The 126,203-nt window shown below is 39.2% G+C and overlaps 1 protein-coding gene and 1 long non-coding RNA gene across 2 annotated transcripts; one reads left to right on the forward strand and one right to left on the reverse strand.

Moving 5' to 3' along the window:
• Nucleotides 1-50,407: 50,407 nt before the first annotated feature.
• Nucleotides 50,408-76,629, reverse strand: LOC130150522 (uncharacterized). Its single transcript, XR_008822245.1, has 3 exons — nt 76,062-76,629; nt 71,504-71,656; nt 50,408-52,664 (listed from the first exon to the last, which is right to left on the reverse strand). It is a non-coding gene; the product is annotated as an uncharacterized LOC130150522 (long non-coding RNA).
• Nucleotides 76,630-76,756: 127 nt separating this feature from the next.
• On the forward strand, nt 76,757-121,248 carry PKP2 (plakophilin 2). Its single transcript, XM_056341560.1, has 13 exons — nt 76,757-77,161; nt 84,544-84,656; nt 87,262-87,956; nt 93,795-93,933; nt 96,927-97,134; nt 102,256-102,433; nt 111,083-111,200; nt 112,695-112,856; nt 113,571-113,744; nt 114,307-114,460; nt 117,736-117,925; nt 118,917-119,004; nt 120,547-121,248. Exons 1-13 carry the CDS (start codon nt 76,951-76,953, stop codon nt 120,613-120,615), a joined length of 2,499 nt encoding a protein of 832 aa, XP_056197535.1. The 5' UTR covers nt 76,757-76,950; the 3' UTR covers nt 120,616-121,248.
• Nucleotides 121,249-126,203: the final 4,955 nt, after the last annotated feature.

The following is a 126,203-nucleotide window of genomic DNA, read 5'->3' on the forward strand; positions in this document are numbered from 1 at the left end:
TGTTCACAGCTTGAAGAAATCACACAATTTAGTTCTTAATATGTGACAAGGAAACTATAGTTTTTACTAGGAATCTAAGGATTGCACACTGACCATGTTTTCTCCTTATAAATAACAGATCATGGACTAAAACCACTGTATCTCCCAGATTATATCATTGTCTTCTTGTGAATTCTTGATCAAATTTCTCATCCTGTGAGTGATTTTTATATTGGCTTACAATACATTGCCTTTAAAATCCAGTGCTTGCTTCCATGTTATTTTCCCCACCATCTTCCCAGTTTAACCTCTGGTAATCCTTTTGAAATTCCAGAAACTCCGTTTCTTTTTAACTAAGCAAAGTAAAAGCCCTCCAAACTGAGTATTTTTATAATAGAATCATAGAATGCTTTGGGTGGGAAGGGACCTTTAAAGATCATCTATTCCTACCACCCTGCCATGGGCAGGAACATCTTTCCCTTGATCATGTTGCTCAAAGCCCCATCCAACGTGGCCTTGAACACTTCCAGGGATGGGGCATCCACAACTTCTCTGGGCAACCGCTCTCATCATAAAAATTTCTTCCTTATGTCTAATCTAAATCTACCCTCTTTTAGTTTAAAACCATTGCCTCCTATCCTACCACTACAGATCTTGAAAAAAAGTCTGTCTCTCCATCGTTTTTGTAAGCCCTCTTTGTATATAGAAAGGCTGAAATAGGTTGTCTGTAGAGCCTTTTCCCTTATACATACATAATTGAAACCAGGTTTATAAACAATCTCTAAGATTCACAGCAACTACTTTTGCATAAGAAAACTTGCTAAGTGTAAACAAGTAGATTGAAATACTGATCTGTTGCAAAACAGAATCCTCTATTTTAAAATCTTTTCTTAGCATAAAAATACCAGGACACATAAACTAGTTCTAAAATTATTAATGTCAAAGATATATAAACAGCCAAATTAAGAAACTGGGATGAATAAAATAGCAAACAAAGTGAGTTACTTTTTGTTCTGTCTTTTTCCAAGTACTAGTAAACACACCTGTCAATTGGGAAAAGAAATACAACATGTTACTGTGCCACTGGATCAGCCTGAATAAAACCAATTAAATGGGCTCCAAAATCCAAATACAGATGGACTCTCCAATAGTGCAAATTCCAGCAGGAGGGGTTTATTAGTATCTAATAGCCCTTAGCAAAAGGACTTAAAATTTATTACTCTTCCCTAGAACTTGCCTTGTACCTAGCCAGAAGACACTCTTTGTAGAAAAAGCTCCTTATATAATGTTTAGTTCTTCAAAATACTGAGACATAAGCTATATTTTAATGGCTAGACTTAGTGAGAAATGCACTAGAATTGGAATAGGCAAATAATTACTTTTACCCCTTGGTAATGTTAGCCTGATCTTCTGAAATGAGAAAAAGTAATGCAAAAGCTTTGCATCTTGCTAGTAACTTCCAAACCACAAGGGACATGTAACAAGGCAATATGCCAATAGATGTTTAGCTGTTAGAAAGATACTTATTCCAAAGTTAAAAAAATCAAATATATGGATTATATTATCTGGATATATTGCTGTATTGATTTAAGTGAGATTTTGCAGCTGTTTTAGTAGTTCAGGTTATAGAATAGCTGGAGGAAAATCTTACACAGCAGAGAGGTTTCAAATACTGGATGATACTCAGCTATCTCGGGTAACTATTAACTTCTGCCAGGCTGTGCCTCAAAGCAGCCTCAGTGCAGTTGCAGAGCCCATCTGAAGCCTAACTTGTGTATCCCATGCAACAAATTTAGAAAAAAATTGATATCCCATCAGTTTCTGGTACCTAAAGATGATGTTACGGAGTTCTTACTCTCAGAAGGTCACATATGAGTAATCCACTGATGCCACTGAAAAAGTAACCAACCGTGTGTGTTTTCAGTATACTAAGTTCTGCCTAAAATAGAGTACTGAGATATTAGTCCTTTGGAAACAGCTGGAAATGGGATCACTGCCATTCCAGCTTTCTCTTTTCTGTTACATAACTTCCCAAGAATCATTTGCTGGGTTGGCTTGGTGGAGATGAATATTGGCTAAGAATTTTTATTACAAGTATTTTATAAAGCTTCTTGGGAAATTTTAGAAGAATGCAGATACTGAAGAGCATATCTTCCATACTAAGAAATATCCTGCTCCAACATAATACAAGTAAGTAAATAAAAGTGTTTGCATTATTAAAAATATCTTAAAGGCAACATGTATGGTCTAACATTGAACAGAGATTGCTAGAAAGGGTGAATCATAACAAAGTTATTAGGTATTAATAAAACCACAAGAATTTCTTTTCGTTAAAGTTTTGCCGAAAGAAATGGTAAATTTGGGAAGCACTCTGACAAAGACTAAAAATTATTCTATGAATCAAATATTTTAGCCAAACATATTATTCAAGATTAATATAAACCTATATCGGCTGTTAATATAATGTCAACAACACTTCACTGCTTAGTATTTTCCAGCAGCTGGTACTTTTAAAGTTTTCTTTACTGTATGCTTAACAAAATGTAACAAATTTACCCATGTTGTGGAAAACCTGAATAAACTTAAAAATCTATTGACAGAAGTGGGAAAGTGGATGTTACAGTCCTAGGAAGAATATGTACAAGTTGTTTCTACTACAAGCTTTTATTATGGAAAAACCAGCCAAAGTTGAGAAAAATACACAAAACTGGAAGACCTATATTGAAGACAAAAATGAAGAAGTAAAAAAATGTTGAATCAGTCATCTTTAATAGTTCAGCTAGCCTGGTACATGGCTTGCAGTTCTTTGGGATATGAAGACATTTTTCAACTCTTGCAAACAAAATCTACCATTTGCTTTAGTAAATGAAGTTGGTTTTAGCTCATTAGTACAGCAATTATTTTTCACAGCTACTGCAGTGAAATTGTTTATTCTAACATCCCTCGACCAAAAATTTTATGATCAGTAATGTATCATTAATAAAGAAACAGAAAAATAAATTTGTATCTCAAAGAGTGACATTAAATGATTGTGTTACAAGTATTTGGGGAAATGGCAAGTTTGAACTTTTTCTGTGTTCAGGTGTTTGTTGGGGTTTTTTTGTAATTTGTAGATTTCCCAACACAAAAAGGTCTTCTTTCTGTATACAGTACACACTTGAAGCTAACTGTAAAGAAGCCATTATTTAATTAAATAAAATTTAATTAAGAAGCCAGGTACTCTAATTAAATAAGTAGATACCATTTTAACAACCTACAGAAACTCCTCTAGCTAAGATTTAGAATCAATAAATCTGTAAATCTTTAAGCCTCATTTACCTTGCACCCATCATCTATCCTCTAATTTATTTAGTAAATAAATAAAGCAAATTTGGAACGTTCATTTGAATTACAGTTTTAGCAACGATAGTTCAAACTGAGTGTAACCTTTATCAACATATGACTTGCAGTTTGTTATTATTCATCATATCTCTTGAAATTAACTTACATTCATTTAACAGCACCATAAATGTTATGGGAAAGGTGACTTTAGATTTTTCACAAATATATATATCATCTGCATACAAAATAATCTGTCTTTTCAAACATAAAGTATGTTTTTAATATTCCACTAGGGTAAGGCTAGCCAAAGACAAATTGCCTTAAAGGAAGACTTCCAGAGGACAAAGCAATGTCCATCCTTTTGGCTGACTGGGGTAATGTTTCACATTCAACTGTCTGGCATTTCAATGTACCTTGATAAATGCTGAATGCTGCAGCTGACCCATTCTGAAATTTCATAGTGTCTCCATGGCATCACCAAGTAGAACTCTGATGTTTTTTTTTGTGGCACTTGCAAACATTAGAGAGGAATGGGAGAAGCAAAACAATGAAAAAGCAGCTACTTTCACCCTTCTTTCTAATTTCTGACCAAAGAAGTAGTGGAGTGCACTTTATGAACTTTCTAGGGTAAAACAAAACTCCTGTGTCTGCTCAGTCCATCTTCATTCGCTTCATATTAAAATTTAAAATTGCAGATAAACCAAATAACTTCCATTAACTACAGACAATGGAAAAGGAATATTTTATGATAGGATTGGGAGAGTGAAGACACACAGGGAGGTCTGGACACAGACAGTGAGGGCATTGCACAAGATAAAATCTGAGTAAACCACTTTTCTCAGGGTTGTATTGAGTTTAGAGGCCAGTCTGCCACAGGGAAAATGAGTGTCCCAGAAGGGAATCAGAGGAACAGCTCAATAAGAAGGGGGAGAGTTAAACACACAAAACTTCTGGCATCAAAGGAGGAGATGAAGGCAAGGAGAGAGAGATTGGTGTATAGCAGACCAGGAGTTTATGGAGTGATGTACAGTAATGTAATCCAAAAGTATGCAACAATTCAGTTACTCATCACTTTCAAAATGGACAAGAGTGATAAGGAAGAAGAGGAACAAAGGGGATGGCAGGATTAGTACAGGAGTTAAATTTCCATATTCCCTGACAGTCATCTTTTCTGTAATGAATTGCTGTATTTTCAAGGCATGATATATTACAAGTCAATCTCCTTTTCAGAGTTTGAGTGTACCTGATTAAACAACAAATAAATGAAGATTCAGTGCTTCAAGGAATGCAGGTGCTTCTGCATTCAGTCAAATGCTTTGCATGATCATATATTGTAAGTCCAGTCTCAATAATCAGGAGTATGAGAAGAAGAAATTATAAAGAGTTCTACAATCCTGTGTTGATAGTAGTACCAACAAAACTGCAGAATACAGTTTCAGAATCTGACAATATCAAGCTGTCCACTTAAGTGCATTATTTTTTTAAATTGTGTCTCATCACAGCTTGTTTTATCACTGTTAGAAAGAATGCGTCTGTAAAATTAACATTTGGGCATGCAAATGTTTAGTTTGCATGCTAAGGTGAGATCAATCCACACCTGAAAATCATAGCAGCACTCTCCTTCAACCTTGGCTTCAGTTCTAAGTCTTGGTGTTGCCTTCAAAGTAGCCAGAAGCTCACATTCTTGGGGTTTGTCGTTTTTTGGTCAGCTGAGCAGCAATCTTTTTAGAGGAAAGTTGTCACATTTTTTTCTCTATATTCAAATATATATGCTTATTAAAGTGTTCTTGCTTAAATTTTCTGCCACTGGGAAATGTCTAAGAAGCTCAAGAAAGGGTGGAGGCACCTTCTCACAGTTGCCCAAAATAGCAAAATAATGAAGCTTAGCCTTGGAGAACTGCAGCTCCAAAGAAGCCAAACCAAGCAGTTGATAGCAATTCATGGATTTTTACCTGTTCTGTGGTCTGACAGTGCTGTAGCACACTGGATGGCTTGTCATGTTGTTGGTGGACACCTCATATTATTGTGTTAATAATGCAGGAGTGTTATTGTGTTATTATTAACAATTGTGTTAATAATGTTACTCTACCAGTGTAACATGTGGCATGGGGCTTATCAGGTTTATTTAGTAAATTTTGAAAAGATCCAGGCCTGGAGGGATGGAGATGATCATTGGAGTTTAGTTTGTACCATCATGATAGATCATATTAATTTACAAAACATCTAAAAATTTTTAATAAAAAGTTTCACATATGTGATAGTGCTTTTGATATTCTAAGACACACAATATCACAACTTAGCTGAACAGTTCACAAATGGGGTATAAACGAAGAAATATTCTAGAACCTTTCTAAAGGGAGATTAGTGTTTTAAAAATTGTCAAGGAAGCTCCATATAAATAACAAGACATAAACATTTCTGGCTCTCTGCTTGGTAATAAGAGCATATTAAGGCTACTTAAATGTCAGCAGCTATTTTTTGTATCATTAACTCATGCAACAGCCAGATAATAAATAACCATTCCAGTAGCATAGATGAAGGAGTAAATTTTTGAGAACCAAATAAAAATTTTAATACACAAGCAGAATTTTACATCCCTACTAGCAAGCAGCCTTTTAGAGTTGACAGATCAGCTATGTGTTTCGAAACCATGGTGATAACACAACTTAAAACCCAAAATGCACAGATAAAACTCATCACACAACACAGCACATACTCAGTTTTCCAGATGTTTGCTAGAAGATAGATAGTTCCAGTAAATTTTAAAAGGCCTTCAACATACTCAACTTTAATTTTGTCAGATAGGAAAACAGAGGTTGATTTGCCAGTTGGTCTTTCCCTACAGACCAGATATACTTTTCGATGTGTTTGAATGAACTAATCATTGTAGATTTAACACTTCATGATTACATTGTCTCTACAGACTGTCTGTATCCTACTGCAATTCAAATTACTATTTTAACACAGCAGTACCTTTCTCCTCACGTTAAGCATTTGGCATTTTGGAAGATTATACCACTTGTCTTGATATTCCAATGGAGCCTGCTGGACTGTGCACTTTCCAGTGGTGCATAATAGGACGGGCATTATCAGCCCACCAGACAGACCTCAGGTTCTGGGAAACAAGCTGAATTCACAAATTCCCTTTGCTCACCTTTTCCCACCCTATGATTCTTCTCCTTTTGACATGTATGCATCACTCCCAGCCAGTACAAGACTCCATAGCTGCTGTATGCCAGTTGTTAACACAGACTTGTGAACAAGTTTCCTTAGTCCAGAGGGCTTCTGCTTTGCCAGTCAGCTGTAGAGATACAGACCAATTATTTCAGCAGCTTTAGCATCTGTCATCATGCCAGATATAGCAGGAAGAAGGGGTAAGGAAAGCAGCAGAGTGCGGTGACCCCTGCTCGGTTGCTCTGTAATCTGCTTTGTATCTGCCACACTTCATGTAGCATGAATCCCTCTCTCACAAAAGAGGTGCAAGCATATATAATGCACCCCAGACATGGGATGACTAACTATGTCAATACAAGTTTTGAATGCAAAAAAATGATCTGTTTTATACAGATCTAGAGCTAGATAGATAGATGATAGATAGATAGATAGATAGATAGATAGATAGATAGATAGATAGATAGATAGATAGATAGATAGATAGATAGATTAGATAGATAGATAGACAGATATTTATGCTTGAATAAGCACCAAACTTATCTGATCTGTAGTGGCAGCAAAGTATTTAAAGGCTATTTTAATTAATAACTTAATTTACTTTTAAGTTCATTTTCATTAATCAAAAGTAGGTTACAAACAAGGGTTTATCACATACAGTTGCTATTGCTAAATAATTAACCAACTGCAATGTGAGCAATCTGGGGATGCTGCAAAGGCTAACTAGCTAGTTATTGTTGGTGTGGAATACAAGGCTTACAGATGTGGTTTTGCACCCATCACTTTTCCAGTGTTACCAAGGGAAATTGGGGATTGTACAGCCTTATCACTGCTGTTTCTACCAAGACTCTTAGTTCTTAAGTAGAAGGTGGTTTGTAGTCCAAGATGGGGCTGCTTATTATGGAGCAGACCTGGTGAGTTTCACGACTCATTTAATAGGAAAAGATCACTTGCTTCCATGACCATTACTGCAGACTTTAGAGATGCTTTATATTTCCTGTGAATCTGCAATTTGAGATTTATCTTCTATTTCCTTTGTTAATTAAGTTTTCTGGTGGATACTTTCAAGTTCATGCTGCACAACATCATGTCCAAAAAAAGAGTGTACTTTTCAGTGAAATGCTAAACTTATCAGGTAGACATGCTTCAGCTAAATTTTTTTGAATGTATTTCACACAACGCTATGATAAAATGCTGCACTAAATACTTCAAAATGTCATTAAATTTACAATTGCAGATTATATGATATTGATCAAACTATGAGGCACACTGATTTCAACTTAGCTGATTTCTCTCATTATTCAAAGAACACAGCTACACCAGAATTGCCACACTGAATTACAATGGGAAGGGCAGCAAGAGAAGTGAGATCCTAAGAACATGTCTGGGATAAAAAACAGTACTGTAGGAACTTGGCAAGAAAGATTTTTATAATGAGTATCCAAGGAAGAAGCAGAGGGAGGAAGAAGCAAGAGGAGAGAGAACACATGCCCTGGGTGAGGCAAGACAAGGAGAAGGCAGCAAAGGGAATGTATGAAGAGTGTAATGGTATGAGATGGTAAAAGACCTTGTTGCAGCCGGCTAGTCTGGAGAGTGCTGCGACAATTGGTGCCCCGTATGAGGCCCTTCAGATGATGAGACTGAGTGTAATGAGCGGCGACAGCAATAATGGCTGTGCTGGGGGATGTTTGAAGTTTTGAACAGTGACAGCAGTGCCCAAGGTAGCGGAGACAGGTGGGGATAACCTGCGATCCAGATCACGTTGAGATAGGCAGGAAAAGTCTGGGGATCTGGATCAGACACCGGTAAAGGTGAGCCGTTGGGATCAAAGAGAAGGAAGCCTGACTGCCGTGGAGTTAAGAGACTAAGGGTAACGGGCGATAGCAGCAGCGTACTTGGCCAGACATCGCAGCAGCCTGCAGCAGCGGTGGGTCCAGAGGAGGTCCGGCCAGACAGCGGTGATGGCTGTGCTGGGGGAAGGCGCGGGAGCAGCGCGGTGCCACAAGCAGCTCCCACTGTTGCTGCTGCTGCTCGGCCTGGTGGTGTTCTTGCCGGTGTTTATGTGCTCATTGAAGGTGTCTCCAGCTGAAGAAGAAATGGGCCACCACAAGGATGTTAAGAAGATTTTTAGGAAAATCAAAATCCCAGATGCTAAGAAAGCAGATAAGAAGAAAGGTGATCAACCTGCAGAAGATGAAAAGCCCAAGATAAAAGCGAAGAAGGAATATGAGCATGAGTTCAGGGACAAGTTGTCTGGACTGTATGAAAAGTTTATTTGTAAAAAGGTTATGATGGTTGATAAAAACATGAGGTATGAAATGTTAAAAAAAAAAGGGGGGGAAGGGGGGGATACGTAGAGGAGTTATAGAGGACTGTACGTAAAATTTATTTGTAAAAAGGTTGTAATGATTCTTAAAAACATAAGGTATGAAAAGTAAAAAAAAAGGGGGGGGGAAGTGTAGAGGAATTAAGCTGGGTTAATTAGCATTGATAATATACAACTGTGGGCTGGCTTCAGGGACAGCGGGTTGGCTGATGTAGATAAGGTGCAGCTGTGGCTGGTTAAGTGATGGAGAGCCAATGAAGGGAGAGCAGCCGAGGAAAAGGCAGATGGAGAAAGAAGAAGAAGAGAAGAGAGAACACATGTGCTGGATGAGGTGAGGAGAAGGCAGCAAGGGGACTGTATGAGGAGTATGCTGGTATGAAATGGTAAAAGACCTTATTGCAGCCAGCTAGTTTGGAGAGTGCTGCGACAAGTATCTTCTTTTTTTTTTTTTTTTTTTTTTTTTTCTCTTCTCTGTATCATAGAAGGAAAAGCTAACAATTCCAAGAAGCCCTCTAGTTGACCTCACTAAATCACCCAGGTAGTTTAGTCAAATCCAACTACAGTTCATAACTTTCATTTCTAGATTGTACATATATTCTTGTTATCCCTTTGTTTTTATAAGAGCAATTAATTAACTATCAAACTATATCTCCTAGTCAGTTATGTATTTCTAGCCCTTGCCTTGTGTAATCACTTACTCTTTTGATTGTTTACCTATTTTTCTGTATTGCTGTGGGGTTTTTAGTTATTTTCTTATCCTGCTTACATTCTAGTTAGAAAGAGGGCACTCGTGTTTGCAATCAACAACTTCACAACATTATATTCAACCTTTAAAGTATTTTTGTCTTTCAGTGCACAAGTTTTACCGCATCAATTTACTTTTGCTGAGAATCTGGCCCACTACCTTCTGTAATAACTGATTTAATATTGCTTGCTGCCAAATCTGCCACCTCAAGCCATATTCATATGCTAAATGACCTCATAATGCAGAGGGTAAATTGTTTGAGTTCACTTTAAACATTTTCTGTAATCAACCTAAATAAGATTAATATCTAAACATCTTTGGTAAAAACAAGATTTCCCATTCTAATAAGAGTTTGGATTGTTTACAGTTGGGTCTTCAGAGATAAATATTTTCATTAATCTAGACAGAATCACACTGGAAGAAAATTTATTAATAAATTCATCGGTTTAAGAGAGGAAAAGCCTTTTTTTAATCAAGGCTATGAAATATTAATTTTTAAAAATTTATTTGTACTACTTGTCCAATGTTTTGACAGTATATCGTGACTTTCCTGATCTGTACTGTTGCTGTTAATGTGGTCACAAATTTGGTAGTTCATTTTGACAATTTCACACCATTTGATTAAACATTCTAAATGCAGAACTATTGTCCTACCTAATGTCACGTAAATGCTGTACAGCAAATGTTACTAGTTTACCTAACTCTCCTTATTTGACTAAACTGCTCACCAATCAAAAAGAAATCAGATCAGTTTAGAGGGAATTAATCTTTTTACTGATTTCGTTCTGTTCATTAGGGGAAGAAAACCCTATAAATTCCTGGATAAAAAGCAGAAGATTTTTCTATAAATTCTTTAGAATTAGAAACTATTCTTTATAAGAAAGTGTAAAAAGGAAAAAACAACAACAACAAAAAAAATGGTTCTTAACTATAAACTGTCAAAACAGTACCTTTTAAAAATATTTCAGAACAAAATTCTGACAAAAAGTTGAAGGCTTGGTCTTGTGGAGCTAAACTTACACAATAAAAAGGTACATTTTGCCTTTACAATGGATTTTATTATTTTCTGGGTTTTCATTTAAAAAAATTGTTTATTTAAGTCTTAAACTGGAGCAAACACTGAATGACAGAAAGACCTTTTCAGTGAAATTGTGTCTAAACCATGAAAAGGGATATGAACATATTTATGTAGTTATCTGAAGACAAATATGCATTTTTAAACATAGTCTCTTTTCCTGTTGAAAAAAAAAATAACAGATTGGTTTTTAAGTTTTCCTTTAGGAAGCAGCATTTGATTGTCATCTTGGAGCTGGAAATTTCAGGGGGGGAAAAAGAAGTTCTGCTCCTTAAAATTTGTGTCTACTTATTTCAACACAGTGTAGTCTCATGAATCCTAAAACAAAATACACAAAAATTATCACTGTTTTTCCTGGCAGGCTTATAGCTAGGAAAACCCTTATAATCTGGTTGTATGTACCCTTTGCTTACATAGATACACCTTGATTAGGAAAAACACATTTTTACCTGCTTTATTAATAAGCACATCCTGTTTAACATCTTCATTACTGATCTGGATGATGGTACAGATTGTACCCTCAGCAGGTTCACTGATGACACAAAAGTGGGAGGAGTGGCTGATATGACAGAAAGTTGCATTGCCATCCAGAGGGATCTCAACAGGCTGGAGAAATGAGCTGACAGGTGCCTCCTGAAGTTCAGCAAGGACAGTGTTAAGTCCTGCACCTAGGGAGGAACAACCCCATGCACTAATATATGCTAGAGGCTGACCAGCTGAAAAGCAGCTTGGCAGACAAGGATCTGGACACCAAGTTGATCATGATCCAGCAAGGTACCCTTGTGGCAATGAAGCCTAACAGTATCCTGAGCTGTGTTAGGCAGAGCACTGCCAGCAGGTTGAGGGAGGTTTTCCTTCCCCTCTTCTCAGCACTGGTGAGGTTCAGCAATGTGTTCAGTCCTGAGCTCCCCAGTATAAGAGAGATGTGGACATACTGTTGAGAGTCCAGTGAAGGGCCATAAAGACAATTAAGGCACTGGAGCACGGCTTTTAAGAGGAAAGGCTGAAAGAACTGGAACTGTTCAGCCTGGAGAAGAAAAGGCTCAAGGGAGATCTTATCGATGTATGTAAATACCTGCAGGGAAGGTCAAAGAAGACAGAGCCAGGGTCTTTCTAGTAGTGCCCAGTGACAGGACAAGAGGCAACGGGCACAAACTGAAACATAGGAGATTTCCACTGAACATCAGGAAACACTTTTTTTACTGTGAGGGTGGCTGAGCACTGGCACAGGTTGCTCAGAGAGGTTGTGGAGTCACCATACTTGGAGATTTTCAAAAGTGATCTGGACATGGTCCTGGGCAACCTGCTCTAGGTGGCCCTGCTTGAGCAGGGATTTGGAGATGTCCTCCAGAGGTTCCTTTCAACATCAACCACTATGTGATCCTATGAAAACAAGGGAACTGATTCTGAGGAACAATACAAGTAAAAAGTCACGCAAAGAAATGCAGTCCCGTTAGACACTGTAGACAGAACATCTGGAGAAAGACATGCACAAAGGCTGGAGAATTCTGAAACACAGCAGGGAAAGGAAGAGAACCCAGGCTTCTTGCTTTCTATTTCCAATCTGTATCTACAGATCTGGCAACTTCTCACAACTTTTCTTTAAATCTGAAGTAAACATATTGTTGATGGAAGTGGAAAACTCACAATCGCTATAGCACCTGAGAGTTGTTGAGCTTGGAACTTCTGTGGAAAATATACTGTGTAACTTACTGTAGTATCACTTTCAACCTAATGTCTCGCAGGACATTGCCTTTATTTAAATACATGTTTTAAATCTTTTCATCATTTTACTTGCTTGACGGTTATTAGCAATATTGATTCTTTGGTATTTCTCAGGCTCCTTGCAAATCTGATCAATTGATCAAGCAGGCTTTGGAATCATGAAGGTGAGTTTGTTCTGTCTAACATTTTAATATTTAAACATGTTATATCTTTACTGTATTTATACATGGCACCTGTCCTGGTTTTAGCTGGGATAGAGATAATTTTCTTCTTAGTAGCTGGTAGAATGCTGTGTTTTGGTTTTAGTATCAGAATAATGTTGATAGCATGCTGACGTTTTAGTTGTTGCTATGCAGTGCTTACTTTAAGTCAAGGACTTTTCAGTTTCCCATGCTCTGCCAGTGAGCAGGTGCACAAGTAGATGGGAGGCAGCACAGCCAGGACAGCTGACCCAAACTAGACAAAGGGATATTCCATACTATAGAACATCATGCTCAGTACACAAACCATGGGGAGCTGGCTGGGGGACGCTGATCGCTGCCCAGGGACTGGCTGGGCATCAGTCAGAAAGTGGTAAGCAATTGTATTGTGCATCACATGGGGGGGGGGGGGGGGGTCCCTTGGGTTTTATTCCACTCTCTCTTTCTCTGTCCTGTTCATTACAATTGTTGTCGTCATTGTTGTTGTTATCATCATCATCATCAATTATTAAATGGTATTTATCTCAACCCACAAGTTTCAGCTTTTTCCAGTTCTCCTCCCCATCCCATTGGGGCGGGTGGGGAGTGAGAGAGTAGCTGCATGATACTCACTTGCTGGCTGGGTTTAAACCATGACAGCACCACAGGTATGTTGAAAATGCAACTTCTCATAACAAAATGACCAGAATATTGTGACTGGAAAAGCTTTTGATTCAAATGCATGGGTATCTATCCTGAAGTTACTAGGCTCAGTGAGAACTTAATAAGGATTATTTAGCATATTTTAAGAAATTGAACTTGGAAAATATATCACAGAGGCTTTTTTTTTTTTAATTAGTCACTAAAGCAACTACACTCAGAGTTGTTCTCACAGATTATAGGCTCTACTTACTGAAAATTATTCTCCCAGAGTCAAGAAATGCAATTAATTAAAATTACTTACTCATACTTACTGTATCCTTGCAAAAACTCTGTTTTCCAGAGGAAAAGAGACTCCAAAGAACTTAAAATTAGAAGGATAACTTAGTTGGATATAGGCACACAGTGTAACAGTTTCTTGCTTTTTTCAAAGTCCAGATTTCCTGCAAGTCCAGCAGGAATATCCTTTTGCTGAAGGCTGATCCTGAGCAACTCCCACAACTCAAGTCAACCCAATTTCACTGAAGGAGAGCAAACTAGAGGACAAAACACTATAGGTAATTATTTTATCTTCTTTTCCAACGTAAGGAACGTTTCCCATCTTCTGTTTCATTCTGTTAGGAGTCCAAGTTTAGGAACCCACAGAAGTCACTGTGCTACTGAAGGCATTCTTCATACCGATATCCAATGTAAATAACAACAGTATATAACTATGGAGGTAGCCAGTAAAGACTCCACAAACTATAAGCCAGGCCAGACCTGGACAATATTCAGCTTGCACTGACCGGGTGAGAGAATCGCCATGGTTTAGTCACACACCTAAGCATTCTCTCAACATAAAACAGGTGATGGAGAGGCGGTTTATTTTCATCAAATAGGACAGCTATTATTTGCAAGCTACAGAGTGCTTTCAACAGGAATTAATCTTTTAAAGAATATTTTTTGTCTCTCGTATTATTTCAAAACTGGAAATCTACCCAGTGACTTTGTCCCATATTTGCTGGAATCTGGACTTTCACTCTCTGTATCAGGATGCAACCAAAGTGGATATGTGCAGTCAAGAGTAATGTTAGGATCTTCAGGATCAAGGTTCATGTAAATACTTGATGATCTTGCTTAAATTGGGCAGGATGCAAAGTAAGCTCATTCATTATAAAATGACACAAGAGTCAAATGGAGGTTGGACAGATTTTTTTGGTACTGCATATACAACCTGTTTGGGCAATGACAAGAAGGGCAGACTGCTTCTGGTGCTGCTTCTCCTGCACAGGCTCTGTTCCACAGATTGTACTTTGGTGCTAACATCTCCTCAAGCCTAGAGTGAGTGTGATGTCCAGTTATCAACTATTCCCTTTCCCCAGTAAGAGTGTGGTGTGAGGCCTTCATCTGCGACATTCTCTTTCTCAGTGGGCTGGTGTTGCAGATGTCTCTTTCTATAGCCAGTAGCAAGGTAGACAAGAAGTATAGTCGCTAACAAGCTCCTTGGATCCTAACTTAAGTCTTGTCCATTAGTAACCCATATCCTAATTGCAGAGAAATATCCCAACCACCCTTTCACTTCTAAGTCTGTCTTCATGCCTTTCATTAATACATGACTACATTAAAGGATACAACACTTCAATTGCTCTTAAAAATTCTTCTAAATTGAGCTTCTTTGTGCACAGACCTCTTCAGTGCCTGAAATACTACTTAAAGCATGGACCTGTTTTCCCAAGGTTTACCTAGTAATTGCTGCTGACCACCTCTGTAACCTTTCCAGTGGCATTACTTGTCCCTTTGCTAACAACAACTTCACACAGTTCTTAGTTTCTTCCATTCAGCTAACAAAATTTCTTTCCTATGTATGTGATGCACCTCTCTTCAGCCTGCAACTAATAATAAGGTCTGAGGCATTAAAGTACAAAAATATTCAAAACTTTTCATCTTCAAAAAGTACTGTTTGTTCAAAGGAAGGAGCTAGGCCGATGTGCCATCTCACTAAAACCAACTGTGAAATGTGAAATTTTGATTTAGTCTTCAAGCAAGATTTCCTCATATCAGCTTCTTGGCATAAACCATATGGAAACAAATTATATAAACAACTTTCAGAAGGTGTATGAAGCAAATTTCTCCTTCTATTTCTAAAGGAAACATGAAACTGTTTTCTAATGTTAATAATCCCTACAATATGGGTACAATCAGTAAGAATTACATGATGATGAAGGCAATACAAATATTAATCTAATATTTTTCATGAAGAAGCCCAAAGACAATAGACAGCATGGAATTCTTTGATGGCATTCGGTAGAAAATTTTACTTTCAGTCAGTGATAGATATCTTTTTCATGGTTATATTATTTGAAGCAGCAGTGAATTAAAAAGTTTACTCAAAGATCCTGGCTTTTCAGATCAGAGAGTAGCACTGGGCATTTTTTAATTTTTATTACAGTATTATTATGCATGTTAACCAAATTGATTTTAAAAAGGCATTAATGTTTTGACAACACATTAGGGCACTTGGATGTGATCTGAAGCTCTATGCCAGGGGTCCTCAAACTTTTTAAACATGGTGCCGGCGCATGGATGAAGTGGCAGGCAGTCATCTGCGGCTTCTTGGTTTCACCCCTCAACCCCTGGCGGGGGGGGCGGGGAGTCTGTAAATATGGGGGGGCTGGATTGAGGACCCTGGGGGGCCGTATCCAGCCCGTGGGCTGTAGTTTGAGGACCCCTGCTCTATGCCAAAAACACAAATCTCAAGAAAAGAAATACAGTGCAGAACTGATTTTTTTTTTCCAGATGCTCCCAGCATTCTTCTCGGCTGTACCACAGGTGTTAATACATCTTCTTCAGCTTGTGCTATGCATTCCCAGGCACAGCTAGCCAGGCTATGAGAGTCAGTAGTGCCACAGGGAAATTATTAGTTCTAACAAGACAAGTGAGAATGTGCCTATTTTTAACAGAAATGGACTTCGGTCTCTTCACTGTCCTTTATGACTGAAAAACACTGTTTTGGAGGAAGGCTTGATGTTCAGTGTGTTTCTATGTTCCTCGTCCAAACTGTAAAGCAAGGAAGAGCTTCATAGGAAAAGCTATGTGTACTTTTTAAAAGCAATGGAATGTGTTTGTATCTAAGAATATTTGAGTTAAATATTTGCTTTGAAACAATTTCAGCTTCTTGCTCTTTGTGAAGAAGGAACAAAACCCTGCAAGGAAAAATAACAGCAGCTTATCAAGCCTTTCCTATGTAGATTACTGGTCACCGAATCCAATTCAAGTTAGTGTAAAGCAGAATCTGATGTCTAATCATTGTTTGCTAGCCTTGAGGAACTGAGTTGATCTGAGCTCAGAGCCACAGAGAATGTGATACTCCCTACTGAGAAAAGGGTTCCGTTACAATCGCCATTTCACAAGTCTTATCAGTGAAGCAAAACCCAAGAGGAGCTTAGACGTGATTAATTTGATGAATAATTTTCCAGTTATTTTCCCTTTTAAGAAGAAACTTCTTGGTCTTTGTTCTAAGGACTGTTCGGGTATTAACTGTGTAAATCAGACACAACTTGCTCTGGTTTTGGTTTGGGCACAACTTTGCTAGGAAGTGCATGCTGAGCATGCTTCCTGGTTCAAGCACCTTGGGACAGGAGAGGAACAACTCTTTTGTATGCCTGGGTGGCAAGCCATGAGTTTTAGGAAATGGGCTGCTGAGGTACTGAGGTATTTTAGGAAATAAGCAGAAGTTGAACTTTATGTGCATGGGGAATTTTAAGATGGAGATTCAATCACATCCAAATTAGAATTCAGATTCCAGTTTTGCAATGCACTTCAAAAAGCAATTAGCTGGTATCCCAAATAGGAATGTCTTTATGAAATGAAGATGGTATAAGGACATTACTGTTTGCCTCGGGCAGTTTGAGAAAATACCTGAATGATTTGGAAATAAGCAGGCTGATCCTGGAAGTGAGAAGACCTGGGGAAGCAGCTATCAAGTATTTTCTCTGTGACTAACAAAAACACCAGGTGGCTTTACTAACAAGCAAAATGATTTTGCCCCACCATCTCCTTCTTTCCTCAGATGCTTTTGTATTCCGAAAGAAAACTCCATATATTGTAGCTAGCATTTATTTAATTTGTGATTCACAATCACATTAGGACAAAAAAGATGATTTATTTCCATTCTTTGAGAGAAATACTGATAAAATAATAAATGGCCTATTTTAAGTGATTTACTCCCTTTCCCCAGGCCATATTGTTATTGTTCTACATTCTCTGGCGACTCCAAAGATGTAGGTTGTCTTTCCTCTACCCTGCTGTTTAAGGACAAGCTTTCCTAGTCAATGGTGATCACCGTAGTTCTTCCTTATCTCTTGTGTTATCACCTCCTGAGCTATCCTGAGGATCACTGGAAGATGTGTCTGACTCTTTGGATACCCTAGAGAAAGAAACATGCAAGGTTCTGGCTACTGAAATTCTGGTGCAGGACCCTAGTTTAAAAATGAAATGCCATACAGATGAAATTGTGGGATATTAACTATCTAACTTAAAATTAACATAGCCAAAGCAGAAAAATAGTTAAAGTAAATAAAACTTTGTTTTTAAGTTTTAAAACTTTTGGCTTTGTTTTAAACATTTGTTTTTAAAAAGAATCAAAATGGACAACATAGGTCCAAAGATTTATAAAGTCAAGTGACAGGTGTAGAAGTAAAGCTCTAGTCAATTTAGTTTAAGACCAAAATGTAAGTGTCTCCCTCTCTGTACACATCCAACAAGCTATTTAGAACATATCAAGTGAGACACCTGATTTGTGTGCATATACTGTGTCCTCGGATTTAATACAAAGCAGTAAACTTCAGTATGGGGAAGCAGACTTGCTTCTGTATCCCATTTCCTCTTCAGAATTTCTCTGCTGTGTAATTAAATTGTCAGCCGATCATTAGCCCACTGTAAGTAAAAGGCTTTTTTCTTCCTGGCTGGAAATTTTGACAATCCACATTCAGACTTTCACAAAGCATGTAACTTGACAGGCAAAGATTATTCAATCATAACACTGAATCAATACGTTCAGCTCATTATTGCTTTTTGTTTGTGACCAGACAAAACAGTAGCTTATGATTTGGGGTTGTAATAGGGGGTAAATTGTCTTCCTCCTTCTTCTCCATCACTCAGTCCTTCTGAACCTGAATTCTCACTCCTAGAAATTAATTTAGTTATTCCAACTTCCAGAAAATTACATCAGAACTTACGTGGAAACTTGTAACAAAAGGCTAAAATGGATTGTCTTCAGAGTTTTTAAACGGACTATCCCAAATATTATTGCTTTTAAAAAGTCAAGATAAAAGCATAATATCCTCTAGTTGTGTAAGAGTTTTTAAAGATTGCAAAATTATTACATGACAGGAAGTGGCAAAACCCAGTGAGTTCTGTATATTACCATGTTTTACATTAAAAACGGGACATTGTGCTCCTTCATAAAAGGAGCCCACACCTATGTGAGCCCACACCTCAAAAGCTCATATCCTTGTCCTCGGGTTGATCTTTTCTTCCTCTCCTCAAGCATTGGGTCTACAGAAAAGTAGCCATGAATCCTCTCTAACTTCTTTTCAGATGCTGTTATGTTGTTGTTAGGCTTGAAGAGTACCCCAGAGATCATCTTAAGTAATCTTCCCCACCAAAATGAGATCACATAGGCTTTGTCCATCCCTCACAGATCTTACTGAAACCTGATTTTAAAGATTTCTGGTGAAAGCAGTTTCTCAGCATCTTCAGGTAATCCAGGGCTGTGCTCCACCATCCTAGCCAAGTTTTCTAAGTTTTTTCACCCAAAATTTTCTATGCTGAAAACCAAATTGATTTCTTCTGGCCTTGGAAAACAATTGGTGATTATCGATATTGTAAATACATATAATCAAGTCACCCTCAATCACCTCTCAGCAACCAAGTTCCCTCACAGACTGTGCTTTCTAAATCCTTCAGCATTCACTCTGCTGGATTCTTTTTACTTTTTCTTCACTTTAAAAATGCATTTCCCAGAGCAGAGAATATACCTTCCAAGGCTTCTTTGGAGTTAAGTGAGCAATGTAAGTAGATGTTTTGTGTACAAATTTCTGCTTCATTAATCTAAAATAAAAACTACTGTCCTACTATGTCTTTTCCCACTATACTGTTTTCTTTATGGAAAAATATCCACTTTCAAATTTCAATTTGCTTCCTTTTTTCTTAGATGCAAAACTTTGGTTTGTAAATACTTAAACGCAATCTTTTTGGTTTCTGACCAGGTCTCCAAACTGCCAGTAGTATTTTTGGAAGTTTTCCCAAAATACTGAAAACTTTCGGCTTCATACAAGACACAAATTAAAAGATATAGTTTGCATTCTATTATGCACATTTTTCAGGAAGATGCCAAGCAGTATTTGACAAAACATAGGGTCGTAATGGAATTTACTCAGGATGTCTTCTATGATTGATGTGGATCCATAGACAATCCAGTTTTTGACTAGTTATATAACCACCTAAAGGTAATTATATGCATGATATATTTCCTCATCAGATTTTAATGTTTGAAAATGTCTAAAAACTTTAGAAGACTTAATTTATACATATATATATATGTATATATATATTTATACATATACATATCTACTGCTTTTCCTTTCTACACTAAGCTGCTACCATTCTCAAAATGGTAATCAGATAAATTTGATCTGATCTTTCTTGACAGTTTCTTGTTAGCTGCTTTTACAACATTTACATTCTGTAGGTACTTCCAGTTACTTCAGTAATTTGTTCCATATTGTTTCTGGGAACTGAAACTACACTGCTTGATCTAAAATTCCTCGGATCCTCTTAAAAATTTAAAAAATTTTGGTTTTCTCTAGTCTTCTAGGATCTCTTCCATCTGCAGCTTCCCAGAGATAATCACAAATCATTCAGCAATTACTTTGCCTTATTTCTTGGGGTGGATTTCATTAAACCCTAAGAACTTGAATGTACCATTCTTACATAAATATTCCACGAACTCATCTTTACTCTAGCCTGCATTCCAAACACCTTGTTAAAATTAATTTGTTAAAGTATCCAGCACAATCTATGTTTTCCATGAAGGTGAACGTAAACAATTCTGCTTTCTCTGATGAAAGCAAACAATTGTTTTCTCCATAGAACCTCTTATTCAATCTCTTTTCTTTTTCCCATTTTATTTCTAATGTATTCACTGAAACTTTTGTTGCTTGTGGTGTCCCTTGCTACTTGGAACACATACAGCGTTTAATTTTTCTTATTTTATCCCTATATGCTTGTGTAATTCCTTTGTATTCATCCTTATTTATGAACCAGCTTGGCTTCAGTAGTTTAAATAGCAGGCATTTCCTTAGCCAGCCAGCCAGGAATGCTTATTTGAACAAGGCTAGGGAGAGTGTCACTTCTGATGACGAAGCAACAGAGCAGCTGGTGAAACATCCATGAGTAATCTCTTGCTCTGAACAGCTATTTGCAGAACCTGTGCTGCTGCTTGTCCTGAGAGCCTCATGGAGCAAGGCAAGCTGCAGGGCACCCTGACAGTCAGGTGGAAATGATGGAAATGGAAACTGGGAGCCTAATGTGTAGGTTTTACATGTTCCATGCTTTTAAGTTATTGTGCACCTGCTATATGCCCTCTGACAACTTCAGTAGTGATTTTTGAGTTTTTGTTCTTCTCCCCCCACCTCCCATTTCCTTTCTCTCCACAAGGATTTTCTCATAGCAGTGGCATTCTGGCTGTTGCTGGAATGACTTGGTCGCAGAAATCAACACGGACATCTTCCAACTGTCCTCAGTGGGCACTGCTTTACGTCCTTAAGTTGTAGAGGGGCAACAGGCCTTCAGGCAGTAGAGGAAGAAAGGTAGGTGTCATATACATGTCAGACCTGAACTGTTATTCTTGTAATTTAGTTTTATTTTGCAATAGCAATAGTCCAGTCTATAAAATCTCGAAGTGCTGATATTGATTCAGATGAATGGCTTGGTGTCTGCTTTGCAGTGGGAGAAACGTCTCTCCTCCTCTTTCCCAGAGTGTAATTCTTAGAAAGAGTCCACTGCCTCCCTCTGCTATGACTACAATGATCCATAAATTGACAATACGGGTTTGTACTGGACCATTTGATGGTCCTGCGAACCATTTCTGAAAGTGATATGAAAGATTTGCATTAGACATTGAAAGTTACTGATGGCAAATGGCAGCAATCATGCACAATATACCATATCATGCTCAGTGTGTCTTAAGAGAGAAATTTATTTATACTCAACTTTTTTCTGAAAAGTAATGTTAAGTCCTTAAGTGATCTCTGTATAACCTTTTCCCAAAGACATTTCTTCATTTTTACTTTCTTTTTGTTTCTCTAATCTACTTTAACCCACAAAGCTGTTATAAAGATGACTGTCTAAAAAAAAAAAAAACCACGTCTTTTAAACCTGTAATTTAGAATTTGGGGGAAAAAGGTCTCTGACAAAAAAAAAAAAAAAAGCCCCTGAAAAGGTAAAGATGAAACCAAGAATTCAGTTTCATTCTCAGTTGTTACACTTTTTTTCCTTTCTCCATAAGCAGAACAGCTACATTTTATGCTTCAGAGTAGATTCTGCCTGGCAGGGTGTGTCTTTATAGTGCAGCCAGAAAGCATGTCAAAAGTAAATTAACAGTAATTAGTTATGCACATTCACTGTTCTGGAGATGATAGTTAAGGCATTGAACTAAGATGCAGGAAGCTGAGGTCCAAATTTCAGCTCTGCTAAAGGTCTGTTTTGTGGGTTTTATTAGAAATCACTTTTCCACTTTTATCTCTTGATTTTGCTTTATAGTTAAGACTGCAGGGAGAGAACTGCCTGTGCATGTGCATAGCAAAGCAGCCTAAGAAAATAGGATCCTGAAACCATCTGGGGCCTTTACTTACTCTTGCAGTATCACACAACAAATAATCCGTGATAAATTTCACTTGTCCTCTGCAAAACCTTTGCTGAGACAGATTTTGTTATGTATTATAAATGCAACGCAGATTTCATCACAGCCTCTGCCAGTAGTTTTTTATTCTTCTGGGGTTTGAATGCCACATTGAGCTGCCTAGAGTCACTAGCATTGCTTTGTCCAACTGTTAGCTGAAAATACATTTTCCCAGAGCTGGCTTAATCTAATCTGTCCTGATTATGTACCAAAATAAGAGAGAAAGAATCATAACAAATGCTGGTCACATATTCATTCAAACAAGAAAGCAGGGAACGATTTATGTGGTCATATACATTCATCCCACCAAAGGGGAGCATTTTCACATCAATTTGATGGTCATCTAGCCAAGGAGAACAGGTTGTTCTCAATACAGTGCTAATTCTGGCAAAAGCCATAAATTCTGAACTACATTAGAAGAAAAATGGTCTCATCAGTGAAATATATGTTTTAAGGAAGAAAGAAGGAAGGAAAGAAAGAAGGAAAGGAAGGAAGAAAGAAAGGAAGGAAAGGAAGGAAGGAAGGAGAGAAAGAAATGAACCTTTAAGTCCTGCAAAATAAGCTTTTAGAAATGATGAAAGAAGAGAACTTATGTTTTCACAGTCATCTACTCACATTTTTCTTAAACTGATATACCAGAAAGCTATATACAAAAGGCAGGTTTCAAATACATTTATATACATGGAACAGTTTAAATGAAAAAAGGAGAGAAAAAAAAAAAAAGAAAAAAAAAGGAAAGGAACTAAAGAGCTATAAAGGACCTAAACAGCTATAAAAACACAGCAGCACTGTCCCATCACAGGAGTTCTTCTCAATAGGGCAGACTCCTCTCCAGGGCAGCAACTCAGAAAACATTTGACTACTCGGGGAACTAGAAGAGGTGGTCTTGACAGGGTTTTTTCCCTCCTATGGCTTTTACCCTGGAGATTAAGCCTTTTGGATAACATCAGTTAATCTGTTAAATGAAAGCAGATGAATGTATATGTTAGGTCAGATTCACTGCAAGTACTCTGATCTTGGTTATGAGGTATGAACTGGGAGGAACTTAATGAAATTTTAAAAAAAAAATAAAATCATTTAGTTTGCCTGCAAGGGTACAAAGGAGTAGCATCTAGACCAGAGACTCTGACCTGTGGTCTTTTTTTCCCTGTTTGGCATAAGGGTTCTTACTCATGTAGATGATTATTTCTGTTCCCTTTTATAATTTATTGGGTCTTGATTAAGTATTTTTTGTAGGCAACACTTGAAATATGTAAATAACTTTTCTTCTTCAGGAATATTGCTTTAATGGGGACCTACAAAACCTCTGTCCCCTAGCAACAACTCTGTGCAAGTTCTACTTATAAATCAACGTCAGATAGGTGGAACACAGAAGGGACAGAGATATTAAATGGGTTTTATTGGTCAAGACCACTTTTTTACCCATGCAAAATCCATCTTGATTCATTAATTAAATCAGAAAAAAAACCAAAACAAAGTAACATTTGCCGTCTTTCTCTTGGTCTAATACCTACTGATTATCTACCAGTTGTCTCAGAAAGTCTGAACAGTTTTGTAATAATGAAATGCTATACAATATTATATTAAATGGCTACCTTGAAGACTTAATGAGATCTGGGTGTTTCATTAGCAACAATAATAATGATCGATTATTGCAATAACCGTAAAATTTGCTTATTGTAGAGAACTGATGTCTATGGTTTTCAAAGACTAGTTCTGCCTATTCTGGCTCATCTGTATATTTCATTTCCAGAAGCATTTGAGCAAATAATACAATGCAACCTGAATCCTAACTAGAAGTATGAGGATAGATATGCTTATTCTGCAAAATTTTGACTTAAATATCACAGATACAAATGTCATATTCATGATCTAAGAATAATACATTGTCTCCTTGTCTTCCACACAATGCTCCTTACTTAGGGTAAAAATTACTCTGATAAGAAAAAACAGACTGCAGAAGGAAAATCCATTTGCTGTTATTTAGATGAGAGAACTAAAAGATGCTTCAATAGACTAAGGAAGATGTAGAAATACATATAATACAGTTGTGTTATCTCTCTGCAGATGGTGATTATCAACAACTTTGGATGGATTTGTATAGTGAGAATGAAGGAAGCTGCTTAGCTTGACCCTTTTATAGTTCACTTTTCTTATCTTAATACTTGCAGAACCACTGCTGTTCAAAATAATTGGGAAAAACAACCTATTTTTACATTTCATTCTTAAAAGCAAACAAATCCTTTTGAATCAAACTCTCCAGAAAACCCCTAAGAAACATACCAAGAACAGGAAGTTTCAACCACCAAATGGTTAGAAAAAATTGCTATAAATTCAAAGGTGACAGATAGAAAGCATTGAGTAATATGCCTCAGTGCAGCACTGGATATAATTTAACTCAGAATTTGTTTGGCCATCCATTAAATCATTTACACCTTTGAAATGTGTAAGAACACAAAGATGTAAGAAGTCTGCTATAAAGGAGAAGGCAAAGTCCTGCTTCAGAAAGTGGCAGGAAATTTTCTGGGAGCATAAAGGGTCCCATTAACATCTCTATAATTTGATCTTACACCCAATACTGGCAGACAGCTGATTACCCATTCTGCACTCCCTTCAGCTGTAAATATTTCAAACCTGACTGGTTTATGTCCCTTCCCCATAACAAAGTTACAATCTCTAAAATGTTTCTAACCTATACAGCTTGTTGTAAAGGCATAAAGTCCATGGTCTAAGAAAGAAATTGTAGTCAAGAAATCAGCTTTGTTCCTGTTTGTCAGATTAAATTCAGAAGAAATACAGTATTAGTATCCAAGCAATGCAGCCTCTCAAAACAAAAGGAAGGCAAGAACTATTAGGGCTGAAGTAATGGATAATAAAAGCCAAGGGACCACCTGGAAAGTAGCTGTGCTTAATATGACCTTAGAGTCAGAAGTCTCTTTCTGAGCTCAGAAAAGCACATCTGAGATAGCCTTTATACTCAGTCAGTGCCAAACAGCCCCTTTTGTGCTCCATCTGGTTCACGGCACCAGCAACAGGAACATTTTTCTGATGTAAAGTAAAGCAACAATAGCATTTTTAAGTGTTGTAGGAGCTCTGAACAGCCCCAGCATTTCCACTCTGGCAATCACAAGAAGTCTTGTAGCCTTTTCACTGGCATCGCACACAAAGACACAGTCCCTCACACAGTGCTTTCATCTTGTTACAAAAGAAAGTATTTCTCAACACATCAAAAAAGAATCCAGGAAGGTGTAAATTTGGTGACAGATTTGTTTATATTTCTGAGAAATCTGGCTGTGTTTGTGCGTATATCATAGAGTTTTCTTATAAATGCAAGGCAAACTCCAGCTCTGTAATAGCAATGCAACAAGGCTGGGATTTCCAACCAAAAACTGGAACAGGAACACAAAAAGTGGAGAGGAAATGCAAAAAAGTGAAGCTGAAGTACAAACAACTTTCTGCAGAAAGCAGCACTGAACTTAGAACATAACCATCAACTACAGTTGTACGGTGGTATCCTGAAAACCTTCAAGGACAGAGATCCTACAAGCTCCCTGGGCAACCTGTTCCTGTGGTTATCTATCCTAACTGTGAAAAAATTTACCTTTATCTAGGTGGAACATCCCCTGCTACCTCTGTTCTCCCACTGTGCAGTGCTGCAAGGAACCTGGCTCTGTCTTCTCCTGAACACCCCGTAGGCACTGGGGGGCTCATGACGTTCTTTTTAAATATCTTCAGTTTGTGTTTGCTTGGTATTCACTTGGGGAACTGGTGAACTATTAAGATGGTTTAGAGATGGGGCACTTTTTATACTTTGGAAGTAGCTGACTACTGGTTTTGTTGTCTGTGTTTGTGGCGCCTACCTACAACCCCACTCAGGCCTCATGGGACTAAGAACTTAACACATTGAAATTGATTCCTGTCCCTGAAAGTCTAAAGCCCACAAAGAAAAGCTCATGAAAAAGGTACAGTAAACTGTTAAGGAAGCACAAGGTTAATGGCCAGTTCATATAATCACAAAGGTCTCTTACCCATTCTCATTTTGCTCATGGAGTACAAATATTCTGCTACTGCTTGAAAAGAATTGATGTTTCTCCTCATTTTTACCTCTCTAAAAATAAGGAAATTCAGGATGGCTGTCAATAATTTTCCACCTCTGTTCAATAGGTACCGTAGTAGCAAAATCAAGATAGACTCCTATATTTCCACGTCCATGTGCCCTTTCTTTTAGGGATTATTTTTAATCATAAGGAAGGTGATCACTGTCAAAAGCCAATCAGTCCCCCTGCCTTTTCTGCAAAGACATCCATTTCTTTAAGTCACTAAATTTTGGGTTTAATGTAGTTTAAATGACATCCCCATGTCTACTTATAGCCTGCATTGAGATTTAAAGTATATTGTATACATTAAGAGATGAAAGTTCAAATAAAACTCTGCCTGCAGGACATTAGCTTGGTGATTTACATTTGTCTGGAACTGTCTTTAAAATGCTGACATTAAGCAAGTGGGCAGAAACTGCCTCAAAGAGCAACTAATCTGTTGGAGATCTTTACTTCCCCAGTCACCCTGACCTCAGGCAGGGTACAGTCCCCTTCTTGACAATGTGAGTTATCCCCATGACTTGTGTAAAGACATCTTAGGTGGGTGCGTTTTCTGCTACCTCCCACTAATGCCAGCAAGAGTTACCATACGCTTCAAGAAAAGAAAAACTCTGGAAATTTCCACACACACACACACACACCCCAGGCAGGAATCCAGCAGTGACTTTGTGGCAAGAGCTACAAGACTCAAATTAGAAGTGAGCTACAGTTAGGACATTCAATGGTGGTGTCACTGGGTATTAGGGCTGTGCCTGTGTGTTTATTCAAGGCACTGAATTTGTTCATTCCCTTTGTGCTCTAGGAAAACCCAAATAAGTTACCTGCACAGATGGGACAATGGACTGGTTTGTGGCAATTGACCAGCTTAAAACTGGTGATTAAGTGATTGACTGAAGTCCGAACCACCTTCATCATTAAGTATTTGTTCCCAGAGCCATCCAAGCAGAATGTTGGGCAGTTCTTATTCCCCCAGGCAAGTCCTGCTGTACCAGATCAGTGTTATCCTTGTATGGATTATAGATATGAAAGTAACTGCAGTGGTAATATTTAGTTAGGAGGAAGTCAAGGCACTTCCCTCTAAAAAACAAAGCATCATTACCTTCTGGAGCAAATAGAGAATTATTTTGACCAGAGCAACAAAGTTAGCAAAAGTTTTATCATAAGACTATATCGTATGCAACAGAAGTTTTGCAATCCTTGTGGATTGTCAATTGTTTGGTTGCAAACAGAGCATCTCATAAAATAATGTTAACATTACTTCTAGGAATGCAAATCTTAAGACTTTGCTAACAACTGTCAAAATATGGAGAATACATTGGCTTCTACAGAAGCAAAAATCCCCAGTACATTATGGTCATATAGGACACTGACAGCAAATTAAATTGCTCTGTTTTCTGAAATTCACCTTCAGCTGAGGTTATACACTTCAGTAAGGCAAAGCCTTCATGTTTTTCCAATAATATACTAGCTCCTGTTACAACAACAACAAAAAAGCTTGGATAGAAAGAGCCTTTCTCATGCATTCTGATGCTTCAAAGCATAAAAATTTCAAAATGTTCCCAAGATTTTTTTTTGCAACTATAATGGTGAAAATAGAAGAATCTTATCTGCTTGATTACCTGTAATATGGGAGTTAATCTGCATTAGGGCTGCCTGAAAGTGAAGAAAGTGCAAATGGTTTGAAAATCAACGATCTAGCACCATTTACAGCTGATAATGTAAATGGTAACTTTTAAAAATACCCATGTGATTTAAAGAAAAAAGAAAATCAATATTTTCTTCCTATTAGTTGCCAGTCTTATATGCTACATAAGGGAAAGTGAACTGTAGCTGAATTTCCACTGTATCTTTAAGATTTTAGAAATTTGCAATCATTTTTTCCTCATTTACGACAAGAAATTCAGAATGACCAGACTGTTTTCTGCCAGCATTAATGTATGGAACATGGAGACACATCCTTACAAGTGGGTTTTATGAGCAAATTTAAAAAAAAAAATAGATAGTGAAGTAAATTGATGTTTTGAAATGGACTTGTTCATTGAGGATAATAAAAGGATGAATTTAAGATAAATATATAAGAAATACTAAAGGAAATAGTGTTTCCCAGAAAACTCTTGAAAACATGGGGTTCATGAGAAAGGTGATCATCCTGAAGCTGAACGCTGCATGATGGCATTTACATACATACATAAGAGATTACATTCTTTCTGTTTTTCCACATGCAGGTGGCTTCTGTTCTTTTTCCTCTTACGTTTGTGCTGTACTCTGTCGTTCTCCCTGCTGGTTTTACTGGGCTCTGATTTTCCTTTGTGGGTGTTAGTATAGGGTTTTCTGAATACCTGAGTGGTTTTAGTTTTAATGTTATTCGGTTAACTCCACCAGACATTTTCTGCCTTAGATTGATAAGAAAATCTTATAAGCCCCATTTTTTTCTGTACCTTATATACATTTCTTTTCAGTAGAAAGTTCAGAATTCCTCCAATACTTGTATTTAAAATTATGTCTTCCACTGATCCAAGTTGACTGAAAGTCATTCACCAAGCAGTTTGAAATGAAATCCTTCCCGGAACCTATGGCCCACAGATTGTTTGCTACATCTCTAGAGATTTTTAGCTCCTCCGAAGACCTAAGTTGTTCCCTTTGTGTGCTCAAGACACTATCTCGGCCTCTTTTTAATCTTTCTGCAATGTGATATGAAGCAGAAACCTCAGTGCTTAGGCGCTTAATTAACCTCAATTGCACTTGCTGCTCCCTCCGTGCATCAGCAGATGACCGTGACAGTGACTTTACCCTGTAGAGTGACTTTCCCTCTGAAAGCAGGTTCCAAATATTAACTGAGCTGCACAAGACACCCATTACTTTAGGAATATTGTGTATGGGACTGTGAATAGGAACCTCTCTGCAGAAAACTTTTGTTGATTCTTTATGCAGATATCAGCTTGAATTCCCCTTGTACATACATGCACTTGACCTCCTGCAGATGCCAAGAAAGGATATCTATGCATTCACAATATTTCCCTAAAACAGCTGAAAGTAAGCTAATACTACTGATTTCATCTATAGCACCACCAGAAAAGCCCTCCTGGCACCATTATTACGTTTGTCCAGCATGTCCCTGATGGCTCCAGAGGGGTCATGTTCTTGCTGAGATGAGCACCAGTGACCCAGCTCCACTGGCAGAGACTCCATATAGCAATATAATGGAAGGTACACCTCAGCCCCTTATTCCAACCTTCTTCAGCCCACTATACAACTGAGCCCCAACAGGAACTCATTGGCAGAGCATACCCAGCCTTCTTGTGACCTTGCCAGCAACTAACTAGTCCATCAGAAAGGGCACTTGTGCTGCACCCTTGGCTACATGCTGATGAGCAAGAAGCTGCCTGAGCTCCCTGCATGGCAAAACAACCTCTCCAGGCAGGAAAATATGCAGCTTTGTGTCCTAGCCCTCAGGAGCCAGCAGTCTGACACTATGGCTAAGGTCCAGATTTGCTGAGTGATGGGGCTTCTCAAAGCTGGATGCTCACAGTGCACTTGTGTGTGCTACCAGGCACAACCACCCCTCGGTGGCTGTGCAGGCAGCCCCCTTCCTTCCCCTCCACCAACCAGTTTCAGGCACCTACTGGGAAAGTTAGGGCTGTGACAATATTGCCTTAACTCCTGTTCAGAGCCATGACGAAGAGTAGATTCCCAGTAACAAACTCCCAGTAACTGGACAAGTGACAAAAAGACATCCTAGCAGCACCCTGAGGGGCTGTTGCTGCTGGAGGCCCCCAGGCAGTGCACGTCAGGGATATGGCAGAGCAACCCAGCTGCACCCCAGGGTCTGCTGAGGCCCTTCACTGGGGTGGCACCACCCAACACAGCTGCTATGCTCTGGCCAGCTCTTCCTGGTTCCCTAAACAGCATTTTCCACTCACTTCTGGTCTCCTGAGCCTTATGGATGCCTTACCATACACGGATCCAGGGCGACCTTACCGGAAAAGGTCAAAAGGGGGGTGATGAAATAGACCCACAGGTTTATGACCATAGCGGAGATGTACAGTGACTTACCCTGAGGTGGAACAGCCTTTCAAAGATAGGAAGTCAGAAAACTTCAGGATGCAACAGAGATACAAGGCTTTGGAAAGGTCATTTCCAGCAGCAACTCAGAAAGTCACAGCTCAGGATTCCAAAGTCCTTTGTCTTTTACAGACATCGGGCAAATGCCATTTTCACTAAGAACATGTTTGATGGCTGGCTGGTTTAGGTTCTTTGTCTGGTTTTTTTTTTGAAGTGATAATAAACAGGCCAAACTAAATACCGACCTTCATTAAACTTGGATCCCATTAGCCTGCCTACAGTAATATTGCTGAACTATTGATAAGGCCTTTGAATCTCACACAACCATAAATTAATTCTCAGGCTGCAGCTCCTGGAGGAAAGGGAAAGAATGAGGGAGGGGCAGGAGGTGGTAGTGGCGGTGGGGTGTCCCCCCTCTTTGCCTCAAACCCATCTTTTCACCTTCCCAAGCATGTCAGGCCCAGGAGGGGGTTGCTGCAGCCACAGGTGCCCCGAGTGGGAGGGAGGGTCCAGCCAGCCCCGCCGCCCCCACAGCTGCAGGCCCTGCAGGCCGCGGTCCGAGTCTCTGCCCCTTCTTTCCTTGATCTGTCCAAAGCACAAGCTTGTTTGTGAGAATATGGAGCAAAGCCACAGTAGTGAAGCTGTATTGCTTTCTTAGTAGCTATAGGTTTGTCATTTAAAGGATTAAAATGATGTCAACCGGGATTATACTGAGCACTGACATCTCAGGCTATTGGTGCATGATTCAGTTGTTACATGATTATGTATGTATGTATGTATGTATGTATGTATGTATGTATGTATGTATGTATGCATCTGCCATTGAGCTGTCTGTCCGGATAATCTGACTTGGGAATGACACAAATGTTCTGTTTGATTCAATATGCTTAAAGTAACTGAACCCAGGCTTGAAGGAAAAAGACCAGGTTCATACAGTTGGCAAGACACTTGTGCAAGTGTTACTGCGTTTATACTCTTGAATTTTCTTCTGGGGTTCCTCTCCCGCTCTGTGTTGACGCAGATTTACAAATGATACGTATCACAAAAAAGGAGATCCTGAAAAGTCACAAAAATCCAGTGTGAATTTCAATGGATGAAGTAAGTTCTGACAGAAGAGCTGCACTAGAAACATTATTTTTTTTCACTGGTCTGCTTCATGCATTCAAGCATCTTGTGGAAGCTTCAGTGTATGTTGTTCAGCACACTTCAGCAGTAGCTTGCACCCCTGGTCTGGCAGAGACTACTCCTCAAATACAAGTACACAAAGATCTTCTCATACCACTTACAGGACTGATTGCTTACAAAAAACTTTTTTCAGGTTTTACTAGCTTTTATTAAACCTGTCTCTAAATGGATACCAAAAAGCTAATGGCTCCACAATCCTTTATTTCTGTAGCCTGTATTACACTACCTTAAGTGGCCAGCAAATTGAAAAATAAGCCATAAAACATTTGGGCAGAAGTGGCTTTTTTCACAGAATATTTTAAATGTGACCTACCAAAGATTCAAAATTGAAATTGAAAACAAGAAAATTCATTGTCAAACAACATTTTCCATTGTTAACTGTTTTTTACTTTCCTTATTTCCTTCTGAATACTTTTCTTTGGAAAATAAATTATAAGGAAATTATATAAAAAAAATATCTAGAAAATGTTGGAAGAAGACTTTAAAATTATCACAATTTTTCTGTTCCAAAATGAAACCTGTAAAGTCATACCAAATGCTTAAATTTTGATGGAGCAAACTGCTCTGTTAGAATGTAGTTTCTAGAGCCTTTCTTCAGATTTCTCTGTCCATCACGTTAGAGGAAATAATGAGCAATTTTGTTTGGCCCATCTTAATTCTTTGCCTAAATAAGGTAATAGATTCACTCCCCCTTAACAGAAGACACTTTCGCACCTCTTTGTGGAGTGACATTATTCCCACTGAGACTGCACTGAAATAGTGTATTTCAAGCGAGCAGAAATAACTGAATCTGCTCAAAGTGAATGTTTCTTTTAAAAAACTGCACCAGAATAATCTTTTTGCAAAGTGATTAACACATAAAGAAAATTTTTGATAGATATATTAACATCTTCTATTACCTTTACATGGGGTAGCACATCTAAAATTTTCATTTAATGTTACTTCTATTTAACTGACATTTTATGAGCAATCACTAAACTGAGTCTGACACAGCTCTTCTAAAGGGTTGCAGCAAAGTCCCTTTGATAGCAGAAATTACATCCAAAAATTAGTTCAACTTTTATTATGATAATCTCAAAATTACAGACCATTTGGGGAAAAAAAATCAAAGACTTCTACAGTGCATGCATTTCTCTTAAAAAATAAACTAATAAAAAATAGACTAGTAACATTTCACACACAGGAAAGCTGAGAAAGAGGCAGAGAAGCAAAAATCCTGCACCGGGTCACCTGGAAGACCAGTGGCAGAGCCAGGGGTGATTTCTGTAGAGTAATATCCTTATGTGTTTAATCCTATTGAATTATTCCACGTGTTTGGCCATAGAAGAACTTTTTTTCTGAAGAAACAAATCAGAAAATGTAAAACACAGCCTGGCAATGAAATCCGTACAGACAGAGCCCAATACCCAGCACAGACCCACTAGCATAAGTAAATTTGTATATGCATAGGGGGGATCTCATTGCATATGTATATGCACACCAGGGCTTAAATCATAAATCACAGTCTTAAACCAAGACATTTTAGCATCTTCACTCATAATCCTGCTACCAGGTAGATATATGGAGGACATATCATTTCTTCCTCCTTTATGAGTTGAGGATGCAGAGCTTTGAAATCCTAACAGGTCTGCATCTTTTACAGTTTTGGGTTTACCTGTAGCCATAAACAGAGCATGAGCTTCAGTTCAGTTACCTGTCCTGGGCCAGAACTGCCAAATTTAGTCCAGCTGTTGAATACATAGTTCTCCAAGCTTAAGCAATGCACAGAAATGAGAAGAAGATGTATTCAACTTAAGCTGCACTGTTTCAGTTTCTCCTTTGAGGATTCACAGCTCATTACAGAATGTTGAAAGTGTCTTAACGGCTTAATTCATCAGTCCAGACATTTGTGGATGAGGAAGTGTTTATAAATTATTTGTTCAAGGTATGTTGCTCTAATGAGTGGAATCTGTTCTGAGTCAACCAAGAGCCACAGTCCAGAGGAACAAGTGTTCATTAGGATGAACAGCTCCGAGAATGAAAAGAGAGGTCTAATAAATACAGGACTGGTATTTCTTAATGCTTATTTATGTTTTCATGAGACAGTCATTCAGAGCATCATTTTTTGACAGAATCTGACAGAAATATTTCTAGAGCTTATGGCATTCTTATGTCCACGTTTCCCATTTGAGAATGTAAGCAAGGTCAACAGCGTGACACCTGGCCAGTTTTTCTGCAATTTCAATTGTGTTTGTTTTGTACTTGTTTTTCTTAATCTACCCACGTGATCAGACATACCTTTGCCCTGGGTTCCCAGCATGGTCAGGTCACTCCTGTTTAAATTTAGAGTATGTGTGGGCAGGAAAAAGAAAGTAGCGCTTATGTATCAGCTGCCTTGTATCTGCTGCAGGAGAAGCACAGGATGCCGAGTTCTTGGGAAGGCAAGGAAAGGTAAAAGATCCTGTAATTTCCCTGTATGCACATAGCTCAGGCCCTAAACTTCCGTCTGCCTACCCCTCACTCTGCCACTTGGCAACACACGAGTAGATGCAGCAGACATATCTCAACCCTAATACAACCTCTCAGGCAATGCTGGTAGTGATGACTTTTTTCCACATTATGTTGGAAGGAATATTTCGTAACTTCTGAAAAAATAGTCATTGCAAAGCATTCTATAAGCATGGTGCTTCTGAGGCTGCACTGGTGCCACATCTGCAGAAACAGTGCTAGAGTACTAACTTCTGGAATCTTTTCTGTGTCTTCTTTCTTTTGGGGAGTTTAAAGGTGATGAGATCTGCTTCAGAGAGCTACCTACTGCACAATGAGTTCAGGAGGTGAAGATGCTTAATTGTTGTCTGGTAATAACCCATTATCCTGTAAGTTTCCACTCAAAGAGAACAAACTGTTTCTCCCAACCACTTGCTTAAACATTTATCCTTGTCAATCCCTCTCTTTCCTTGTAGCTCTAAAATCTTTCTTTACTGTGTAGAAGGAAGAAAATGTTGTGTACTTTTGTGAATGTAAACACATCAGTTGCCATGGAAGCAGGCGCTGGAGCTATGATTACTGCCTGCAGCTGCCACATTTGCTAGGTGCCCAATTACCTTACCTGGTTATTGTAACAGAAAGGAGAATGAGCACAATGCACATTACTTAAGAAAAATGCTTCTTGACTGGCAACTATAAGATAAGTGGCCAAAGGGTTCATGATCTGTTGCTTGCAGCACCCTGTGTCATGTATTTTCATTACAATATATGTTACCTAAGGAGCAGCTGATTAACATAGATGAGAGCAAAACAAAAAACAATGATGAAGGAATGTGTTTATAAAATATGAGATAGCTTTTCAGCTTAGGATAAACAGCACTAGAAGTGGGAAGTGTAACAGTCAATCTTATTTTGATTGTTGAAAAAAGAAGGAAAATATAACTTCCTTTTCTAGAACCAAGTAGCCTCAGAGGCCATTCAAAACAGGACAAATAAGCATCAGTGTAAGATGATTATAGATGTCAGACCATTCTCTTCCTTCTCCTAACCCTCCTGCTCACTTTGCTCCTTTGCAATCCACTTTGTTTCTACTATAAAACTTTTCATACAGGGCTGAGCCTGATCTAATTAACGGACAAAATAACAGCTAAATTCCGAAACAGAGACCCATGAAGGGTTTGTCTGAGTAGAGTTCCCTGCATCAGTCAGTGTGAGACCTAACACAGACAGCAGCAAGACAACTAGAAAGCCTGGGCTGCACTCACAAGCAAAATAAGAGAGGGAAAGCTTTTGAGCCAAATTGCTGGCAAAGCCTTGAAAGCATAAGCATGCAAACAGTTTTGTCTGAACACAGCAGAGAGCAGGTCTCCATGTCTGCTCTTTGTAAACATGCAGAGCTGCACACAATACTTGACTCCACCAAAGTTCCCTCTTCTATGCAGAATTAATCCCTCCAGACCCCAATTTCTGTAGACAACAGGTCTACAATGACAGTGTGAATGGATGCTAAATGGATTACTGTGTAAGGACGGAAAGTCTGGAATTTTTTTGCAATCATCTATGAAAAGTGAAGGACCACATCTGAGATGCTGCACTTTCCAGGTGTCATGCTATTACTGATGACAGGACATCAGTCCTGAAAAGTGACATCCTAGAGGTTTAGTCCTTTCCAGCAGGTCTTGTCCATGCAGGTTCTTTGTTAATTTGTTACAAGAAACACACATGGACAAAGCAGATGAGACAAAATGCAAGATGGCTGTAAGTGGTCTAGGCTCTTTACAGTATGTGCAGCATTGCCCTTAAGTCACCTCTCCGTTCTGTCCTGCCTCAGGAGCAAGGCCAGTGTGCTAGAAAAGCACCTGAGCTGGGAAACCAATGGAGAAGACCATGAAGAGACAATACTTAGGATACACTTTGTGGACAACCTCAGGTGCTCCAGAAGACCCAGACCACTGCTTTCAGCTGTCGCAGTCTCCCAAAACCCCTCCCAAAGGCATCCCAAACACGTCCCAACACCAGACCTCCCACATGATCTCCTCTTGTGTAATGCCATAGCACAGTCAGCTTGGAGGTGGTCTCCTCACAGAGGACTACCAGCTAGGACTCTGATTAGGAAAGGCTATATGCAGTGCCACAGTCAGAGTCAGGGCCAGTCCCCACCCTGCCGGTAACAAGCAGAGTGGCACTGACATGATCCAGCCTAATGCCTCACTCATGACCTCAAGTTCCCTTGGGATCCACCAGCTTTGCCCTTGCCTCTCCCATATGGCATCTTGCAGCTGGCCAAATGCTATGGATAACCCATGTGGAATTTGCCTTGTCCCCTTTTTCTGGGGCAGTGGTGGTAGAAATTTCCCTCCCTGTCTTGGGGAAAGTCCTTACTAGGTCAGTCCCTTTCCCCATCTTGAAACATGGACACAAAAGCCCAGAAAGGAACTCATTTCTAGCCACTTGGTATTTAGCACTTTTGATCAGTATTTATTCCAGGCCTGACCAAGATACAGGTCCTCTAAAAAAGAGATTGCTCTGCAAGGAGATGATGGCAGGCATTGCTAGTAAGCCCAGGTCTGGCAGTCTCCTTGAGGAGTAAGGAGACTCTTCTTCTCTTATACATTCCAAAGACGTAGATAGTGCCTGTGGTTTTTCAGATTTGGGGATAAAAAAGCCTCTGGAGAACATCAAGGTCCCCTAGGCTTATCCTTCCTTCTTCTTGAGCCTTTCTCACCTGTCTAAATACACAGCATATGTCAAGCAGTGTCCTGGGCTGGCTCACTTGTCTGAGTACTGTAGACAAGTTGAAGGGAAGACAAAAGCTAGAAGCACTCTACCAGATGTGCCATAAAGCATAAAGGTCAAGGTCAAGGATGTGTTATCCCAAATTTGACACGGATGTGCTCAAAGCCCCCTGGAATCATTTCTGTGGCCCAACATAGAGATGTTGGTAAGGTGGTTTTGTCCTGAGCGCCCTTACAGTGGCAGTCTTTGGGAAAGATACAGGAGAGTAGGGCTGCTATTTAATCATAAAAAGTTGGTCTAGCTTTAATTCCTGATTCGGCCTATTATACTGTAAGTTTACTTCTGAAGGCATTCTCTTCTAACCCAATTATTAATGTATACACTTAGATTGCAAAGGGCGCCCAGGAGATGAAACATGCTTAAGTGTTTTGCCATATGGGGACAGCAGCATGTACATATTTCTGAGGCGTGAGCAAAAGTTTATAAATTAAGAAACAAAACAGTGAATGCCATTTTATGGATTTCTCTATTTTAAGATAGTTTAGGTAATAAATTATTCCTTCCTGTTCTGGGAAACTTGTTATCCAAAATATTCCTTCTTTTTTTTATAGTTTTGTAAAAGACTATAGCATGCAAAATTGAATAGGGCAAACTGAAGTTAAAACATGGATATACATTGCAGAAAAAGTATTTAAACTTTCTAGTATACTTATTAGTATCCATTAGGATTTTTAAAGAATACACAGAAAAGTTAGCAAAGTAAAATAATTAAGCATTTTTGTGAAACCCATTGGATGTGAATCCAACTGTTACACCTATCTCTCAAAGTCTGGCCCCTGGACCTAAAGCAATTAACCTTGAATCATAAAGGGCAATAGAGCTTCCTAAGTCTAAAGTTTAAGGCATATTGGTCACAGAAGATGTATCTCTCTGCTAGGAAATAAGATCTCATGTGAGTAGAGGTAGAAACCTTACTGCAATTAATCCTTCATGTTTTATGACTATTTCAAGTAATTCAGCTCACAAAGAATTTTTTAAAGAAAAAAATGCATACTTTATTGTTCTTAACACAATAAAATAGTTGCATTATATCCAAAACCATACTTCAGAAAAATAGGTAAGAAACTATCTCACAGATTACCTTCTAATTTAATTAATTTACAAGGCATAGTACATAAATTATTAGCTTAGCTAGGAGCTGTGATAATTTAATCTAAGATAGCTCTAATACAATTTAAGTTTTCCCTAATGATTTATCAGAGAGGAATTGGAATTGCTTTTAAACAAATCTGAGAAAATTATTTGAAAAGCAAGAAAATATTTTGAATACAGGTAACTTTTAAAGTTGTGCAAACCAAATTGTACAACAATTATAGTGTTGGATATATTATTATATATTATGTATATTACAATTACAGTATAAATTCTTATTCAAACAGAAGTTAATAATTTGAATCTAGGACTTTGTTCTGTTTTATCTTTTACCACTAATTAACCATTCAGGTATTTTTTTGGGCAAGGGAGAGATCTGTGTTCCAAGTTTAGGACTGGACTTTAATGTATTAGCCATTTATGTTTGTTGTAAATATGAAATAAGATTGTGATTTTCCATCGTTGTTTTACAGAATGCCATGGTTTCTTCCTTGGTTTCTTCTCTTATTCTTGTGGAATTTTGTAAACTGAATGGTGCTAGTAGTGTTTTCCCTGGAATTCAGCTTGCATGCATCTTAGACCAATTTCTATTTTTTATATTTATTTATATTTTATTTCTGAATCGTCATATTTAGAAGGTGAGTTGTAATATGGAAACAAAAATCCACTTACATGATTTAATAAAAGAGTTTTTTATTTATTAAGAACATAAAAATAACCAGCAGTGAGCAATCTATACATTTAATATTAGTACTAGCAGTACAACAGATAAAGCACAATACTGAACACTTCAATGTCAGTAAACACTTTACATTTTCTAAATAATCTCCTAGAATTAATCACAGAAAATTATAAAATACACCTCCCCTCTCCATATTCACAAAGTTAAGCACTCACGTGGTCCCCAGCCTCCTTCACAGCATGTGTGGTTAAGGGCATCCATGCCGTTTTCTGTGGGTGTGGGTGCTCAAGCATTACACATGCCCAGGCTGCTCCCTACAACCCACTCATCCTCACTGCAGCAAGAAAACACCCTACAACATAACATATGCACACTGCAAGTGTGGGTCCCTACCTGCTGCACCAGATACCATCAGTCCAGTAGTTGGGTACAGGCTACTTGCAGCCTCTGACAGAAGGATGCTCCATCAGGCGCAGACAGAACTCACGGCACTGCCAGGATGACTTCTGGTGGTGCCCAACCTGGTTTCATTTTGATACCACTTCTCACACCAACGCCTGTCCCCCTTGTTACAAATTTTCATGCTTCTAATACAATTCAGCCTGCTTCCTTTTCTCAAGAATGTCTCCGGTGTCCTCTGGTAAGTGTTTAATCCTGCAAATGGTCATTTTAGGCAAACTTCATTGTTGTTGCTTTCCTCTCAGCATTACCAGTTTTGAGGCAACCACCCTCCCAGAGCAGAAAGTGTGGAGTATTGCATTTTCATGCAAGGTTTGTACGCCTGCTGCTTTCCTACCCTGCCTGCTTACCCATGACATCTTACCACGAGTGGCTGCACCCATTTCCTCACGATGGATCATTACGTGTAGAAAGCAGCTCGATGGGATTGACATACAGCGCTCCACTGACAAAAGTATGACAGTAGGGAAACTAACGTAACTCACTTAGCTAGCCAAGGTCTGTTTACAACATTTGGTTTATAACCTCAACTTCCACAGCCACTCACCTGTACGTGGAACAAATAGCTCCTGCTCACAGCAGAACAGCCACTGCATCTGTTCATTAACCCCCAGAGCTGAGCACATAGCTTGTTTGTTCTCTTATCTATTACCGAAGGCTTCTGGGTGCATTTGTTGCCTGGATGCTCAGGGTCATTTGGACAGTGCAAAGCCTACTGGGGGCAAACTAGCCAGCATTATCTTCTCTGTTTTGTTACATGTTAGCTACTGGCTATTTCTTCTTTCTCAAAGAGTTATGCAAATCTAGCAGGTACAGCATTTTGTTTTACTGTTGAGATTCAAAAAGCAAACATGAACAAGATCCCTCCTGATATATTCCCAAACAAACTTGCATTCAGACATAGCATGTAAAGCATTTCTACAGACTATTCAACAGCATCTCTTTCCTTCTCACCACCCAGAAACAGATTTCACATTGTGCTGATTACAGCCGAAGGGGAAAACATCTAAAATTATTTAATCAGACACAACCAAAGGGTGCCCTTTTGCAGACTTATTTTGCATAACTTCAGCTATGTAGTTATGAAGCAGATTTTAAATCATACTATAAGCAGCAATCCAACAATGGAAACCAACTGAAAATTAAGAAGTCATTTAATTGGCTGAAAGCAATTGAGAGCTACCTTTTAACCAGGCAATGCAAATCTTCCATGCCTGAAAAATTACATGATATCGTGACATTTTAATCACCAAAGAACTTTAACGTACCCCATATCTAACTACAGCAAGGAGCACTTATTTTAAAGTATCTTAAATTCCTGGCTATGTCAGCACATATGTAATGTAAATCTGCATGTATTAAAGGAGGATAGGTTGTTAAAGCACTAGTCTGCAACACAAGAGAACTGAGATTTGACACCCTATGTCTTTCCCATGTTGTCTTGGGCAGTTCACTGATGTCCACATTTACAACAGTATCTGATATTTAAAGATGCAGGCAGATGCCTAGTGAGATTTGCAAAAGTTGGGTACAGGCCACTCGCAGCCTCCAACAGGAAGGATGCTCCATCAGGCACAGACAGAACTCACGGCACTGCCAGGATGACTTCTGGCAGTGCCAAACCTGGTTTCATTTTGACACCACTTCTCACACCAACATCTGGTGTGCATAACAACGAACTGGGTGCATAACTTCCACAGTTTTTTTAATTCAGCACATGCTGGAATCAATGGACAGCATTCCTCCAACCTCAGTGGGTTTTAAGTCTATACTTTCATTGCCTGTCCAGAAAACAAAGAAGTCTTCCTTTGGGCTACTTTATCCCACTGTAGTATAACAAATGAACAGACATGATTCACATTAAATGTATTACTTCAGTGACCCCAAATAATTAAAGGTAATTGCAAGCAGGCAGCTAGAGGGAATAGCATGTTATATTGCACTCTGTAATTCACAGCAAAGAAAGTGGGCCCCTGATATACTGGGGCTGACGTTACTCATACTTGGTGAGAAGCAGGTATTAAAAATCCTTTGGTACACATCTCAGCATTGTGTACACTAGAAGTTACTTATTTAAGCATGTACAGTCCTGGTAGTTCCTTTTGCTGTCTCCTCATTAATTAAATCCCTTTGTACTGTATGTGTTGACTTCTAAATTACATTTTGTTTGACCAGTGTCAAACAGGGGAATTCAAAGTGGAGTTTGCTGCTGGTAGAAAGAGTGACTATGAAAAATATCTTTTACATGCAAGTCCTATCCACAGTGCTTTGGCAATGGACGTGGCTCCCAGGCTCTAAGCCAGTCATTACTTCTGCTTACTGGACAAATTAAAATCCCTATAAAAGTAATATTTAACTTGGGAAGCCTTCAGTTCTGGATCAATTCATTCTGATTTAAAACATTCTGGTATAATAAAGCTGCACACACCAGGGTACCAGCTGAACCAAATTCTTCCTTCATAGATATGGAAATCAGAATCTACTTCTATTTAAAATATGTCTTACGTTGCCTCACATTTTTTACATTTTTGTTATCACCTTTTTGTTTCTTCCTTCACTAGACATAAAAGGGAGAAATGTGCATTCTTCTCAGTTTCTCAGATCCATTACAGTGTGGGTCTTCAATTAGGCACTTATACTGAATACAGTTAACAAAACAAAATTCAGTAATCTGGCCACTAAAAAGAAGCAAAACCAAGAAACATTCACCGTAAAATCCTTATTTCTTTCCAAGTACCTGCTAAAGTGTATTTTCTCAATGATCTAGTATGTTTTTGAGTCAAAATCCTGTCTTTTCTCTCATCCTCCATAGTCCACAAGAGGTTAGCCACAAGTGTTCCTTCTAGCACGAGCTCACCTAGACTGTTTCTTATGAAGTAAGAGGAACATATTCTGCTGCCCTTCTTTCCACAGCATACCATAGCTGGCTGGGAAAGAAGGAAGCCCAAAGAAGTTACGTAGCTCCAGTTCCACCTGGTTTCCCTTGGCAATTAAACCAGGTCATTGGAGGGTGGAAGGATGGTTAAGAACACACCTGGCAAAAGTCCAAATCTACAGTCCACTGCCTATGCCATGACTTAGACAAAGACGCTATGTCCTTCAAGCAAGGTTCTGAAGTTCTCAGTGTCATTTCTGAACATGGGTGTCCTACGCAGTAGCACAACTTGCTGCCCCTCTCTATACTGCAATTTGATGTGCTGGTTCATATATTTCCAGTGGGTTTATTTCCTACTAAGAAATTAAGGAAAGAAAAGAGCAGTGGAAGAGCCCTTGTAATGAAGCCAGTGACTTTTTTCTCTTGAGTCAAGTTTTGCCAGTGTATATATTTAATTTTACAACTGGATCATAAGTGAACAAAGCCATTTTTAAATGAAAAAAAAATCCTTTTTTCATTTTTCAGACTTTTTAATAGAAATTGCAAAATATTTTGTTTGGGATTTTAAATACCATGTTTTTACTGAGCAATCACATCTTCATGGTCCTTTCCTTAGAAAACTAGAAGCATTTTGGAGGTTTCCTAAGGACAAACTCTGGTAGATGACTCAGCCAACTTCTGCATCTCATCTGACATCTAGCAGCCTGCCTCCTTGTGTTGTTTTCCAGACTTAACTATGCAAGATGAAATTTTCTTAATAAAAAAAACCCAAAACCTCCCACCATTACTAACACAAGTTTATCTGAAAAATTTTAGAAAATTAGGAGTAAGGGATTGACCATGTGATTTTCAGTACTGCTAAGAAATTCTCTTTGCAACTGAATTTATTTTATATCATGCCATGCAAATGATCTGGAATACAGAAATCCTGTCTGTACCATGCCTTCTAACATAAATAAAGCCTTTTCATTTTCAGGTATCTTGGTACCACTGTGAAATTCTGCTTTTGTTTCCAGGAATGGACAATGTCTCTGTGAGCCACACCACAGTAAAAGCCAGCCAGTACAGCTGATACTGTCTCTGTCCCCTTCCTGCACACAAACCCCGCTGAGTAGTGACTTCCAAACCAGCTCTGCATTACTCATCAGCTGTGATGGGCCACAATTCCCTAAAATTTTGCTTTACGAGAGATATATTAGCAGAAACTCATTTCATCACCCCATACCAGACTGAGAAATTGTTATCACCTTTTCTTGGCAGTCTCTGTAGGTCTGGAAAAGAAAGTAAGAAAGTCGTGTGTGTGTGTGTGTGTGTGTGTGTGTGTGTTCTGCTTTCATCTGACAGCCTTCTCAGTCCTCTTGGAGGAGCTTATTTTGAAGATCTACAAGTAAATCCTTTGTACCACTACACAGACACAATTATTCATGGTGGATGCATAGATTACAAGAAACAGCTATTTATAGAGACCACATTTTTCTCTCTTTCTGGTTTGAAAGAAGAAAGGAGAATATTCTGAAGGTCTAAATTGCACCTACATAGGTGGACAAATGCCTTTCACAGGGTGAAATGCATTAAATTAGGAGCTTTCAAGATCCAGCCTGTCAGAAACACTAGACTTAGAGGCTAAGGTTGAATTTAGGCTGACTGAATATGGCCAATAACCTCCAGCAACATAAAGCAGTTCTTGGAAGCTAAGCCCTAAATCACCAGCAATGTGCTCTCAGTGATAAAAGAGTAAGACCAAATGTTTCCAGCACACCAGTAAAATTCAGCTGATGTTTTAAATATAAACTGGAACTAAAGATTAAATCTACAAAACTTGAAAGCCAGATTACAGAAGTAATACTTTATGCACAACCAAAGCCCTGTGACTTTTGGTGCACTGTGATTTTGAATGTCTCACCTGTACTCAGGCCATTAATCCAGCTTTGTCCAGACTATTCCTAGCACTGCAGCCCCGAACAGCTTTTAGAATCTGCCTCAAAACAATATCTAATCTCCAGATAAACTTTCCAAAACAGATGTTGGTTTGAGGCATGGGACTGAGTATCGTTTAGTTCTTTTGTATACAAACAAGACACTTTTAGGCTGGAAATATCTATATACATTACTGTAAAAGGGGATGAGTCAATTTTACACTGAGACACAGAGCACTACAGCTTTTACTTTGAACAGTTTTGAGATATGACCTGTAGTGACAACAAAAAGAACAGCTCCTCCGGGGAGTGCTCAGACACCTCAAAAACCTATTTCATGCTCTGTGGTGCCTGCGCAACTGTAACAGGGGTCCAACAACAAAGGTGTCTTTACCATGAAGATGATTGCTAGTACTGTCAAAAAAAAAGCTTTACTGAAAAACATACATCAGGTAGTAAACACATGATACAATAATATAACCACCTTCTGGGATCCCTGATTTTATATTCCTCACTGATAATGAAACTATTCATACATAGGCTAGTTAAACTTGAACAGGACACTGTTGTACGATATTAGCAACAGTGACAGATGAGAGACACAATCATAAAAGGGCTAAAAAGCAATTCATGTTATTTGACTGTTTAAGGTGGGCTTTTAAAGGGAAGAGCAAGTTGGATTAAAGAGAAATAAAGAACAAATGCACATTCTCTCCCATCTGAGCTGGTTACAGCAGGGAAATGATTATTTGGCTATTATTCCAAAGATTTATTTTCTGGATGGTGAATGCAAAATAAATGCAATTAAAAAAAAAAAAAAAGAAAAAGAAAGAAAATATTAATGAAAAGCCTTGAAAAATAAATGACTGGATCTGTATTTTGCTTTGGCTTTTATTTAACCTCTCACTAGCTTACTGCATGTATCTTCCTTTCCCTGGTAGTGGCATGAAGCCAACGTTTTGCTCAGTATCTATGGTGGGCCCAGGCACAGGGAACTGCAGGAAAAGGAAAGATAAGAAAAGCTTCACTGACCGGCAGCTGACCTGGCTGCCCAGGAGGACAAGCTGCTGGAAATACGAAGGCTGCTACCCAGCTTCACAGTGTCACTGGAAAAAAATTGATCCAGCACTGAAAGTAATTTATAACTGGATATTTAAGGCAAGAACCAGGAAGAACACACACACTTTTACACTTCAGTAAATGTCTCCAGGCTTGTTTTAAATTATTTTACACACGCTTGTTGTGGTGTATTGTGTACAGAGCACTGGCTTTGTTTTATTTGCATTGTCATTACCTGGGTTTAATAGTGTTCGTTGTATTTTCTTAGGCTAAGAGAAAACCCATTTTAGCTCAGGCATACCTTTTATGACCTTACTAACAGATTTATGTTTATGGTACCCCTTCAATGTTAAAACCAATGGCAATATTAAGAGAGTCAAAAATAACAACTTTATAATAAAATTGACAGAGTAATATACATTTTCAGCTAGTTATAAGTTATCCTCCTTTTCTAACAAATAACATTTACATTACAGAAACTAGTATTTGAGTGGAATAAGTAAGATAGAAAGAAATGTACTCCATCAGCGACAGAGTCTGTCATTAACCCTCTTGTCATTTTTTGCTCAGAAATATTTGTGAGATATAACTTTATGCTGTGGTACTGTTGGGATCAATGGCTATCTGCCCACAGGCTTCAGCAAGGTCAATATATCTTCTTGACCTTTTGATGAATAGTTAGCTTAGTGGTAATGTGACAAGAGATAAAAACGTCGCATTTAACTAGCTTATTATGCTTTACTCGCCTTTTAACAACTCTTCTGTAACTACACCACTATTTAAAAAGTCAGTAAAACAGTGCCTTACTTTGTCCAACTGTAAGCTACTTTTGTACTTCTACATAGTGACCAGACAAAATTGTCATCTGGGTTTTTTGTGGGGGTTGGGTTTTGGTTTTGTTCTGAAAAGATCTTCTTTCCTGGAAGTAGATAAGCTGATTAGCTGCCCTTTTACAGGAATTCGATCATGGGAAGATATAATACTGCAGCACTAAGTACTTCGTTGTTTTATTATTATTATTATTTAATTGTCTTTTGTGACTTTAGAACACCATTATGGAGACCAGAAAGCTATTAGCAGCACAGTATGTAAAGTGGGAATTGTCTCTTGCCCTGTGGCCGTCATTTAGCAAAGTACTTAAGCCACTTATCCAACTTCATGCAAATCGTTTTACAGTGCTTTGGTCAATGCTGATGTAACTGCTAAATGGGTGCTTCAGTACATTGCTGAGGAGGGATCTAATTATTCATCTTTTTAAAACTGGGCACACCATGAGCTCTTTCAGTGTAGCAGGTCCTCCTCTTAACTGTCATAGATGCCATAGCTATTCTTTTTTTTTTTTTTTTTTTTTTGTCTGTTAGTGTTTTTTAAGCAGCTACTTCACAGTAAGAAGCCCAGTACTTCAACATAACTAGCAGTCTGGGCCTTGAGGGGTTGTAAGTGTGGATCTCCAGTGTATCTGGATCCCAGCTGTGCTTTGCTAGGAAATCACCGCCCACTGTAGGATTCATCTTGCTAACTTCAGCCATCTACAAGGCTTATGTCTTCATTTTTATTGATGTCCCTTATAGTCAGCAAAGTGAAAAAGCAATATCTAAGCAATGACTCAAGTGCCTCATTTTAGACATGTACCCAAGAATGAGTGGAAGTACATAGTTCTTTCTAGTGATCATAAAGTCAGCCTGGGGGTTCGGTTCGTGTGGTAGATATTAAGATTCCTATTATGACCACTCTGGCTAAGGAAGCTGTCATATCAGGAGGCACATAAACAGAAATGCAGTCACCCAGAAATGTTAGAGTTGGGCAGACATCTAATCATTTTAGGAGTCTTAGATACCTTGAAATGTCCACTGCTTTATGAGGGATGTTGCCTCACAGTCCACATGACTACATTTTGCTCCAGGTGAAAAAAGTTCTTGCAACCACAAATCCAGAGGTCTTCAGTATATTCTGCATAGGGTCCCTTGCATGCATTGAATCTAAGTGAGCAAACAAGACAGAAAAATATTAAACAGATTAAATCTAGATTCAGCAGAGATACATGATTTGTGTGTGCAGTCACTGGATCCATAAATACTAGGCTGCTGCCCTTTTGAAACAAAGGTGTTTAATGAGTACATACAGTTAACTTCTGCACTAGACATATAAATACCTAAAACGGGGAATAAATCACAGCTACTAAAGTATTTCCTTCCTCATAAATCAGTGTATTTCTAGTAAACAGCTTACACATTATGGGTTCTTCACATCCACCCACATGTACTTTACTTCTATTTAAGCTGAAATAAGAATCTGAGATCCCAAAATGCTTCCTCCTACTGCCAGATAAATAATGAGACAGAGCCAAGAAGTCTGGTTTCAGAAATTATTAAAGCACAAATCTCCATTCTGTTCACATAGCACTCATAATGCTGCACTAGAAAGATCCAGGTCCACAGGTAGCACTGCAAAGTATCTCATCACTGTCAGTACTCATCATAGCCAAACTGGGAAGAAAATCAAAATGTTTTGGAATCAGCAGATCAGTGTTTCTCCATTAAAGGGGTGCTGACCAAGGGAACTAGGCATCTAGGTAGCATTTTAGCTTTTAATACTTCTGTAAATGAAACCTGTTGCCTTAGTACCAGAACATGTGGCTTTATGTATGACTATGTTATTTGAATGGACTCAGATTATGAAACGGCTGCAATTGCTTTGTATTGGAGACTTGCCTGCTTTATTCTTAAAAGACTTCCTGGAGTTTTAATTGACAAAGAATGAAGCAACAATGTTTTCAGATTTCCTTCAAAAACTTTTCATTCCAAGGACTCACTGGAGCTGCCAATGAAAGAAAATTCTCCATTTAACAATTACAGTTTGGTATCTCTGACTTGGGTGATCACCTGATATGTTATACTGATTTTGCATCATTCACGTTCCTTGATCTAACTAGGACAAACAACCCTGCAGAACCCAGGTATAGCACACAGACTCAATTATTTCTATGAAATAAGTCATCATAAAAAATACAAAGTTAATTGAATCAGGTGAGATCAGTTGTTCATAAATTCATACCGATTAACCTTAATTATACTCCTTTCACTTAAATTTGTTATGAGATTGTTCCATTACTTTTCACTGACACCATATCAAATTGACTATAATGAGCCATTTACCCCCTTTACTGCTCTGAGATTGTGGCATCAACTTCAAAACCTCTAGAATATCCCTGTATTTATTTCAATGTAGTTAAATCAGTACTCTCTGTCATGGTTTAACCTCAGTAGACAGCTAAGTACCACTCACTTGTTGTGCCTACTCACTGGCAGGGCAATATGAGGAGCAGAAAAGGCCTTGACACTGTGTAAGCACTGCTCAGCAATAACTAAAACATAGTTAATCAGAGATAGGTTTGTACTTCAAAGCAGGAAGTTTATGTTCCTTTGATAATTTCTGATTTGTGTTAGATTTTAGGTTTATTCTCCTCATTTCATGTGTATTCACCTTTTGAGAGATTTGGTGACAATACAGGGATTGAATTTTACTTATGGTTAGCTGTACAGTACACACAGAAAAGCTGAAATTTCATTTATTATTGTTACAAAACAGGATAAAAATCAGAACCTGAGTGTGCTTAAGCCTCTGCTTTATGAACACCTCTGCAAGTGAACGCATTTAGTTCAAAGTAAGACTAATAATTTTATCAGGCTAAGCATTATGTAAGATATGATTCCATTAAATAAATGGGAAATAGGGGAGCATTTGCTTTGCTTTGGTTTTGTTATCATCTTGGAACCAATTGTGTTGCAATTAAACTCATTTAGGTGATCTATACAATTATTAACACATTTTTGTGTTAAAAAAATCAAATCAACCTGGAAACAGAAGTTTCCTGTATTACCTGGCTTCACTACATTGTTCTTCACACAATTACTAATATTTTTTTTCAGATCTCTAAATAAGCATGTGATTTTTTTTCTTACATTAGCCATTCACATTTTTTAAACCACCTATATATTATAGAAGTTCACGTTGTCGATTCATCTGATGAATGCAGGCAGCCCACAAATCTGTTAATATAATCTATTTCAGTTGAAACCAGGACATAATGATTTCTGTTTCAGTAGCAGTCATTCTTTTTCATTTTTGAAAGCATAACGTCTCAGTTTTCCTAACGATCTGTTAAAAATACAATGGAAATTGTTTGTTTTTAAGGTATAAATTGGGCCCTTAAGTATTTCCATTTCAAGCACACCCTGTTGCTGTTTACAATAAATCTGTCCCTTTCAGGAGCACTGATGATTGGTTCCCTGACTTACTCTCATTAATTCATTTTAGGGTCTCTCCTAATGTTATGGAAAATGTTAGAAAACAAATTAAGGGATAATATATAGCACAAGCCTGTTAACAAGCCTGTTAATCTAAGACTATAAACCAAACTGTCTCATTCAAACTCTTAGTCTGCTATAAATATAAAAAAAAATGAGCTTAAGTGAGAACAGAAGGATATGGAAAAGGTTTGCTCAGTCTTTGCTAATATTAAGGAATTATGAGAGGTTATTTTTCAGAACAAAACTGAAGAGGTAAGGAGAGCAGAAATAGTTGATGACATTAAACGGAGTTAGGGAAAGAGGTGACTTCATCAGAGGTTTTGTATTCTGCAAAACTCTGTCCATTAGGTTTTCCTCTTAAAAAAACTGCTATTTTGATGTATCTCTCACCATTATTTTCAACTGAGGAAGGTAGGAGCACTTGGCTAAAATGTTTCGGTTTGATCAAATCTTTAAAGAATGAAAAGGAAACAATGGAACAGTAAAATAACAGGTCTTATGTGCTCGGATATTATTGTTGAATGCATATGTTTTAGGCATATCCTGTTAAATTTATGACTGGAGTTAACATGCAAAAATATAAAGGGTTAAAGACCTTCTACACGTGGTCCTCCTGGGAAATTTCCAACGAGAAACAAACAGTATTCGGCTGCTGCCTCCCGTGTCAGTTATATTATCTTCCCCACATCATTAAATGGATCCCGAGCCTAAGAGTGATGTAAAACAATTATTGCATCAGTGGTTGCAGGAAAAAAAAAAAAAGAGACGAAATAGCGTTTAAAATTTTATCGTTGTAGTTGAAAAATATCTCATAAAATATGCAGCAGCATTTTTTCTCACTTTTGCTATTCAGATGGCTTTTGAAAGACCTTATTAAATCTTTAAAAGAATTGTGAGATAGTAACTTGGGCTGTAACAGCTTACAGGAATGTGCGTGATCATCCACATTCCAGCACCGGTCTGCCTGACAGCTTCTGCCAGAGCACTTAACCTCTTTGAATGACTTTCTCCCCATCCCTGCTGCAGAGATAACATATGCTAAAAATCAAGAGGAGAAAGGTTTTCAGACAGAGGTTTTACCAGATTGTCCCTTACTAAGATGGAGATCTGAGGAAAACTGAGACCTCTGGGGACAAAAGCCATCCACTCCTTACTCTGCAGGGAACACAGGGAAGCAGCCCGGAGCTCCACAGCAATTCACAGGCTCTTACACAGTATTTCAACCCAAACTCACAGTACAGATTCCCATAAAAATGAACTATGTCGGAGTGAGACAGAGGCAAGTTGTGGTGCTCCTTTCATCATGCTCAGAGTTGAAGATGTCCAAGATATTTCTGGGAACAATCGCGTTGCCTTCATTAGTACAGTGATGGATTTCAGCCTGTACTTATGTATTAACTGGGACCTTTCTAAAGATAACTCATACGTATCTTCATATTCTCCAGTTTTTGCCCTGTGATGGCTCCACCCTTGTCTCTCTCCCACAGCTTCCATTTTGAGGTGCTGTGTATTGCCACACAGAACAGGCTCTCCGCAATCCACCATACCATCCAGCCAAAACATTTGGAACAATTTAGTTTATTTTGGATCTCGTGCTTGCTTACTGGTTTGTGTTAAATGGTTTATCTATCCCAAAGTTTACTGGATTTTTTTAAAAATTGTTTTAAAATGCCCACAAAAAGTATGATATTTCATTTATCACTTACCAGGTATTGGATTTTCTCCCTTAGGGTTTCCTGCTCCAGTAAGACATTTTAAGTTATCCGTTTAAGGATTACTTGGTGTTAGTGCATTCCAACAGGAAAGGAACTGTGATCCCATTGAAGTCCACAGATGCCTGAAAGCGTGTAGTTTGCAAAGTGTCATACTTCTATACATGGTATTTGTGTGCATAATATAAAAGAGTAATTTTGAATCTGCAAGAGTTAAAATTATGATGGGATTATTGTCATAAAAAGCATTTTTCAACCTGTTCATAGATTGAGAGATGTTTCTTTTTTGATTCATTTTTTCCTGGGGAATATCCTTTCAAAAAACCCATGAAATAAATATTTTCCAAAGTCTTATTATCATTTTTGTTATGGTTTTTATTACAATAATAATTGCTGCTGTAATGATAATATTATTAATATTGATAGTAGTAGTAGTAGCAGCAGTAACAATAGCAATAATGAGTTACCCTCCCAGATGTTTTTTGCTGCCCCATGATGTGAAAAAAACAACCTTTTGCATTTTGGCCAACACTTCTGCTACTGTGAAGATTCACTTAGCACTGAGAATACCCAGATTATGTGAAAACTGAGCAGATTTCATTACCTCTCTGAAAGATTTCATATAGAATAAAGATACTAGATGACATAAATCAAAGCAGCTTAAGACCTTGAGATGCAAATGTCTTTAGTCATCTAGACTTCTTTTGCATTGCATAGTGTCTGCATGTGCAGAAGCTCCCAGAAAGTTGCCTTTCTCTTTCTGTGGGAACACCTGAGGATACCTAGAGTCCTCCAGTGTTCCTGGCAGCAAAAGAGTTGCACAGCATTGCACCAGGGAATGGGAAGCATTTCTTGAGGAACACAGTTCTGGCAAGAACAGGATCTCAGGTTAAGACAGGCCACATCACAGAGACACTGATCATAACCGTGTGAAATGCAGCTAGAAAAAGATTCCTTTGGGAATGGCTTTGGCATTTGTCTCAGTCTGTTTTGGTGGTGCTATCAGTTAAAGTCCCAGCAGACAGAAGGACAGACCAGATTACTAAGAAATGGGGCAGGCAAGGTAGTACTTTTTGCAGCTAAGGAAGATGTTTGTGACCATTCTGGCACAAGTATTCGAGCATATTTGATAAGACAGACAAATGTTTTACAGGAACAGATGGCTTCCAGACCACTCTTCCTTCCCTTGAGCCGAGGCCATGGTCTGTGTCTGTCTCAGGTACAAAAGCATGGCCTGACTGATCTCCATACTGTGACACCTGGGCTAGGTGGATCAGCTCCCCGATGGCTCCTCAGAGTTTCAGGAAGACTCAGCGAGCTGTGATTATCCAGACTTCATTTGAAATACTGATACCAAGTTAATCTGTTAAGGGAGGATATTTTGCAGTTAACTCAACATGACAGAATGCCACTGCTACCTGCCAGAAACACAGTATATGGCTAGGTCATGCAGTAATCCATAATCATTCTGGTAAAATATGTGACTTGGGACAGCAGGGAATATGTATCATCCCTCACAGTGTGGATTAGCTTGATGACGCTGATGCTCCTGTCAGCTGGAGGAAAGATGTTTGTTGGCTGTGCTTAAACTGCCTAGTATTGCAGAAGATGTGGCCATCACACACTTGGCCACTGTGAACTTGCATCATGAACTTGCATTTGTGATCAGCAAAAATGCACAATCAGAGATTCCTATTTCTTTCACAAATGCCTTCTTACACAGCCAAGGACTTCTTCAGGTGGGTACCAGGTGGGGATATGAATCCTTTTTGCCATGCTGCATGGGTGGCTCTGCTGAGATCAACTGCAGGCTGATAGCAGGTCCCAGGAGCTGTAATATATGAAAAAGAAACGGGGAAATGACTGGAGACAACAGTCCAATCTACTCTTAAAAACCCACAAGTCTGTCAGAGACCTGAAGCATTGTCAAGGGGTAATCCAAAATGTGTTTGCTGCATTCAAACCTCTCTAGAGGTTTGTTGGTGAAAGAAATGCAAAGCATCAGAGAACATTCAAATAAACATCCCTGCACTGGAAATGAAGTGTCTAAGTCAGGGTTGCCAGAACGAGCCATTCAGAGTCTAGTGTCTTGTCCTGTGGGAAGAACTGAGCACAGCTTGTGGTTTGGTGGGGAGGCTGCTGCCACCTGTCTTTATTAAGATTTAATTTAATCCTCTCCCTGTTTCCTGAGTGCCCTAACTAGTTAAGCTCCCTCCTTTGTAAGTTTAATTTCCTGCTTCAGCCTGCAGGACAAGAAGTCCACTTAGGTTCATCCTTACAAATGCACGTGAGCTTTCCAGGGCTGCCACAATCTCCTCCAGTATAATAAACACATCCTGTGTATAATGCTTAGCTCAGACAGCACTACTTCTGCGTGTACAACCACTACTTTTAGCAAGGCTGGTTAATGAATGTAAAAATTATTCTATAAAAGCCACACATGGAGAATTTCAAAGACCTTTCTATTTTGCAAGGTTCCAAAGCAGCTTGTTGTTTCTGAAAATGTATATTTTAAACCTATTTCAACTTCTTAACAATTTCACCACTAATTTTCTGCGCAAAATTGACAGGAAGATTAAAGTTTGGATAGTATATTCGAAAATGACATCGATGTTTGCAATAAATATCTCAAATATTTCAGTGGCATGTTTGATTTTTTTTATCCTAGTTTCATTTGTAACTAAAAAGTGGGGGCTAACCCTTCTTTTTGTAGGAGTTATTCCAAAATTCTCTAACTTTCTGTACAAGGCACTGGTTTTTTATACAGAATTCAAAAGAGGAACAGTTCCTATACTAAAAGTCCTGCTCCAAGCTCAGCGGGAGAGAGGCTCCCTCCTGTGGAATGTGAGGTCTCTGTAACTTCTCACACATTAAAAATCCCCTGTGGAAGTAAACCATGCTTTATTTAGTTATAAATTAGTTACATTTTTGAGGTGATCAAGAAAATAGGATAGTTAGATATAATTCTATTATCAAAATCTTTGAGATTAAAAACTCTGGGCATTAAATTCTCAGTGAAATCTCAGCAGAATACCTTGCTGAATTTACTTCCACGGAGCTGAAATTTCTCCCTTTATTTGAAAAGATTGGTCTAGAAACCTTACTAAAGGATGCTGTTTTCAAATCTTCTAAGAGAAGGCCAAGCAGATTTGAAGAAAATAATGAAAAAACCCAGAGTAATGTAGGAATTTCCAGTTCAGAATATTTCCCATTATGGAGGGCACCATTCAATAGCTATGAAGCCAAATAGCTCAAGAATAAGAAAGCAAGCTCCCCTGATGGCATCCTCTCTTAGCTCTTCTTTCCTGTTTAAAAAAAAAAAAACAAACAAATAGAAGATCTGGAAAAAAGATTTGCAAATGGATGATGCTGACTGCAGTTAATATTTTTCCATTTTTTCTCAGGGAAAGAAACACAAGCCTCTTACTTAAATACCAGAAAAGTAGTAGTTCTTAGGTATATATCTATAGCATTGTCAACCTTATTATCAAAATTCTATAGATTAAAATGCTTGTTCAACATAAACTCTCTTAATTTTCTCTTTTTACCCTCATGTGCTTTAAAAATGTTTGGAGCATTCTTAGGGCACCAGGACATTCGCTGAAAAAAAGAAAATGCTGTGGATTTAATTCCATTAAAGACATTTTGAAACAATTCTGCATTTTTAACTGCATTTGGCTTTTGGATCCTTTTTAATGAATGGTATATATGCAATATCATTGCTACATTTCCAGTGCTCCATTTCTTGTTGTGCATCTTTTGAAGAGCCTAGTGTGTTCTGGTTGTGTAAGATAATCAGAGAATTCAATCAAGGAGAAATATTTGTCTGAGCTTTTGATTAGTCTCATTAGATTTTTTTATGTTACATTGCAACATTACCTAGATATGAAAATATAGAAAAAAACTCCAAATAAACAATATAGTACATCCATTATATTGTTTCAATTTTTAACAACTTATTTCAGCTTACATGAGCAAATTGCTGTGCATGTTATCCTAGATATATAGGAGCTACCACAATGAGAATAAGTAAAACACTCCTTTAATTTTAGCATGCATATCTATTAGGCCTGCAGGAATATAATTTATATATAATTATAGACAGTAGGTATTTCAAAACTCTCATCAATAATTAGTTTAGCAATTTGAAATAAATGTACTACACTGGATCTTCATTTTGAAAGTTGATTATTAGGCCAATTGCTGTTTCTGAATAGGTTAGTCCTATCCAGATGTTGTTGGTTTATAGAGCCAATACCCCCAGGGATAGTAAAGATAAAGTTCAGTTTCTCTCCTCAGTGGCTATGTTCCATTAATTTCACCACTGGCACACAATAGACACCAGCCAATTTGTTTTTTAGATTATTGTATCACTTCTTAATAAAGAAATCATAATGTACATTTTGTCTCTCACATAGAATGAATGAGAAATGTATGGGGAGAGAACAGTAGCCTCAGCTCTGTTCTTCCCCTGAGCATGGCTGTGCTAGACTCTGATCAGCTGATCCAACATTGATCACGAGCTTACATTGCCCTTTTCCTTTTCACCAGAACAACATTTGAAAACACAACTTTATCCAATTAGACGTCAACTTTGATGTCAGTCTCATATTGCAGATTGAGGTTGATGTGTATGTTAGCAGATTTTTTTACAATTCTTTAGACGTTTTGATTTCTATACATCACCTACCTGCTTGTAAGAAAATTTATAGTTTACTGAGATAGAAATGCCTATTTTTATTTTCCAGATAAAGTGCTGAACCTGTTTCATTTAAGCAAATCAAACCATATTTTTAAACACCTAATGTTTTTAATAGAATATATAATACGCATTTATAAATAGACATGAACAAACACTTGTATTAGTATGTGAGAACAATTTCCTCACGTGAAAGATATTGCACCCATGCCCACTGATTTCGATATGCTTGTATGCTGTTCAAGTTACCAACATCCTATTTCTCAACTGAACAGATGTTTCTGTATGTGCCCGGCATAAGCCAGTGGTACATATGTATGTTTATAAAATAATTGTTCTAATACTATTCAGAGAAAGGACAGTAACATAAGCTAAGTGTATATTTACAACACAGCTAGCTCCTCAGCTTAAATTCCATCTTGCCTTGGTAAAGTGGCAAATTATCTCACTCTTGATCAAAATGGCTCTTGAAAGTCTCAGTAATTGCACACAACGTAAGTAATTTCATTTTAGAAACTATACAAGAAGGAAGATGAGCATCCACATATTAAAATTCAATATGGCAAAATCAGATGCAGCTGTAAAATTAAAGCTCAAGCAAATAATCTGCTCAGTGTAACAGGTCTGACTGCAAGCATAATTACTCCTTTTGTAATTAATTTTAATTAGGTGAGAAGAAGATAGGTAGACGGCTTTAGTAAACAAATCTTAATAAACACAATCAAGAATGGTATTACATCAAAATCACCTGATAAAACTTTCTTTTCTGCTATTAGGTACTTACATTCATCTGTTTTCTCTTTAAATATGTATATTTGAGTTTCTCCAAGAATAAGAATGTTTGTGATATATGATTTATGTTACAGACACAACTGTTTTCCATTACATGCATTTGCCTATGCCTCGAACAGGTGGGTCAGAAATTAAATTGTAGGCATATTATATCCTGAGATTAGACAGTATTATTTCAGTTACATTTTGGAATTTGATTTGGGCATGCAGATACCTGGACTGTCAGAATCAGAGACACACAGAATAGTCGAGGTTGGAAGGGACCTTGGGAGATTCTCTAGCCCGGCCCCCTGCTCCGAGCAAGGTCAGCTAGAGCAGGCTGCTCGGGGCTGTGTCGAGCCAGGGTTTGCATATCTCCAAGGACGGGAGCCCCTCCACACCTCTGGGCAGCCTCTTCCAGCGGATAATAACCCTCACAGTATTCTCTCACTGGACACCAATGAGATACCACTGAGTGACAAAAGTGGCAGCATCAGGATCTGTATCAGAGACTCTTGGCATAGGCTTGGTGAAAACCAACAGGATCTGTCGTGCCACTTTTTCCCCAGTGCGAAAAAATTTTTGGAATTTTTTCCAGAGTGGGTGGGGAGGATTTCACTGCATCTGCGGCTGCAGCAGGGGGGTTGCTCTTTGTCCTCCAGATCCTCAGCTGTGCCTAAGGCAGTGTGAGTGCCACATAGACTTTTTCAACTCCTTGCTGCCCAGTTGAGAAAGGACAGCAAAGTGGCATCCCTCCCAGCTGTATATGGCAACTTCCATTGTGCAAAGCTATTCTGGCCCCATGCCCCTTTCCTGGTGCCAAAGGTTATGACTTGGGGGCAGTCTCAGCCTGTTACTTCAGTATCAAGGATGTTTTGGCAAAGTATGCAACACCTTTGTTGGTGGTGTGGCCTTCACCATGCTGCTGTCTCACCTGAGGTCTGGCATCACTGTAAAGTCTCCTCAGCTTTGGCCATATGTGGAAGCATCACCTGCACAGGAACACGCTCATGCAAGCCATATTCCTCTGAGCACCTTCCAGTATTGTAAGGCACTCAGCTGGGGGATCTGCCTTCTGTTGAGGACTCAAACCAGCACTTCCAAGTGTGCAGGATGAGGATGCCCCACCTCAACAGTCCCAGCTGGAGGAGAGTGGTGCGAGGGTGACCAGTCCAGCGATCCTTTTTCCCTTGCTCTGTATTAGTCTGCATATTGCTGATGGAGCAGATGGTTACTTGTGCTCTAACAGTAGGTCACTCTTGGAAAATAAAATCCATAGTGAAATGAAGAATAGTTCAGAAATAAGCCAAAAGACCAGAGTCATACTGACTTGGCACAAACTAAGGAAGGCTTGATAAAATGAAAGGGAAAACATCTGTCTGTACTGTACTTCATTTGCTTACAAATGAGCACTAGGCCAGTTTGCAAGTTGTACTTTTGAACTCCAGCGAGATTAGTTCAGCTCTGTTTTTCTTATTCAGGTGAGGATAAGTGCATTTGAGAAAATGTATCACTCCTGGTGTTCGCTAATACTTTGAGGCAACATGAAGCTGGATTTATTTTATCATTGAAAATTTATATTTTGAATTTTTCTAATTACTCATGAAAGTACACAGTTAGGGGCTTTTAAGATCAGGATGCCTGTTTAATCGCAGAAATGATATGGCAGACAGAACCGATAGTCCAACATTACAATTTTATCATTTGCCTTGACCGAGGTTTAGAGGATTTTGGTTCCAAAGAAAAGAGTGTAAATAAAGCTGTGATGGTCCATTGCATTTCTGGTCTCCAATGAGGCTGGGAATAAAGGTGACTTACAATGATTTGTGCAAATTACCCTGGTCAATTAAAAATTGGCCTCACGGACTCATCTTATCTCACACAAACAGCCTAATGCAACAGAGCAATAAATTCCAGTCCCTGAGAGGCCAGCACTCGGATTTGAACTGGTATTATAAATTCCTGAAATTGTCAGCCCTAGGCAGTTTTGATTTTCCCCTTCTCTTGCCTCACAAAAGTCACCACAGCTTGGACGACACATGAATAAACAGATCTCCAGCTCCTGGGTCAGCATCTATAACAAAAGCGAAAGGCCTTTCCTCAGCCTTGGCCATCTCCTTGTTTTACCACAGATATAAGATGCAGCTTCTGTAGTCTCCTCTTCTGGAAGCCTATGGTAAAAAGAGCTGTGACTGACTTTTGAACCTCAACAATATCTATATCACCTTTCCTAACTGTGTTTTATCTTTTTTCACCATACCCTTGGGTAGCACATGACAATATTTAACCAATCTCAAACCTTTCATGGAAAAAGAGAAGGCTGAAAGGGTCGTACAGAGGGATCATGACCCATGACCATAGACCACTTCTTCCAGACCACCTTTTGTGCCATGTTCAATATACAGACCAGTATTCACCTGAAAAGCTGTTTTCCTTTGCTTAGGAGTACATTGGTTTTTCTTCTATATGACACATATTGAAATGTATTTTTGACATAAGCATTTGCAAGTTTAATGACATCAGACATGGCAATTTTAACATCGTCCCTCTCTCCCCACAGGCTCCTCCAGGATCCTCCTTTGAGGGCCTTCTAATTTTAAACTTTTTTTTTTTTTTTCACTACAGTTTTGTTGACAACCACAGCAGTACACGTTTGAGCCAAAGTCTATTACAGCTAATTGAGGTTTTTGATTGGCATGATTTTGGATTGTATGCTTCACTTCTTTTTACTTGACAATTAAGAAGTTAATTAAATGATTCTGAACACAATTAAAAATTGTAACTCGGCAATACATGAATTGATATTAGCTTGTACATCCCACATAATATTTGTAAAATGCCTTTTTATTTGTCAGCTGCAGGGCAGTTAGCGTATCTGTGATTGTCAGATGATAGTTTAATAAACTTTGAGCATGAGATTAAACTGGTGTTTAAATCAGCCTTACACTTTGGTTTGTTTTTTAATACAGCACAATTTAGCTTTCTTAACAGAAATTTTCCTGTGTAGATTTGAAACACCTAGAAAAAGAAACTAAAACAAAAAATAATATGAAGATGGCTCTAGAAAGACCTAATTTAACATAGGAAATGAGATTTAGAATTAATTCCACCAAGAAAAATTACATGGTAGGAAGAGCCTGACTTTATAAGATACCTGTTTTCCTGCCTTCTCAAGTTTCCTTATGATTATCACTTAGGTGACTCAGCACTGGGATAAAAAAAAACCCAACACATTTTACTGGCATAAAAGCCTTGACAGGATATGCACCCCTGTTCACATTCAAAGCAGCTGTTTTAAAAATTAATAAATAAATGAAATAAATAAATAAAAAGGGGGGCTCCAACAGTCCCTTAATTTTTTTGGTTCATTCCCCACAAAGAGACACTTTTTAATCCTTTACCAGCAAAATAAATTGGAAAGAGAACATGTTTCTATTGCCGTCTTAAAAAAACCTATAGGATTCAACTATCACTCAAAATGATATTGTTGGAAGAACAAGCAAGCAATTGCTTTATAGCTAAAAAAAATACCTAAGTAATCAATATTTTAAGCCCTATGAATCTTTGGAAATGATGGCTTCTCTATTGTCAAGTAATTAAAGTACCCTGCCCTCCCTCTTTATTTGCAAAAATTACTAACACTTCTTTAGACACTCCTGATGTTACTGAGGGTTATGCTACTGAAAAGTCAGCTAAAGCAGGCATCAGGCAGAAGACAGTCTAAAGCACTAATCAGAACATGAAAGCATAGCTGACAACAGAAGAGTGGCTGGAGATAAGAAGCATTATTTCGGCTAATATTACTACCCCGCCAAAGCAGAACTATGTAGAACAGCCAAATGAAAGCGTTGTTTTAAGAATGCTGCTAGCATGCATTAAGACAGAAAGAATGTAATAAAATGACCTCATTTTAACACCAGTCCTGGTAAATGTTACATACAATAATATGATTTTTATGCATGCTGGTTTGAAATAGCTACTTTGAGCTTTCACACATGTAAGAATACAGAATTGTGTCTCCATTTTATGTTTCATTCCCCAAAAATGTCATGAGATTACAAAGAAATACTACAAGTCAATTATTATCCATAGGAATAAAACGGTTTTGTGATTTATACCTTCTAGTTGATGGCCAAGATAGATATTGAGAACAGCCCCTTGGGCATTCAGTTACCTTCAAGTGACATGGAAAACACACACAGAATGTTCATAATCAACATTTTTTGGCAAAGCCATTTTAATTCTTCAATTCCAGCTCCTTCATGTTGTAGTTTCTTTTTCCTCTCTCCACTTTTATTTGGGTAATAAAAATGTACTTGTGAGATTAATGCCACAGCATTAAAGTCTTACTTCCTAAAGAAGCTGGAGTTTATTGCTGAGATTGGACAATCCTTCACTTGAATCATTTTTAAAATTCAGCTTAATGCAGTCAGGTTCATATAAAGTTCTTTCAGTTGTATGTACTGATCAAAATCTAAAGTTCTTACCATATCAACAGGCATTTAAACAACACATGAGTCATTTTGCAATATTTTGGAATAGCCATTTGCTGCCCTATGGCCCTATGCTGTTCCATTGTTTGCTCTCTTGCCTCTTAGAGCTGCAAAGTACCTCTGCCCTTAATTCTTTATTCTGACCCTTCCCATTGCAAATTCTCCTTTAAGTTATTTATAACCAGATTTGCTTTGGTCAGGCTAGAACTGTGCATATTCTATGTGTGTCTTAGTTCTGACATTTCCTTAACTCAAAATCCTTGAATTTATAACCTTGGTGTTCTTTTCCTTTAGTCCTGCAAGCTCTAATTTACATCATCTGTCAATGATTTGAGAATTTTTATGCCAGGTACTAGTTCCCAAGGTGAAGGACCTTTCAATGATGTTAACTGTTATTTCAGGTCCTCTTTCCTCTGACAGTTTCACAGAGAAGTCTCAAAAAAGGGGAGAGGCAAAATCTGGCAAGCACTGCCTTCAGTGCTAATACTGTGTGCACTCTTGCCTTATTTCAGCAACTAGTCCTCAGTAATAAAGTCAGAAAAAACAGACACCAGAAGCTGACAAGTATTTTTGTGTTCACAGAGCTGGATCACCTCCTCCTCTGCCTTTGCACTTCCACCCTGCTTGCCTCTTTGCCTTTCAGCTGAGCCATCTAGGCCAGCCGTAGCACTGCTTTTACATCTTTTCCACTCAACATGACTGGTCCCCTGTTGCTTCTTTTCCTTCAGCAGCTGGCACATGCACAGCTAATAAACACTAACACATGTGCCCAACCAGCCATTCTTCACAGTCTCAGTCGCTCCCTTTGGAGCTCCTTGTCCCTGCTGGTCTTCCTCTTACAGACCCAAACCACCATGATCACTGCACCCCACCCTTGTGCAGAGACCTGCAGAGAAGAAATAGTGACATGCAGACTACACGATATTCTTGTGACCCACATTGTACACACAAAGCAGAAGATTAAATGCTCAACAGCCTGCAAGAACTTACTCTCCTACACTGCCTTTCTGGGAAGTTCAGCACAATGGTATCCTGTTACAGACTTGGTACAGACTGGAGAGGGGTAAAATCTGATAAAAGCTATCTAGTCGACAATTCCTAGGGAAGAAATAGCATGTTTCATAAAGACCCAAAAGAGGGGGGGAAACCACACAGGCACTGTGTGGCAGCACAGGAAGAACAAAGAGCAGTAGACCAGAAAGTCATGAGAAAGAACTGTGTGTATAACACTACTTGCACATCTCTGTGCGACGGCTTAGCCTGATTCTCCTTAAATATGCTTGACAATAACACAGCAGCTCCTCTTGTTTTAAGGACTATAGAGTCATTTACCTCAGTGACTCCTAACCTAAACTGATTCAAAGGAAGAATGAAGGCTGACCCCCCACTCTCTACCATGTTAACTTGCCTGCAGCACTGTAAGACAAGCAGTTACTTGATAATTATAATGTTGCTAATTTCTATATATTCCTATATCTTCTTTACTGCCTAATGCTTGCAGCAAATAGAAGCCCACTTGAGGATTATTTTTTTTTAAGGATTTGTTCAATTATTTGAATTGGGGGTTTCTAAGTTTCCCATCAATATTTCAAGCCAGGTGGTACCTTTCAAGATTGAAGGTACCGTTGACTTAATTCAACTTAGCTTGCCTCTGACACAGTACAGGTTATTTCTGTGAACTGAAGCATCTCTGGCAGATGAATAACCAAAGCGACCCTTTAATTTTTCACTGTAGAAGCCATCTACCTTTGTGAGAGATTTTTAAACCATTCATAATTACCACATCTGAGATGCATCTCATAGAGGTTGAATTTAAAGCTAAAAGCTCTTCTGATCATCATAGTTAAAGCTCACATCTTTCAATCCATCATCTTCTTTGACATGCAAGAAATGTCTTCATTTCAGCCATGACTTATCACTGCTACTTCGATGTAAAAAAAAAAGATGACATTGCTGCTCAAAATAAATCATGCAGCAATCTTCCCACCTTCAGTGGCCTCCAGGTCACGCTACCCAGTCATTACTTAATAGCCATCATATTTTATCCCTGTTTCTCCTGAACTGTTGTGCTTATGCAAAAATTGCTTTCTACAGTTGTAAACTCCTGGATGGCTTATAATATCTCTGAGTGTAATTGTCTTTTTTTACTTCCATGTCATATTGAAAGCATACTACAGTCTATATGTTCTTCAGGCCTCAACCCCATAGCATGTATCAACAAGTGAACCTACAATTCCTTATGGAAATTGTATCAATTTGGTCTCAGCAGGAGAGAAGACACGATAACGTAACCTCCTGCTTTTGGAGAATATAACATGGTGGATATGAAATATGCAAATTCATTGGTATTTTATGAATCTCCAATTCAGTTTATAGTGTGGCAGCTTCAGGCCACCCTTCATTGTTTCATACATAAAATAACTTCCTTAAAACTTTTACTGGCCTGTGTGGACAATCAGAAAATGTCATTTTTCTTTATTATTTGTCTCATTAAAAAAGTATAGAAATAGAAATCTGAAATTAAAGTATCCAAATTTTTAATGAGGTATTTTATGATATCCTAACACATTTCTGCTTTCAGAAATTTATTTTACATTTTCAGATTTATGTTTATTACAATAGTTTAGTATATTTATAGTCTCATTACTATGCTTGTTGTAACATGTAACTTGCCTATATTTCCAATCTTTTATTTTTTTCCATTAAAGAGACACTAACAATACAAAGGCATAATTGAAAGTTCATTAAAATTTGGAGTAGATGAACTCAACCCCAAGTTCCAATTAATGAAGGCTCTATTTTCAGCATGAATAAAAGCTAACACCTCTTCCCATCCCTTTTTATTATTTTTTCTTCTTCCTGTCCTAGCTTCTGTCCTCTTGAGAATGTAAAAAGTCACTCTTTCCCTGTCTGTTTGCTGGAAGCAGGTTCCATCTTGCTCAGGGTAGGTCATAGCTCCTCTTCTCCTTACCTTCTGATCTTTGGTCCTGCCTAGGAAACACTGCCTGTCTGAGGTCAATAAGATAACATCCTTCTCAGCTAAAAAGAGGACATGTAAAAAGTAAAACTGTCCCCTTCCAGAACATAAGGAACTGCAAAGTCCCTCGAACCCTGACCATCACTGATAGTGCCAATGATGCAATCTTTTTTCTTGCTTTCTGAGGACTACCTCAATAGCTTGTTTTTAGTCCTCAGTGGGCATCTCCTAAGATATCCCTAAATATACAGAACCTTTCTTTGTTCCAATAAGCTATTTCCACATGGATTCCACCAAGTAATTTGAAAGCTCTCCCTTGCACTTACCTTGGCTTTTACTTTTATTCTGGTAGCCCTGTAACACCTCCTGCATTTACTTCAGCTGTACTTCAGCTGTCTTGAATCTTACTTCTCACAAAAAAGCAATAAGTTCCTATTGGCTGATTTGGTGATGACTTTTAACCTTCAGCTGTGTTCTTCTCAATCTGCTCCTCTTTGTCTCATCAAGAGCATGACAGCTGTTGTTGATATAAAGAACAGACAGTACTGACCATGAGTCCATTCTTCTCTTTCTGCTATGTCTGATGATTGTTTCTGCTGGTGTTCCTCAAGCAGAGTTCTACTTTGTCATCAGCAGAAATTTCACCAGGTATCCAGTTTCCACTTGCACTTTGCTACCATTTCTTTTGACAACAGTATTATAGCAGTGCAGCTCCAAATGCCTGAGTGGAATTATATAAAGTGGGAAAGGAGAATAAGAGTTCTAATCTGCATATAAAGAAACATAATGAACTCAGGAGTATAGTGAGTCTCACAGAAATTAATTGCAGTGTTTCCATGTGATTTTGAAGTCAAGTATTATATAGGCACATTTTCTTATAACTCCATTAGAAATGTGATTAGCTATATTCTAAGTTGCCTTTTTCTAAGTTTGTACAAGGAAAATAAACAATACTTTGAGGAATTGTAATTTTAATTGGAGATTCAATTGAGGGAATAAATCTCAGTGCTTTTTAATTTACTTCTCAGTAGGCTACAAGGTTGTATAATTTCTGAAAAGGATTATCACTGTGTAGGAAAAGTGGCTGACAAGTGCAGTCACACTTTTCTTCCATGTACAGTAATCACAAAGAAATAATGTCAGCAATTATAAACCATTTTTTTAAAAAAGAACACAAACAAGACCTTTTGCTTGACAACTGTAGTTGTGTTTAAGCAAAATAATCAGTTTGATGCATAGATTCCTTCTTTTTGTTAATCACATTTGTTTCACACTGAAGCCTGTAATAATATATAGTTATTCTTTATAAAACAGAAGACACTATTTATCTTCTCAAGTACTTCTCCTTCTGTAAAAGCCAAAAACAGGGATAGAAGATTCTCTTATCTACCTGAACAGCATTATTGCTAAAAGATAAGGAGCTATTTGATGATAAATACAACGGAAATGGCTCAAATAATCTAATAATTGGAACAAATGAATTGCCAGCAAAAGGGTAAAAGTCCTGGACTGGAGCTCAGGATTCAAGATCTGTATGACTTTAGGCAAAGTGAAGTAGGCGATCTCCTAGAGTTTTCTATTGTCTCCACTTTCTAACTGGCAAGCTCAAACTTGTCATACAGCTTTTCACCACCCTGGCTGCTGGACTAACTTATTGTGGCTATTTCTGAACTGATGGACTCCAGGCTGTTTCTGAGGTGAAAACAGCCTGTGCCCTGGCTAAATCCCAGTTCATAGAAGGGTACAACACACAGTGGTCCCACCTTTTCTCTCCTCCTTCCTCATACCTTGGCTTTCAGAGGCAGGAAGCGTGGCCACACAAAGCTAAACATCACGTTGTGCAACCATGTTTTTCTGTGGTAAAATTCCCTCTCAAACAATCAGAAGACCAGGACATCAGGATGTAACCCAAGACATTTTTGTCCCCCACCCTCAGTGCAAACAGCAATCCATGAGAAGATACAACAATGAGCTCTATACTGCTATGGTTTTGCGAATCTGTTAATAAAAAAAGAGTTAAACTCCTATGTTTGTTTGGATAAAAAATTAATTCCTTGGACTCACATGCAACCAATTAATGCACAAATCTATGCTCTCCACCATAAATTATTTGTTCTTTGGTCTTTTGTCCATGTGGAATTGTAACTGATTAAAAGCTCAACATCTCTGGAAAACTACTGTAGTCCTGTTCCGTAGGTATAAGTAGGCAAGAAATCAAAAATTTCTTCCACTCCAATGAACTTCCTTAGATGGAAGAATGAAAGCATTATTCTGTGCTTGTCTCTGCATACCTGTGTGTGCTTATACAGGTATAAATCACATTACCTGCTGCCATACCTAACAGCATAACACAGCCCAGCACTGAAAGCGTTCAAAAAGTTCAGAGCAGCTTGCACAATGAGGTAGGAGGGGAAGCAAAGAAAAAATCCTAGAAAGCTGATACAGCATCAGAGCTCTATATTCTATAGAATACTATAAACAGTATTCAACTTTCTTGATTTAAAATATTGCCAAGATGTTGTTTCAGTGCTGTGGAATATAGCAGATATCCTGTGAAGACATCTTTTCAAACATCTCCCTATGATGGAAAAAAGAAGAGCTAAATTACTCAGTGCAGGAGGGAATAAACAAGCTGTTGCTGATGGATACCAGTAGTGAGAGGAAAACTAATGGAAAGTAACTCATGCATGCTTTCCAACTGTCTGTAGTTTCTACACAGACAAATTTTCATGTTATTTTTAATCTAAAATGCATACCATTACATGTATGCATTTTACATATATGTATGTCTATATATTTTTGATGAAACTACTTAATTTCCTTCCAACACTGCATTCTCTTATGTTTGGTGTCTTGCAATAGAGCAAGGTCCATCTCATCTGTACTGCTCTATTCTGAGTTATACTGAACTCTCTGGGGAGAGGGAGAAAGGAGAAAAGAGCATGAAGCAGCAACAGGGACTAAGAAACTCCCAAGAGAAGCAATGGGCAGCCTGCAAGAGGGAGCAGACCCATAGCCATGGAGTTCAAGTTGCATGCCTGCCACTCACTGCCAGCAGATTTGATCCTGTGCCTTCATCTGCCAATCTCACAGAAAATTAACCCAACAAAAAAGAAATGGTTAGTTTTTCAGCAGCAGCAAGGTAAGCCTTCCTACCATGTCGCCAGACTACTGCTACACCCCAACACAAGGGAAAAAGCAGAAGCATTTAATTGGAAGTGTGAGGGAAAAAGGGGGAACTACCATTTCAGCAGCAACCTATGTGAGAGGTGACATGAAACAGTACCCTGAAAGAGATGCTTCCTTAGCAACCCAGAAGAGGCTGTATGGGTTTGTTTGATGACAGTTGCTGAATAAGGGTAAACAACCAGACCTGGCAAGGATCAGAGTTGCCAGGAGGCAGATTTATTTTATTGCATGTTTTAACTATAAAAATATCTTAAATAATTGTCATGTCCTTATTTATTATTTTATATTTTAAATGAAACAGTGATTTAATAACTGGAAGCTTTTGGTGTCCTTTTAATATTAATAAATAGTTTAAGGAAGAAATTCCAATCTTTGGCTGCACATGATTCCCAGTCTGGTAAGGCAAACTTTCTGCAGGGCTCTTAGAGAGGTTGACAGGAGGCCTGTCAGTAACAGAAGATGCCCACAGTGATCTTTCCAGTTAAATTAGTGGCCACTGCACTTTGTGCAGTCCCTTCTTCCAGCTATGATCCATCCAAAAAAATATCCTTGTCTGTCTAGACTGCTCTTCAGCTGAATATTCCAGTTTAAATTACCTGTTGCCTAAATTGCCCGTTGAGATATGGGCTTTTTGCAGCAGCAGGAAATAAGTTATCATCGACAGCACATCTAGGGATCAATTACGTTTCATCAGTGTCAGAAAAAGTACAACTTGAATAAGAATAGCCAGCCCGGATTCAGATTATGGAGAGACCAACTGATTAATTTTTAAAAACGCCATAAGCATATTGCCAAAACCAAATGAAACAGATTCAGCGGACACCAAGCCAATATTCATTCTTGCTGTATTTCCATTACTGCCAGTGGCTTCACATCAGGGAGATATTTGGCCAGATTACTTCCGATTTTCAGGAAGTGCTTTATCCCATTATCCCATTCAGAGTTATTGTCTGGAGTTGACGCAGAGGGGTGAAATCCGGTGGCTGCTGGCACAGTATATCAGAGTAATCTGAAGTGTACAAGAGAAGGAAATTCCTATAGCTTCAATTTCATTAAGCTAAAAATGAAACAGGATACTACAGAGGCCATAATGGGACCACATACTTTCCTATGATCTACATAAAAGATTCCACAAACTGGCAAAGGAAGAAACAACATCCAAATCTCCTGAATCTCCTGTTAATATTAAAATGATACTTAACTTCAGAGACACAGCACACAGCAAGGAACAGTCCACTGGCACAGAGAACTTCTACTGTTTAGATCTAGCACCTGGATTAACAGATGGCAGATGCTGTGGTACTGACAAATATACATGAATGTATTATGCAACAAAGGAGCAAAGGGTAGGGAGGACATAAAAGTGTTCAAGTATATTGATCAAGCCATAGCTAAAGCATGTCTGTAGAAAAATCCCTGAAGTTTCATTTCATTTTGCAGATGGCTGTAGGTAGGGAACTATTTGCCAAATATTATGTTTTGGTGATGTTGTCAAGTTCAGTTCATGAATACATGTAAAACATTTTGCAGACTCTGGAACAAAGCAAGCAATTCACCTTGGATTTCTTCCATCACTTACTGCCTACAGACAAGGACTGTGTTTCTTTGAGTATTTTGGTTTAGTTCCTTTTGACCCATGGCTCTTTCCCACAGATTAAAACTATGTGTTTGTGTGTGTGTGCTTAAACACTTGACTTTCCTCACTAAAGCTGATGTGTATCCGACAGCACCATAGAACACCTTGTGAGACCATCAAAACTAGAGCAGTGGTTAGATGTCCAATTGCAAACCTCAGATCTCATACAGAAGTGTCAGGCAAGATATTTAAAAGCAACTCTCAAGGCAAAGTATATATATTACCACCAGCCAGGTCAAGATAAGGACAGCTAACAATAGTGACAAGCTAGGTGAAAATCAGATTCAGAGAGTCTGCCAGGACTGGAAATACCATAACAGGAAAATTTGATTACTCTTATGTTGATTTAAATGTCACACTGGAGCATTTTTAGACATTGTAGAGGAATGTTTCAAGGATAAGCTACTCAGGCAGCTAAAAGGGGAGAATCTGGTTTTGATTCTCTTCCCAGTGGTATTTTTGGTTTGTGCCACAACGATACTATCAAGGACTAACTCTGTAATAGTACATAAAATGTGTTTATGTTCAACATCCTTGCAGGCAGCATTAAGGCCAAGGAAAGAATCCTCTGCACTAATGTGTGACTTGAAAATGTCAGCTTAGAAGCAGTCAAAAAAGCTAACTGAACATAAAGTAATTATTAGGTATAGAATAGGGAAGAAAATAGGAAATAATTAATACATCATCGTATAAATCCAAGGCATCTCAGCTCCTTAAATACTACATGCAGTCCTGGCAACCCATCTTAAAAATGGTAGAGCTAAGCTAAAAAAGTGATGGCTGATAAAGATGATCTACAGTCTGAAACAGTTTGCAGGCAAAGAGTGATTAAAAGGTTAGGACTTTTCAGCCTAGAAAACTAATTGCAGAGGAACATAATAGTGAACTGTATAATCAGTAGCACAGAGAGGATGAATAAGAAACTTATTCCTTTTTTTTTTTTTTTTTTCACCTACCAAAAGTAGATGACATCCAGTGAAATTATCAACTGGCATATTCAAAAAACAAAAAAGGGACTATACCTTCTCATACCCTACAATTAAGCTGTATAACCCATTACAAAAGGGCAATAGTGATGCAAAAAACCATTATTCAAATTCATGGAGGAAAATCATTACAGACAATTATACACAAAGGTACTGCCTCTGACTAAAGAAATCCCTGAGCTGCACATTTCTGTAAGCTGCAGAAGTATACTAAGAGAGTATTACTCCACCTTTGTGCTGGTTTTAGGTTTGTGCCTATACTAGGCATCCACTGTTGGACACCATGACAGTGTGCTAGGCTACCTAGATCTTTTGTCTGATCCAGGACAGATATTTTTCTGTTCTTATGTCACTCCCTAAACTGTGCTGGAAATGCCTAGAATATGAACTTTTTCATTGTATTATAATCACTACTACCACAGTAACAAAAAAAACTAAAAAAGAGAAAGAATTATAAAAATCAAAAAGTATAGGAAACAAGGCAGTTATCTATACTGCAGAAATGGTTGCACTTATTTTCAGCCACGATCAGGTTGGACTGTACTTTTCTTGACCTGGCTTACCCATAGCAAATTACTATCAAAAACGCTCCAATAAAAAGTTAGTCTAACCTACCCAAAAAAAAGGAAAGGGAAAAAAAAAAAGAAGGAAAGAAAAAAAAAGAAAAGCCCATTGGGAAATCATTGTGTTCATAGAGCAGCTCTCGACAGCAGTTCTTGCTGGCCAGCTGGACCTGCTGGTTTAACACACAGATTGCTTATAAACTATTCTGGCAACTGGAGCCTATCTGAGAATTTCCTTTCCCAAGGAAACAGGCCAGCCAGCTTTGTGACTGCTTTGTGCACAAAGCTGCTAAAGAAAAGTTAAGGATCTAACCCAAAATGAATATGCATGTACACTTTGGTTTTCTTCCAACTTAATCTCCTGTATGCATTAGTGCATTCTGTCATTTTCTTATGATGACTGGTTTGGATGCATTAATCTGGCATTATGTGGATGTCTATTATTACAGATCTTTCATGTGTGCATCCTCAGGTTGTAGAAAAACAGTATGATACAGAAATATTCTCCCACCATGCATTAAGCAACATATCAAAAACAGATTAGATAGATATCTTTGATATTTTTGATATAGTTAATCCTACTTTACAGCAGGAAATGAGCAGGACTTCTTGAGTCCCTTTAGCCCTGTTTTCATCAACGTCACTAACTATAATAGGAAAAGAAATTAGAATGTTGTAATGAAACCAATAATTTTAATTTTGCCTGGAGGAGGGGTATCGACAGTTCTTATTTAAAAAAAAAATCCAGAAAAAACCTAGTTTTATCTCAAAAGATGCTTTGATGGGGGAAATATGGCAAATAAAATCCGTTCTACTAACAGTAGAAAAAATGTAGTTTAAAATGTTGCTCTACCATTGTCCTCAATAAACACATCTCATACATCAAAATCAGGACCCAAAAATTAAAAAAAATATTTTCAGTTTCTGGGTTACGACATTTCTTCAGGAATAGCGTTTAATTCCTCCGCCTTTGACTTGTACATAAAGATAAGACATCAGTCTATTGGATGTATTGTTTACTTGTACCTTAAGGTGAAGACAAAAATCTCCCACATGCAGCCCCTAACAAAAGAGGGCCTTGATAAAATTCAGAGCCTCTAGATGAATGCATGCAGCAACAACTCCAATATACACTGGTGTTGTGCTCCTGTGTCAACAGTTTAAGAGTATTTATACCTCCACCTACATATACAGCATGTTCTTTTACTACAGTGACCAAAACGCTAATGCATGGTAAAACAACCATGCTTGAGACAACTGAGTAAGCATGTTTTACTCAAAGCAGTGACAGCAGATTACTGAAATTAGCTCTGCTTCATTCCTTTCATTCCAAGCCTTGCAAACAAGTCACATTACCTTGTTGCTCTTTTTAGCATAGTGTTTGATAAGACTATTTGATTATGTCTTCCTAGATCTTTCCTGGCTGTCTCCCCAGTGCCCAGATGACTCAGAAACTGACAGATGCCAAGCACACTTTGTTCCAATAACTGGTTGTATGCATCTCTGAGCCTAAAAATAAGTAGAAAGAAAGGAAAAAATCACACTTTTAAAGTATTACACTTGATTACTAAAGGGAGAGACTAGGAATGGTAGGATAAAGCAGAGCACAGGGACCTGGACAGAAAAGAAATGAGGACAAGGCAGCAAGCCTTAGGCACAGGCAATTGGCCAGGGCAGCAGGTACTCAGGCAGCAAACAACCCAATACATGGGCAGGCCATGCTGTCACTTTATCAACGCTTAAATGCAGCATTACAAACTTTGCCCATGATTCCCTGCTGCTTGGTTTTGCCCACGTTGCTAGCAAGCCTTGAGCCAGCTGTGATAAACTGTAAGAACAGAGCAGTCAGGGGAATGTTATTCACAAGATATTGACTGGCTAGGACAGAACGGGCTTTACCACCCCCCCCTGGAACTTGTCCTCCCCCTCCAGTTCACAGTGCGAAGCTATTCCTGCCGAACACAATGGATAATAAATCTATACTAAACCCATCTCCTCTGCTTTTGTTCACTGAAAAAAATACCTTCCCAATGAAGCTGTGCAACCAGGCTCTCCCCTGTCCGCAGTGTGAAGAGGAGCCCACTAGCAAGTAAAACAGGCCTGGACCCGGTTGAGAAATTGCTACAGAGGTGATTCATAGTCAGGGTTGTTAAAAACCTTATCTCAGTTCTCTCTGTTCCTGCTGTCTCATCCACTGCATCAAAATCTTTTTACAGCATCACAAAGGACAGATGACATTGTACATGACGGCAGCCACACAGACCGCCCTCCCTTTCCCTTGGAGACTGCTCTATCTACTTCATGTATCAGACTATGATATAACCCCATAACTTGTGCTGGGCATAGCATCCAAAAATATCCCCTGGTTGAATGTATCCTGATGTATCTCTAGCAATAGCAACCCATTCCCATCAGATCAAGCTCTGCGTGACAGTGACAGTATGCAAAACTGCTCAACAGTCAGTGGCTCAGGCAGAGGCTTTACCTAAGGGCTGTAATATCTGCCAATATCAGCTGCCACCCTGATATAGGCAGGTTAGATAACACCTCCAACCACAGGAAGAAACAAATTGAGGCAAGACTGATGAAACAAACATTGCTTTTATCACCCAAGTCAGGATGCAAGTTAGTCCTGTCCTACTACACAACAAAAAAGCCGTATGCCTGAGGAGCCACTGTTATCTGTGGCTTCAGGACCATCCTGAACTCCTGCAGCCCTTGGCTGTGTTGAGATGTAAAGCAAAGCTCATGGCCATATGATAGTCTTGATATGACATTTCTCAAGTCAGGACATTAGTCAGCTCTAGGCTATGGCCTGGGTTTTCCAAACTAGCAGCTGCACACTCACCTTATCAAAGTGAAGAAAGGCTTGCGATGTTCCAATGAGGATCATTGTCATCTTGTGTGCATGTGTGTGTGTGTGTGTGTGTGTGTGTGTATGTGTTTTCTTTCCTCAAGCCTTCTGCCACTCCCTTGAACCCTGTTTAATTCAGGTGGGGAGTCCCAATCACAGGTCTTACTGCTTCTATAGCTACATCTCCATCAGGCTGAGAACTGCTATCACACTCATTTTACCAATGCAAAAGTAGCTCTTTTCCCCTAGGGGTGTCTAAAAAAGTCTTTAAGTTATCCTACAAGACAAAACAGATTCTTTTCTGTTTCTCTGCTTCCGAAAACAATGCTAGGATGAAAGAAATGTATCTGCAACTGTGAGAAAATACAGGACTGGTGACTGGTACAAAAGCCAAATTGATTGAACTTCAGTTCTGTCTCCTATGACAAACAAAATTGCAATAAAATATCGATCTTAGACTTTCTAAGCACGGAGTTAACTCCTTCCTGGGTACTCTCCAAGTCTGCTTTGGAAGTTTTCCCTTCCCAGGAGCAGCGCCTGGGAGCGGGCTTGGTGCGGTTCGGGCGAGGGAACGCGCGGTGGCAGTGTGGCCCCTCGCCGGGCTGTCGCCGGCGGGGCGCGCGGGTCCCCTTTCCCTCGCGGGGTGCCCCGGGCGGCTGCTCCTGACCAACCTGCACTGCATAGAACACCTTCGACCGTAGGATAAAAACCAACCAAACAAACAAACAAAAGCCCACCAAAACCAAATCAAACAAACAAAAAGAAAAGCCAACTAAAAAAACCCCAAACAAACAAACAAAAAACCCAACCAAGCAAACAAACAAAAAAATACCCAAAAACAAAACCACCCTGAGTGGATGGCCCTTCTTTTTCCACGTGGTCCTAGAGACACACAGAGGAATAACGTTGTGTGTATTTAAGACAAAGCCCTTGCTGTGGAGCTGTTTCAAGTTTAAACTGAACACCTCAACGTTCATACTTACACCCATTTCCTCTAAGGTCCACCTGCAGCTGAAAATAATCTGGTTTCAGGGTACAAACCCAGCTTGTTCCGTAAGTGCCAACACGGGGGGGGGGGGGGGGGGTGTGTGCAGAAAAGTGAAAGCACCAACTACCACAGCTTTCATATAAATATTACTTGTGGGGAACTTCTGATGAAGAAAGGTTACATGCTTTAGGCCAAGCACATCTGGTCAGAATAAGTCTTAAAAGGAGTATCTGGTTTTCTGATCTGCTTGACTCCAAGACAAGAAAGCAAATGTTTTTGTATGTGATTCCTCATCCCTTAGTCACTCATAATTAGATCTTTTTTCCAAAATTCTAATGAGCAATCATTCATGACAAGTTGCAGTCCTTTCAGGGAAAACCCCAACTAAATTACTTTGCATCTGCAAATGGCACTGGTACTATTTCCCTCTCAAAAGACTCAGGGTTGGTGGTTTTTTTTTTCAATTCAGTCAAAGAGGTGTTAATCCAACATAAATCAGCTTCCAGGAATTGCTATTGATGAGGCAATCAGTTACATGATATTTTCTCATTTTCTTCAGTTTAAGAAAAAGCCTTAATTCATTTCTATTTCAGATCTTGGCTGAGCATTGTCTGAATTGCTGTGCAGGCAAAATTCTTTCTCTCTCCCCTCCCCCCACCCCTACCCCCTAAACTTTCCAGTCAGCATTCCTAGTCACAAGGAGAGAAACCTATGTCAGAAATGTCATTGACAATTGTAAAGCTTAGAGCAAACTGCCATTTGTTTTCTCGGAAGCACAAATAAATATACGCAAGCCCAAATAAATATACAGAGTTGCAAAAGAAACCTGTTAACAATTCAACAGTTCTTCCAACAGAGGCAACGCCAATGTGCCAGGAGTTTCCAAACCTGTATGTGGCATCAGTGGCATCTGAGGACAATCTTTATGAGAGTATCTTCTAAATCCTGAATCTATTTCAGGTGTATTTTGTGCGTGAAACCAAATTGCTTTCGACTGTAAAAACTATCCAGAATTGATGTTTGTGCTGGAGTTCAGGAATGAAGAAGACAGCAGGGAAACGGAGGAGGGGGGGAAATGTTTCACATTTTTTAGACTATTTTCTAATCTCGGTCATCCTCACTCATATGTGCTGAGAATGTACTATCTATTGTTTACTGAAAATGCTTTTGTGACTGCCTGTAAGTCAGCAAAAGGGTCTAATATAGTTTCTAACATAGTTTACATTCCTTCCTATCTGTGATGTGTCTTCCCCATTGTTTTTCCTGCCTTATACTGCCCGTTCTTTCGTTGTTTTATCCCTCCACTTTGCTGTTACATTTTTTGCCCGCCCATCGTAGTTCTGCCACATACCTCCAACTTCTTCCTCTCCAGAAATTCTTGCTCCTCTTTCCCAGCTGGTACCCCCACAGCTTATCTCCAACTTTTTTGTTCCTGTACAGAACCTTTCCTCATCTACAAGGAAGGAGCGTGTCACTCTATTTCTCTTAACCAGTGAAACTGTTCTCACGTATCATTAATGTGATCTCTCCAGTGATACTCCACATTAGAACAAAAGGAGATGACATTAGCCAGACTGAGAAGAAAGGCCAGAGCTCCTTCCCCCCTCTTAGAGAAAAAAATGGGAGACAAAGAGTAAATCGGGGGCAAAAGGATTCTCGACTCCTCAGCATGGAGCAAGTTCCTCCTCCCCATCCTGAGTTTTATGAGAATAAGGAAGGTGTCCCAGTTCCTTATGTTACAGTATATCCTGAGACAGGGATCGCCCAGTTTCACCACCCCGTACCCTCACCCCTGCCTGCAGTCCTGGTAAATCCGAGCTATGCCAGCTCATTCGAGACTTGGAGTGCCTCTGAAATTACAACACATGAAGATAAAAGCCACTTGAGTTTTCATTTGCTTTTGAAAAACATCAACTTTTCTATAAAAATACCTACATTGCACTTAGTGGGGATTATTACTATATTTTTTCTTGATCGTGCAGTCCTCGATCACCCCCTTCTTTTTCTAAAGCCTGCACTTTCCTTTCCCCAAGACATTGTACGTTCCCTTTTTCCTCCTCCTTTCAACCCACCGTGAGCAGTGTTTGTTCAAACGGCAGCTCCAGGCTGTGTCCCGAGACGGCGTGAGGGCTCCAGCCTCCCCGGGCCCACGGCCGCCGCCGGCGGCGCAGGCCAGCACAGACCCCGGCGAGGGCACGGCCAGACGAGGGGTACAGCCGTTAATTACGCGATTCCCTCACCGCCTCTTTACAGCGGACAAGGGGAGAAGTCGGCTTCAATTCACCCCTCCGCAGATCCTCAGAAAAGCCTGGAAAGCACCTCAGGGAGCCGGGGAAGCCCCCAGCCCCGCGGCCCCGCCCGAAAGCCCCGGCTGCACGGCCGGAGCGCCGAGCTTAGAGCGGTTCCGCGCCTCACGCTTCAGGGCGAAACTGACACGCACGGGACGCAGCCGCGCGTGACGGACAGCAGTACCCGAGACGTGCGACGCGGGATACGCGCGGGCCGGGGCGCGGGGGCAGCCTGCGTTCCCGCGTGTGAACGGCGCGGGGTGTCCCGCGGGGGTGCGCGTGCCGCGGGAGCGCGGGCCGGGGCGGCACAGGCCCCTCGGAGCTCCCGGCGGGCCGGGCCGGGCCGGGCCCCACGCCAGCGGGAGGGCGGGGAGGGGCGGCGGCTGCCTGAAGCGGCGGCCGTGCCGCGCTGCCCTGGGCCGGGCTGGGCCGGGCCGGGCCCTTCGCCCCGGCGGGAAGGGGAGGGGACGGGCGGGCCGCCGCGGCGGGCGGAGCGGGGCGGAGGCGCGGGCCGTGCCTGGCACCTGCGCGGCGGGGGGGGCAGAGCCCGGGGCGGCGCTGGGCGCCTCACGGCACGGCCCGGCCCGCGGCGGCTCATCCCCGGAGCTGGGGTGGCGGCGGCGGCGGCGCAACAGGTTGTCGGCGCAGAGCGGAGCGGCGCCCGGCTGTGCCCATGGCCGGCCGCGGCCCCGCCGAGCAGGGCTACATCCGCACCGTGCTGGGCCAGCAGATCCTGGGGGAGCTGGACAGCTCCAGCCTGGCGCTGCCCTCCGAGGCCAGGCTCAAGCTCGCGGGCGGCCGGGCCAGGGAGGAGAAGGCCCTGCGGATCCACCGGCAGGTCCAGCAGACGCTGGCCAGGAAGAGCCGTGGCTCCTTGTACAGCGGTGAGTGCCCGGCCCCGGCCCCGCGCCCCTCGGGACTCTGTGCTGGTGGCGGCGGGAGCACGGCATGGCCCCGGGGCGGGGGGGACACGCGCTGGCCCCGGGGGGGGACCCGGGCTGGCCCCGGGCGGCCGCATCCGTGGCCGCGGCTTCTCCCGCCCCGGGAGGTGCGGGCTGCTCGGGCAGCCGCGGTGCCGGCCGTTGGCCCGTACCCGGTTTGACGGAGAATCGTGGCTCCGCCGCCTCTTCCCTTTCTCTTTTCCCACCCGAGTGAGTCAGGAGTTTCGCTCTCCCAACTGCGGACTCGGGCGAGTAGCGGGGCCTGTGCCCTTTTGCCCCAGGGAAGAATCGAGCCAAAATTCTCATCCAGCAGCCTCTTACTGTGCTTATGTTGATACCTGCGCCTTACCCACTGGCCCTGTCTGCGAAATAAAATGGGAAGAAACGTAGGAAAAGTTTTTCTTGTTTTGCTTTGAAAAAAAGAACTAAAAGGATGTTTGGAAAAGGAACGCTAGGAAAGGTGTGAGTGGGAAACAGAGCAATGATGTGCATGATACTAATTGAGGTGGGTCAGTCCCTGCATCTCAGACCTTGTGGCCAGCAGGCCAGGTCCCTCGGCAGGGCCCACGCAGCTGTGTCCTGTCCCTGTGCCCTGTGCCCAGCCGGGCCCGAGTGGACACCAGGCACTTGCAGGGTGGCTTTGTCAGGTGCTGAGGGTTAAGCTGCTTGAGGGGTTTGGTCTTAGCTGTGAATGTCGAAGAGGTGTGTTTTTTCTCAAAGAAAATATGTAAGTAAATAAATAAAGCAACCCTTACCATGAAAACTTTAATCTTGAGTTTAAATAGGAAGATATGGCAGACTTATAGGCTGTCTACCACATTACTCACTTGTCGTTAAAGAAGCTGTCACCTCTCGTTTGCAAAAAGCTGTGAGCCAAAGGTCTTTAAATTTGTAACAGTACTTCACTTATCTATCTTGTCAGTCAGAGGAGTATTTCCCTGTACTTCATCTAGATTCTATGTAAAAAATGTCTCACGCTGAAAAATGTATTACAATGCAGACACATACTCTGCTCAAAAAAATGAAGTACACAAGCCACATGAACAAGTACACACAGCTGTGCCACGTGCAGCTACACATGCAAATCCTTAGCTTGTCTGCTTTCATTTAAATAAGGTTTCTAAACACTTTTAAAGTAGCTTAATTTCTTTTTCGCTCAACAGAGAGCCTGGGAAATGTTTTTTAAGGAATAATGGAGATATAACGTAGTGTCATGACCCTGACATCATGTCTTTAAACCATGCACAAAACACTGTGAAGAAGTTCCCATCCTCCTAACTCATCTTAACTTCTCCGGAATACTTTAACAGACCTGGTGTCTTGATTTGCTTTGTTTTTCTAACAGTCAGGTGTTTGAGCCCTTTGTATTTCTGAGATGCCAAAACTTTTAAGCTTCAGGATCAGGAGCGGCAAATGACATGTCTGTTATATGTATTGTTAATGTATAAAACAAACGTTTCGTTTTTCAAATGTATTCCTGTGCCTAACTCGCCATACATTTTTTAGTCCCACTGCAAAACTCAGAAAAAATAAATGGAAGTGGAATGTATTCCATATATTTGTACATACATACATATATACATCTATGCATATCTATCTCTATATATCTTAAATATATATGATGTGAATCAAATGCCTATCGTGCATTTAACATGTTGACTTTCCTGAAAAATAGGTGTAGTGCATGTGTATCCCAATGTGCTTGCTATATAGACTTGCTCAAAATCTGTTTTTGAAAACACTTGAATTCTTGTATGTAGGGTGCCTTTTAAAAATAAGCACTCTTTCTCTGAATTGTAAGAGAAATATAAAACTCACTTTCTCTGAATTGTAACAGTTTTCTAGATACATGGGTCCCATATTCTTTGCAGTTGCAGGGAAGACAACACAAAGATTTAGGAGCAGATCAGGCCCCTGTGATATAACTGTCCTATCTGTAGAAGTATTTGAGATTCAGCTCAGCAAGGTACTTAGCACATACCTAATGAGAGTATTCGCATACATGCCTAAAATTAGCTAAGCACATAACCACTGGGTATGAAAAATCAGTGGTAGTAAGATCTTACCCAGTATCATCTGTGCACACCCATTTTCTGCTGACTGTACTGGAATCTTTGAAGCTGCAAAAAGTATTCTGTCAGGCAGCGTAATTTCTCCTTAGAGTTTCAAATTAAAGGTGTTTGCTTAGCCTTCAGCATTAACTTTAAATGGCAAAACATCTTTTTGCCTCCTACCCCTGTACTGTTCGCCGTTTCATGTCCTGTCCTCGCCCCCCGGGTGTATTTCCTCTTTTTTATAATAGAAATTGAGGTAATCCTCAGATTTGAGGATTTCACCAGCTGCCAAATGATTGAAGCTATGTACTGCCTCAGATCTTGACAAGATGTTGTCAAACGTTGTTAATGGTTTTTCAAGCAGTAGTTTAACAACAGCTGCAACTTTTCCAGTTCATCAGTTGCTGAACCTTTATAACTTAAAGATTACGCAGGCCTTAAAAATTTTGAACAACTAAAGCAGGTGTATCAAATTTCTGAATGCTGTTTAAAGGATAGAAACAGAATGGTAGATGGTTCAGCCTCATCAAAGAAAAACAGCATTCAGAATCACATACCTTAATGACTGGTGTTTTTCAGCTTGCATATGACACAACACTATTGATTTTTTTAAGTGCTTTTTTAAACTTTATTCTGTTTATGAGTCCACTTGCCTCTGGTCTTCTTTCATTTGGATTTTGACTGGCTTTTAAAATTCATTTATGGTATTTCTGTTTCTTTAGTATAATCCCTGGACCAAAGTCTACTTCCCTGTATATCCTGTACATCCTTAGCAGTTCCACTGTAAAAAAATAGGGCAGAATTGAGTAATGTGTAACACAAAACAGCCTGATGAACTGCTGTCTATGTAGAGATTATTTGTCTAACACAGTTTTATAAACACAGCATGTTCATAAAAAACAGGACAAAACTACTGTGATTTCCAAATCAACAGCATCAAATACAAGACAGTTACAAAGAAAGCCTTATCTATTCTTCATAATTCTTAATTTCTAAAATTCTTAATATATTTTGTTAAACCTGCTTTTATAGGTTTGGGGGAATTTTCTATCCTCTAGGTGTGTATTTTGCAGAATTCTGACCACATTAAGTGCTTCATAGTGGTTTTCTGTTTATATCTTTGTGAGAAAAGGAAGTAGAAAAATTCCTTATTGGTGACTTCCACTTTTTATTGGTTTCATTAAATTCCTCACCTTTGCTTCCTGAGCCAGAAGAAATTTTTTTCTGAAATTTGAGCACTTGTGTAAATGACCAGCACAAAGTAAAAAATGTTAGAAATCTCCTTTGGGACCAGACATGTGCTGGCAGAGTGATGAAGGAGCACAATCAAAAAGAAAGCTCTTTGATCTTTAGATGAAGTGATTTAGTGAAGTTTTTGATATGCTGTTCTTAAATATCACCATCTCAGTCTGTCGTGAGTGGTGGAATATATATATATTAAAAAAAAGGATTAAAAGATGACAGTCCAGGACACTTAGGAGTCTGTGTTGCGGGTATAATCACACACCTGCCCTGAGCAAGAGTGGACAATGGATACTCAGCAGGTGGGCACTCGGGATGCATGAAAATATTGCAGTCCTTAATAGACTTCTGTGTACAGGTTACAGCTATATTGATGCCCGCAGTGGGGGGTTGAAAGCCAAAATTTGGCTTTCATAGTAACCATTCAAATACAAAAGTGCTGAAAAAGTCTCACAGCTGAGAGTTAACGCTGTACATGATTTAAGGGGAATTTGCTACATCTGACTCCTTAATGGAAGATAATTCTCTTTTTCATACATCATCTTAGAGATGCCTCTTGTCATTGTTGGGTTTGAAAGCCAAGCAAACAGGAGGTTAATCTGTCTGCAGCCATAGGCAGTGATTGCTGGGGAGGAACTTCCAAGGCCTTTGGAGATGTTGGACCTGTCACATCCAGGGGAACAAAGGGGCCTTGAGAAGAGCCTCTGTGAAGACAGATGGGATTTTTGCTCAGTCATCTGTAGAGTCTCCTTCCTGATAGTGCAGTTATTTTGTCAGATCTCAAAATTTTGTCATAACTGTTGCAATATCATGTGATTTTTGCACAGCTTTTATTTTAGGTGAGGAGAAGAGCAAAAGGGTTTAGTTTTCTACTGATCATATCCAAAGCGTTCCTGAGCTGCTTTAGTTCATACTGACGGGGGAGAGGGGAGACTGTGATAAGTGGTTCCTCAGTTGCCCACACTTGGGTGTCAGCTGCTGTCTGAGATGCCTGAGTTTTCCAGAATATCCTCATGGGTTGACAGACATGATGCAGGGCCTGTAGGAAAACCATCCGTTTCTTGACTGGCTGCTGGAAATCCTGTGGTATCCTATGGCCTCTCAAATAGTATTTGTTCCCTATGGATGAGTAACTGAATTGCGTGCCTGTTTTCTGAAGTGAAAGTTTGTGTAAGGCTTAAAACAGAGTCTCACAGTTAGAAAATATTAATCTTAACAGTAAATGAACCCATAATACATTTTAAAAAAAAAAACAACACATGCTTTTTTTTTTTTTAAGCCAGTTGTATAAGAATGCCTAATTGTTTCTGAATATATGTAATACTGAGCAAATCTGAAAGATGGGAAAGACATGTAGGTTTCTGTAGCATGGTGAAAATAAGCTGAAGGGGGCTCACTGGCAGAGGCAAGTTTGGATCAAATCACCTATTCTGCATCTCATAACTAATGGAAAGACACAGCATTTCAGTTACCATTTTTCCCTTTAACACACTGGCTTTTGGCACAAGTAAACAGCACACAGTAAAGACATATGTTTTATGTCTACCTAATAAATCTACAGTTAAAATGCTGGCAAAATATTTTACTGATGTGGTAAGAGCAAGAAAGAGATACTGTAAATGCAAAGTGAAATTCCATAAGCTAACATATGTGTTTATCTCTGAAAGAGAAAAAATATTTAGTGATGGATAGATTCCCAGGGAGACTGAAGGTTAAAAAAATAGAAATGCTTGAAGATAAATAACTGAGAGTAATTTCTCACTAAGTAAACTGGACAAAAAACACTGACTATAAAGAAATAGAAATGTTTGTGTACTTGTCTTTAAGGACTTATATGAAAGTACTTCAATATGCAGCAGTGAATAAAGTGAATCTTTAAAAAGCAGGCATAGGCGATAGCTGAGATATGGTGTCTTACTGGGCACCTGAAATAGTCCGTTGATATGGGAATTATATTACACAAATGAGAGATTTGTATCAATTTTCAGATTGTGGATGTTGATGAACATTGGCTGGAATTTTTTGCAGTATAATACAAGCTTCCTCTTAACTGTTTTCTCATGTACTTAGGTAACCCTTGGGCTATGATAACCTTGTAATGTTACACAGGAATTATTACAATCCACATCATGAGTGAGTTTGACCAAGCTGCATTGTTCCACTCTCATGACGCAAAGTTACTGTGAATGTGTCTTAACAAATCACCTAATACATGTTTAAGTCTGTCTCATGTGGCCAAAATGAAAGAACTGGAAAGCATGAATAAATAAGCAAAGTAACTGCAAAGTATGATTGAATTGTGCCTCGAATGATGGCAGTCTGCAATTATATTGTATTGTGTTATACCATATTATACTATAATTTATATTTTATTATAAATATTATATATTTTATCTAATATATATTTTATATCTCACAAATTTGTACTTACCCAGGTAGCTACATGCTAGTGAGAATAATTCATAAATTATTGTTACATGAGTATCTTGTTTATTTTCATCCTGGTTGAGCCTTTTACTAACTACAGACACCAAGGATCAAAGATACAGGTGTACTGAAGTTCCTAGGGATACTCATGTGCACCTTATGAAGCCCAGGGACTAACTGCACAAACTGAAAGCCTCAGTTATTTGGCACATGTACACCAGGTGCTTTCAAAAATCCTAATAGGCACTTGCCCACAATTTTTTGGCACCTGAATTCCCATGGGTGTGTAACTCCTACTATTTTTAGAAGTGGAGACTTAAGCAGTTTGACAAGTTAATGATTGGCTCTTTAGATTTCTTTTCTGTAGGATCTCAGGTAATATCTGCTATTTTAAAAATTCATGGACAATTAACTTCCTCATTGACCACTGTTCTCTGTTTAGCCTAAACTTCTGTAGCATACACCGGTCCCATTTATGGCCGATTTGAGGTATATCTTGCTTTCATCTTCTGTTTCACCTCTTTAAACCTGTCTGTGTTATTTATATTCTTATATGCAGACTCTCACTTCACTTTTCTTTGAAAATGCATTGTATCAGTGAAAAAGAAACAGCCTGAATTTGTTGGTTGATTGGTTGGTTTTTACTTAAAAGAACAATGCAGTTTTAATGAAAGAAGTAATCACAATGTGCAATTTTATTTTCAAAGCTGAGTCATGGAAAAAAAGAATCAGAGCAGATACACTGTGGATCTTCTACATTATTTGTAGGATTACTGAACCTTTTGGGTGCAGATTTGAAGTGTCATTAAACAACCCTACTTTACAGCGTCATATGCCATGTGTCTCCATAAAGCATATAATTTGTTTGTGGACTCTTCATGCTCTTTGGGTGAAGCACTGAGTAGTGAAGCATTACTTGCTCTGGTATATTATCATTAAACTAGACCTAAGGGAGAAGAAACATCAGCAGTTGAGGTAGACAGCTATGAAATACACAGTCTATACTCAATGTTTGCTATTTGTTTACAGTGGTACATTGTGAAAATTGCATCTCTAGAGTGTACAGTAACAGAGGTATTACGTATAGCCCATGTTTCTCATCTACAATCTACAGCTGCAGTATTTTGATTTCTTGTGCACTATGCATGTTATAGTCAGCCTCTAATGTAAACCATGCATATATATTCAAAGTGGTTACAGTTGGAAAGTAAGTGTTCTTAGTAGCTGTTCAGTGATACTATTTCTCAGTACTTAATCATCTGTCATTATCTGGGATATTTAAAGTATCAGCTTGCTTTGCTAAAACATTTTTCATTAAATAGCTGCATGAACAAGAAGACTTCTAAAAGTTAAAAATATGTCTTAAGTTAAATAAATAGGAAACTGAAAAAATGGCTTGTATCCTCAGAAAGGTTTGCTTAGCCATGTTTTGAATGCGATACACCAAATGCAAAAATCTTTCCATCATTTTGCTGTATGATTTTCAGTTTATATTCTAGTAATGGCACTGAACACTGGGACATTTGCCTAGTACTGTAAATCATCCTTTATAACAATATCGTGTTTTGTTAATATCTTACTAAACTTAGTCTTTGGTTACAGGCAGTTTGCACCGTGCATCCAGTGTTCCAGAGCGTGTCTATAACATGGGGATTACTGAAAATGATTTTGTACCAAGAACTCCCTATGGTTTTTCATATTACCAGTCAAACCAGGTGAGGAAAAGAAGGAAAAAAATATAAATAAATATAATATCACATGTATAATTTATTCATTTCGTTACCACAGATAGTAGCATGTAGATGGTGTTTCAAGGTTTGCTTGCTTGTTTGCTTTTTAAAGCCTGATTTCTAGAAAATGAGGTTTTTACAACTGAGATCTGTTAATGTTTTCCCCCCTTCCAATGACATCTGAGACCAGTGGCTAAATTCAACTTGGTTGTACAATCCTGTGGGTTTTGTGAGAATTGGTGTTAGGGTAGAAAATGAAAAACCATATTAACACCTCACTAAGGCAAAGGGTGTGACAAGTCAGATCTTCATCCATCCCACCAGGCAGCAGCTCAGTCAGCACATCAGTAGCTCAAAGAGGCCGAAGGCCCTACTGCTGCTCACCCAGCCTAACGGTTGGAGGTTGCTGGAGGAAGTCCAGCAATCCCACATGGTAACAGGTGGCATGGGTAGGAGCTGGGAATGTTGGTGAAAGAGGTTAGAGAATTATGTATACAAAGACACTGGAGAACCGATTGCTTTAGTTTCACAGTTATTTTTTTCATTTTCACATTCACAAAAATTCAATTCACAAAAAAAAAAAAAAAGGTAGATTGTTCCTTATAATTTAAAATAATCTTGTTGTAACCTGATTTAGCATTATAAGAATTTCAGCAGTACAATCCTTGCAATGCAATGGTGTTTCTAAACTGTCTAATCATAAATTCACTTGTTATTTTAACCAAGTTTTCTTGGGCTCCTGGCCTGAATGCTAAGATAAATAATTGGTTTTCTGCAGGGTGTATGACACAGCTTATAACTAGTATGATCCTGTCTGAGGAAGCAACCATATGACTTGGAAATCAACACAAAGCTCAATAGCAATGCTGCTGCATGATTAACATTAGTAAACTGAAAGCAATTCAGCTTGAGAACAGAACTATTTCTTTAATAAATAGCTGTATATGGAGGGACCAATTCTTTCTTAGTTTTAGATTACTCAAGAATGGCTTCTCGTTGTTAAAGAGAACAGCCCAGCTTCTGGCCAGTTAATGAGGCAGCTCTGGCTCTGCATGGAGAGAGTTAGACCTGTTTACTTAAATACATTACCTTCTCTGTCCTCCTGTCCACTGTTCTCACCTCCATAATTTTTGATGTGAATCCCTTCTTTCTAGAAGAGAGCAACAAGGGGAAAACTGGAGGTGTCATAGTAACCACAAGAAAATACTATAGTTTAGCAGGTGGGATGGGTGGAATAGAATTAAAAAAAAATTTTTTTTTTTCAAAAGCAACAGTATTTGTCTTGTGTGAAAGCCAGAAAAAGCCAGAAGGTCTAGTATTTCCAAAAGCATTTTTTTCCTTATTCCCAAACAAGAGATAAAGATATCCTTGCATAGCTTCTGTAGAATGAACAGATAGGTCCAGTGATCCTTGCTAGTTTCAGCAACCTTTACTCCTTCTGTGAGCAAATTTTTGCCTTTAGTAACTCCTCAACAGTGAAATTAAGGAATTTCAGTCTGGCAACTATCTGCTAATCACAATCCCTTCCATTAATAATTTGTGTAAGCTGCTCAGTTTACCTTAAGAAATACCTTTAATGTTATGAAACTTTAATACACCATGGAAACAGTATATATGGGGCTTTGATTTATGGCTGGATGCCACTATGCTTACTGATTTAAAAAAAAATATTTGGTCATGACTCCTCTATTTCAAGGCCAGATGGTTTCCCAAGTTGATTTAGTTCTGGAAAGTCTTGAATAGAGTATGATGTCTAATTTAGAGAGTAAGAAAAAGGTAGAAAAATTCTAGAGGCCTCCAATGGCACCTAAAACAGGTTGAAGAAAGAGGGTTTGTTGAGTTTAGAAAAGAGAAAATTATAAAGCAATATGATGATCCATTACTGTCCATGCCTATTTGGGACAGGAAAAGAAAAATCATCTTAAATTGCAACTCTAGAATTAGGGAAACTGTTGAGATGGTGAAATGGTCATTTTGGTTTCCTGGGAATGTTATGTGATATCCTTCTTTTTTAAGGTTAGACAAACAGGGAAGGGACTATCTCTTTTTACTAGATCCTACCACAAAGTGAACAGGAGGGCTAATAACCTTATATTAATAAGATTAATAAAATTAATAAGAATAATAATGCTGACACTTCAGTATGATATTTCAATATCTGACTGATCAATTTTCTCTCTATTGGACAGCTTTGAATTTAATTTTAGTAGCAGATGTGGGTGTTAATCCCCAAGGTGTTTCAAACTGAAATTAAATCTCCATTAATAAACAGACTGTTCACTACCAGATATAATTGATGTACACACCTATTTTGAATTAATGACAGAAGACTTGATGCTTAAACTTTGTCTTCTAATGTTTAGACCATACTTCTTCCTGCCTTTGTTAAGCAGATGCAAAGAAGTGTTGCAGAATCTGATTTAATACACAATTTTGGTGATGTTCACATATTGTTTTCTGATTCTGACAGCAGACCTTAGAATTTTTATCTTTACTTTTTTGGTTTGGTTTCTTTGCTATTAACCTTTTTAATATAGATCTTTGCTATGATCTTGCTGTGACTCCTGTTATTTTATGCACCCTTGAACAGGTGGCCTCACCATCCTCTTATACAAATGGCTGGGGGACGAGGATTACTTACAAGACAATGGAAGAGAGAGCTCAAAGGCAGCCTCTGAAGAGACTAGAGGTTTCACCCCAACAAAGTCCTGAAAGACTGGCATATGTGTCCAATGATTTTCACTATGATGGAGGGATTTCAACTGGATTCTCCATGAGGCATGGAGATAACAGGAGATCCAGTGGGACTGTCCCACCAAGATATGCTCGGTCTGAGATTGTTGGTTACACCCTTCATGATTCAGTGAACAGGGGACGTTCTTTTAAGAGACACTCCCACATGGGGGCTGTGAATGATGCCATCCTTGATGGTGTCTACCCCAGCCCCACTGTACCTCTGTACCATCAAGGAGGCAACAGTCACAGCATGACCAACCTTTTGGAGAAAGAGAACTACCTAACCTCAGGCAGTGCAATGGGACAAGTGAGATCACCAATTGCATCACGTTTGGGGTCTCAGAACAGGCAATCTTTAAGGTCCAGCTTGTACCAAACTACTTTCAGAAGCACACAGACCAGGAGGGAAGCTTCCCAGCCAGCTTCAATAACCAGTGTCACTGCGGAAACAGATGGGAAGAGGATGCCATTGACAGCTGCTGTGGCAGCAGCAGGGAGAAATGGTTTCCTGCAGACTGAACAAGCCACTATCAATGGATCTCAGCTAGGGTAAGCACAGTGCAGGACCTCCTTTGGTTCTGGGGTGTCACAACTGAAGGGAACCTGTTTGTTTAAAAAGAGAAAGTAAACTAGCGGCTTGTGGTTCAGCAGCCAACACAGTGTATGAAATGTCAGTGCAGAGGATGCAGAACATACATTTGCTTTTAAAAATCCACTTCCAGTGCAACAGAGGAAAGGGAGAAAAAATGTATGTGTATGTAGATACTGCAGGATCCACACCTCCTGCTCAGGTTTGGGACCTCTTTTGCCAAGAGTTAATCAATTTTATAAGGAGACATGAAGTAGTGACTGAGTAATTTGAAACCCAACTCACAATACACAGCAATGGATTGGCAAATTTTGTGCTCATAAAAGACTGGGTGATTTCAGCATTGGTTCTCATGAGAATAGGTCAGAAATCTACTAGTGAAGCAGCTTTTGGCAGATTGACAGTTTCCAGTTAAAAGTCCTTCATGGTTTGAAGGAAACTTTTTAGCTTTGATAAACTTCAGTTAAAACACAGGCAGAAATTTCTTTTAGCTCTGCAGCACCATCCATCCCAAGAACAAATATAAACTGCTCTGAGTCCCAGGATCCCAGAGCTTCTCACGGCCTTGAGATCCTACATGCTCTGAGGACACTATCTTAATTTGAAGCCCTTCTAGCTCCATGGCAGAAATTCCCAAAGCTGCACCCAAACATCAGGAAAATTGTTTAAAATCTGATGAATTATTTTTTTTTTAAATTACCCCCACCCTCTGCCCCGAAATTCCTATCCAGGCAAGATTTCAGAATGTCTAAATATGGTTCCATTTTCAAAAAAGAAACTTTTTCAGTTCTGAAATTCCCCTCAGGAGTGATTTTTTTATTATTATTTCAGAGTAATTCTGAATGTTTCCAGAGCTTTTAACGTTCCGTGGACAGAACAAACCACTGGGTAAACAGGAGATGGTTACTTGCACTGTTTACTGTGGTTTCTGTTGCTGTTTTATAATCCAGAAAGGAAAAAGGATCACAGGGTTTCTCATGTAAGTTGATCATGGTCCAATTTACAACAGTGTTACTAAGAAATGTCTTTTTCTGTAACTGTGTAGCTGTTAAGTTCATTGTTCTGAAGGCCACCTTTCTTCTTTTTCTAAATTTGCTACTGTGTGAGATGAGGCTTCGTCTGGTACTAGTGCTACATATAGATCAGGTATTTTCTGTCATCAACTACATGTTGTGTGTTATGACTAGATTTACAAACACATACAGTCTTGTGCCCACATCTGATCTAGATTGAAATTTTCTCTTCTGTGTGATGCAAGAGTTAAGAGATCTGGTATTAATGATGTGACTCTTAAGTATTCAGTCTTTCAGTCTTTATAGCAAGTAAGTCCAGAAAAAACAGCTGAGAGCTCACAACAGCTAAAGATTTGGGAGTAGTGATCTTGAAAATAGGTACTCAAGAGGACTTTGTTTCTCAGTAAGACAATTTATAGACACGTATATATCCTACTGACTTAATCATTTCCTTTAAGCACATTCCTGAGTGCATTTCTGAGCCAGAACCAGCAATTTTGGTATTTAATTTTGTGTAGGAGCAATTTTGGTTCTTTTGCAGGTGCAGACACTGCAGTCTGGTTGCCTGCACAAACATCGAAGCATTTTTCATACCTGCAAATGCAATCATCTATATTCAGTCATTATGCAAGTGGCTTGCCTGAGACCATGCTGAACTCAGATGTAAGATTGGTGACCTAATGGAAATCTTTTAGACAGCATAATTCCATAAGTTCCAGTTTCTCAGTTCAGCTTTTGCTGGAAATTACAGAGGAAAATGATTAGAAGTGCTGTGAAAGCCTCTAAAGTTCCTTCCGCAGATATTTACAGATTATATTTATCTCTGTACTTTTAATTTACTTGCCACATACCTTGTTTAGATTTTCAAATATCCTACATTCTACTTTAGTTTCATAGCTAGGTTTTTGAGGGAGTGAGGGGCTCTTTATTCTACCCAAAGCTAAAAAAGTTTCTGTATAATATAATAGCTGATATTAGTGAAGAGGCTGGTGAAAAGCAGCATGTAAAAAACAATTCCACAAGAGATTTGCACCACTAGGTTCGTAAATGATGAAGAAGAATCTATAGCCATTTTAGCTGACTGAACTCAGTATTTGTTACACATGCTTATATAATAACGTGTCTGTGGTATCCACATGCATTATTACCATTTTCAGACATCTAAAATACACATTTAGTAGCTCCCCTTTGTAATTCTCACCACTGGAAGGGCTTGATGCAGAAGTCCTGTTTTGGTTGTAGTATATTCTGGTTCATCCACCTCCAGCTACTATACAGTTTAATGTAGAATTATTTAAAAAACAATAGACAATTTTGCTTTGGGACATACACTGCTATCAAATCAGAGATACTTCACCAAAGTCCATCATTTCACCAGTAGTACAATAATCTCTTCTGACAAGACTTCTTAGTTTCAGAAGTTAGTAGAGGCTTTTGCATTTCTTGTCATTTCCCATTGTCTTTGATTTCAGGTTCTCATTATCTGCTATATTGCTCCATTACCTGTTGCTCCCTTAATAATGGAAGCTGGGGTAAAAAGATAATCATGTTTTCTAAGTAAGTTTTCCAGAAATTTGTATTTTTTTATGCAAACCGCAATTTAAGTCTTTCCAAGGTTAATTAAGAGGATGTAAAATAGTTGTGTAAGGTTAAAGAAAAGTAGTGGACTAGCTGTGTATAGTATTTAAAATGTAGAAGAATTAGCTCATGCTATGAAATCAAAGTAGAAAAATCAGAGTATAGAAACGTTGTCTCTGTATCTTCTGGTAAAGTGAAGCATTTAAAAAGATCCTCATATCAAGGGCTTAGGAAGAGATTCAACCTGAATCTGTCTGAGAAACAGCTCCTTACAGAATCTGACCTCTAAATGTGCTGTGAGCTGGCACGAAATGATTAAACAACACAGTGTATATATCTAAAAAATGTTATATTCTGGCAATTAAGGTGAAGTTAGGACTTGTCAAATCATTCTTCTGTTTATCAACCTTTGTCTGAATGTCCATTTGTTTGTTGTCATTACACATGCCAATTAGAAATGTAGCGATTAATTTTGCCTGTAAACATTTTGACTGTAGGAGTCATTCATTGCATCCAATTCTATTTTGATGAGACCTAGGACACTGCATAGGGTGCTGCAACTTTATAAATACCATTGAGAGTCAAAGAATATATTGCATTACTTATTACTGTCAGATGGACTGTTAGTGAATGTTATTTTTATCCAGTGAAGAGCAATCCTAGTATGGCAGTGCACAATAGGAGAGAAAGATTTTGGCACGTGAAGTATCAGCCGCGAATGGATAACTGGTGAATGGTGGGCTGTTCTCAATCTCAGTGCAGATTTACACATCCAGCACTTGGTTCTCTGGCTGTACGTGTGTTTTTCTCAGCCTGGCAGTGACTGCTGATGGACCTTTACTACTCTGGGACATCCTTGGCGTCCAGGGGCTAAGTTCCCATGTGGATTCTCTGGTGTCCTATGAAGGATCAGCTCATGCAGCAATCTTGACCTTGGATGGTCAGAGTCCTTGGACAGAGTCCTTCTCTGCTGTTAGTCACTGAAATGACTCATAATTTAATACATTGGAGATGTCTGCCGCTTTGTAGAAGGAGACTGAATTTGGTCAAAGTGGTCCAAAGTTATTGCAGTGACTAACAGGGAAGTAGGCATGCTCACATGTGCACATAAATAACATGGTCACAAACCCCTTGATTTAAGAAACCTGACTTAAAACCCAAGCTTGAAAAGCCTGTCTTTCTGTTCTACTTTGCAGGAGAGGAAGAAGAAGAAATATGATCTGGCTTTTTTCCATTACTCATTGTTCAAGATCTTTAAGTAGGTTTCTGATCAGTACATCCAACTTGCAACTTAGCTACTTAGTAGCTACTTTGTTGTAAATGCAGGCTAAAGTAAACTCTGCAATCCTGGAAGCAGTAAGCATTGCCAGACCAGAGCCCAGGGCACTAGAGATACTAACCATAGTTCTGTCTCATTTCACTTTGCTTTAACCTCTCCATTGCCATCCCCAACACACTGTCCCCTTCATTTCGTCTTTGTCTTGCACAAGCATGCCTCAGCACCTATAGATGCAGCGTATTTGATCAAAACACTAACTCAGGGGAGAGGAGAAGACAAAAAATAACATGATTTATACCAAAGGGAAATATAAAGGTGGAAACCTCAGGGTATGGGAATATAATTTCATTTGCAACAGGTGCATCAAAATTGCTCTTTCATTTCTTTGCTGTCCTTGCAGCTATACTAATTGTCTTTTGCTTCAGCAAAAGCAAGCAGCAGATGATGATTTGCCATGTAACAGGCAGGAAAAATTCCAACAAAATCCATTTTTGTGTCAGAAACCATGAGTTCATTATAAATATTTTTTATATTTATATAAAAGTTGGATTTCAGTGCATTTGTAGTAAGATTCCCTGTGAAAAATTTTCCTGATTTCTGCCTGGTTTGTCCACCTCGCTGCTCCGCAGGCCATTCTGGGCAAGCCTGGAGGCTCTTTCACTCCTGCTAGTCCATGATTGCCACAGTCTCAGAGCTGAACTGTTGACTGACTCCTGGTGCAGTCCACAAATACATGCTTCGGAAATGTTTGTTTTCTCAGTATCAAAACATTTCATGTTTTGCTTTTGTGAACATTGTTTATTATTTAATATTTCTGCTTCATTTAAAAAAAAATCAAAAATCAATTTAAGCCAATTTAGTTCCTTTATTTTGGCATTACATGTAATTGTGTCAAAGTTTTAATTTTAGATGCACTTACTGAGATGATTATCAGGTAAACCATTCTGACTTTAGTAGCTCTGAAGTAGGGAGTTATTGGCAATGATTACTTGTTTCACTGTGGTTCACAGATTGCCCTCTTGTCCCTGTCTGGCCAGACGGGGATCTGGTTCTACACAATTATTCAGTGTTAAAAAAAAATAGAATACTCATGGGTTTGTCCACTCCCCCCTCCCCCCCCTTTTTTTTTCTCTTTCTAGGTGGAGAGTATTTGAAACAAAAAGTAAACAAAAAGCCTGGGGAACATAACCACCTGTCCTAGAGCTAAAGCACCTGATTATGCCATGAATTGTTTTGTGTTCCATTTGCTGGGGAAAAAAATGGGTCTGGTGACCTCCCTGTCCAATTTTTTATATCATTGTCTAACAGTTATTGTTCAGGGAAACATACTGGAAGTTAGGAGGAAAGTAGCCATGCATATTTTTAATCCTATCACAAGTGATGTATACACTTGATTTAATGAGTGATGTTTTTATTTTGTCCCACCTGAAAAAAGGCTTTGCCTATCTACTTCAAACTGCAACAACTTCTATAAACTTGAAAAAAGCAGGTACTGAGCCCTGCTGGGAACTAAGAAACTGAAGAAAGGCATGAAAACAAATATAAAAAACAATTGTCCTATTACTGAGAAAAACATCAAGGTATCTTCATGATCAGTAAAAGATACTAATTTGGTTATGACGTTCTTTGGATCTTAGTCCTTCATCCACCGGTTTCCATTTTGTTTTTATAATTTGAAGCATGACTTGCTTTGTCCAGAACCTCACATTGTTGCAACACTTCCATTTATGATTTTCTTTCCCCCCAGAATATTAGTATATCTTAATGCTTTTATAATATTTTCTGCTGCTGGAAAGTGAATAATTTTCTAAGAAAAGCTAAAGTTACTTGAAAAATACAAAAATTCCTGTACTGCAAGACATTTCACAAGCTAAATGATAATTTTTCTGCAGTCTTGCTTCACTATATTTCCTGTCTATACTTTTAAGGAGCCCAGAAGGGGAGATGACTCTGGAGCGTGCAGTAAGCATACTGAAGAGTGAAAATACACAGTCCACACATAGGATTCTTGCTGCAGTGACTTTCATACAGCATGAGTGCTTCCAGAAAGCAGATGCCAGAAGAAAAGTAAGTAATTATTTTTATGCAGTTACAATCCAGCAGCGCAAATAACTTTCTATACTGTATCGCACTGTGTACCAACATGAAAAAACAAAGAACACTACAAGAAACCTTGTAGGATACTGATGTTATTTTCCCTAAAATATGCTGATGCTTTTTGCTGTAGATTCTTTTAAATCCATGGAATGGCACTGGTCTATGCTAGCAAAAATTTGGTCTTCAGCATTTTGTGATAGGAGACATAGAAATGTAGAATAAGAATTCACCCAAACAATCTGTAATTGCAGATGTTTATGACCAACTTTTGAAAAATCCCATTGATTAAGATCCCACAAGCCTCTGCAGGCAGGCAAAGAGCTTTACTGCCATTACCAGTTATTCCTAAAGTATAACTTAAATCTCCAGTTTGCAAACTGAGTTGATTAGTTTCTATCCTATCTTGATGGTTATGGAGAAAAATGTCTATTCTTCTGTCCTGTTGATAATAGTCTTTCATATATGTAAGGACTGATAAGTGTGTATCCACTTAGTCTGCTCTTTTTCAGGCCAAACAAACATAGTTCTTTCAGCCTTTTATCATGGAGTCTGAATTTTTTGTCAATATAATTGTTCCTGTCTCTCATTTCTGAATGGCATGCTTACACCATTGGTACAGAAATATCCCAGAAAAGAAAGCTCTGGGAGTACAGTGCAAACTTATTCAAGTGTCAGGGTTTTCTAGGACTGCACAAATGTGTTAATACAGTGTATGGATTAGCCAAACCGGTAAGTCCTTGCTGGAACCGCACACATACATTTATACATTATCTGGATCAACCAAATTTATTAAGTCTCATATGAATGACTTGTTAAGTCTCTGACAAGGATTTTGAATGGGCATATTAAAAATATTAATTTCTTCCTTTTCTTCAAATTTCACTATTGAGCACAATTATGGCTCTCTGGCTGAACAGTTCTATACATTAATGTGTAAGGTGGTTGTCTATTTCAACCATTAAAAAAAATTCTTACACCTGCTTTGTTTTGTATTATCTCAGCGTTAACTCCATATTCATGTATATGCAGTCCAGTTCAGTGTCAGCCAAGCATCACTCAGTCCTTTGGTAGTTTTAACTTGCTTCACAGTAGATCAAAGTCTGTTTTGGAAAAAAACAGCAGTACAATTAGTGGTCTTCTGTCTGAGGACAGAGCTTCAGAACTGGATGTTTGAATGTGGTTTATTATTCAAACCTCTCTCTGGCAGCTTCCTGGAAAAACAAGTGGATGAGTAAGAGTTCAAATTGGAGCAGTCAGCCTGAAGCCTTCTTCTATTTTCCTGTCTATCCCACTTTTCCCAGCTGATATTTTCTGTTTGGTGCCCATCAGGCTTGTTCACGTTGGCATTGTCATTTCCCCTTTTTAGCCATTCATCCTGCATTCCTTTTCTTTGTCTCCCGATGCTTTGTGCCCTGATACTTGATAGTCTGTGGGTCTAGTGGCTTTTCTTTTTCTTGTGAACTTTTGGTCTTACAGTGTTTTGGGGAGTTTTGCCTACTGATGAATATTTAGGAAGACCAATCAACAACTTTTGTAAACTCTTTTCTGTATATTAGGTCAAAATAACATCACTTTTTTTACAACAGCTATAAATCCCTTAAAATTACCAACAGAAATAGTGCATAAATGTTTTAAAAAAAAATCAGCTACAGTATCAGTGTCAAAAGGGCTTATCTACTGTAATAAAATAGGTCGATGTGCCTTCAGCATGCTTTATGCTCCACTTACCTTTAAGATATATATTTCCCTATATCATTCTGCTAGCATCTAGACGATCGCTGAATGAATGCAGGGGCAACCAGGTCAGCAGCGCAGTAGCAAGAAACTGTGCCTTTTGTACAACTGAATCAGAGGGAAGGCAAGCAGGCAGTATAGTCTGTCAGGGCATGAAGGGCAAAAGGTTTTGTTACATTTATTTTCTTCATGTTGCCAACACCTGTTGGCCATATTGAATTCTTTTTATCATTAAACTCTGGACTACTCAAAACAGTTGTATCAGATTTCTAAGTCTTTCACATGCTGTTGATTCTACACAAGGATGAGTTTGTCCACAAAACCATATGGCATTTTGAGATGCTGGAGGAAACCGTCCTCCATTGTACATGAGTGTAAAGTATTTTCCATAGTAAACTCATTTCTGAATGAGCCAAGGCTTGCTTATGCCACATCACAGCTCATGTGGGATTCATCATTTGCCACAGCATGTAGAACTTGGAAACTATTTGTTTCCGTACAGCTGCTGTAAAGTAACATCTTCTTAATTCTTCATTCATTTGAGGCCAAAACCCATTTTCTAAAGAGTTAGACATTGAAGAGTAGTCTTTGTTAAATGTGGGTGGTTCGATAGTTAACTAGCTTACAGTGTTTAATGGTCTACATTTTGAAGTTTGCTACGTCATTATTTTTTTTCTCAGTATGGCACAGATAAGAAGTACTAAGTATAATGTATTCTTATTTAATGCACTTTCAATACGTGCACAGAAGTTACCAGAGAAAAATAGAAAATATTGTCTTTCCATCAGGCTGGCTGCTGAGAAAAAAACCCAAACTTGGCACATCAGGAACATTTTACATCCAGAAATCTCAGAGCAATTTATAAAATATTCTGGAGTTAAATCTCAAACATCCATTTCACCAACATGGAAGCTAAAATACAGAGCGATTAAATGTCTTGTCAGAGAGTAGAAATCTAAAGCAAAGCTGGAAGAGATTTAGTTTCATTCTCTTACATTAATTATTAAAATATGATGCCTGCCTTAGTTGTGGATTTTAACTATGACTCATATGAAATCCCAGAAGTTAACAGTCATGACCAGATGATTAATGATCTGTGGTTCAAGTCTTTCAAAGAGGAGCAAACAAAAAAAGTCCCTATGACTATTTAAAGTTTTGCTGGAGGGAGGAGTGAAGTTTGTCATTTACAGTATCTAACTATTCTCTGCTGTGTTTTGTTTTCCTCACAGGTTTTCTCGCTTGGTGGTATCCCCAAACTTTTACAGCTTCTTGATGTTCAGAATGAGGACATTCAGCGGGCAGCATGTGGCGCTTTGAGAAATTTGGTGTTTGAGGACAATGACAACAAACTGGAAGTGTCAGAGCAGAAAGGGATCCCGCTCTTGCTCCGCCTACTCCGACACACAAGGGATGTAGAGACTAAAAAGCAAATAACAGGTAGTGTTTTCTGCAAGTCAAGCACTAAGTTTTAAGTAACATAAAAATTTTCCCTGTGAAGTACCTGATTGTATAGTGACAAAATACAAGAACATTGTCACCTATTCTAAGGTCTTCCCTTATGGTGAAATTCCAAGGTCCTTACTCAAGACAAGTCTTTAAGACAGTAAGAAGGGACTAAGAACTGCAACTTCCCCTCTTAAAAACTTCTTCAAAAATGACATGAGTCTGTTTGCAGGAAGCTTGAAGTCCTAGATATTCCAGAAAAGAAAGTGAGGCTCCAAATAGCAAATTCTGTAGAACCATTTTGGTGAGCAGTGATCAGAGCAGTCCCAGAGATGCCTGGGACCGTAATTAATGCTTGCTACTTAAGCAGCAGCTCAGCCCTCACTTTTTGACACTGTGCTGCCACTGCATACTGGGACCTCCTTGTTGAAGACTGTCCCCCAGAACTGTCAGGTGTTGTAGGTAGAAAGTGGTCGTCCTACTCTCCACATACCCTACTGCCCCAAATTTCTGCTCTGAGCTTTCTCATTTCTATCTATTTACACCTGAGTCTGTCTGAGATCTGTGACAAACAGAAAACTGCCATAGCAACAACATGCTTCCTTTCTGTGTGTAGGAGAGAGAATTCCTGCAGGACATCCATTGGCTGTAAATATCTGTGGCACCATCTGTGGAGTGACCTGTATTGTGGATTCATTCTTTGCAGGGCTTATGTTCTCATCCTTTTATTTCCAATGTCCTTGAGGAAGAACTGTTAAAAATTAGTAGGGCCCACTACAATTTTGAAGGAAGAGCCCTTTGGATCAGAAACCCCATATTATACCCCTTGTTGTACATCAGTGCAGCAGAAGGAATAGTGGGATGAAATGTCCACCGTTACTCACGAAGAAACCTGTGGATACTGCCCTGTTGGCTTTGCAGCAACCAGTTAAGAAATGTCCACTACTTCATCCCTGCCCCCCCTGCTTGAATCATAGTGTGCCTCTGGGAAGTCAACTGCTTGTGACCCATATTCATTCTAGCTAGCAGGCAAGGGAAGAGCAGGCTCCTATCTTATAAATAGAAGAAAACATTATGAATAAATGAATGGGGATTTATTTCAGGTGATCTTTAAAGATATGAGGAATGCAAGCTATTAAAATAACAGTGCTTGAGAAGATACAGAGAGTGTCAAGCAGCCCTGCCTTGAAGCAAAGGCATGTTGAGACCTTCTGTAATTTTGCATTTTTTTAAGTGTTTGAAATACTGTGTTCCCTAAGCTGGAGAACAAAGCTTTGTATTGTTGGCTCTTTTGGCTCGGTTCTACAGCTCTGCAACATTAAAATGTTTTAAAGTTTTTCACATTCATTAGATGCAGAATTGGGTCACTTAGTAACAGCATAGTTTGTTGTCTTTCAGTGCTATTACACACCAGTGAGGGAAGCAGTGAAAATGGTGGTACAGTGACCAGAAAGCTAATGGTCTTTTCTTGATAGCAATTTCATCATTTCTGACAAAAGCTTTGACTGTTTGTGCAGGATAACTTATTATGGATATCGTGAATATTACTGTCTTCCCCTTCACCAGTGTGAAAATGGATTAAGGAGCACCTTCTTTCTGCAATTACTGCTGTCATTGAACATGATTACTTACAAAACATACAAGGCACCAAGAAAATATTTAAGCAGTATGTTGCAGTTTGTGTAAAGCAAAATACTCTGATATACTTCTATTCACATTAGTTGCAAGGGATGGCTTTAAAAATTACACCAGGAGAGAAGTATTTCTTGCTTTGTTCAAGACCAAATGTGCAGTCAGGAGGAAGTGTACTGGTGAAAATGACACTAGGGCATACTTTTTGCCATCACTTGGGCGATTCTTCCAGCTCCCCAGCAAGCTGCAAGGAGCCTACACTGCAAGGGGCATCCTGCCTGACTGAATTTCTGTGAGAATATTAACTTTGCTTCCAGCCAGTTTTCCAGCCCACACTTGAAAGACAGGCACGAGTGGACTGCAGACAGGAGGTAGACAGTCACTGTTAAACATATGCTTACTAAGGTCAGTGCTTCCAGACGATCTTGACACGTACAGTGATATCTAGGAAACACTGGAATTACTGTCCTGTTCAGACTGACTATCTACCCTGAGAAGGGCTGTAATGTAAGGGTTTTCCAAGCACAATGCAGACCTCTGAGTGCTTTTCTACCAAAACAGTTAAACCCTGCTGACCAACAGTTTCCCTGTCCAATTGATAGCTCACCTTCAAGTTTTGTTTCTCCTCTTGAGTTACCTTTGGCTTCCTGCAGGACTAGTGGAATATGATAGCTGTGTCTGCAATTGCACTGCGGTGTTGTAGCGCTTCCAGGTTAATGCTGAAGTTTTGGACTTCCACCTGGTCAGCATGACAAACCCACCTATCTTTCCACCTCATACTTATTACTTCCCTTCTCTGACTGTAAATTAGAGACTTCCAAACGTGTGATATGATAATTAGCTGAATGTGTTCCCTCATAAGAGATTAGTAAAATAGACTTGGTACCTAATACCACACTGAACTCTAGCAAAAGACTCCTGTCCAAGGATTGAAAGTGTATGATACTCATTAATAAAGATGTCTAAGCTCAGCTTTTTTGTTTCTGTTGCTGTGTAGGAAGCATGGCACCAGAGCACTCCACCTGACAAAAACACACAAAGATAAGGAAGTTGTTGGAGAGCAGGAAGTTAAAATTCCAGGACACAGAGGTTTTCACATCCTATACTTCATTACCTGTCAGAAATGTCATCTAATACTTGTGCACGTGAAATAAGTACACGTCAGCCTTAGAAGCTTATCTTTAAGGTCACTGGCTTATTAGTATCTGTAGTGTTAATACAGCCAAATGCATGCCTAATATTAATGCCTAATATCATATCATATATTCTTAAAGAATATTTTGATGGCCTGTATTTTCTTCAAGACCTAGGCTAAGGAATACAGTCTGAGCACAGTGAAAAGACTGAAAGCAATGAAAATGTAGGGAGATAAACGATGATTTCATCAAGTGCTGTGCTCTGCCTCAGCCTGTGGATCCCAGGAGAATGCACAAAAAGCACCAAACCAGTACCCCCACAAAAGTGGCTTTGTGCTTATGACAATGGTTTGAAAGGTGCCAGGGACATGTTAACCTAATGCCCCTGTGCAGAAAATAACTGCCTGGTTTCTCTGTCCAGTTTCTGTGCTTATATGTCCTCTTCTTAGGGGGAATGAGACCTCCTCAAGATTACATTGACTGAATTTTCATAAAATCATTGATACAAGTAAGTAAAAGAACAAAGGCTTTGTCCTTTGACATACAAACAAACTTCTTGCAAATCTCTTAGGAATGAGGTTACTCCTGAATAGTAGGAGAGGATGTCATTTGGAGTCAGTGCAGGAGCCAAGACAGGAATGATATTTTGTAGTAGTTGGAGAGCATGCTGAGGAACAGTAAAATGGCTGTGGTATGAAAAAACCAAAGAAGATTAGCTTTTGAAGGTCAGCCAGATGAGCCTCCAGGCTTGATCTTGTTATCATGCAGCATAAATCTAAGGAATGAAAGGAAATTTTTTACTGCAGGGAAGATTACAGCACAAACATAACTGTCATTAAAAGAAATGTAAGTTTAAATGGAGACCTCACCCATTTTCCCAAATAACCATCTAAGGGAAAACTGTGCCCCTATGAATGCATTATAGCATAGCTGCAAGGAGGGAGCCCACCCCTAAAGACATTTTCTAATGTGAACAAATTCATGCACATGCAGAATGTTACTGAGAAACTTTCAGAGCCCTGTAAGACAGTGCTTGTGCGTAAAGGTAGGATTTTTGTTGGAAAATTTACAGTGTAAGCAACATCTCAAATTCTGTTCTGACACCTCTGTTCTAGGTATCTGTCTATAATTCAAAATGCAGTTGTGCCTTTCAATATGATATTCTCCTCATGCCCTTGCATTTGAGCCATTCTTTTCTTAATCTGCTTCCCTCACCAGTTCCCTTCGGACTGCATGTCTGATATCTTATATGCCTTATTTATCCTTCAGGAAAGTACATTCTTCCTTTTATCCTCAAATTCAGAGGCTGAAGAGCTGATCCCAGAAGAAGGAATGGGCTCCTTCTGGCTGGCCTTTGTTTTGAATTTACTGTTGCCCACAATAGATGAAATTAAATTCAAAGTGTAAGCAGATACAGAAGAAACTTTTTTTTTTTTTTTTTTGCTGTGAACTGATGGAAGGAACATACTCTGCTAGTATTTGGAGGAGGAGGCCTGTGAAACTTAGAGCAGCAAGATGGGGAAACAATTAATGCCTTTGTAGTGAAAAGCAGAAATATATGTATTTGTCCAGGGGAAGAGTACTTTAAAAAGAATTGTCATCTATTGAAATAAAACATAAGCAAATCTGATCGGTGATACAAGTTTATAACTGAGAGTTGTTTTGGTGTTTGGAGACTGTGAGTAGATAAGGGATGTGGCATTACTCAATTATTTGTTTAGCGACAAATGTCTGGACAGTAACAGCGAGGCAGTGTTTAACAGCTTTCCCTCTTACGAGGAATTTTGCTATCAAGTGTTAGAAAAACTTGGTAATAGACATCTCTTGTATTCCAGCAGATTTCCAAAGACCTGTAAGCTCACTCTCTGTACCTCCCATCTACACCCTTTGCGTGTGATTTTTTTCTCCTGCTCAGTGGTCTTTACTTGGAAGTGTTACTAGTCCTGCCAGGTATCTAGAAAGGACAAATTCCTCCCTGGATGTGTGGAGAAAGATCACTCGTGTCAGTGGTGTTAGCTCTGTTTAGCTTGTGTCACTTTGGTAATGGAGAAGGTGGTTGCTGCAGATGGGCAAGGCACATGAAGAGCCATGGGAAATCTGTGCTTCTTAGTCAGGTGTTAGGCTAGAGAGCTGACTTCAATTATGTGGATAATTGTGCCCCTTATTTTGCCCCATTTCCATGCCCTCAGATCGGGGCTGATGAACTCTTATCACCCTTCTGCTCCTCTTCAGGGTATCAAGTGCAAGGCAGGCTCCTTCACTCATTAACATCAAGGAGTTTGAGATTAGGTCTTTCAAACCATGGGGGAGTCTTTTTGCCACTCTGATTTTATTTTGGATATTGCAGGTTTGTTGTGGAATTTGTCTTCAAATGACCAGCTGAAGCACCTGTTGATTAGAGAAGCCCTGCAGACACTGACCGAAGCTGTTCTCATCCCTTACTCGGGTTGGCCAGATCGAGATTACCCCAAGTCAAGTGTTCTACCTGACCCTGATATCTTCTACAATGCCACAGGATGCTTGAGGTGAGCACTCAGTCTACAGGTGCACAAAACAATAGTAATGACAAAACAGTCCTGCACACTTGTTTTCTTTCTTGCTTTGAACTTTGATGGCTCCAAGAGAAGACTTTGCAGACAGATCATATTTTGAAATGCCTCAAGTGTGTCAGACCAGAAGAATTACTGCTCAATACAATGAAAACAGCTTGCTTTATAAGGCTTGTGTATATTGATTTGTTGGGTGTGCTACAGACTAAATATACTCACAACAGAAGATAGTAATCAGAGGGGTGGTTGCAGTGCATGCCGGTATTGAAGTCAAAGAGATCCTTCACTGGATAATAGTTCTTGGTATGATGTATAGTATTAGCCCCTGACAGATGATAGTAGTAAACCCAAAGCTTTTTTTAAATGGTTGTAGGAGTGGTTTTACAAATGAGCATTGGAGAAAAGCTAGCAGTAACTTAAAAAACCCTAAAGTTGTATGATCTGCTGATACAAATGCAAGAGTGACACTTTCATAGGATGTACAGTTCTTTGACTTACATAAGTATCCTTTATAATTACTTTGTTAATACCTTTTTTCATAAGCAATTCCTGCTTCATTTTAATTTCTAAAATTTCTGAAGCATAAGAAGAAACTGAAGTCACATGAAAATATACCTACTCTAAAAACTTGGAACAATTAAGACTCTTATACATTGCTTGAGTATGTGTCTATACTCCTGGCTCACAGAACAGATTAATGATTGCATTTTTTGAAAAGTAACAGTGCAAAACCCCGTGAAGAGTCCTAGACGAATGCAGGTAAAGCAATAAGGTTTATTTCTTTGAAATGCAATTTTGTAGTTGTGCTGGAGCAAAACACAGTTATAGGCAACAATAGGGTTTTTATCATTGCATGCCTCCATTTAGAGAATTTGATTCTATGTGAACAAGAAACTAGTCTTCTATGAAGAGTAAAGAAAATTCACTGTATACACATGTCATTGTTTCAGGGTAGCCTCAACAGAAATTTGTTGTCATGTATGTTTTATTCAAGCAGTGGCAATGCTGTTTACAGTGGATAACTCGTTGTGGATGGTTCCTTTGTGCAGTCTCAGGTTCAGACACCCAGGAGTGTTAGCATTCCCCATAAGAACCACAAAGTTGGCAGCTTTCTCTCACAATTTCTTCCCTTTGTACTTTACTGTTCTATAGCCCTGTAAGTGCCATTTGGGCTACCAAAAGACTAGCATAGTTGAAGGATTAGTTCTGGTGTCATAGGTCCATCAGTGGGACAATTGAAGTGCTTGTGTACCTAGAATTTTCTTTCAAGAGACTGAGCAAGTCATCTTCATCCACAGCAATATTAGGTATTAATAGAACCACAGTATTTTCTGCCACTTGTGCTGGGTAAACTCTGCTCACCTGCTGTAGTACCTGCTGAGTCCTACCAGCTTTACCATGGGAGCAGTCCTTTGGATAATAAGCAGAACATGCTCATCAGCGGCCAAGCCACCCTACTTTTCTCATCAGCATATAAACCACAACTAATAGTTACATTCCATAGCATCTCCAGGGTCCCTTTGGATAAATTAATAAAGTTAACCTTCAGCCATAATCAATTCTCATCTAAACAGATGACTCAGAAAGGGGACATGGCACCTGCAAGCACATAGAAGTATTCAGTCTTCAGCTGCTGCCAAAGATGCTTACTTTGATGTGTCATAAACTACAGCTAAACTGATTAGAAAATGACTTAACCTAAATTAGGAAAAAGCCATTTTTTTAAACCGAAGTAAACGCTGTCCAACTTTCTGCATGTATTCAAGTAAATTGAGGCTAGGTTGCAGCCAAGGGGTGGATGAACAGATTTATAGTTGTACATTTACTACTGCAGTCAGCTGATAGCCTCATGAACACAGGGGCAGCTGAAGTATAAAAATCACATCTTTAATAAAAACACCTTTTAAAATAACTGTCCATGAAACTGTGGCCCTTTGTGAGTTTAAATTCATTGCACGTTAAGTAAAAACAAATATGAGTATAAAGAGGTGCATGTCTTTTGTTTACACATTCAAAAATGCATGAAAGGACATAGTTCGAAATAATTAATGAGTAATGTATGAGTTCAAAGGTGTGGCCTGAGTTTTAAACTCTTCTTAGTAAAGTACAAGGAATTAAGTTTGAAATTTAGAGTCTTTTAAGCTGCCCAATTTTTCCTTGCACATACATGCTTTGCTAATGTGTCCTATAGCAGAGTAGTTGTATCTATATTGTATGAATTTTTACTGCGTAAATAGCTCCATATCTTACTCATGTGGTTTCAGAGGACAAATGAATTGTTAGCTATACAAAATACTCAACAATAAAGCACCTTTTTCTGGAGGAACTCCTGTCAGCCGACTAACTACTAATTAGCTTCATCTCTAAATAGTAATTAAATTTTATTTACTCTGATGGCTCAAAAGCAAATAAAGAGAAACATTAACTATCCATAATAAAATGTCTCTAGCTAATGCTAGTAGTGCAAGCAGGTTGTCTTTTTTCATGTTAATTATCCAAAGCTGCATTTGTACAGAAACCAGCCTGGCTGTTAGGTGTGCTGCTCAGTGGTGGCATGACCTGTTCCTCTCCTGCATTTGGACTACAGAACCATCTCTTCCCTTTGAGCCAGCTGATGGGGGCACATCAGTTTTACTGTGTTATTACTCTTTCTGAGCTTGTTGCAGTGATTTGACGTGACTTGATATGTGATAAATAAGGCATAACAGTAGCTGCATTGTTTTTAATTAAAGTAAATCCTGAACATACCTTACACTGTACAGAAAGTCAATGAGAGAGGCTGCTCCAGAATCACGGTTAGCTCTGCAACCTTAATGAAAAGTAGCTCGGACTGGCCTTATCTGGATGCTCAAGGATACATTACCTATTTTAAAAGTACAATGTCCTTCTCATTTAAGAGCTTAAACACTGGAAATTATAATTAAAAAAAGAAGGGCTTGAAAATTCACACGTAAAGTTGATCTACAGGATTGACAACATACTTTCTAGTAGAGAATAGTTTTTTATGAGGCTTACCGTATTTGTACAGACCAAAAATCCAAGATTTTTAAGATTAACCAGTTTGCATCTGTTTATTGGAAATTAACACACTTCACAAATTAGGTCATTGGAAGTATTCCTTCCTTATGTATTATTAAAAAAAGAAGCAACAACTCTGCACAAAGAAATGCTGAAGACTAAAAGAAGAGCACACCACAGAGTAAAAAATACTGTGCACTGAGGGAATGATGTTACTAATGAAGTAGAGTATATATATTTGCCAGAACATAAATCTGTAATTAGTCTTCCCTTTTGTAATGCTAACATGTTTGTTGTGCATGTTGATAAAGTCTATAGCCTGCAGCTTCTATTACAGGGTAAAAATAGTACTTTGAAGTGCAATACATTATGCATAGTACAGTACTTAGTCATAGAAGAATGCCAAAACTTCTTTTCAAAAATGTACATACACCTATAGAATGAAAGGGACACCCACAGTTCAAATCTAACACTATCATCTGACATGGGCACATGTGCTGTGCCACACAGTTACCAACTAATAAATTAAAGTTTTCTTCATCCTTTTTGACAGAATATCAGGAGAAGTGAATCCACATCTAACAGATAATATTGCAGATACTAACACTGGAATGAGTGAATGACCAGAACACCCCCCATTCTGCTAACCAGATATCTAACAAATAGATAGAAGTATTGCAGAGTCCTGAATTATGGCTGCCGGTGTCAGTGTATGCAGTCAATGATAAGGAAGTCTGATGTTAGAAGGATTTGTTAATCCCATTCTCTAGGTCTGTAGTTTGTTTTAAAGCTTTGCTTCTGACATAGTTTTGCAGAAATCACAGGTCACAAAACTTAACATAATAAAACAAAGCAGTATACACCACACAATTCTGCAGTAGCAGTTAGAATAAATAATGGTACTAGAATCATAGAATCATTTAGGTTGGAAAAGACCTTTGAGATCATCAAGTCCAACCATTAACGCAGGACTACCAAGTTCATCATTAAACTATGTCCCTAAGCACTGCATCTATGTGTTTTTCAAACTTCTCCATGGACAGTGATTCCACCACCTCTCTGGGCAGACTATTCCAGTGCTTCACCACCCTATCAGTGAAGAAGTTTTTCCTAATATCCAAACTAAACCTCCCCTGGTACAACTTGAGGCCATTTCCTCTTGTCCTGTCGCTTGTTACCTGGGAGAAGAGACCTAGCCCCACCTTCCTACAACCTCCTTTCAAATATGATAAAAAGCACTGTGCCCTGAACAGGCAGAGTAAGTCAAATCAAAAGACTTCACTGGTTGCCTGACAGGCTGAACAAGTAGAATTGGTATATTGAACTATCTAGAGGGGTATTGCAGAATTTTGCAGACAAGTCTTGTTGTTTTTTAAAGGTAAAGTCACTTTTTCTTGGCCTGACAGTCCTACACTTAATAGTTCTCTCTCCAGTTCCAATACAAATGAGTAGAAGTCTTTAAGATACTTAGTCTCCTCCTCCATACTCCACTGAGTCTGAAAGGGTAGGATAGCACCAGCATGCAGAATATATGGGTTTGAATATTATTTATATACATAAGTGGATTTCTGCCATAACTTTTCCTCTGATTAAAAGGAAGGCTTAGTAGAAGATTGTGTTATAGTTTGAAAGCTGATAATGATCTTGTTCAGTTTTTACCTTCAAATACCAGTTCCCAAAAGTTCTGCAATGCTGAAGTCTGTCCCTGCTCCCTTTTCAGCTCTTTGTGAATTACACAGTAACCCACAAGACAGTGGAAAACTGTAGTTGGAGGAAGTAGTATCATTGCATTTCAGACCACAAGGCTGCATAAACATCAACTTCCATTTGCTCCGAAGAGAAGTGAAGCCAAAGCTCTCGCCGTGTGTAGAAAAGCGTAGTGGCAGCTCAGTTTCATAATAGAAGCTTCTAAAAGAACATAAAGCAAATGACTGATGATAAAAAGTCTTTGAACCAAGGCCTCTTGCATATCATTGCCATTCCTTTAAGTTTATTTCCACCCATTCTTATCTTCTCTTGCCTCCTCTTCAGTTTATCTGCTCCCCCAATTCCTGAAAGGAATTTTGTTATTTCCAGCGACCAGCTTGCAGCCTGGTGCCTGTAGTTACTGAGTAGATCCCAGATACCTTTCCCTCCCTGTTGCATTTTTGAACTGTGTAATGCATGAAGGGAATAGAATTCCCCAAACTACTTCAGGGAATTTTTATCACATAATTGAGTTAAATTCAAATCACCAGTTTCAGCAGAATGAGTCTGAGGAGCAAAAGCCCTCTTCTTATCAGTCATGTGGATCATTTACAGCAGTGCAAAAACCTTTTCAAACATAGTCACCAGTGTGTGACTCAGTGCTGGCGTAAAGGGAGTATCCGTTTCATTTGGTGCCATTCTGTTTCTTCCAAAATCACACCTGATTTTAATATGTTACATTTCTTTGTATTTACCTCACATCTCTGGATTAAAACAGTATTTCCCAGCAGGAAATTAGCTGATCCTCGACAAATGCCACAGGAACATGGGCAAATGGCTATTTCAGTTACAGATATATAGTTACACCATGCATGTGTGCAAGAGAGAACAGAAGCAGCAGATAAGGGATGAGATAAACAAGGCACGTGGATAGATACAATGCCTCCACATTAGCAGGTGGTATAGTTAGGGCATGTCACCAGGATTACCATATTTAAGCATGCCAGAAGTCAGAGTGTTTTAATAGTTAGATGATGCCAAAACTAAGTTCTGAGTCATGCAAAGGAGAGCATTCCTACAAGCAGCAATCTCCCTACGGCTGTGTTCTCTCCAAGCTCTATTCTCCCAACCGTTCAATACCAAAACAGAGCAGAGATATCAGAAACAGGGTAGCAGAAGAGTTTTTCTATGAGAAGACTCTTGATCTTGACTCCAGTTGATTCTTTTTTCCACAGATGTATTTGTCTCAGTGTACTTCTGATGAAAATGAAGTAAAACAAACTTGCACAGCAGACCTGAAGATTTCTAGGTAGGCTTGAAGTCTCACCATGGGGGTTGCCACAAGCCACATTACTGGGCCAACCCAACCATGGCAATTGTCCAAGCACTGAGTATTTCAAGGCCTTCAGGAGCTCCACTACGAGAGTCCAACTCCTGAGCTCAGAGGGAGGCATTCCAGTTGACAGGAACCTCAAATCTTAGGAAGCCAAGATGAAGTCAGTTTTGCAATTTTCATTGTTTCAAAAAAATTATTTTTTACATTTATGTTTCTGTGACACTTCTCAGAAACATTCATTTTTTCCCAATCTAATATGATTTTTATTTCCTGGAATTTCTCAAGCTTCAATTAGCAAACAAACTTTCAACAAGGTTTTGCTTGAAATGCTCTTCTCTGCCTTCAAACCAACTCTGACCCTATTCAGAGTAAGGTGTTTACAACTGTACTTGGGTGAGCAGGAGAGCAGGAGCTCTTCCCTTCCCAGCCCCTAAAAGGTGAACAATAGAGTGGCCATATGTGTACAGACGTACACACAAACACCAACATCTCTGACTGGATGAACAGTAGAGCATAAGCTCCTTAACGAAACAGAGTTCATTAATTTATTTCCTTTGTACAACAGGACAGTGCCTCTGATTCAGGCTCTTCTCTGCCTCCTGAGCTATGAAACTCTGCCCCACCGTATCCATGCTGGATGGCAAGGCCAGGTGATGGCCTCTCCTCGCACAGACTTTCAGCATGATCATAGGTGTCAAAAGTCCAGGGATTTCTAGAATAATGTAGTGTGGCGAAACAAAATACTGTATCAGTTGAAGTGTCTTTGGTGAGGGAAATTCCACACTTATCTTTTAATAGTATTTTTAGTCTGTGTGCCTCAGAAACTATTTTTGCTATGATCTAGAAAGGCTGTAACATGTACATTTCTGTCAGCGTAACCATAAACATATGAAAGGGTGACATGCCTCGAATGTGACATATATAAGTAAAATTAAATTCCAAAGGGATGTTTATAGTAGGCTATGCCTACTACAGAGGAATCTGAATATTGGTTCTGTGTTATATAATTCCATGAGAGGATAAATGAACTCATAAATAGGGATATTGTTAAAAGCACGACCTAAACTAAAACTGTAATTACAGTGCATTAGTATTTAATCCAAATATGTACTTCCTGGGGGGAAAAACCATAAGAAATGCTTTGGCAGTATATAAAATGGTACATTCATTTTACAATCATAAGCCACAGCAAAGTTTAAAGCTGCATCTTACTGGCATTGTCATTAATAAAATTTTAAACCTTTCTAATTTCCAGTGGGTAAAGTAAGCATGCAAACTAAACACCCTGAAATTATCTAAAGCAACATGTCCCTCTCTGTTTGTGATGGACGCTGAGTGGGTTATATTTAATGTTACTTCAAACAAAGAAGCTGGAATGTGATACTGCGTGCAGCCTTTTGGCCAGCAGATCTGTGGGAGTCCAAAATAATGAGGTCTAGGTTTGTAATTTCAGCATTCCATAATTAAGAGTTTGTTCAGTTATAAAAATAATTACACGCAAAAATTGCGTTGTTACTTCCCAGGAAGTCAGTAGCTTAAATAGAGCCAAACTCAAGCAGCAATTGTATGTTTGGCTTTTCAAGAGTTTTCAAGTTGTACTTGGATTACCACAAAGCATGGAAAATGTTAGTGGAAAACAGGGCAAACAGTGTCTTTCTTAGAGTCTGAGGAAGCAGAAAGTGTGCAGAGCAGTGTCTGAGCTGCTGTGATAGAACAGAAGAAGGCATCTGCAGAAGGCATCTGGCATTTTCCCCTCTGACTAAGCAGCTTCTAGTGGCTTCAGCTTTTTTCTGCTTAGATGCCAGCAGCTTCTTTGGGAAGCTGGGAATCAGCTGAGCATGGGGTATTTTTTCTTCTTCCTTGTCTCACGCTGCTGGTGAGCAATGGCAGTGGCAGCTGTGTTGCAATTCATCTGCTCAACGTTTTGCCCAGCAGTGGGGCCAGGCTGCTACTCTGACCTACCAGCTCAGCTGCACTCGTGTCCCCTCTGACCTGCTAGCACCCCTCAGAGCATTTCCATGAGCACCTGAATTGCCACATGAATTTGGCCTCATAACTGACATTGGTTATCCTTACATGTTAATGGACAAATGTAACTAAAACTCTTAGAACGTGTGTCTGTTGATGAGTCATCTTGGATCAAAAACTGGTTTAGTGTAGGTAAATGCTAAAAGACGTTTGTGTGCATGGAAAATTTTGCAGGTATCTTTCCTCTGATATTTTGACATAGTTACTGTCCTAAATATTAAAAATGTAACTAAAAATGCAATAATGGAAAAAAGATCTAGTTTGTTTGACTTTTAAAATGATTAATTCAACTTTTAGATTAAGATTTGAGTCAGGTCTTACTTTACCCATCCAAACACAACAGTTTGTTTTTCTGGAGTATTTGTTTTTGTCTGGGAATGCACTGAAATGCAAGTTTTACTTAGCAGAGGCTCAGATTATTTTACAGCTCTGAAGAAAGGAGGAAGTCAACCTTAACTTCAGTATCTTTAAGATTTAGCTGGAAAAGTTTGTCGGAGGGACACAAGGAAATATCTTTGACTAAAACTCTTCTCACCAACATATTCCTTCCTACACAGAAACATGAGCTCTGCTGGCCCAGAAGGAAGGAAAAAGATGAGAGAATGCAACGGATTGATTGATTCTCTTGTGTATTATATTCAAGGAGCTATTGCAGACCATGAGCCTAATGACAAGGTATTCTTTCAGTTGAAAAGCCTTTTCCTAGGGGAAATTGCTAACAGAACTTCTGAGTTTTTTGTTGTTTAGAAACCAGTGTTCAGAAACAGTTGTGATGTAATTGCCAAACTGATTTCTGGGACTTTTAGAACTGCCACCAAAGACAAAAGTTCAGTAAGGAACTTTTTGAAGTATTATTAACCTGCAATCTAAAGGAATCACATACCATAGCATTGGGAAAACTTTTTCAGAATCACTACAGCGCACTAGAAATTTCTGTCTTTTTTAAGAAGTGACATAAAGTCACAGCTTTCAGAGATACTGAAACACTTAGAGTCAAATGTTATGTTTTTAGTTGTCTCAGGGAGCTAGCCGGAATTAAAAAAAACATAATCTGGTTACTCTCCTGTGTATTTAGTATTTAGTGCTATATACCCCTTAGGAAATGAAGAACCTAAATCCCTTTGGGTGTCAGTGTAATTAACAAGCTTGCATCATTTAGAATGGGATTAATTTTCCTAAGTTTTTTAGAAGTTATACTTGCTGCCTAAGCCAGTAACTACAAGGACATTACTCCAGAAGCCAGTTCCTCTTATTCTTTTCCTCCCACCACTGACTGCAGATGAACCCTGAACATTGCTTAGGCTAGATGCCTGTCTATTATCTGGGCAAAGCTGGGTGAGAAGACCAGCTGTCACTTATGAGAAGGTTAGCTGCAGGCTGTGAGGCACTTCTAGCGTGCCTGCTTTAAGTTGTGCTGTGTAGCAGTAATTACTGCACTGTTGTAGCTCTATTCAAGGATTAGTTACTTGAGCTTCTCCATCTCCCTGTATTCAATGCCATTAGCTTCAGGGAGAATCCAGCACATTACACTTGTGCCAATAGCTCCCTGCTGCATTTTGTCTCAAACCCACTCATTCCTTTTTTACTTTCGAAAATGGAGGAACAGGTAATAAAGGTATTTGCCACTAGATTCATCACTCAGAAATTGTAGACCTGACCTTAGCCATGCCCAGAAAGGCACATCTAATTTAAAAAAAAAAAAAAAAAAGTTCTACGATAGAAAAGGGCTTTTTCCTTAGGAAAGATACAAAATTTTCCTTTTACTGACACTACGGCGAGGTGTGTACATGATCATCTTTACTCTTAAGCTCTTAAACATTCCTTGGCACACTTCTGGTCTGTGCCAAATAGCACTTGCCCAAACAATTCCCAGGCACAACTCAGGAATTATAATGTCCCAGGACCATTTCCAACAGGCATGCACCCTGCCCCGAATGCAAGCCCTGTGTGCCAGTTGGCCTCAGTGCTCAGGAACATCCCAGGGCATGTTTAATTTATCAGTGTAAATGCAGTCTTGTGGATGACTGTGGCACAAAGACTAGCTCTTCTGTAAGCCATTAGAAGCAGTTAGTTGTTGAAGATCCAAAACTGAAAGCTCTTCCCATGTCTCTACATGTCCTTTCAACTCATGCCAAAGCTTTCAAGATTTCTATTCTTTTGTTATTTTAGGCCACAGAGAACTGTGTGTGCATTCTTCACAATCTTTCCTACCAGCTAGAGATAGAGCTCCCTGAGAGCTTTGCCCAGAGCATATATATGCAAAGAAGAAATATTTCCAGCAATGATAAAACACCGGGCTGTTTTGGAACACGGAGCAGAAAAGTAAAAGAGGTAAAGCACATGCTGAGTTACATCACATTTTGTTGATCAGTTGTAGCAACTTCTGGATAATAAGGCTGTAATCTACTTAGCGATCTGTTATTGATGTATCTGGTTGTGTGACACTTACTGGCCCCAAAAATGTAAATTTACTGACAGCCTTTCCTAACACCCATTATCTTGTTCAGCTACTGCTGCTGAAGATGGCATAGAAATTCACTTTTTGTTAGTTGGGGAATACTGCCACTCAGTTTCATCCCCTCTGATGGATCAAAGTGGTATCTGAACCATGTACAGCAATTGTGCAAGTGCCCTGTCTATAAGTGGGCATTCTGATGGTTTCACCAGTGAAACCAGCAAAAGGTGACTTGTCACTTCCATGACTTGCTGGGTTTGGCACCACCTCAGGACCTCTTCTTTTGATGCCATGTGGTACAGATCACAAAGATCCTGGCAACTGGGAGTTCTTGGAGGGAAAACAGGTATTAGGCCCTAGTGTCCGTTGCTGAGAGATGAGAAGCAGCTCCCCCCATACCTATCTCCTCTTTTTGGACAGAGTGGCCAGTATAATTAAATATTGAAATATTACATGTAATTTGAGTTCACAGCCTGACAATCTGCAAATAATTTGGTCATAGAGAGTTACAAAATGGCTAGTTTCACTTGTGATACATTAAGTCATATAAGGTCACTATGTCTAAAAGCTTGATCTATTTATGTGTTTAGAAGCAGCAGGATACCCCGCTACCTGAGGAGAAGAGCAATCCCAGAGGTGTTGAATCGCTCTGGCATTCCACACTGATTAGGATATATCTGTCCTTAATAGCAAAAAGTACCAGAAACTATACCCAGGAAGCATCCCTGGGAGCTCTTCAGAACCTCACAGCTGGCACTGGACCAGTAAGTCAGCTTTTTTCTTTTTCTTGTCATTTAGTTCTGAGTGTGATTGCATAGAGTTTAGGGCTGCAGTGCAACATGCGTACCACACTGAGCTCAAATAACCACTGAGGAGTCACTGGCTCACAGACTTGATCAAGCAGTGCAGCTATTTCTTGCTTGGTAAATACGGGGACTGCTTCTTCTCAGTCTGTGTACACATCCATGCGTGGAAGTTGCTGATTCACTGCACAATGAGGCATGAATAGATGTTAAAAGCACCAAAATGTGGTTTTGTGGAACATAATCAGTCTTGCGGAGAGAAAAAGGTTCTCACACTACCACAGATCACTTTTGTGGTGGAGAAACTAATGGCCTCTGTCCGAGGAACTGGCCGAAGAGCACATGGGAGAAAGAGAGCTCAAAACTTCCTTTGTATCACCTTCCTTTTCTGTTGCAGCTCATAGGTAGCTCTGGATTTAAACTATTTTATGCATGCTTAAACTGATGTAGAGAACCTGCTGCATTTTTTGTGAGGCTATACATTCACAGTAATGACACACTATTGCCATGTACCTTATAACAGATGCCATTTGCAGTGGCCCGGACTGTTGTTCAGAAGGCAAATGGCCTTCCAAGTATTCGAACTATGCTTCATGTAAGCCACCCGACGGTAAAGAAGACAGCAGTCTCACTGCTCAGGAACTTGTCTCGCAACACCTCTCTTCAAAGCGATATAGGTGAGCAAAGAATAACATTGTCTCTTGGGCTTTCTTTCTCTGCTCTTTGTACCTTAAAGTTTTCTTCTTTAAAAAAAAAAAATGTGCAAAAAACCCCAATATGTGAGGTTAATAGATTTTTAGGTCAGATACTTGCAGTCATTATACAGGGTTGAAAATAAAAAGTTTTGCCTAAGTGTGGTGGTTTGACCCTGGCTGGACTTCAGCTGGCCACAAAAGCTGCTCTGTCACTTCCCTGTGCAACTGGACAGGGGAGAGAAAATACAACACGTGGCTCATGGGTTGAGGTAAGTACAGGGACATCACTCAGCAATTACCGTCATGGGCAAAACCGACCTGACTTGGGGAAATTAATTTATTACCATTAAAATCAGAATAGGAGAATAAGAAATAAACCCAAAACTTAAAAACATCTTGCCCCCACCCCTCCCTTCTTCCTGGGTTCAACTTCACTCTTGATTTCTCTACCTTCTCCTGCCCAGCATCACAGGGGGATGGGGAATAGAGGTTGCGGTCAGTTCATCACATGTTGTCTCTGCCACTACTTCCTTGTCAGTGGGAGGGCTCCTCATGCTCTGCCTCTGCTCCAGCATGGGTTCCCTCCCACAGGAGACAATTCTGCAAAAAATTCTCCAGCGTGAGTCCTTCCCACAGGCTGCAGTTCTTCACGAACTGCTCCAGCGTGGGTCCCTTCCATAGGGTGCAGTCCTTCAGGCACAGACTGCTCCAGCATGGGTCTCCCGTGGGGTCACAGGTCCTGCCAGAAGCCTGCTGCAGCCTGGGCTTCCCACAGGGTCACAGCCTCTTTCAGGTATCCACCTGCTTTGGCGTGGGGTCCTTCATGAGCTGCAGGTGGATACCTGTTGCATGGGCACAGCCAGCCTCACCATGGATTTCACCATGGGCTGCAGGGGAATCTCTGCTGCAGCACCTGGAGCACCTCCTGCCTCCTTCTGCACTGACCTGGGTGCCTGCAGAGCTGTTGCTCTCATGTATTCTCAGTCCTCTCTCAGGCTGCTGTTGCTGTTGTGCAGAGGGTTTTTTTCCTTTCTTATATATGTTATCACAGAGGCACTGCCACCATCACTGATGGGCTCAGCCTTTGCCAGCAGCAGATCTGTCTTGGAGCTGGCTGGTTGGCTCCATCAGACATAGAGGAAGCTTCTAGCAGCTTTCCATAGAAGCCACCCCTGTAGGCCCCTAGCTGCCAAAACCTTGCCACATAAACCCACTACACTAAGACTCTAACCTCCAGTTTTCTGTAAATTGTGTATTCCTCATCAGATACTTCCATTGATGTTACTTTCAAAAATAGATAATGGAATTATCTACACAGATTTGGAGAGGGAGTTTTTCCTCTGCTTAATATAGGGTAAAGGAAGATGAGTGCTGAGTTCTGTGCTGCCACAGCTATGTAATCCTTTGCAAGAAATCATAGAACATTTTTAATTCTTCTAGCGAAGTTCGTTTCTTCTTCTTTTAAACACAAAGCTTTGGAAGCTTGCAGCTTACAGTTTTCCTGCATAAGTTTTTTGAGAATGGAAGCTAGAAGATGCTATAGACAAAATAGTTCAGTCTTTTTAGAGAACCTTATTTCTAATATGTTATAATTATTTTCCCATCGGAAGCCATTTCTATTCGAGTATCCTTATTTCAATGTAATGTACATTTGAAATCTTTTCCTACTAATAGGATAAAATTTACATCAGTTGTTGTCCTTGTCCTCTTCTGTGTACCCACCAATGGGGGAAGGGGAAATTACTGGCATACAGCTGCCTCATGGGGCTGATTAACCTCCACAATTCTGCAGAGCAGTCTCCTGAGCACCATTTAATCCTTAGAGAACATTCCCTATTAATAAAAATATTATAACACATTGTTGGGCTGATTTCAAAGGGATAATCCACAAGATGTTAAAAATTACAAGAGGTGAATCCCCCAGAAAGAGTAGAAATTAAACTGAGGAGAAGCTGGAATTTCATCAGGAAAAGCAATTTATAAAAGAATGTGGGAAAGACAGAATAGCAGGAAGCTTTGGAGGAAAGGGCTTCGCCTCACAGTCATTTTCTTGCTTTACCCATGGTTGAGAGAACTGGGGGAATTACAGATAAATCTTATCTCCATCAGAAGGTGTTCTTTTTGACTGACTGAAAATATGCGTGAATTCAGTTCAAATTCTCCAAACAATTTTGACCAAAGAAAAACATTTGGAAGGGCACACTGTTTCCTTGTGTCTGTATTTATCAAGCAAAATGAACCTTTGATATTAAATTGAGATAAATCTAATATAAAACATCTGTGAAAGTAAAATTATTGAAAAGCATTAGAAAAAATCCCATTTTACTTGAAAAAATAATGTTTGATCTGAACTGATATTTCCATGAATGGAAAAAATGGACTATCATGTCTGACATGATTGCTTTGACTAATACTTAAGCATAGAAGGTGGTTCATTCCATTTTAAAAGTCCTTTTCTAAATGGCATGTACTTTAATCTCAATATGCATGAACCTTGTCACACACCCATCTGAGGAATGAACAGAACTGACAGAGCAAAGCACTGTGTCCAGGTGAAACAATGGATAGGGAGGGGAGAATGGGCCGAAATGCCCCAGGCTATTGCCCAGTGCTACTTCTTACAGTGGGAGCAGCTGGCATGAGCTCTTGCTGACTGCTGTGATTTTCTCTGTCAGCTCTGGTCCACGTGGCACGGATGTCACAGTGTACGGTAGGGCTCAGCTGCTGTCTAGAGCTGTTTGGTTGGCTGGTGGGGTCACATTCAGTGCGGTCAAAGTGATGAGGTGTTTCTTGAATAGGGTTGGACTTCAGGGTATGTCATTCTCATTATATAACTCACACACTGGCTCAGAGGCTGGGTGTGTGCATCCGCTTACAGCCGATCACTGATAGGTGCAGCACTAATTGTGCTGTAGCCAGCCTTTCTCACCTGGTTGTGTTCCACTATACCCATGATTACCTATAGGACACACAGGGTTCCTTGGGAAGTGGCAGCCTGCTGCTAGCACACGCCTAGTGACCTCACTACAGTACATGAGGTATTAATATTCTGTAAGAGGCAAATTACGTACTGTCCAATTTAGTGTGGATGCAACTCAACCTAAATTCTGGGGGTGTAATGCAGGTATGACCATGACTGCTGTGAGAGCACACAGCATCCTGATGTGTGGCAGTGGGAGGAATAAGGTCTTGTAGGACCCCTAGATAAATCTGCACCTGTTACTAATGGCATTATTTATCTCTCTTCCAACTTACAGCTAGAGAGGTTTTGCCTGATTTGGTCTCAATACTTCCTGAGTCTGTCCTGGTTTCTGATATTGTCTGTGAAACCACGGCATCCATCTGCTACACCTTGTTCAATTTGACACAGAACAGTTCACACAATGCACGGCTTCTCCTGAATGCTGATGGCCTACCAAAGATTATTACCATCAGCATGAATGACAGGTAAGATGGTTGAGAAGCCTTCCTCTCTTGCTTTTCCTTTCCCTGGGGAAAAAAGAAACTGCAACCTCTGCCACTTGTGAGGGAAACACCATTGCATCTCACGGTACAGGAGAGCTTAAACAAGTGACCAAGATGTGAATAGAATTGCACATACTGGGAAATGCAGAAAAATCTCTTACAATAACTCTTGTATCCACAGCTAAATGTGCCATGTTCCAGCATTTTAAATAACTCCTCAGAAGATAACTGCACAAGTTTGTCTATATTCTGATATATATATAGTGGCTGATCATCAGATCTTACCTGTCCCCCAAAAATTTCTATCTTTCCTGTTCCTTGTAACACAGTCCTGAAAATCTTTAGGAGTAAAGCACAGGGATACATTTTACAGAACTTATAGAACTGTACTTAAAAAATGTTTGTAAAGTGACATTTTAGAGAATATATCTGAAATTCCTTTAATCATTCTTTAATATGTAATCACATGTGACCAATATTTACTGGAAAAATAATGTTTTATGAATATGAATAATTATTCTGTTTGCCTTCCTATCTTTTTACAAAATGAAAGAGGAAATCCATCTCCGTAAAGGAGACCTCATGAGGCCCTGAATAGTTTAAATCCTATCTAACTAACCAGAGATTTTACCTGCTAGAAAGATCCTTTTGAATGCTTGTTATGCTGAGGTGTATTTTCCTCAGCTGAAAATTAATAGTAAGATAGCTGCTCTAAGATGAAGGCTATAAAGAAGTGCTTCATTTCTCCCTAATTTTGAAGAATGAGTGAAGCAGGGAGGCATGATTCATTTGTTTCAGTAGTGAGGACAGCATGAAACACGCTAGAATACCTACAGAGCAGTAAAACAGCATTTAGGAGGTAAGAGAGACAGAAAAAATGCTACAAGGTTATGTTTGCTGAGGTCTGCATATGCATTGTGATTATGAAGTGGGAATTTAAACATGTTGTATCATTCTTTTTGCAAAATCACAGTAACGTGTTCAGCAAAGCTAGTAGGGCTGCTTCAGTCCTCCTCTACTCCTTGTGGTCACATACTGATCTCCACAGCGCTTACAAAAAGGTAAGATCTGGGTTAAAGAGAAGGCATGTTATCTGTTCTTTCAGAACTGGAACCCTCTCATTTGTCCTTTGGGGCCCTCAGCACTTCTGCACTGTTAAGAAACAACCTATGATAGGATTTCAAGTGGTCTCTGAGTTTGGCATTTCTATTATCTATCTATATATCTATCCTGCACAAGTAATGCATGCCCTTAATTTTTTCTCATCTGTGTTCATATTCTCTCCCTCTGTGGTTTTATATCCAGTGGCAAAATTTATAAAAAAACCTAGCTGCTGCCTGACAGAAGTTTCAGGTGGTGAGAGGTGATGCTCAGTAGGTGTCCATCCACCACTGACTGAACCAACCTGACACAGAGGGCCTAAGGTGCCAGCAAAAGCAAAGGCAGGGCAAAGCAGCTTCCTGTTTTAAAAACAGAGCCGTTTTGTTCATGTTGTTTGTATGGTTTGGGAGCCCAGATGTTACTTACATTCAGACAAAAAGCTAGGACCTGGAAGGGTACTAGCAAACTTTTACTGCCACAGTCAAGCTCAAACTGGCATGACCACCATGAATCAGCCAACAACCTAGTTTGTTTCTTTCCTTTTGAAGTTCTAGGACTGCTTTTTCAACAGACAGCTGGGTTGACTTCAACTGACCTACCTACCTTCAACCTGTATTTCAGTTTTCATTCCTTGTTCTCTTGCCGTTCAGAATTTGTCACCTAAAATTCCCAATAGCCTAAAACTATTCAATTTTTTCAAGCTCTAGCCTTTATCATTGATTAGTCAACTTGTTCCTTCTTGCAGATCTTTTGTTGAAATTTGCTCAAAAAAAGTTGTAGTGTAGTATACTTTAACAGTTTTACATCACACTCAGCATTATACTGCCCCACAATCCAGAAATCTGTGTTCAAGAATAAGGGTGCTGTACCCATATAAACCCTTAACTGGATTTTGTCATCTGTTTTTTTGCAACTGCATTCCTGACTTGACTGTACAGGATTACCCCTGATGGCATGAATTTTCTGAAGTTACTGGTACTTCAGGTATACCTATAAGACACATTTTTTTGGATCTGAGTGTCAAAAAATGCTGATTACTTGCTGTTTCTGTACAAATTGGATCCTCTAGAGATACCAGGTATGGCACTGAAAACTGTAGGCAACCTAAGGCCTAGACATTTTTGAAAAGTCAGTGTAATAAGCAACAGAAATCATTGATCAAATGAGAGTGATAAAATCCTGAGTAATTTTGGCATTGCCCAGTACTCTTAATTCAGATAGGGTTAATATCAGTTGACATTAGTCACCTAAGAGTCAGGAGTCTGTAGAGCTGAGCTAGAAGAATAGGTCAGTGGCGAGAGTTAAGCAACTCAAATGATTCATCCCACCTATCTTACACTGAATGGAGTCATTCCTGGGAGATGCCTCTTCTGTCCCTGTAGAGGACTCTGCCTAGACCCCTACCATGGCTCCATATCAAGCTTTTAGGCAGCGGAACCCACCCTTCCCTTGCAGAACAGGCACTGAAGATAATGAATTATTCTGTTTCTTTCATTCCAAAGGCTGACTTTAAGAAGGCAGATTTCATCAATACCCGGACCACAAAAGCCTATAACTCACTAAAAGATTGAATCACAGCATACCACTGAAGACAAATGAGATCATACATCAGTTAACGTAACTATCTTCACGCGATTGGTGTTGCCATCATGAACCAGAAAGTATCTCAGAAAAAAGAGGCTGATTTTATGTAAGACTTGAGTGACCAGAGGGTAGCTGTTTTATGTTTTTAATTCTAATCACTGTGCTGTTACTGTATATATCAACATAAAAATAACCAAAGATGGATTCTTCAGGATGTCTAGGTGAAGGTTCATCCAGGTTAGTTTTGTCATTAATCAGACCTTCAGATGACTGCCTTTAGTCTAGCAGACATTTATACAGAAAGGTTTGAAATGCTGATTGGCAGCAAATTCTTTTCAGACTATTTTATACAGATAGTTTTCTACAGTGGGTAAGCATCAAGTACACTGCTCAGGAAGGACATAGTAGTTTTTCACCCTTTTGTTTCTTCTCACACACTAAATAAGAATCTTCAGACTGTGAGTATACACAAGAAGCTGTTTCACTACCTGCATTATAAAAGCACGAATGAAGTTAAAATTATTATTTTTGTATTGATTGTGTTCACATGCTAACTGGTTCTTAAGCCTCTTTCCTTTGAGATTTCATCAGCAACAGCAATAAAACTGATTTTACATAGGTCTTATCACTCCTTACTCCTCTCATCCTCCCTCACGTGGCTGTTGGAATTTATAACCGTGTCCAGAAAGGGTTTTAACTAGAACCACTATGTTTCAGACACTATGTTTCACACACTTTGGGCTGCACCCATCATTCTTTGCTAGTTGGTGGAAGAGTTATTTGCTGGTGAATCAGTGATTATTTTAAGAAAATTATATTTTCAAAACAATTCTGTTGATAATCTGTGTATAACAAAGGGAGTGGAGTCTTGCCTTTATTTTTTAATAGATACATACATACAAGAGGTTAGGTTCTGTGCTACTTAAGGAATTCATCTAATCCTGCTTCATATGCTTTTACTTGAAATCATCCTCCCTACAGCAATTACGTGCAGTGTGATAACTGAAGGACTATGTCTGCACATGTGAGAATAGGTAACAGGAGGACAAAAATTCCAAAGCACCTAAAGGATGTTCCCATTATATGATCCTCAGAGAGGGAAAAGAAGCACTAAAAAACCCCATCTGATACCTTTAGTAAGCAAGATTCATCTCAACAAACCAGTAGTTAAACTGTCCATTAAATCAATGGGAAATTTATATAAAAATATATAAAAATCTGTGGATTGGATTATCAGCTGACATGATCTGGCATTGGTCTTCTGAAATCAAGGGAGTTAAGCTACATTTTTGGCAACCAAGACTTTGGCATATGTATTTACAAGCCTTCCTGCATGAACAGAGCCTGTCCTGTACCCCCATGCTCAACTGTTGGCACGGGAACTATTACAGCTGCTCTTATCAAGAAGGGGATGCATAATCCTTCGAGTTCCTACCAGAAACTTACCACCAGCAGACTGTGACATTACACTGTATCCAAACTTATTTCTGGATATTGGGGAGCTAAATTCTGCTGGTAGATGCACATAGCTCTCATAGGGTTCCCAAGAAGTCCCACGTGCGTGCAGAACAGAATGTGTCCTGGGGAGGTAAGCAAACAATGCTGCTTCCCCACCCCAGATCATTTTCACAGGTCTGTTAGTCCTCTGCATTTGCTTTGAATAACTCAAATGAAATGCATTCCAGTAAGAGGTTTTAAAAATACTGTCTTTTTAAAGAGGTTGTTTTCAAAATACTCTAGGTCCAAAAACAACATGGGGAAGGGAACTTGCAGCACCACACGTTGAGGGAATTGTTTTTACAATTTTGAAAAATATGACAGAAAACAGACAATTAAAATTTAACTTTTTCTTCTAACTTGTTAAGCCAAGTAACTCTGCATATGCCATGAATGAATAAACACCAGGAAACTTGGATAAGTCTGCTTTTACTGCCCAAAATTTAATGGGAGACAAAATTAATATACAAAGAGTAACCTGAATACAGAGTAGCATGGGAATGAAGAACTGGCAGTGTAAAGATCAGGAAGGGGGCTTTTAGAAATACTCAAGCGCTGGTTTAGTTCTGTGAAACTCACACGTTATTTAGAAAAATACCAATGCTGGGCATTTTTAAATGCCCTACTTCTACCAGTAAGGTGTCCTTAGGAAGGGGTTGCAAACTCTTCTACATTGCTTCTATTGATCCAGTGATCTTAAAGGTCTTTTCAAACCTAAATGATTCTATGATACTATAATAGTGCCTTTTGAAAATCAAAGCAGTGTTCAAAAGTCATGAAGTATTATCAGATCTGGCAACAACTGAAAGCTATAAACAGGGATGAGAAGCAATGACACACCTTATTACAACTGATCTCCTACTTGTATGCAATCAAAAACATTTCATCAGGACTCCAAAGAAAGCAAAGAATGTTAGTCAGAGAAATAATAAAGTGTTCTCTTTAATGCAAAAATAATCTGTCTTTGGTCTTTGTTATTAGTGAACCTACTTGCTGGGATGCAGCAACTGTATTTTCAAGCATTAGCCCTTTCTTTAAAAGGGAAAATTCATTTTTTTAATTCAATCTAGTTACAGAGACTTAGACTTCTATGACAGGAGAATGTTATTGAAGGCAAGCTGTGTAATGCTCCTGTTGGCATCAGAGTACAAGACCTGTCACAGCTTTATTTGTCCTGTATTGCTGACTTATCAAGCACTTAGCATGCTCTGTCTTCACCTCTCTTTAACTGGTATTTGCCAGTAAACTTTACCATGGGCCATATCACCTCACTGGAGATCACAAACATAATTAGAATCATCCTTATTGTAGGGACTTGAAGAGTATAGCCTACTCACTTGTTCCTTTACAGAGAGGAGACTTGAAACCTTGAATTTAAACATACTGGGTAGTTCCAAAAAGTCTTTGGCTGAGCAAGGAACTGACCCCACATCCTCTTTTCTTGAGATACTGTCTCAACCACAACTCAGTACAACCACCTTTCACTGAATTATTTTAGTAGAAACTCTTAATTAGTATGGGTAGTGTTGTAGTAGATACCAAATAATATAGACAGTCATTCATTGCCAAAGAATTAGTCATTCCTCATTTAATCCTCTTAACTTTTTTCTACTGTCATTAGTTCTTAATATTAGTGATTTTTCTTCTCCCTCTCTTGCTAAATAGAATTAAGCTATGTAAAATATTTCATTATATTGTGCATGGACATAGGCTTTATGTTACTTTGCTTTTTTGTGGGGTTTTTCTTTCGAGTAGGAACATTCTATCTATTAAGAATGGTTCAACCCTCCGTTCTGGTCCCATACAAAACTGCAGGTGAGATTAACTGGCACCATCATGAGCCACAATACAAGAAGCCCAGCCCTTTCACCAGCTACTGCTTGGCCTGGCAGTACATCCTCAAAAGGCAACCTGTTAAAGCTGAGGGTGTCTCAGACTGCCTGTTTGCTTCTTACCATGTTTAGCTCTTAGGCTGCAGCTTGCCAGAGGCATGTTTTCGTGCCTTTAGGATTCAGGACCAAAATGCCCAACAGTATTCCTCCACAGCCCTCTTGGGGGGTGGTTCATGAGGTCGCCCAATGAGCACAATCACAATGTGAATCACACACAAGCTGTGCAAAGTGATGAGACAAATGTTGCCTAAGTTATTTCATCTCCAGTAGCTGCTCTTCCATTTTTTTACTTTAATTGCTTCTGATGAAAACCTCAGTTTACATTCCTGACTCATACTCGAGACCCAGCCCATGGGGAAGATAACATGACCTTAAGGCATCGTCTGATATGAGAAAAAGATCTGGAGACAGCAGCAGAAATCTGACTGGAGAAAATACACATCTGAGCTCAACATCACAGTGCATCAAGGACAAGGCATGAAGAATCAGGTGTTAATATGATCGTGTGAGTTTATACCTAGCATTTTGGTTTAGATGTTGCACAGCATCTGCCCATTGAAAACCCAGCAGGGATATCTGCTCAAATATACCAACGACAAAACTGGTTTTATTGCAGGTAGTATAGGTAGATCAGGATTTTGCAGTTCTCTACAGTTATACTTTGGATATTTTAATAGGTTTGAGCATGATGAGGAAATAAACCTATTTTATCTCATTTCACATGTTCAGAGCCAAAAACATTATATTATACACATTAGAGGTATTATCAGCTCAGGATCTGGAATTAGTTTGCTTGCATTCTTTCTTCAGCTGTATCTTCCAGTGCTGTGTCCAGTGTGACTGTAAATAATTCAAGTTTACAAATTTTTCCATTACTTAACCTAAGCTCCTATTCCCTTATTTGTATCCTATTATTCTTAGTGATTGCTCAGATCAGCCTAAATATCCACAGATACAAAAAAGAGGAAGCAGGCATTTGCCTTACATGTCCTTAGCAGCTACAGTTTAGAGCCAATACTGCAAATCCCCCCCGAGGTATCAGGGCCTTCTGAACATGTCCATGCCCTTGGTCACAGAGCAGGCAGCACCATGACCCTGAAAGGGAACAGGGACACACCAGCTGCAAATACAGTGCTCGTCCTTAACATCTTTTTTCCACACTGACTACATATTCCCTCTGAAATTGCACAAGGCTTTCTCTTACCTATGCCCGCATTTGCAGTCCCTAAGCTGTAACCATCTATAGGGCCATAAGCCAAGCTGCCACCACTCATGACTTGAGAGGTGTTGGTCTCAGAAGTCCCCAGCCTGTTCTTACTTTCAGGGGCTCAGAAGGACACCACTACCGCCTCCAATGTATTTAGGCATCTGGGAGCCCCTGTAACTTAAATAAGAGATTTCAGGTGTCTCTCAGTTCTAGAGAGATTAAAGGGCATTGTTTGACCCTCACAAATAATTCTTACTGTGTGTTCACCAGGAACTGAAATAGCCAAGCCTGCACCACTGCGTGAACACACAAAAATTATAAGAGTGAAATGGGCTTTTTTAGCTGCTGCCTAAGAGGGTAATATCTTTCTGAAAGTTTAAAAACTTTCTGAAGCCCATGAAGGTCATAAGATAATTGGCCCCCACCAGGATAGCTGTGTTTGGCTTGGAATAACAACAAAATAAATCAGTAATGTTGTATTATCAGTGTTGAGATCCGCCTGGAAAGTTCACACTGTGCCTCAGGATACATGAGATACATGAGCACACTTGAGTTTAACTCAAAACACTGGACATTGGGCATAGCCCAATTAAAAACCGCATGAGTTTAAACTCTACACAACTTTTTAAGGCTGGAGAACCTTGGATGTGGAATGCAGAATGACTGATCTGTAACTGAGATTAAAACAGACTTTGTAGAAAATAAACTGTTAACTAAACATGAGGAAATAAGCTTTTTCATCATAAAATTTGCCCTTTGTACTAAAAACGTTGCTTGGCCACGTAGTTAGGATGGTCTCTGTGATGTTTTTGTGCTGTGGTTAACTTTGCATTTGCATTGTAGTTACACCACTGTAACACAGGATGCTGCGGGGAGAACAATGGAGGCTTTCAAAGACAACCTTTATCGCTGAGGGGGGACAGGGTGGCCACGCAGGCTGTCTGCTCTCCCTGTTTGCTAACATGCTGGATTAGGTGTG

This window comes from Falco biarmicus, chromosome 5, assembly GCF_023638135.1.
Source record: "Falco biarmicus isolate bFalBia1 chromosome 5, bFalBia1.pri, whole genome shotgun sequence".
NCBI lineage: Eukaryota > Metazoa > Chordata > Aves > Falconiformes > Falconidae > Falco > Falco biarmicus.

Bases quoted from the DNA above. Each gene is read 5' to 3' on its own strand.
- PKP2 (XM_056341560.1), top strand. From the start codon at position 76,951: ATGGCCGGCCGCGGCCCCGCCGAGCAGGGCTACATCCGCACCGTGCTG. The intron at 87,957-93,794 runs GTAAGCACAGTG...TATACTTTTAAG, and splicing joins ATCAATGGATCTCAGCTAGG to GAGCCCAGAAGGGGAGATGA. The intron at 117,926-118,916 runs GTAAGATGGTTG...GCAAAATCACAG, and splicing joins ACCATCAGCATGAATGACAG to TAACGTGTTCAGCAAAGCTA.